The following is a 144,179-nucleotide window of genomic DNA, read 5'->3' as shown; positions in this document are numbered from 1 at the left end:
GATTCTCCAATTGACCTCGCAGCAAGGGCTGGTTCCGATACTGTGTGAGACATTGGATAGACTATGTTAAGTTCAGGATACTGCTTTAAAAACTTGTAGTTGATCGACCGAAATCTGCTTTACTGCTGGATGCTCCTGCGTCCATGCAGATGGAAAACACTATAAAGCTTTGCTGGAGCAGGGCATCTAGTCTCCCTGGGCCCTCTCAGGTCTCATGCAGGTTGACTTACTTTTGGTTTTATGTCCCTTGGCTCAGATACACATAATGGTTCATGAACTTGGGGTCTCCAAGACTGCTGCCTGCCTGATAGGTTAGATTGCAGCTGGCCAGTGGGTTAAAAAATATGATCACAATGTCATCATATGTACAATGTTTCCTTAGGAAAACAGGCTAAAAGGTCCTGCTCATGCAAAGGTTGGAAGCTGAATTTGGATCATACTAGTAACAACTGCATGGAGCAAGTCTTAAAACTGTGTTGGGAAGAGTCTGAAAAGCAGCTGTTTGTTGCCACTTCTCAAAATGTTCTTGGCATCTGGCCACCAATGCATGTTAAAACCCTGGGGATCTGTGTGGAGGACATTTCTCTGGGTTTTCCTGAAACTTAACAGATGGAGTTTGCGCAGAAAACTGTAAAAGTTCACACAGAGCAAAAGGATTGCATGTCCCTGATACAGTGTAGCAAAGACGGAAATTCAGCTGGCTGTGTGCTGAGGGGTGTTTTGGACAGCTTTTGTTGACTCGCCGTGCCAGCCTGATGTGTCCCTGGTCTTGAGTGGTCTTTGCAGTTCTGCTAGGTTGGACCTGTCATACCACTTCACAGATGCTGAAAGCATTTGGTAAAAGGGAAGAGCTGGGGAAGCCACAGCAGAAATAGTTAGTGACTTGTTTAGAGCTGTAATCCTAACTGGGACTAGGGGCCAAGACACAGGGTATCTATCCACATGCTCATCCCATGAGCACTGGCCACCCACGGCACTGTGCTGGGTGTGTGTCTGTGTCCAGCCCTTGCCAGCACTGACTGTCATCCGCACAAACTCATCCTGGAGCACTGCCAGTTATCAGGGATCCCACCAGAGTATTTACCCTGCAAGGGTGGGCCTAAAAATCTATATCCCCCGGTGCTAATATAGCTTTCACAACCTGTAACATTTAGGACAGGGAATCGATGGCAAGCTTCAATCAAATCTTATTACGTATTCATCGTTAGGCACATTTTCTCCTCACCAGAAAGGCTTACTAGAGTCCTATTGTGAACAACCCCTTATTATTTCTGATTCAAATTGCCTGTGCAATTTAGACAGGAAAAGGTCTGCTGTGTATTTCAATTTGTTTCCAAGTGAAAAAAAACCCAAAACAATTGCCACAAGTAATCAGAGAAAAGCAAGAAACCAGGACCAAAAATGTAATCTGCAAAAGAAAAATGGCAAAAGCACAATTTCTACATGAACTTCATAGCCTAACAATATGAAAACTTACTTTTTTATGGCATGTGCAACTGGTTCATAGGAAAAAACCCCATACAAGTCACTGCGGTTAAGGAAAGCAGTCCAGAAATATTGTTTATATTCATAAATGGAAATAATCTCTAAGCTAATAGGTGAGTTCTGGATTTAAACTACACTTAAATGGCAATAAAGAAAAAATGCACTATTTTTCCTACTCATTCTTGGAAATAATGTAGTTTTAAATTATGTTTTTGTTTTGGAAAGAGAGGAAGAGATTGTTTACCTGCAGAGAAGTAGACTTATCTAATATTGAATACAAGAACTATACTTTTCTTCTTACCTCAGGGAAACGTTCTTTGGAAAACATATGCTAACGTAACTGAAGGCATGTGCCCTGTGCAGTGCTGTGATACTTGCGTGGGCAAAAGACCTTTCCTCTCACAGGGGTCCATTCAGGACTAGTGGAGATTGATGGATTTCAAAACTGTGCAAGGCACAGCTCTTTGTCTCCGCAGACCTTTGACGTGTGGAAAGAAGAATATGCAAGTATGACTAATATTCACCCATTGCTGTGCAAAACCTCTTCCCACAGAGCTTTTGTTGGTTCTGTGCCCATGCAATGCTTAGACTTGATCCTTCAGTGACTGGAAAATCATAATGGCTTTCTGGGTAAGTCTTGAATAAGATGTAAAATACTGAGAATTTCACATCAGTAAGTCTTTCAAAACAATCTCAGGAACATTTGCATGGTTTGGTTTGTTTTTCTTAATGTCATCCCTCAACCATTCATTTTTGATGCATTTCAGAGAAGCTGGAACTGCTTTGTCATTATTCATTACAACCAGGGAACCTGACAGCTTAATGATGAGCGTGCAGCAGACCCTCTGGCAAGGGCAGTTGGTGATGAAAATGTAGTAGATAAGTTTGTATAACATGCAATAATTCACAGAGGTACCAATAATAAGAATATCCAAGGAAATGGATGATAATTGCAATTGCCTGAGGAAGACAGACAAAAACTTTCATAAACTTAAATCAGTAGCAGAGTTATTTTATTTGTTGTGTTTTGCCCCTTTCTTTGAAGGGCTATGCTCTGTCTTATAATTATATGCTTAATACATAAACCTTTCTCCATTTCATCCTTCTGGATACAACAAAACTTTAGTGTTTCTTAGCTGAATTATCAGCAAATCTGGTAACTCATGCAGAGTGACAGAGGTCTCATACTCAGCATCAATTAAGAAATACTGTGCTGATAAAATAGCTCTACTGCTCCTCACTCTCACACTACACAAAATTACAGACGTCCTTTGAAGCCTTGTCAGCGGTGCCTTGACCTTAGTAGACAACTGCTGAATGAGAAGAAGGCATTCAGTCACTAAACTTTTCCCAGAACTTGTGGGACTTAGGGTGAGTTTCATCTGGGCATAAAACCACACTTGCCAAACACTAGGGGCAGTGTAAGGAAATAACTGCCCCACAGCCAAATGTTTCCCTTTTCCTTGCATTAAAACTGTTATGTTCATAAAGAGACAATTTCACCGTTCTGCTGAGCATTTGTAAAACCCACAAGTCCTACATTTGCAGAGCAGTCTGCATTGCCTAATGCTTTGTGCCAAATAGCTTTGGTAAAATAAAATCCATCCATAAATTCGAAGGAATTAAATCTCTGAGTGCACCTAGGGCCAGTGTCATGTAAATCTTACTTAAACTGTAGTTAGAGGTGGTGTGTGAGCCTTGCACGATATGGAGGAGATGGGAACTGCCCCATAGCATCTTTTCACAAGCAGAGGGCACAGCATGACCTCCAGGTCTGAGTGTTGACACCTTCAGCTCCTACTCTGAAGACAAAGGGAATGCAGCGATCTGTACATTTTGTATTGCCATATAACTGTCTGCTGCTGAATTACCCCACTGACAAGCAGCCTTAGTTCCTACCCTTTTACTCAAGATAAATCACTCTTGCAGTGAACTTCTAACAAGGGTTTCAACCCTAGCTCTTTTACAAAATCTTTTACAAGATTTAGCAGTCAGCTTAAAATAATAGTGAGCTATTCCAAAGCTGGCCATTTAGACAGAGTGGTTACAGTGTCCATAGCGTAGGCACTAGCGACCTTGTGCCAAATAAAATGACTCCTTTAGTTAAGCCTTTTAGCTCTGTTAATCCTTTTGATCTGAGTAAGGAGCAGCATATTGGAAAATTAAGCTGGAAAGCAAACAGAAATGATGAAAAGGAACAACAGACTATGCCTGCACAGAGTGGAGGACGTCAGGGCAAAAGAAATGTAAAAGACACCTGAGAGCCTTAAAAGTATTATCAGGTATCACCAGGTATGGAGTGGTCACTATACTGAGCACTTGGTTTGAGAAGTCCAAATAAAAGCATGTAGCTTATATTTCAAAATATGAGAAAGAACCAAACAACACTTGTCACATGAAGAGTTAAACCCAAGCAGCATAAATTAATCATTGGGCTAGGTGCTGTGACATGGTGTTATGATCCAGTTGTTAAAATCATTGGAAACGCCTCTGCCTCAACTAAGCTACAAACAAGACCAAATGCCAAAGTCAATAGTATGGGTTTTGTTTAATGGTAAATGTGAGGCAGAGAGATAGAAAGAAATAGGAAAAGGAGGGGGAAGAAAGAAAGTGACAGAGAGAGATGAAAATAGAAAATGTATCACCACTCTGTGTAACTTGGCAGCATCCCGTCAGTCAGGTTCTTCTGGTCTTCTTGGTGGTGAGGGTCCCACAAAACATAGAGTCCAATGAATTAATATACATTCAGGAGATGCCAGGCACCTCCCCTGCGGGGGAAGCTTTGCAGTCTCTTGTGACAGGCTCTGGAGTCACTTGAGTCACGTGCAGTCCTCTGGTGGTAGAAGGCCTCAGGAATGAGTCAGGAGGCTATTTTGGGTGTCTTTGATTGTTTACGACCCCTCCTCAGCTGCCTCTCAAGTGAATGTCCTGTGTGTATGTGGCCTTCCTGAGGCAGGACCATGGGGGTTTACTCTATTGGTTTGGTGTGGAGAGATTTCACACACCCAAAACCCTTCTCCTCTGCTACCCACTGACCTCAGCTAGGGTTGATTCTTAACACAGAGGCATTCTTCCCTGAGCCTTGCAATGATTAGACAGTAATCCTATCTCAAGTTCCCAGTCACAGTCCAAATTCCAGTCAGGAGTCACTGGGATGAGGGCACTTCTGTAGTTGCAAACAGGCAGTTGCTTCCTTGCAGCCTGATAAAAAAATTTTTCTGATTTTGATAATGTTTAATTCATCACAGACATTTCAGTCCATCACAGGTGTTTATTCTGAAATGGTGGCAGCTTTCCAACAAAGCCACAAGATCCTGAAGTCCTCTTTGCAAGTCACCTTCAAAAGCCAGCGTGGGCTGTAGTTGCCCATGGCTGAGCTCTACTATCTCTGGAAGAACTGGGTATTTCTCTTGAGGAAAATCCGAGTTACAGAAGTATTCCTAAAACTTGTATTAAACAATGAAAAGCAGCTGCCTTCTAACTGGTGGACAGCTATAGCGAATATCACTATACATCACACAAATTCTGGGAGGAATACAGACCTCCAGTGGAATATTACCATCACAGTATTAAAATTGAAAAATATTTTTTATTTTATTTAGAATTGGCAAATTTTTTACAGCAAGCTCTTCACTTCTAATTTTCGTATCAGTTGCTTTCTAACATACCCAACCAAAAGGTGCTCTCATGTTTGTGACAAGCAAAGCTCTCTATTTTCAAAACTGTTACTCTGGTTGCTCTGATGCAGAAGTCAAATTGCTGGGGTAAATTCTCTGGATGCAAACTATCTGAAAAATACAGAGAAATGAAGCTCAAATTTCCAGTTTTGCTTTTAACATACAGATTTTAGAATACCAAGGCAAAATTGAAATAAAGATGAACTTATTCCAAGTATGAAGGACACAGTCTGCAGTAAAATAATAGCAATGATCTTGTCACCAAGTTTACAAAACTGCTTAGTAGGAGTTTCTGTTATATGTTTTTGCATAAGATGAATAGTCTTCCAATGTTTTTACTCAACCATGCTTCAGTGAAGCTAGCCCTTTTTGTTTAATATAAAATCTGAGATGAAACTTGAACCCTTGTATTAAAACAATGCCTGTTCTATTCACCAGATCTCAGCAGAGTAGCAGATAGATACACAGTTATGAAGGAGATCTCTGCAGTGCAGAATTATCTCCATTTCCCACTCCTGATCATCCACAGAGTACAAGAAGGTTGGTATCTCCCAGCAGGAGAAAATACAACCAGGGTCCTGTGAGTCTGGCCAGGTCAGAGGAATCATCTTATGGAAAATATGGAAGATAAACCAACTCCCACAACCAGCTTTACCCTACTTATCCTTTCTATTTAAAACCTGTACTGAAGGGAATTCAGTATCTGAGAGGGTTTAGTTTTGGGGAAGGGCCAGGCTGATGCATAATTGAATTATTTCTGATTTGGAGCGGCAGTACAAAGCCAGGCTCCTGCACTGAGTTCCTAAAGTCTAACCCAAAAATGTCAAATCACCTTGAAGCAGAAAAAGTAAACTTCTAAGAAGAACACAGACAGAGCAATTCAGTTTGCCTATAATTGCTTGTATTTCCTTTGCTTTTCTAGTGCAGGAGTGCTGGATAAATGCAGTATAATTTAAGACAGAACTAATTAATATTTTATCTACACATGCATATAGAGTCTTTTTAATATATTGAGATCCTCTTTAGAAACACTCAAGCATTGCATAAAGTTTTTCAGCGGGAATCAAGAAACTGCTAATTCTTGTCATAAAATCATAGAATTATGCTTAGTTAGAAGGGAACCACAAAGATCATGTAGTCCAACTCATGGCCCCAACAGGACAACCCCAAGAATCACTCCATATGCCTGATTATGTTGTTCAAACATTACTTGAACTCTATCAGGTTTGGTGCTGCAACCACTTCCCTGAGGAGCCTGTTCCACTGCCCAGTCACCCTGTGGTTCAATCATAGAATGGTTTGGGTTGGAAGGGATCTAATTCCACCCCCCACCCTACCATCTTCTTGATGCTGAGATGAGTGGTAGCTGGTGACCTCTCTGTAATGAAAATTGGCATTGTATGAGTCCTTTTTACGCACATGTGGCAAGCCCACAGCTCGTGAGTGAACTGTTTATGGCTCATTAACACTATGCTTGTGGTAGTAAGCTTGATTAAGCCATTTCCAATTGCCCTTTGTACAACTCATTAACTGGTCTGACTGCTAACAGGGACTAACTTGGAAGCTTGACTCAGGCACATAATTTCATCATGCTTCCTGTGCACCTGTACTGGGAAAAAGAATTGAATTATTGCAGACCAAGAAGACAGAGCTGCTTAATACTGAGAGGTGTCCTACCATGGCCCAAGCAGGAGGGACCTAGAGGAGGGTCACAGAAAAATGCCATTTCTGTGCAATATGTAGGTGGGATGCAGAGCTAATCAGTCCAGCTCAGTCAGCCTGGGCTGATTCTGACACACAGCTGAAAAGCTGTAAGCTGTCAATGGGGATAAGGAGAAAACATCACAGCACTTTGCGAGCTACTTGGACCTCCCCTGCACAGTGACCAACAACCACAGGAAAAGGCAGCAGATAGGCAGGGAGGAGCTTCCACAGGAGGTGCCTGGTTCACAGTCCAAAGCGATCCTTCAGGAGCCTGCCATTCTGTCCGTCCTTCCTAGCTGATGGACCAGGTGGAAGGGAAGGAGGGACCTCTCTAGGAGGTGCCACTCCTCATTCCAAACTGAAATGCTATCTGCCTAGGTAATTTGCTTGAAAACATTTCTAGGTGCATTTGAGGTGATACTGTCCCCTCTTCTCTATTCATTTCTCTGGGGCAGAGGAGGGAGTACTGAGAATATCTGTACTGACACTTCCTCAAGCAGCTTTTAGCTTGGGCAGATGTTGCTTGGTTACACTCTGTGAATAATTTTCACAGTTTGTGTTAGAGTCACAAGGGTAAGAGATTTTGAATACATATATAAATTAGAGCTGAGGTTTCAGGGAACAAGTTGGCAAATTTTGAAACAAACAAATGCATATAAAACTGAGTCCCAGCCAGCCTGAATAAGCTGCAACCATGATACCTGACAAAAATACTTATAACTCCTTTAATGAAATTTCAGTTGCAGGTCCTGATCACAGGTTGGGCCTGACAATACAGCCGATCCAATCAAAGAAAACCACCCTTGGAGCTGTGAGGAGAAATCACGTTAGCAGGTTTAGACCCTCAAAAGATATCGAAGTACCAAAATCCCTTTGCAATTACCATCCGAAGGCACCTGAATGCCTTTGATGAGCATGCATTTGCATGTTTCCCTTTTTTCCAGCACTTGCTAATCTAGGCAGGTCCCATCAAGCATACGATGTGTATTTAACCCCATATTAGGAGTGTCAGAAACAGTAAAAGTTGCCTTCCCTCTTGAACTGGGGACTGTGTTGTGTCCTGCTTATCCTGTTGAGCCCTCAACTTCTCAACTGCCCCTGCAGACATCCATATATGAAATCCATGTCATCCCCCCAGCCCTGGATAGGGGCCCAGGTAAGCCAAGGACCTTCCAAAAAGCTGGAAGTTCATCAAGAAGAGGTTTACTTCAGGACAGGAGGCAGCGGTGACTCACTTCCCATGGAGTGAGGCACTCCTTCACAGCTGCTGCCTGCCTCCTCTGTCATCAGCACATCAATATTTAACATGAATATTCTGGAAGCAAAATGAAATGCTTATTTCTAGAACCATGAGCCAGGTGCAAGCATTGTCCAGCCAAAGGAATGGCAGTAAAAACACCTCCCTTTGCAGCAGGTCTGCATGGCTTCTGAAGGTGGGCTGGAGATGCAGTGGGAGCTTGCCTGAGTCAAATCTGAAGGATCAAGCACCTACAAATAGCCCTTCTTGTTTCTCATTTTGGTATTTCATAAATGTATGTCTTCAGTGCAGCTCTCTCCTGCCTCCAAATTCCATATGAGTGGTAGAGCTATCAGCCCATGATACTTATATTTTTTACATTGATTGGCAAAGTAAGGGCAGCTGAAATTTAAGTAAGCATTGGTAATGTCCATGCTCTTGGTTTGGTTTGCAAACACTGCATCAAATCCAGATAAAACAGGAAGCTGAACTGATGACCTTGAAAAATGTCCTACTCTGTTTTTTCCCACCCTTTCTGATAGCCCTTGTCACCATATTTGTTACATCTCATCATTATCTGTGAAAAACACAGTCACATTTTATTTGTGAATCAGATCAGTCATTTGAGATCAGTCATTACTGCTGACATTAAAGTTGTCACTATTTTAATGATACATTTACTTAAAAATGCTTTGGTCTTTGTGCCATTTTTAACCTGTTGCAGTCAGTTTGATACATTTAAATGATGGGAATTTGGGCACTATTGTTATATTGTCATTTGTATTTACATTTTTTCAATTCAAATACCCATCAGCAGAGGCTCTGAAAAGGTCAAAGGGAGGTCTGCTAGACTAAAATCAATCATTTCCATGGTGCTACCCTGCTGAATTAATCAATTAGAAGTGTTTGCAAGGATCTTTTGTGCCACTTCCAACACCTGGGTACTGCTAGACTGTATATTCAAAGAGTCATGCTGCATGAATTAGCTTTTGTGGAGGATACACCTTTCTTTTCTTCTTAAAAAAAAAAGAACTATTTAGTTGGTTACAGGAAATCAGTCTTGTCCAATGCATGTTTCCCTGGATAAATGGTCAAAGATGTGTCTATATGAAAGCAGTAGGCAAAGAAAATTCATACCAACAGAATTACATCTTATACTTTATATATAGTATATATAATATAAATACAAGAGTGTATATATTTTAACATACAAAGAGATCTGAAATACAAAAGAAAGTGAAGACTGTGAGATCATTTGAAGCTGCTTCTTCAGCCTATTGTGTTTCAACTCTAAGACAAGGGACTGTTGTGATTCCTCCCTCCATGGCTGAAGATCATAATCTTGTTTTTCTGGCACACATAAATATGGGAATTATTTTTGTACTATGACACAATTATTTTGGTATTGCTTTAATTAGCAACCATAATTGCTAATTAAAATGGAAACAAGGTACTTTGTGTCTCGGGTATTTTCATTAAAGGTAATTTACTTTTAAAAAACCCAAACAGTAGCCACAACAGATTTCACGTGTCTTCTGAGCTTAACTTTCTTCTGGCATGTGCTTGGTGTGTGCATATGACAGTAATGTGAGCAAGGTGGATGTGTTGGTGACAGCTGCTGTGTGAGCACTGAGGGCTGGCAGTGTGCTGTGGGGGCACACTTGTAGGGGGGGGCTGATCTGGGAGGGTTCTCTATCCCCCACAAGAGAGGAATGGGAGAGCTGCAGCCACAAGGAGCCCCTTTCCTGAAATTGCGCTCTGCCCTGTGAAAGAGCCCGTCTTGCAGCATATGCACCTGTGGAAGGCTTGTGCTATGATTTTTCATTGTTTTTGCAGGTTTCAACAACTTGCTGTTGTTGAAACACAGAAGCTTAAAACCATCTTGCTGTGGTGGCAGGTGGGATTTGGGGGACATTTATTCCTTCAAGGCAAAAATATGTGTCCATCTTATGATTTCATTTGTGTGGAAAGCTTTCAATGTGGCTGGAGCAGAGATGCCAGGTTGTTTATGCCAGACTTCTCTGATCAAGCTCTCCATACAAAGTGCCAAAAATAAGAGGCCATTTTTTGTCTCAGTTAATTCATGAGAGTTGTTCAGTAACACAGAAACACAGTATGTCTGAACAGAAATATGGAGGTTGGTATTGCAAATATTCAATTGGAGGCAGAATAAGGCTCAATAAATGCAAATAACTTGCATGTCTGATAAACCTGTATGTGCTGCTAAATTCATTTGAATTACTAACACAATATAGAGCAAGTCCAGTGGTCACAGCTCTTTAGTGGCACATTTCTGATAAAGGATACAGTCAAGAGATTAAATGGTCCGTGCCCTGTGAGATAAACCTGCCACCTTTTCCTTCTAGTCCCTGTGAGTCCCACCAGACTGTGACTGCTTATTTTCCCTAGGAAGGGATGCAGAGTGAATACCTGCAGCCTGTCCTGCCCACCCTGCAGCAGTGCAAGCCCCTTTACAGGGCCCAAACCTCCTCTCCGAGGTGTTGGGAATGAGGACCACGGATAGGATCAGTTCATCAAAAATGCGGTACAAAGTCCTCAAATTTCCCAAAGGAATGTTTGCCTCTGTAGGGGAAAAGAAGGGACTCTGGAGGCTGGGACTTTCAGTGTGATACATCTGATGCTCAGCTACCCGCAGATTATGTAGAATTGTCAAAAATTTGTCCAGCATTTATGTCCTTGAAAATGAAACAACCCAAAACAAACAAAAACCCCACCATCCTGTGAAGCTGAGGAAGAGTGGTGCAATTCTCCCATCCTTGGTTTAGATGAGGCCCTAAAAGTACTAAGGACTAAGACATCCTGCTCTGCCTGCCTAACATTAAACTTGCTGTGACCCCCTTAGTAACAATCACAGTCAACCCCTTTGAGGGAGCCTTGTGTATCAAGCCCACTGACAGGAGGAGATGCAGAACTTCTCTCAGATGAAGCCAAACCCTGCTAGTTCTATTGCAGTCTGTTATTGCCGAGGTTTCTGCACTCTGTTGTGTGTATCTCCTATGCAGTTACATGAAATAAGAAATTACAAGGTAACAATTCTCAAAATTTACACAGACTCTTCTTTCAGCCCTAGATCTCTGAGAGGAATCACCAGTTTGGCACCTACAGAGATTGCTTTCATTACAGGTTCAGCCCCCTCTGGGTTCAAAACTCTGGGTTCAAAACTCATGCCCACCTCCTCACAGATGATGTGATCTCCTGCCCACTAATTCAAAGGGACATGAGGCTCTCCCTCATAGACAGGGTCTAGAGGAAAACGTGTGGTGAAAACAAGATGATAAAACATCAGCAGCCTTACAAAAAGGAAGCTCCAAGATACTGTGGACCCATTCCAGCTCCTTTTCCTCATTCTGCAAAGAAAAAAGTCCTGCGATATTCCCAATGCCTTTATATTTGCTTGGTATAAGAAAGGCAGCTGATCATCATCCCAATAGGATTTGCAGTCATAATGTGACTGGTTTTTGTCCATAAGCATTGTGCAGATTAAAAATAGACGGAAAATTTAGCACAATTATCAACTGAAGCCAAAAAAAAGACATGCTGGGATGCTTCGGTATATAAAATTAAAATGCAAGATAGGATAATTGAATATATTTTCATTGAGATAGTGTGGAAGCCTATAAGCAAGGCATGTCTCATCTCATGTGAGATGTTTTTCCAAGAGTTGTGATTTTTATAAGATAACAGCTCCTTGAACGAGCAGAAGCATGATTCCTGCTGCTAGCTGCAGTGTGAATGCTCTGTGCCTGCCTTGTACCCGTGCTGGCAGCCAGGCAGCTACCCATTGCCCAGGGACAGTTCATGTCCCAGAAATACCCGTTTTCAGAAGGCAGAAAAGGATAAAAAGCAGGAGGGGAGCAAAGTAGATTGGTTGGAGCAGTGAACAATACTGGGTACCAGGGAATGGTTGCTGATATCCTGTTAGCACTGGCCTGATTCTGCTCAGAGAAAGCTTTATGCACATGTGGAAAGTAATCACACTGGAGTATGCAGCTGGAGCATTATTCACAATAGTGCTCCTCCACGTTTGTTTGATTTGTACCTCCTTATTACTGTGGTCAGGGTTTGGCATGATCTGGCGGAAGTTGGCTTTGGTCTCATTACCTTCAGTTCCTCATTTCACGCCAATTAGCCACAATAGTTTAATGCAAGTCCTGTCTTTTTCTGTTGTTAATTTACCACTGATGTTCCTTTCTTAAATACCCTGAGATGCTATAAATAGAGGTGTTGATAGAAATTAATTCTTTAGCTTGTTTGAGTGAGACTAAGTACCAGTGACACTCATTAACACCCTGCTACATTTCCCCTTACAAGTCAGGGTTTCTGGCACCATCCAGCATTGTCTGTAGGCACCTATAGCTGTCAGCTTGAAGCACTCAAAATATTTTGGACATGTTGCTAATTAAAGCCCAGAGCTACAAAAGGATTTAGGTGGGACAGGCATCCATGACAATTGTAAAACGGTTAATAACAAAGTGACACAGTTGCTTTATGCTGTGCCAAAACACTTGCTGGTGCATATGTTAGGAGTACCATGACCCACCCAGAAGACCCAGCTGCTACAGGGAATTGTTTTGTAGCTTAGGTTTTCCTGACTGAACTCCATTAAAGGGCTGGTGGTGGGAGCAGATGAGGGCTGGTGTCAACAGCAGGGTGGATGGGACCACCACAAAGCCCACATAATTGACTTTATCCTGTGAAGGAGCCTCTTCCTACTGCCTGGGGACACCAGGCTGCTGCACTGAAAATGGTCTCACATCTGAGAAGCACTGAGATATTCAGAAGCCTCTCTGGAAGTCAATAGTGCTTTGCGGGGTTGTGCTTACAGGTGAAAATTTTGATGTCTATGATTCTTGAGGAGCTTTGGCTACTCTGAGTCTCAATGCTGCTGGTGGACAGAGGAGGTCAGGTTCCATCAGAGTTGCACAGTGTGTCAAACAGGTTTTGTTCTTTTTAGTTTGAGTTTGGTGTTGGGTTTTGTTAGCCTTTCCATTATGCACAGGCACACAGGACCACAGAATAAATCAGGTGAAATTCTGATTTGACAACACTTCTTAAGATCTTTCCACTCACTTTCTTTTTGTAGTCTAAACTTACGTTTGTAAGAACTCTTGTAATTCTGAAAATAGTTCTTCCTCTTTTCCCTCTGCCACTTCATTAGCATTTCAGCAATAGTCATGAGGGATTCAGGAATGGTAAAATTAACTTTGGAGCTTCTTTCTCTTGGGAGGATGACAAAAACACAGTGCAACTTGTAATCTCTGTGTTATCTAGTGACCTATGGCAAGTTATTACTAAGAGACAGTTTTAAGGCATCAAGAATAGGACCAAAGGTTTGATTTGGATTGGAAGCCATCCCGCTGGGAATATCATTTATCTGTGAGTGGTTTTACTTGCTCACTGCTGACATTTAGTATTTAGCAATAGGAATACTTAGGGAGGAGAACCTGGAAAAGCTATGAAGCCACAGTGTGTTACTGAAATCTGTGGGAGGACAGGATGCCAGATACAAAGTACTAACTTTGTCATTGTGTCTAATTATATAAACTGTATAATGGAAGGGTCAGGAATATAACCCAGCTCTTCTTAATTTCAGCATCTTCTAAGTCTGTTCTGTCACTGTGATGTAGTTGCTCTGTCTGAAATAAGACTTCTCAGAGGAGATAAGGACATACAGTCACTCCCACATTAAAATTGCTCAAAGCTAACAATTATGCTAGTTAATAAGTTCAAAGTATCAAACCAGTAGTTTCAGTGAGACAAGACCAAAGGGGACCTTCTCTTGCTAGCCTACAGATACAACTGGGAACACAAAAAACATGGGTTTGGGCAGAGAAGCTCTTCTTCAGGCTGAAAGCAGCAGACTAACACCAAGTCATGTGTACTCGGAGTTGAGTAACAGCTTCAGAATACTGCAGAGTTTATCCTAACAATGCTAATGATTTAGATATCTCAAGAGAACAGCACCATCTTGTAACTGTGGAGTAATGGGGAATGCTAGACAGAAAATGGGTGATTAATTCATTAGCCCCATTATACAGACAACAAGAAGTAGGTAGCTATCACATTAAGGGATTAACTGCAATAAGATGTGGGACAATTGATTGCTATGAAATCAATATCTCAGTTGCACGTATTATTTTTTTTAATAATAGTAGATTTACAAATTTTACTTCCCAACCTAGTATTTGTAAATATTTTTGGATCTACATTAGGGGTTTTTTATGTTTAAGATATGTTGCGACATGCATCAAGGAAGTCCTTGCAGAATGAAAACATAACCCAGATGCAGAGAGTGCTGATATTGCAGCGTTGTAAAGAATAGCACACCACCTTCCTGCTGTGCACTGGGCAGACACATGGCCTTCGGGACATTTTTCTATTTTAAGTGATGTGGTGGGCACTTGTGAGGGAGGAACTGATAGTGCTATTTAACACCTAGCAACCTGGTTTCAAGAACAAGTCAGCTCAGAAAAAGTTCCTGTTTACAGCTGCATCTTAAACCTCAGCCTCAAATGTCCTCAACCTCAAAACTATCACAAGCAGATCATTATAGCTGTGTTGCCCTCTCCACATGTCACTGTGTGAGAGCCTGGAGCCTGTGAAAGGTGTGTGCTAAGTTAACGAGATTGACCAGAAACAATGAATACTGAGAGTTTACATGAAAGAGGAGGAAAGACTTTCCTCTCTAACAGTCCTGTTAGATCCCAAAGATTCCTGTTAACTTTAGTTAGATCCTGAAGAAACCAACACTGGCTGCAGCAGACTGGAAGATGAGTTTTTCTGCTTGGCTATAACTAGGTTTTTGTAAACATAGATTGCTGGGTTCAAGGAGGAAAATGGTGGTAAGGGAAGGAGTGCCTGTAAATGCATTCTCCAAGTATTAACTTCTACCCCTATGTATCTTTAAGCAGTGGGGTGATTTTCTTTTTCCCCACCTTTTTTTTCCTTTAAAAAGGGTGTTGACAAGGGGTGTGCTGTGACAGCAGGATCCTGCAGTATGTTATTTGCTTCCTTCCTAATCAAAATATTATGGAGTTGTTATTGCATATCCCTGCTGTAATTTTGGAAATGTAATCCCCAGCATTTGGGGGACCACACTCCTCCCTGCCATGTAAACTTCCTAAGCAAATGCTCTGCCAAGTTTTCAAGTGTTCCAATTCCAAGTTATTTTGATCTTATCTCGGTTGTATTTCCTTAGTGTCTTTTACCGTTACAGATTCTTTATCACAGTCAAAAATTACATACAATTACACTCTGGATCTGTGAACACAGGCCATGCGGTCTAGAGCTCTCTTATTTAGTGAAGAATGAGCAAAAAAGTTACCTGGTCTGCTCCAGAAACTCACTTTGAGGAAAGGCACAGACTTTGTCCCCTTCAGATTGAACTGCTGTAATTTGGCTCACCTAAATTTAATATTCCACATGTCATACATAAGGGTGACCCCGCTAAATTAAGCTAGTTTGGAGTTTAAATCTTACTAAAGATTGCTACAATTTTCTAGTCTAAAAGATGCAAAGTTCTTCCAATAGAGCCAAGCTGACATACAAAAATGAAGTTTTGAGTTGTGACTAGTGTCTCTAAATGACACAATAATACAAATAGATAATAAATGTCCCTTCCCAACTCCTAAAAGCTTTCTATGAGGGAGGGTGTCCTGAGGGAGTTCCTCTAGCAGCTGCTTTTCAGGGGTTGTTGAAATGCCTGCCATGTGTAGCAAGGGCGTTGATGGTTTGAGATCCCTTCACACAGACTCGCCTGTCAGTCGTCAGCTGTGCTGCTAAAGATGCTCCCCTTGGTGCCACATGGCTTGGAAACAGCAGCAGCAGCTCTGACACAGCTGCGCTGCCTTTGCTCCTGGCACACAATTTAATTCAAAGATGGAGAACATCATGTAACAGCCCAAATCTTTGTGCTGATCCTGGGGTTCTTCTTCCTTAATGAGGAAGAACTTTGTGTGCTTTATGATGATTACATATTTGATGATTTTGTTCTTATTTGAACATCTTTTCTTAACTGCTTGCTGTTCTGTCCTCTTTCTTGGATATCCAGGCTCTTGCAGCCTCATGCTCCTAAAGCAGCACAGTGTACTGCGTAGCAATGGAAGACACATTTATCCTAATGAGACTCATGAAATGTAACCCAGGCATACATTTAGACTCACATACTCAGAAACTTACTTCCACAGCCTGAGTTAAAGTCAGGGAGTGACATACAATATAGGAAGCATACTTTCTAGTATGGCTGTTTGGAAACATCCATAGCGTATCTTGGCTTAATAAAAGACTTCACACACTAAAATGATGCACTATGCACAAAGTGTACTTGCTCAGGTACGTTGAGGTAGATGTGGGCAGAGACTATAACTAATAAACCAATGGAAAACTGGCTTTAGGAGAAGAGCTTTGGGAACTCTGACCATCCCATGGATCAGGCAGGAATGTGAGGTGCTAAGGTCGCAGACAAAAGCACACAGTAAAACCAAAGGGCTTATGTTACATACCTTGGAAGCAGCTGAGCTTGCTGTTCCAGAGTTGAACTGGCACCTTGTCCCATAGCATGGTGAGCACTGCATGATCTGCAAGTCACTGAATGAGAGGCTAAAGAAGATACTCATACTCAGTAGGACATCAGTAGTTCCACCATACCACATGCTAGTGAAGAATAATTACTCACATCTCCCACAAAGACTGAGCTTCACACTCGTGAAGCAAGCCTGCAGCAGTGAGGTCCACGCAATCATTCTGAGTCCTACCCTCTACTGACATGAAGGAATGGCTTTTAAAAAGCTTTAACAAACATTTTACATCAGCCACAGTCTTGATAATGCACCGAAAGCCTTTGTTTGTGTCAAAAGCTCCCTGTGATACTGTTGAGACAAGTAAAACATTTGTTTATGAGAGTTTTTCTCCCCTGGAGGCTGCCAGAGTTGCTGGACCATTCTTTGCAATCTTGAGTGAGCATTCCTTGGTTTATACCATGTCCTTCCTGGGATTTCAAACCTCATGCAAACCAGCATTCTCCTGCTGGGACAGTCATGCAAATAAACAACTCACTGTTATTTTATGACTCTCCCTGATTTTCTCAGTGAGACATTTCTAAGCGGCAAATAATGAAAGTGATACCACATAGCATCATCTCTCTGCACTTAGATGGAGTTCTCTAGTATTTGCAGCTGGGCACTGCACATCCCTGAATGTTGGGCTGGCTTAGATATGAACCACCCTGCCTTCCATTTTCTTCATTACTAGTTTTAATAAGCCTTTACTTAACGTAAAGTACTTCCTTTGCTTATGAAAACTACCAGCAACAGCTGATGCATGATGTTATTCAGCTGAATCAACCCACTCATTCCACATGACAAATAGGTTTCACCCCTCCATGTCATGTATAAAAAGAGTTTTCCCACCAAGACCAATTCAGAGCTGCTTCATTTGGACACGGTTGCTCTCCATCTTGCCCTGTACTTCCCAGCAGCTTGTATGCTTGTTACATCTCATGTACAGTGTGGTATCAGATGCTTGCTAGCAGGAGTGACTAGTAACAAGCAGAGCTGAAACAGTGCCAAGTATGAGGACTGAGGCAACACTTAAGCATCTGAAACTTCTGCTGGCAGCAACAAGTATCAGGTGTGGTTTGATTTTTCTGTGCAGACCCAGCTGTGAGGTCAGGGCAGGACAACAGGGGAGGATTTGCCATCAGGTCATTGGGGGAACAGGGAGAGAGACGCTTGTGTGGTGCCAGGCAGCACTGGGCTGGGGGGCTGGGAGCAGCTATGCCTTGGTTTCATCAAGGGAACTGCTCACCCATGGCAGTCATCCTGCTACCCACCTTGGCTGGAGTCCCAGAGCCTGCAGTGAGCCTGTCTGACCAGCCTATAGCATCCACACCTTGGCACAAACCCAACAGTTTCTCCTCTGCAGTCCATTACTATTGTAAAGTTGAAGGTATGACATGAAACCACAGCATTCATTTCACTTCAGAAAGGGGATGTTAGACTTAAAACCATTACTCTTTTGGACAAGTATGTATTTTTGTTGCTTGAATCAATCAATCTTTGCTCTTGTGTTAGCCCTTTGACAAGTGACTCAATAAAATTCAGGGGAATTGACATTATTGCAAATAAAGGCTTCCTAAATATCTTGCTCAAGACAAGGAAGAGAAAAAATCCCTAATCAATATATTTCCTTTAAAATGTACATAAATTCAACTTATTTGCTAAAGGTAGATGTTATGTTGATGTTTAGTATTAAACTGCAGCAGGGCAGAATTGGGTTAGACTTTAGACAATGTTTTTAAAGGGTTCAGACCACAGAGCAGTGTGACAGGCTCCTGACAAAGGCCAACATCATGCAGCATAGAACTTGCTGTTAGCCAATGACTTCCTGGTAATTGCACCACCGTTCTCAGATTTGCCCTGAAAAGACATTTTGCCAAGTAGTTTCATCAAGAAATCATTCTCTTCCATTCACTGCCATGGATTTGTGGGTAAATATCTTCCTGGTCTGTGCCTGAGTTTTCTGAATTCTATAATGTTATGTTGCTGCTGAGAATTTCCTGGTGAAATGGGCCTTGCCAACTCCCCATGATTTTCAGGTCAAGTGGAAATTATGACTGATGATCATTTCTGCCTTTACCAGAAAGTTGCTTAACTTCACTGAGATGGTTTTGTAAGACACAATGTCTTGTCAGAAAGTTATCGGGGATCTTCTCTGAGAAAGGGATTTTCAACTTCAGGCTAGCTTTAAGTTACATGTAGAGTTTCAGCATCTCTTTCTGTCAAGAAGTGTCTCTCTGAGGTTTCCTACACAGCTGCTGAGGCATATCTGGGCCAGGGACTTTATTTAGCTGATACTACATGACTAGTTCTTCAAACTCTTTCCTTCCTTGTTCCTTTTCTCTTGCTCCTCTCCTTCAGTGGAAAAATTTGGCACAGATGTACCGAGGTTTAGCTGGGGCACTCATAAGTTTCTTCTACTCTGCTTCTCTTGTTCTGTAGCCCCATCACTTATCTACAAATTATAAATTGTCTGCTTGAGAGCCATGCTTCCAGCCCAAAACCAGATTAAGTGATTGCATATCCAGTACCAGCTGGTGTTTGGCTAACAGTGATCTAACGGGATTTGCATTTGATCTGTTACTTGACCATTTTGTAAGAAAAATTATGTCTTTTATGCCTAGGTAAGAATATTAACTGTATACCAAGAAGTTGTACAGCTCTATATTTCCACCATGGGCATTTTGGGCATTTTCTTTTCCTTGTTGAATTTTTTTATTCACATCCTATCAATGTGTAGCAATTGAAAATTTATCTTTGAGGCTCAATTCCTTCAATCAAAGTAACAAAAAAACCTCCTCCTAGTATTTGATAGCAGGGGAGGGAATTTGCACCAGCAAAGATGTGCTCAGAAAGCAATAGCAATACTTCTTTTTTTTCTCACATAGTTTGTGACTTCAGCCCTTTTAATAGGGCTGATCCCCAGGTGTCAGTTCCCAGTTACTCTAGGGTGATTAAAGATACACATATCCCAACTGTTTCTGCTCTCCCTCCTCCCTCCCCACCATATCGAAAGCCATAAGAGGAAAAGTTGTTTCTTCACCCACCTTCAGTGTGTTGTTGACCACAAAGCTGTTTTGCACCCAGTGGTATTGGATGCTGCAGTCAAGGGTGTGATGCTGTAGCTTTCCACAAGCTGCCTCTGAAAGCAGCTGAGATGGATGAAGCCATCATTCTTCCGTGACCCTTGGTGATCTCACCTGCTCTTCCCTGCCATGGCTTTTGAGGCTTCACACAGTGGCTGTCTCAGCCACTGCCACTGCTGGACTGCCCTGAAGAATGTCACTGGGACCTTGTTAAAGGCCTCTGGTTGAACAATTTGTTGTCTGGTTACATTCTGCCTAGTGTCTGCAAGTTCCAGGATGGGCTTGGGGCAAAAGCAGAGGTGGGAGACCAGAACTGCCTCCTCACCCTGAAAAAGTCCAGGAGGGTAGCCCAAAACCAAAATGCTGACAACAGTGTGCATGGTGCATTACTCTTGGTGGGATTAGCGTTTACTCCAGTCCCAGTTTTGATCTACAGTGTTTTGTGTCTGATGTTTCTTTGGCCTGTGCATGGCTTGGGAGCAGAGGAGAACCCCTAACTCCAGTAACCAGCATTGACTTTGGTGCATCTAGTCAATAAAAGCAGGTCTTTTTGTGTGGCTTGGAATGCCAAGCCTTCTTAGCCTCCAGGGATAACTGAATAAAGGACATGTTATACTCCTGGATCTTCCTGTACCAGCCCTTTCCTCAGGACTAAGACACTCCACAAGATAGCTGTGCAAGTAATATTTCGAGAATCAAAGCACCACAATTAATTAAAGGAAATATTATGGACACAATCAGAAGTGAAACCATGCAAGCAAAACAGAGGAAAGGTCTAGGCAAAAACATCCAATGCTCAGTTCTTGGGCCCTGTAGCGCATTTCTGCCTGGCGCAGGTGGCAGCAAGGCTGTGGGGCCCAGGCTGAGAGGCATGTGGAGCAGAGGGAGAGCCCAGCACAGAGCACCGAAGGGCTGAGCAAGCAGTGAAGGCACTCAGGGCATTTTCTGGGCATGCTTCCAGCAGTACACTCATGCAGCCTTGTGCCCCAAGACACCTCCAGTGCCTCCAAGGGCCACTGTGACTGACTACTGAATCACCCTGAGTGCACTGGCCATCTAGAAAAGGACTGTCTTCTGCCTAGGAGTGTTGTCATCTCTTGGCTATTTGGGTCATGCCCATATGACTTTTCCTCCCATCTCTAGGGTTTTGAGCAACTGTGCAGATCCTGGCAGTGCTCCAAGCAACACCATCTTTTTTGTTCTGTATTCCATGGCCAGGCAAAAATGTTGGTACTGTCTGTAGGTGCCTATATAGCCTCCTTGCTGAAAAATAATGGTCCTGACACCCTGCAGTTCCTGAATGCTGTCCTCATGCTCACCTTCAGTAAGGACTGGCTTTTTTTTCAAGTCACTGGGGTTTGTGGGTTTTTGGTTTGGGGTCTTTTGTAGGAAGGGTAACGTGGAACTGTAGGACTATAAAGAAACCAAAAAGATGTGTCTTCATTTATCCCTTTATAAACCTGTGTGAAACCTCTGACCATTTCTTCTGGTTGTTAAGGCCTGTACTTCTGTCATAGACAGAAACAAACCTTGAGTGACAACATTCCTGAACCAGGAAGCTTTGAACTTTGGATTGCCTGTACCCATCCATATGTAATGTCTTCTAACATTTCATTTGAGTTGGGCAGTAGATAGTAGACATGAAAACAAACCCATCTCTTTAAGGTAAGGCTCAGATTAAATATTTCATTTTACACTCTGTGCAGATTTTATCTCCTAAATATTTGATGTTATCCTTTAAATGCCTACTTCCTGGCTCTTCCTTTTGCAAGTGATGAGAACAGATCTAGTCTAGCAACTCTGTATCTTCTGAACAGACCACAATGTATACTTGTGCTGGTAGTCATTGCTAACTTGATTGAGGAAATGAAAGGAATCGAGTTTTTCACCATCTTGGTGATAAGAGAAATTCAATATCTTCATTGCCTACACAACCACAGAGTCTCTTTTTAATCACATAGTACTAAAAGCAAATGAGTTTACCTCCAGATCTCCTACCATAGATTCATAACACATCCTACATTGATCACATAGAATACTGGATAAATAATGTATGAAAAATGCCTCCTAGCTATGAGTGGCATCATTATTACAAGAACACATAGCATTTCAGACTTGAGAAACTCACTGAAATGAGTTCTAAAATAGCTGCCATAAAAATTCACAGAAGGCTGGTATGAAATACAGATGTCTTCTTTCCACCAGAAATATTGACAGGCTATTAACAACTAGAAAAAAACCCTATTGTAACATCACAGAAACAGCAGGAGTAAGAGCCAGGCAGTGCTGCCAGTAGGTTTGCTGGTTGATGGGTACAGGCTCACCCAGTTCCCACAGACACTTCAGTCTTTGCTGTGAGGCAGCAGCCCAGCTGCTGGATGACAGTCACACAGTAGTTAGGCCTTTATTAGTATATTTTAATTCCAGCATTCTCAGAAGAGGAGAACTTCCCCATCTCTAATTTCCACACCTGCTGGATAAATTGGTGAGGGAATGCCAACCTCAGCTGAAATGTGTTTGGCTTTAACCTCAACAGTGGCACCAGGAGCTGGTGTGCCTGGATCTTATGGGCATTTCAAGGTTGTGATCTGGGGACTAGATTCCAGCCATTCCAGCTTTCCTGTGTGTCTTTCCACCCTTTAGATGACAAATGTCCCTTGAACATAGTGCTGGTAGCTGGTCTGGTGGGACAGAGCCAGGGAAGGGTGGTGCAAGGACCTGCTGCCTGTGCAAGGAGGGGCCGCTGTGTGGGCTGCCCCTGTCAGCCTGCTGCTGAGCTAATGCCTTGGCAGGGTTTTCCAGGGGTGACAGACAAAGTAACAGAGAGGAAGTACTAAAAAAGCCAGTCACAAAAGAAACTACATTAATGCACTGCATAGAGTTAGTCATTTATCCGCTGATGGGTTTTGAGCAGTGAAATGAATAAAGACAATAAATGAGCAGTGAAATTTACTATAAGTGGTTTGTAAGTCATTCAGTCAGAATCCTATACACATTTGTATGCAGGAAAGTACTCATAGTAAATAGCTTTGTAGCAATTCCCTTGCTCATGAGGGTTTTTTAATGTCTTTTGTTGGTTCTCTTAAACTAGTTGTGGTATATAGGCATCTTCCTGGTACAAGCAGAGCTGCCTCATTGCCATCTACCCCCTAAAGTGCTGGTGAAATGAGTTATTTGTACCCAGTTAGAGTTATCTGAGTCAGTTATCCCAAAGCACTGAATCCTTCATGAACTTCTATTTGAGTAATTAATCAAAGGAATTATTTAGCTGTTCCCAACATATGCAAAGTATTAACAATATCGTGTATCAACCATTCCTGCCTTAATACACTTTAAATACTCGATTTCCCAGCTGCCAGTTGACTATATGAAAAGGGAGCAACACTACATATGAACAGTGGAAATGAGTGGGATGATCCTCTGGGATGCTGCAATTCTGGCACTTGGAAAGACCTGGAAGACCATTCCTAGTTGCAAAATAAGAGGAAAGGATTGAAAAGGGATCTGATCCTTGGTGTATTCTGTATTTCTATTACTGACAAATAGCACAGAAAATTGCATTTGCTGCCAAATGGAGTCAGGGTGTCAGTGCTTGGGGAAGGGTGTCAATGTATGGAGATTGGGTCATGTTATCTGAGCCTTTTTCACAACAGTTTTTAGATAGAATCACCTCAGCTTTTCACTTACAGACTGTGAGACTCCAAAAGGCTTTTTTTTTTGTCATTCTAGTTTAAATAAAACCTTCTCCTTGATGAAAATTAATTATTGAGCACTCTGCCACCTTATAATGTATTTATGTGCTCTTGGGAACCTCTCTCTGGTAGAGCACAGAAAGCATCATCTTAAACACAGCTCAGGCAAGAGAAGTGCCAAGCTCTGCTTTGTGATGCCTTTTCTGCAAGTAGATTAGAAGGTAATTCTATCCACAGACAATGGGTAGTGTCCACAGTGGGTATGCCTGTTACTGGATCTTCTGAGCACTGGCTATGAAACAGAAGATAAAGAGAATCCTGATGTTCAGGATGGGCTGCTACTCTTACATAAAGTGCTTTTCTCAATGGGCTTTCCTCAAATTCAGGTTAAATGAGCACTGTGTAAGCCTGCAAGGAGTTGTATTCCATTTTCTGCCAAGGTTCCCAGCTGGCTTCATCCAATGGCAAGTGTACCTTCCAGGGACATGCCAGGCACCATGACTGGCATCTGCCGTAGCCCCCTTATTCTCTCTTCTTTCCCCAAAAGACATATGTGTGCAGTGGCATATTTTGGTGACGTGGTTGCTTCTGGCTTGTGAGAGTTTTTTACACAAATACAATTTTATTGTCCTGTGTATTAGGAAAGAGCAGCTAAGAAGAGCAATCTGGGCTAGGGTCTAGATCATGGAAGCTCACCAGCTCTTGCAGTAATCCTCTCCACCAGCATGAGCCAACCACTGAGGAACATGCATCCCTATCTCAGGCATCTTTGCTCTGCTTATTATGTTGTGGAGCAAGCAGTTGAGGGGTGAGGGCTCCCCCATAGTCAGATCTGACAAATGGAGGCTGTCCTTTGCTCCACCTTCCCGGTTGTCAGAAAAGAGGCTTTGGGCAAACAAGGGTTCCTCACCCCTGCTTGCTCAAGATCACTAGGGCCAGGCAGGGTCACTTGGCTATGGCTGAAGGTGAGAGATGAAGAAACAGGAAGAGCATGAGCTGAAAGCTCAGTGTGTTGCTTCTGTGGTAACACTCTGTCTCTTTCACTCTTGAAAAGCCATTAAGAAAGTAAACCCCACAAACTCACAGGGCTGGGTCAGTCCTTCTGTTGCTGTTATGGTGTTAACATATTTTGTGATCCTCCTACACTGAGTTTCTTTCTTTTTATACTTGACCTTGACTGCTGGGGAAAAAAAATTATCTGGCAACTTCAAATTCGGTGATTCGTTCCATAAGTTAGTGCATCTTCTAAACTGCAATCTACTCTAAAGTCCTAATTGTAGGCTTAATGCCTACCTCAAAAGTTTACTTTTGGCCTTGTAAAGGGAAACAGCCATATTCAGGCACATTTACAGAGCTGGGCCTGCAAACTCAGTGGTGATGGATTGCTTACCTGACTGTTAATATAAGTGGGGACCAGAGGGGATTTCATTAAACCCAAGAGCATTTGCCTTGCTTTAATCAATCATGAGTCCCCAGACAGGGGACAAGTGGGCACTCTGGGAAGAGGTGTTTGGTTGAGTTGGTGCTAGGCAGTGACCCAGCCTTGTGGAGCAAGAAGAGAAGAAAGAGTCAGGCTGTCAGTCAGACAAGGCACTCAGAGAGAAAATCTCAATAAATGTGAAAAAATCAAGATTTAAAATTTTATGGAAATCTCAGTTCTTAAGCCCCTAGGTGAGGAGGCTCACAAGGGTTTTCTTCCCTTTTCCAGCTTCCCGGCTGCTTACAGCAACATCCTCCCTGCACAGCAGTGCCCCACTTTATCTTCTCCACTCATAAGCTGCATGTTGGAACAGCAAACTTTATGTGTGGAAATAACATTGCTTGGATTCTAAGAGGAAAAAACCATCATCATTTGCTTTCAGGAAGAAAAACAGCAAACCCAAAGACTTACCCAATTTTTTATTCCAAGATGCAAGCCCTGAATATCAGCTCATGAGCACAACCGTATTTGGTTCATGGCCAGCTGCACAGGCCTGGCTGTGTTTCAGCTGGGGGGGCTTTGCCTGCTCCCTCTGTGTACAGGAGGTGTGTGGTGCTGGAGAAGATCACCCTCCACATTTCCCACAGCAGCCTCCTTTTCACAAAAAGCTTCCACACCTGGCCACACCTGGAAACTAAAATAATCTTGTCTACCTAGCATCTTTCTTTAGTCTCTTCTAAGCATTAAAGTTACCAGAAAACTTATCAGCAAGATTCAGAGACCAGACTGAGATTAATTTAAAATCTGGCTGATGAAAGAAGGCTCAGATGGAGCCAACGCTGCACTGAATATGTCACCAGCTGCCTTTTTTCTCTGCTTTGCTCCAAAAAACAGCCTATCTACTTCAAACAGGCAGCCCTCCTTTTCCACCTTTCTCAGATGTTTTAAGCAACCTAGTTTCACTGGAGCAGTCATAGGGGCTGGGATTTCTTAATTTGAAAATGTGAGACCTTCTGGGCTGCAGCTACCAGGAGAGTTCCAGTCACCAAAAGCAGGCAGTTTTGGACGGTTACCAAAGCTGCTGCAGAGGCCATTCTCCATAGGAGGAGAAAGCTTCAGAAATTGTTCTCAGCCTGGTCCACACTCTGAAACCCTTGCAAAAAGGAAATGGTCTTCCTACATGTCAGTTTTGACACCGCCATCCTGTTTCTTGCTTGTATTTCAGCATGCTAATTGCTTGGAAAGGTGGGGGGTAAAAGATCTTATACTTAGATCTTTGTGTAGGTGCTGTTGCTAAGATGCATGATGAAAAAAATCCTTTTCTCTTTTGACTTTGTGTTTTATCCCCATCCTGTCCAGACTATGCAGAGGAGCAGGGAAGAGGAGTACCATCTCCATCACCCAGCAAGAGGAAAGGGTGTTGTGGCAGGGAGCAGACACCAAGTGAGAGGTGAGGAGAGGCTCTTCCCAAGGCTCTGCCTCGCACCATAGTGATCCTGGGCAGGGCCTGCTGCTGTCCACCCAGCCACTCCTTGCTCAGGCTCCTCTATTCCTGCCACCCTCCCTGGGTAGTATCATCTGGCCGCACAACTCCATGACTGGGTGGACACGGTGAAGGCAAACTGAGATAATATATACTCTCTCCCCCACTCCCACTCCTGAAATTTTTTCGGGTTTTTTGGTGCAGAGAGCATGAAGTAGAGTATGCCAATGTGTCTTCCACAATAGCTGCTTTGTCACTCATTGTGGATCCCTACTTTGCTATGACTGATTTCTTGCCTCTTCTGCAATTTTGAAACCTATGTTGAGGTTATTAGATCAAACATAACACTCCTCTGTCCTAGCCTGCCCTATCCTGCTAGGGATATGTTAGCTTGTTTCTGATTCTCTTTCTGGCCTGCTTGTGTTATATGCTACCAGCCATTAATATTATTTCTGAATTGCCTGTTGTGTAAAATACTAGAATTTGTTAACACCAGACTGAGCTATTTTTTGTATACTTTGAGAAACTAACTCCATGGTCCACTATTGTTTAGGAGAGCCTCACACTAGTTTCAACATTTCTCTGTGTGTGTGTGTATGTGGTCTCTACACAAGGGTTAAACTTGCAAGGAAAAGAAAATTCAGAAGATGCAAACAGGAAGAAAAATAATTGCATGAAGTGCCACATTTTCCAGAAACTCTTGTTCTATTTATACTTTGCTGTGTTGTACCAGTCTTTCTGAAGTTGCTCTCTCAGCAAACAAGGCCAGGATGAAAGACAGGCTGATTAACAAAATCAAGGCTGCTGAAGAATCACTGATGCAGTGGGTGCTGATCTTTTCCTGAGCTAAGTATTAGTGCAGCAGTGCAGCAGGAGGGACCCAAAATCCTCACCATGTACAGTCAGTGGAAGGCTTTAGGTACACTCCGCAAGTGAAATTTGTTCAGGATACCATGGTCAACAACTGTCATCATTTAAAAGTGAAAAACCTGCTCTTTGCATCTCAAACTACTTTATCTTTTGGGAGTAGAGAACTGCAGATATATCTAAATGTTTGCAGGCATTTCCTCATTCTGATACTCTAGAGACTGTCATTGTTTGTCCATCCTGCTGACAGAATTTCTTCCTTAAAGATGGAAAGATGGATGTGGCTTTTCACTACCTTCTTTTAAGGGGCCCCAAATCCACATCTTTTCTATTGGCACCCTGTGCTTTGCAGGGGATGGACAAGTGTTACTCTTCAGTTAAAAGCAAACAAAACTACAAAAGGTGAATAGATCTGCTGTGGTCATCACATTATTTCTGAGCTGCTAATCACTCCAACAAATTGCAAAAAGTGAGACACTGTGCTAAAAAATAATTTAAAAATCCTCTTTTCTGTCCTATTTCATAGGAGTGAAAATGAAGCAATCCCTTCAGGAGAGCTATTACCAGCCCTGTGCCCATCCAGCCCCTGTGTATGCCCTGTACCACTTGCTCAAGGAGGAAGGCAGGCAGGGCGGGGATGCCTTGTGGTGAGATTTCCTTTACCACAGGTTCCGTTCTCAGCTATGCTTTTATTCTATGGCTTCAGAAAAAGGAGAAGTAAATCCTGCTGTTGCAATTATTCAGAGAACTCAATCCCAGAGTGGTACCAATGTACCAAGAGGTTGCAAATACAAAGCAGGGACATTTTTCAGAACAAGTTCTCAAAAAGCTACCTGAAATAGAAAACAGGATAGGCTGATCTCAATTTGACCTTTTTTGTCTGTAACAAAAATGTTCTCCTCTGCTTCCTTTGGAACCAGCTGTGTGTTTTTCTAAACCCAAGATGCTCCAGCTTTAATACAAGCCTGTTACTGACTGTGCCATGGTCACCTGCAGTGCATGAGTTGTAACAAGTAACTGGGGAAGGATCCAAAGCTTGGGTGCTGGCATTGCCACTAAGTTTAGGCTTAAATGCTCAGATTCCCTGGGACCTTGGTACCAGGTGTCAGGAACACATGGCCTGGGAAAGAGCAGCTAAGTCAGGACAAATATCAGCAAAAGTTTCATAGAAAACAGAATGGTCTAGAAACCAAACTGCCTCACTTATGTCTCCTGCCTAGGGTGAAACTGATGCCACATTGTCTTTACTGTTACCTCTGTAAGCTAGACTGAAGTGATGCCTTTCTACAAAATAGATGAAATTCAAGGTTCAGGGCTGTTCCAGCTCCTGAAGATATAGAGTCTGTGTTAATGAAACTTTCCCATCTGACCATTCAGATGGGAGTGACAGTCACACTCCCATCACTCGAGACTAACTGCTGACACTGAAGCCCCTTTGACAGAGCAAAATGGGGTGGAGAAGGAATCCTGAACAAAGGAATCCCTGGGCTTTTACACCCTTGCAGTCTATGCACCTGCTCTTCATGGACCTTTTGGTCCAGTGGTGATTTGTGGTCTGGAGTCTTCTTGTTGAGTACTGCAGTCTCTGTGTGACTGGCCACCCCCCAGCCAGCCAGTGCCACAGGTCTGGCTCGACCTTTCTTAGGATAAAGGTTGGTGCCTCTGACATTTCACACCACCCAGGGCACAATGTGCAGCTTGCACACCAAACTACCTGCACTAAGTGTGTTCCTCAACATTTGGCAGAGAAAATCCTGCCAGGGTGGACCTGTGGTGTTGGAAGCCTTTCTGTAACACCATTTGGAAGCAAAGGCACTGCCTGAATTTCATACTCCTGCCTGCAACATTATTTGCAGCAGCAATTCCTTCTGTCCTTGCTAGCTGGTGCTCTGTAAGAAAGCCACAGAATCTTGTTAAGCAGTAATTTATAACATTCTAGGGACTGATGAAAAGAATGCATTGTAGGCAAGGGGGAAATGCTGAGACTCGGCAGTGTCCTGGGGATGGAAGCAGCTATGTCTAAGTCAAACTGCCTTAGAGAAAGGCACACATGCTCCTTTGGCAGCTGCCCCAGGCAGGGTCCAAGCCATCTCACAACTAAAGCTGTCCATCTCACACACAGTTTGCAGGAATATGGGAGAATGTCTCAAAAATATTTTTGGCAGAGGGAAAAAACCCATGTTGTCTTTCAAAATATTCAGGATCAGTACTGTCAAAAACCATCTCAGAGCAGCAGAAAGAACAGTGCTGATTGGAGCTGGAAAAAGCAGAGTAGGGGAGAAGGCCAACTCCTGAATTCCTTCCAGCAGCTGGAGAAACTGGAAACATGGTGTACACAAGGAAGATCAGTAAAGGCTCCAAAATTGAGTACACTACAAGCAGAATTATTAATGGGAAGGAGATGCATTCATCTACAGACATCATTTGTTTGACAGTATGACCTGGGAGTCTAAAATAAATGACCCAGGGCTTTCACTCCATTTCTAATAGTCTACCTAAAGGGAAAACAAGGAATTCATACCTTTATGGAATATTACTAAAATATTGCTGTGAATCATCTTGTGATATGTTTGCCTGGGATGGAAGACATACAACTGAACACTGAGATGAATTTCTTCCCTGTGTTTCCTCCAACACTATAGGGTAAAAAATGCTTGATTCACAAGTGCTATGGTAGAGAAAATTGGAAAGTTCATGTGACTTCAGCATAGGCATTAGAATATTGTAGAGACCTCTTTGATCAATCTTAGAATTTGTTCACATTGATAAAAATATTATATAATTGATATGTAACCCTTAGTAAGACCATGGGTTTGATGCTTAGCAGGATTGAGCATATTTGTTGGTTATGCTGGGGATAACATCATTTAGCTTCCATGTTATTATGGTATGCAGATTGCTTCTCGTTAACAGTTTGTGGAAACAATCTGAAGTACTTCTCAGAGAAACCCATGGGATTTAATAACCAAAGGATGAAAAATCCATCATCTATTCTTTGCTGATGCTAATGACCTTACTGGATCACAGAGAAATAGGTGTGAAAATAACTAGGAAGAAAGAACGAAGGCAAAAGCAACCAAACATGAAGATGCCTTATAGAAGCAGAAAGATAGTAGGGATACTGAAATCAGTTGAAACAGCAAAAATATTCCCATCCCCGTCAATAGCCACTGGAATGTGCTGAACCCCTCAAGCAGTGGGGAAATTTAGCACTCAGCTATGTGTCACTGAGAAATAAATCTAACAAATAGAAATCCAGCATTACTCAATGGCTGCTGTAGCAAAACAGCATTGGAGTCTGACCTCAAGAGATCCCCTACTCCCACTGCCCTCCCCTAAGGCAGAATCAACTATTCTTTTATTATTCCCAATAGCTACTTGTCTACTCTGTTCTTCAAAAGATTTACATATGCTTTGTAACTTTAAGCAGTATTCTGATTCACTCAGTGCTGACTTACCCAAGCCTCTCTTTTGCTGCTTCACTGTCTTGACTGTTGTAAAGTGGTTTTTTCCTAACTTGCTTCTTTCTAGTTTCTTCTGGTTTGCTACCTAATCTGCTTCCTAATTTGCTTCCTCCATTCTGCTGTCTAAGTTCATGACACCTTTTGTACCACAAAGATGGAGAAGAGGGCTTGAGTACTGCTCTTTTTCTCCTGTATTCATCCTCTCTCCCTTAAACGAAGTAGTTCCAGTTTCTCCAACCTTTTCCTTAATTTCTTGTTTCCTAGACCTCAGAGCAGTCAGGTCACTTCCCTCAGGACTGTCACCAGTCTTCATCCTCCTTGAACTGAGATGCCTGAAAGCCAGGTCCTGCCTTGACAGAGGCCTTATTAACCTCAAACATAGTGCCCGACTTACTTTATGCTCTGTCTTTGATCACACCTGATGGCAAGCTGCCATCCAGCTGCCTCCAATCTCCTTTCTGAAAATATGATACTTAAGCAGTCATTCCTCAGCCTATATTTGTGATGATTACTCTTGCTAGAGCATAGAACTTCACAGCTCACTCTCTTGCATTGAATTGTTTCCAGACTGCTTCTCTAGTTTTTCATTATTAGCTTGAATTTTGATTCTGTCATCCAGTGTACACTCCTGGGAAGCCTGGCATCTGCAATTGTAATGAGCATGATCATATCCATTGTAGGACATTAAATACCATCTAGGATATTAAAGTGTATGTTGAATAATAGCAGATTCAAGGCTAAGCCCTGCAAAATCATACTTGACAATTTTCTTATCTTTTGATAACGAACCACTTGGGAACTATGCAACTGAGCACAATTTTCAAGATTATGCTCATTATATGTAGACACAAATACAACTCACCTCGAGGGCATACAGTGGATTTGCCGCTCACAGCCATGGTGGGGAACATGAAGAGAGACCAGTAGGACACCACCAACACATGTGCTGTGGGTCCTGCTCACCGCAATGTGTGTGTCTGCTGGGGAATTGAGTACAATGCTGTGTCCAGGCCTCTCCCCAAGCACCCAAACCAAGGTGTCCAAGATGGTCATGGACAACAGCTGGGCTAGGGAAGCACCCTGTGGTTCTTCACCCGTTATGCCTTTTGCAGAGCTCAAGTGCATCGAGCTACATCCCAAAGTGGCACCATAACCTGCCTGGCACAAGAGTGCAGTTTTCCCAGAGGCCAGCTCCTACACTCACCTTGTCTCCACTGTGTAATGTAGTACAGAGATCCTTGGGAACCACTGTCCTCTCTGATGGGTGAACAGTTCCTGGAGTCTGCCCTTTTTTTAGCTCTCTAAAACACATGGTATGTATTTTATACCCTTGTGAAGATTTGCGCACAGGGCTCCTAATGTCTGTGAGGCTGTGTGGAGTGAGTTATGTCTTCTACTGGCCTGGCCTGCTAACTCTCCTTCTGGACATTAAAAGGGAGGATTTCTCCCAAGTTTTCTCTGGAATCAAGTATCCCTATTAAAAAAAAAAAAAAAAGTGCTTAGATTTTTGGCAAAAAAGTGCAGAGTTTCAAGAGTTGGAAAGAAAAAATTATACTAAGCACAGTCAGATGCTGATGCAGACTGTCTAAACATAATCTAAGTCTCTGAAGTCCCTGTAACTCTCAAATGAGTTATCAATTAGGAAAATTATTGTGACTCCATTCTTCAGATTTCTGAGGAGCATATTTTGTAGGAGGACCAAAACTGCAGCAATATCCAGAGCAAAAGTTTTACAAGTACTTCAAATCCATGTGAACACTCACTTTCCCAAACTGACCAGTATCAACCATCTCTTCCTAGCTTCTCTTTCATACTGTCTCTGCCTCAGGGTCATCTGCCCTTCCTTTACCTCTTTTTTTCCCTTCTTCTTTTCCACATAGAATATCCCCCCAAAATGGAATCTTCACCCCCAAAATAGCCCCAGAACAAAGCAGGGAACTAACTACCCCTCTGACATGCAACTTTCTGTTTCTTCAGAATCCTTCTGGCACTGAAACAGGAGGAGGCATAAATAGGAAAAAGCTGTTTCAGACACCTCCCCTCTGCATCAGCATAGCAGGGCAGAAAATGGTCAACTCATCTCTCCTGCTGCTTGCAGAGGTGTTGGTAATTTAGGGTGGGGATGAATTAAAACAATGCCATCCAGTAATTCAAATGGCACATTTTTTACACTTCTTTTTCATTAGGAATGTGTTGGCCTTTAGTCCTGTACCTGTACCATCAGAACACTGAACTTTTCTACTGAGTCAGAAATTCTAATAAAGTAAGTTGCAGGGGGAAAACAGTAAGGCTCAAGTAATTTAAAGAAACTGCTCTAAAAGTTGTCTCCTCTTCCTTGATCCACCCTTGTTTTTGACATTTCCCCAGGCTCCCCCGCTTTTTGTTGACAGGTTCTGAGAGGATGGGTGGTGGCTTTTTCTGAGAGCAGCATCAGATGTGGTTATATGAAAAATATGCACGTGAGACATCTGAAGTGGATGCAAAATTGATTAGGGGCTTTTTTTGATCTGGAGTGGGGCTTCATTTTGCCAACAGGCAAAAGGCTAGTGTGTTTTAGAACATGAAGCTCAATGAGAAAAAGGTACTTTTTGATGCAATATTGCTATGTTTGTTTCACAGAATATTCTGAGTTGTAAGGAACACACAAAGATCATTGAATCCAACTCTTAAGTGAATGGCCTCTACAGGCCATTAGTGTTATAGCACCATGCCCTAACCAACTGAGCTAACGTCTTATGGGGACAGAGGGGAAAAAAAACATCAGAGATGCTACAAAACAAAGCAGGAAGGAAGACTTTTTGTTAGGCTGGATGGTTGAGATCAGTAAGGAGCAAAGACATGGGCACACAAACTGCTAGGGCAAAATTATGCAGCCCCAAGGACAAAGACGGAGCAAGGAGAAGGGGAGCCCGGGCATCCGTGTCATGTGGAGTGGTTTTTGTCTGTGTTAACTTATCCTGTCTCGAGGGAAAGAGCGCTGTGCTCCCCCAGGGGACAGGTTTCTGGAGGAACAGCACATGCTGCAAGCAATGTAGGTGAGGCTGCTGTCAAGGGACGATGTGGCATGTGGGAACGAATCAAAGCGACTCCTCTTTGTGCATCTGCAATGGAGGCTGAGTCATTACCATTCATCACCAGCCCGACTGGTGTGTTCATTCTGGTGACAGTTGTTTTCGGGAGAGAGGACAGCTTTTGATGCTTTTTAATTCCTGAAAATAAAAGAAAAAAGGGCTGTCAAGGTAACAGGCATCCGGAGAGGCTCACTGAAAACATTGGGTAAGGAAATAACTTCAAGTTCCAGAGAAATGCAGCACAAAAGGGAGCTGCCACAATAACCAGGACAGTGTGGCTGGCTCATTCACGTTTCTGAAGAAAGCAGTAAATGGCTAAAACTTCCCATGCTCAATTTACAAATGAGTTTCAGTCAAAGGACCACATAAGAAAGTTAGCATTGCTGTTGCAGGGTATTTTATCTCTGATTCTTCCTGCTAGGCTGTCTGTCTGTTTTGAGAATTCACATCTGTATTTGTAGCAGCATTCATCTTGCAACTTATTCAAATCAAACCCAAAAATCTTCCTCAGCAGACGAGGAGCGTCTTCGGGCCCACCCCGGTCCTCAGAGCCTGAAGTGCTCCACAGCACCCGAGGGCAGTTTAGCCACCGACTTTACAGGGGCTCAAGATTTCTGCCAACCACCTCCTGTTGTTTCATGGAAACCATATGGCAGCGGCTGCCCATTGCCAGAAGTGGCTTTTGCTGGGAAGCTTTAAGGCAAGATACATCCTCTGGCTGTCTTTCCTTCAGCACTTCTGCTATCTCTCACCCCCAGGAACCATTTCATGTGTTGGCCCCACCAGGCTCTGCAAGCTGAGCAGTTCCCAGCTCTGCACCCAAGAGGCAGTGTGTGGAGAGGTGCTGTGCCAGTGCCCCCTCCCTCCAGATTAATGCTTTTTCTCTGCCACTTTCACGTCTCCATCTTCTTATTCCTCTTCTCATGCCTCTCTCCTTTTTCTTGTCTCCTCTTTTGTTCTCCTTCCCTTCATCACCCCATAATGGTGTTTCTTTTATTTTATGACTGTCTCCATCTACTCAGCATTATGGCAGGAGGGACTTACTGAGGCCAAGGGATGCTCCCATGAGCACAAAAGGTAGGGAGCAGCAACCATCTAATCAGAGATGGTCCTCACCTGAAGAAATCACTTCAAAAAGGAAGAGCAGGGAAAAGAGTGAGAACGGACAGCTAGAAAGGAGAAGTGACCTCCCCAGGCCAGTCCAGTGGGGCCAGAAACAAGTCTTCTCTCTTATCCACTGGGCCAAACTGTCCTATTTACTCTGTGGGGACTTAGCCAAGGGTAATTTTAAAGCAAAGCAAAGATCAAGAGGAGCCTCATTAGAACAGAGTTCCTCAAGGAGTCTTGCTGCTATGGCAGAGAAACAACAGGGCCATCAAGCAGTACTGCCACACTGAAAACGAATCCTAGGATGCCCTTGGCTTCTGCCACATCCACCTAGAAAAACACAGCTTCCTGTGTCTGGCAAGGCAGCAACTCCAGGTTGTGCAGCCAAGGTAGCTGATCTGACAGTGAGGGGAAGCCACAAGCTCCATGGGATGCAGCACCACTTTCCAGAGACCCTGCATCCCGAGGAAGGCTGTGCTTGAGCTGGGAAGGTGATTTTCACTTTCCTATGATGATCACGGTGCTGCCACAGGATTTGCTAATGAACATGGCCTGAGCTGGGGTTAGGTCAGGTGCTCCAAATGGACCTGTCCCATTTTTGTCTTGTCTTCTCTATCTAGTGTAATTCAAGTTGAGTACTGCCTTGCAGAAATCCACTGTTACAGCTTTAAAAATAGGCAATATAATAACTGGAGATGAGCTCTTTATATCTGCTTGTGACTTGTCAGGCGGAAGCTGCAGTGAACACGGCTGCTGTGCTGGGAGTCTCACTTCCAAGGGTGTGGCGACACATGCAATTACTAGACTGAGTAATCTTAGCTCAGTACAGGTTTACTGTCATTACATTCTAACTATTGGTAGCAAAGATATGAGGAACTATCTGTGCCAGGCCCCACAGCTGTATGTGGACAGACATACACATGAAACATCCTTGAGTGGACCACTGAAGACAGCAGGGCTTTGTAAGGCTCAGACACTGCACCTGAAGGCCAAATCTATTTTTATGCAAGTTTTGAGTAAGTTGCTTTGTAGAAAAGGTCATCTTAAAAACTGAGACCTGACACAAAGGAGTGAACTTGCTTTATATAGTTCAGGAAACACAATGACTGAATGGACCAGTGTGATGCTGAATTAGTAGTGACAGAGATACTGAAATAATATGCCTATTACTGGCAGACAGTGAGTTTTCCTTTGATGTTGTTCTATTGTACACCTGATCAGAAAGGTCCCTAGGTTTGGTAATGCACCACAGACAGTGACGTGGATAAGTCTAACTGTGAGAATCATGTCCTTGCTAAGGCATCTGCCCAAGGCACAACTGCGTCACCTGTGGCTTTCCAGCTTGTCCAGATGTCCATTGTCATGGGTCACCCCAGTGTAGGTGAGAACATGCCATCACTCTGCTCTGCTGTGCTAAATAAAAAATTAGTCCCATGAACACATGGCAGGGAGAGAGCCCGGGGGTTTCCTGTTGTCACACTGTCCCTGGGGTGACAGCAAGTTGCTCTGCAGACCCAGCACAGCAAGTTGTTCCCTGTCTCTACCTCTGCCACCAGAAAACATTCACATTCATATGCAAAACCCTTCCACTCTGGGCTGTGAGCCTACAGCTTTCAGCAACAGGGCAGGGTGCATTTTGAGCCTGTCCTGCCTGCCTCTGCTCTCAAAATCAACTTCTCTCTCAACCATAAGGACACCCCACCTCAAAACTCATCTCAAAGGCTGGCTGTAAAAACAGGAGGCGTTGTTTGTCTGAATGAAACTGTTTTCATAAGTGCAGATGCGGAAGCTGTTACCACCAAAATGTTTAGGAAACTGGTGAAAGGAAATAGTCAAGCTGTAGCATAGGAACCGAGCTCAAGCACTTGGCTCTGGCTGCTCCCTGAGCTGCGTCGTTGCCACGATGCAGCACACCCAAGAAGATTTGACTGCACCCGGAGAAGAAGATGATGCCTTTGGGGAAGGTAAAGTCATCTTTTATTAAACTAATCCTTCTCCTACTCAGACTAGAGGCCAGTTTCTAGCCTGGGTGGTGTTTCCTGAGTAAATCTAAAGTTGTCTATGGGCTCTAGGGTCACAGGGTGATCAGACTTTCTTTTTCTCCCAAGGGAATGGAGAACAAAAGCACCACAGATACAATAAAAATTACTTTCACCCTGTTTCATCAGCTTGCTTCCTTAGCAAGGAAGTTACTGCATAAGAGAGCTGGGGGGACACCAAGTGTGTTTTTCCACAGTGGTTGCACTGTGCACAGTAGCACACTGGGCATTCAACATCACAGGTGCAGCTGTTGTTAAAGTAGTAGGAGCTCTTTACAGGATTAAAGGTGACTTGATACTTAAATTATCTGAGCAAAATTAGCATCCTCCTCTCTGATTACCACAGCCCGGCACACAAAGCCAGTGTCATAGTTTCTTATCCCTAAAACTGCTTCTCTTGGCATTTGATTGCTCACTATTTGCATCCTGTGCCACCTTTTACATGTGTACAGATTGCTACCAGGTCAAAATAGCAGAGATGCAGATAAGAGGACTCAGAGGAGGAGGAAGAATCTAGTCCATGGTGTCTAATTTCTGCTGCTGTTCACTGCTCCCCTTTGCACTCAGGCAGGGGCCAGGGGGAGAACTTGCTCATGCAAATCTCCCGGCCCCCAGCCCTCCACAGTTTCCAAGGGAGCTGAAGGCACAAAGAGCTGCCTGGATCTGCTCCAAAGACTCTGAACCTTTAAACTCACTTTCAGCACAGCTTCAACAAGCCTCATTTAAACAAAGCTCAGCTGCGGTTGGTATGGAAAACTTAGCAGTGAATAGTGCCAAATCAAGTTATCTGAGCCCCAATGAAAGGCACCAACTCGGAAAAGAAAGCAGTTTCAATGATGTACTGTCTGTACTCAAATACATTTCTCACGTCTATATGCCCCCACTCCTCACTCTGTGCCCCAGTCTGGGCTCAGAAGGGCGCAATGGATTTGCAGAAAGGAGAAGGCAGAGCATTTACATTATGGAAAAAGTGCTGATAGTCCAGAGAACACTTGATGCCATTGGGCAAATGAACTGGCATTAAAAGTACCCTGATCCATTTCCTGCAACACAGGTGGATACTGCTCCCCAGGATAATCATCCATGTGCTCTGACTTGATATGGACATTTTCAAGTGCTCTGAAGAGCCAGTGCAATTTAGGCTTCATTGCTGTTTCTGAAACCTTTAGCCTGTGTTCTTAATAAGAAATACAGGAAGGAAGGAGAGAAGTGTGTGCAGGTTATTTGACATATATATTGTGCTATCTGAAGGGAATGATAGATACACCATTTAAAAAATCCTTTTCAGCCCCTCAGCTAAGTTGTTTCTGGCAAGGCTGATCCTGCAATAGCTAGAGAAGGCTCTGCTTTTCAAAAGCAGGAACATTTTAAAAACCTCTCCATGACCCTCCTTGAAGCAAAAGGTTTGAACAGATGACTCTCTGAGGTCCCTTCCCACCTGAGTTACCCTAAAAGTCTGTGAGCTGGTGATAGCATTTTCAACTCACCTACAGGTAGCTGGGAACAAATGTATCCCAGCTGCTCTTTCAGGCAGAGGGTCTGTTGGCTCTCAAACCTGCCAACTGGAGAGCCAAAATAAGACAGGCACAGTGCTGGCCTTCCCCTTCAGCCCTCTTTCCTGAACGGGTTAGCAGGGAAACATTAACTTTTTGGCTGCTGTTCCGAGAGTGCTGTTGACCCTGGACAACCCAGCGTACTCCTCCAGGCTGGGTGGGATCCGAGCAAGGAGGAGCAGTGCCTGTTTCGGTCACAGGGCAGCCCCCACCCACTCATGCTGCAGAAACCTAGGGCCAGGCAAAACTTAGTTGCAGATTTTCAGACCAGATGGAGGCGTTTGTCAGGTGCTGAACTCCCAACTCAGCACAGACCACGGCTTGTAGAGCATGGGCTACTTTTTACTATTTTTCACATGTGGATTGATTTGGAAAGCAGTTATGGCAGATCCCTGTCCACCTTTTTAACTTGTCCCAATGCTTAGCTGCTGTCACAGTCGAAGACAGCTACATCTTATTTCTTCTAGAGCCGATTGGTCTTTGTTTTTGGAATTAGTTTTCCTTCTAATCCAGGGAGAGTTAAGATCTCACTATGGCTTGTGCATATAAATATCTCATATAACTATCTAAAGAATGTATTCAGATCACTCTTATCCTTTGCCAAGCAGACTGTTAACAATTACTGTCCTTAGAAAGATTTAATCTTTTAAGCATTTTTATGGTACTTGTGACCAGTCCCTTTGTGGACACCAGCGTGGAGCCCAGTGCTCCAAAACTGTTAGACCAGGGACAAATCCAGAAGTTACATAATCTGTTCACTCATACTTTATAAATACATATATATCAGGATCAGTTCAAAGATCTGCTTAACTCCTTTCAGGTCCCAGCATCATGTGAAGGTCTGCTTTTCACCAGATTTTTATCTATAATCCTCAAATCTTTCAGAGTCAAATTTCTCAGGACATAGTCAACACTATATCATAACTGTGGCATATCTCCTTTGCTCCCAGCTATACCCATACTAGAGCCAGATGAATCATCTCACTTTCACAAGCAGCCTGTTCTTGGAGCCATTTACTACTTCCCCAGACATTGTGCCATCTACATATTCAGTCAATCACTGTTTCAAGTTCCCTTTCAGGTCACTGACATGAAGAGTTCAGTTCCATAGGGAAGAACCAATCTTTGTATGCCCTCATGAGAAACTGGCATCCCTGATGAATTCTTAGCTGTGTTAACATCTGTAAAGGTCTCATGAAGTACCAAGTCTTATTTCTTAAAAAAATCCAAGTACCCTATCAATACAATTATTTTCTCTAAAATCCTAATGAGTGTCACTGATCATATTGCACCTCCTTTAATTTTGTTTATATGACTCTTACATCAGCTATTCTATAACAAGGCCAGGACTACTGCCAGGCTATCACATCATTAGTGACACATTAACTCATAGCTCTCTGAAATTCCTCTGGTGCTTCAAGTTTTTTGAGAAATCCACAAGAAGTTCTTGAATAACTCCTCTAAAACTACAGTTTAAAATTCTTGTTTGGGAAAGATAAATGAGGAAGTATTTTCCCATTGATGCACCCTGTAAGCTGGCACTGATGTTTTCCCACATGCAAAGCAAAACATTTGTTGAAAACTTCTGTATTTTCTTCAGCATAAGTGATAATTCCACCATTTTCACCAACTTATGTCCAATAGGCATAATTTTTCCTTATACATTGAAATTGCAAGTCACAGAGCTGGGTGTGACAAAGTAGGCTGGAACTATCTTCTCAAAAAATCAGGTTGACTCTTCCAATAGGTATTCAAGGCTTCAAAATGTTCATCCTCAAAGAAACTTTGCTAGCTCTCTTGTATTTCAATAACAGCCTTGCACTGACATTGTTCTCCCTCCCTTCAAAGGGTCCGTAGAGGCTTTGCAAGTGACTGTGCTTAGGTTTAGTTAGCACAACTCTCTCCTCTGCAACGTGGCCCATGTTTACCAGGGCACAGCTGTAGTATGCAAAAGTTTCAAGAAAAAATTCTTTCAGCTTCTTGAAAGCACAGGCAGCGATAGGTTTTATTTCTTTTATGGCCTGACTCATTACACTAATTCAAGACAAGTGTCTTCAGTTAGTCTTACGTCTTTCTTTAGTCAAAACACCTACTTTGGAGAAAATGTTGTCTAATTTTTAGTGACTTAAGTGCCTGAGATTCTGAAGTTACATTTCATTGAAAAGAAATCCCTTCCTCTAACATGAGGCTTCCCCTCATCACTGCAGCCAAACAGGCATGGATTTTCCCTGGCTCTGTCTAAGATGAGGAGCCAGGAAGGCTCCTGCAGCTCCCAGGCCCATAGAGGGAGGGAGGTTTGGGCACGAGTCAGCTCTCTTGGCCGGCTCTGGTTTCCCTGGGAGTAGAGCTGTGGGTTCACATAGAGGCATAATGCCAGCCCCCCAGCACAGCCTCTGACTGGCACCAGAGGCTTGGCACAGCAGTAGCTCCTAGGTCAAGCAGACACATCCATGCACAGAATTTGCAAGCACTCTGCAAACATGGCTAGCATATGGGTCCAAGTATCTCATTAGCAGTGATCAATATATCCAAACTGAGAATGCACAGGAAAAAATAGAAATTAGGTTGTGACTTATTGCAGATCTTTTCATGCACCTACTCTACACTGATCTCTTTTCACATCTCCACTTCCCACCTCTTTTGTGTGCCCTCTGGTTGCACCTGGGGTAACTGTGACCTGCCTCTCAGACCAAAGCTGACACAAAATCCCATCCATGTTTCTAAAGCATGGGGGGAAAAAGTCAAAGCTATCTTTTTCATTGTGTTCAGAAGGAAAGCATGTACTCTAGTTCAGTAGACCAGAGCCCCACTTTAGATTGTGCATTGTACTCAAGAGTCACAGGGCCCTCTCCTTGTGCAGGAATGCTGTTATGGCACACGGAATACACTCCAGCACTGCTGTCCATCAAGGCTCCCAGCAGAACGGTAACTGCATCAAACTTCTAAGGTGTGCTTCAAAAATGCATCAGATGCCTTCATATCCTTGTAAAGCCTGCCTGCTCTTTAGAGGAGAGAAGAGTTTTAGTACTGGGGTTTGGGATCAGCTTTGAGGCTTAGCTGAAATGAAAGATAGCTGCTGTACATGGTTATGTGCACTGCCTGCACATAATGAGGTTAGAGATGTTAGAGGAAAATGAGGATAAAGCCTTGGATGTTGCCTTAAAGATGAGACATACTCTTTGTTTAGCAACAATTCAGGTTAAGCCACTTTTCCCCTAGAGCAAAACAAGACATTATGCTTTTCTTGGGCATACAACTGCAATGACTTGTCAAAATGTCGTACAGGGACATCCATGTCACAGCTTGGGACTATGGGACCAGGTTTCTTTCCATGTCCTGCTTTGGTGAGACCCCTCAGGCATGACCTTTTCCCACAGAGCACATCAAACTGTTGCAACTTTAAGCGAGTTAGATCTTCATAGAGTATTCATGTGGGCATATCATTATGGTATTCCAGCAGATGCCTACCTCAGAGATATACGGGGATACTGTTTTTCTTATATTTTCACCCCTAAGAGTTTGACATGGCTACTTTTTATCTAGCATTCAAGTGCCTAATATCTCAGAAGACTGTTGTAAGGATGAGCAGCCTTGCAATGTATCCAGCATGGGAGCTTCTCCCTCCTTACTGCTGGGAGACTGTGGATCAGTGTCCTGAAAATGTTTACAGGTCCCACCAGCCCTACTTGTCCTTTTGGCTTATATCACGTTCCCAAAGACAGAGAACATGTGTGCTGTACTCACTGCAGCCCAGAGGATGAGAAGTCCCATCACCAAGGCAACAGTGTCTGCTTCATCCAGATAGATAGACTGTAGTGCGATATTTGGCCTATAAACTCAGATTGAAGCAACTTTCTCCAAGAGCATGATCAGACCTATTTAACATGCAGGACAAGGATGTCAAGGAGCTCTCTTATGGAGCATTTTTTCTTATTCCTGTTTACACTTAATACTCCGCTCACCTGCTTCTCGCAGCTGCTTCTTTTTGGTTGTGATCCATGGGCAGACACAGAGTTATGCAGACAGGGAGAGCTTTTTGTGGTTGGAGGAGTCAGTGCAAGACCACCCTAGGTGCCCCCACAGTGACCCACCCGCAGTGCTCAGGCCCCTCGGCACTTCCAGCTGTCCTGGGCAGCTGGACAGCTATTTTTAACAGGGCATCATGTTCTGTATGTGAAGCTGGAACGTTTGAGTTCATGTGGCCCAAAATGAAAAAAAAAAAAAAATTGAAATGAGAGACACTTTCCACTTTGTTCTCTCCCTATTTTTAAATTAAAGATCTTTGATCTTTTTGTTATTTCCTTTTCTGTTATTTGAAGGCAACATTTTTAGTTCATATCTGTTGACAATATTTCTACATCACTAATAATAACAACAGTGAGGGGGAAAAACAGGTTAAATAAACAAGTGGCATTTAAGCAGCTCTCAGAGAAACGAGGAAGGTATGTACAAGCCAGAGAGAAACCACTGATCAGGTGTGCTTGGGGTATCTTCTAAGCTTGCAAAACAAGTATCTCACCAAAGGCTGAAGCAAATTTTCCTTCCTTTTCACACATTTTTCCCCTTCTGTTTTTACATAGTGTCTTTACAAAGCTGTGTGAAACACAAGCTTTTCGTTGCTCGGTCCCATCATTAAATTTGCTGAATAAATGTGGCTTGGCCAACATGAGTGGGTGGTGTAAACAACTTCACCCCTTTAATAATTCGAGGCACAGCTCAGCCGCCTGTGAAATGAGCTTCCGCCTGCCTGGATGCTAAAACCAAAGCCTTGTGGTTGGTGTACCAAGGGTGTGACAGGCACAAAACAACCGGGTCAGGAAGTGCAGAGTTAAAAGGCATGGAGTGAAAACAGTCTGAGAGCATATGTCAGAGAGAGAGAGAAAGAGAGAAGAGTAGTCAAGCATTTAACAATGTCTCAGAAGCACTAAAAAGTTGGTGGTGGGAAGATCTCCCAATAGCAGAATTTCTCCTATACCTCAGCATTGCTTGTGGGGGTGAGGGATGTTGTCACAGAATTTTAAGCAGTATGTTCTTGATCTGGCATCTAAGAGCAGGGAAGAAGTTTGAAGTAGGGGTTTATGATGTGAAGAGTCACTTGTATTTCTGTGTCTTTGGCAACTGGAAAATAGGTGAAGCAAAACTGCTATGGAAATCCTGAGCATAATGGGCTTAACTATGCATAACTTCCAAGGGCTGACACTGGCTTACTCCAGTTTAATTGCAGGTAGCTGGGAAGGAATTGGAAAGTTCAGAGACCCAGAGCTTTGAAATGATACCTAAAGTTCAGATGGTTGGTAAAAAGATGAAAAGACAAAAAGTGAGGTAGAAAGAAAGGAAGCCACAGAGAATGAGAAAATAAAGTGGTATTTTTTGTAAACCCCTCGTGTTTACTGCCCATGTCACAGTATTGCATGAGCCTGCCTACAATTAGTCACAACCCATCCCACAGAGAGGAAAAGACACTTAAAGTAGCCCAGCCCAATAAATGCTCAATCCCATAATTCAATGAATTGACCACTCTCAGAAGCAAACCCCAAAACTGCTTCAAAAACTCAGAGCTCTAAAGTGCCTATAGCACTGCACACAAGGGCTTGCAACAGCTCTCCTTTCATCACACTGGGCTGCTCCCCGGGCCAGCCCTGCCTTCCTGCCCACCCCAAGTCCAACCCTAGGGGAAGTCATGCTCAGTGATGAGCTTCTGTGTAAGTGATCCTCTCTTCATGCTGTGCAATACCAGAGTGAAAAGCCCCCTAGTATCCCCTGAGGAGTGGTTCAGGTACAGCAGCAGCCAAGCAGGTGATCCAGGAGCTTTCCTGGAGGGGTGTCACAATCACCTATGGCAGAAGAGAGAGGGACAGCCTCTCGGGGGTGCTTGGTGGGATGGCTAAAAGCTCTGTGAATATATTGTCATTGACAGAGACATTAAGTTTTCAGGGACTCCTGCAGGACCTCAGGGAAAATCTCATATATTAGCCCTATGGCGCTCTGAAGTTTCTGATTAAGATGCCAGTGGCTAACAAGGCTGGCCAGTGTTCAGGCTCTATGTCATAAATGGAGCTTTGCTCACATCCTTTTTTCTTCATGGTAGCTCAGGGCAGTAGAAGGGCTCTATTGTGAACATGTGTATGACTTAGGAGGCACTGTGTTCATTTTGGCAGGGTGGTTGTGACTGTGTAGAAGTGCGGCTTGCCAACTGAGAGCTCCTGAAAGTTTTGGAGTCCCACTCGCTGTGTTTTGTCATTCATGTAGGAAGAAGAAAAAGTAAGGACAGGGCCCAGGTAAAGGAACAGAACTAACAGAGGTAGCACCAAGCAAATAAGATCTTTTTCTGTCTCAAACATCACCAGCGGACCAGAGGTCACTTTTTTAATGGTGGTAGTATAAAGAGCAGAGTGGGTATAGCCTGCTTCTTGGGAATCCCAGAGTTCTGGAGTGGCATGTGGAAAATGTATTCAATTTATAGATTGAATGATTGGAGAACTTTGGCCTACATCAGGAATGAAGGCTCGGATCTTCACACTGAACTAACAGATTTCCCTCTCTTGAATGTCTTAGAGGAAAAGAGAAATTTTATAGATATAGATAGATTCGAAACTAGCTAGCACTTCTGAGATCCTCCTACAAACACATGCAAGGAGTGCACTAGCAATCCCAGAATATATTTAACAAGTGAGGCACTTTTTTTTTTTGAGAGGGGTGGGAATGTTGAAAAGAATCCATGCAAAAATATTCTCAAAGAAAAATGAAGCCACAGGAGGAGCAGAGCACTCCAGCACTGCTGAGCTCAGCTCTGGAGTTGGATGTCTGTAGTTTGTTTTTTTTTAGTTTTCCCATTGAAAAGCAAACAGCTCGGGAGGTCCTGATGTGCTCTGCCTCTTCTGGCACTCTGGGAAGCTTCCTGCCCACTCTATTCCTGATGCCTGTTGTGAGCCAAGGAAGAGTTAGCTTAATCAGCAACATCAGCCCCTGATTAGTGCCAAGTTGTTGTCATTAATCACTTCAAAATTCATTGCACTGAAAATAGTACCCAGGGTCAGATGTTCAAAAACTGGCATGGTTTCTGTGGTGTCATTTAACCTCAGCCACAAAGCCAGACCACACCCCTAAAGAGACACTGTTTATTTGCTTTACATTACATATTGTTTGTGAATTTTTTTAAATTCAAATCAATTCACAGCCCCAGTGGCATGGTATGAAAAGCTGCTCTTCACCATTCCTAGAGGAAAGGATTGCTGTGAGTGGTTAAACACCTCTAGGTGAAAGCAGGCTAGACCAACAAGCAACCTGTATCCCTCCAAGAAATACATGGGGCTACTGGTCTCGGGGTTTAATCGTGAGCTCCTTTATGCTGTGGACCACCTCTCTCCTTTGGAATCTCAGTCCAAATAGTTGGCAGATGCACTTGGGGCTAATTACATTACATAGGCAGCATGTTCATTGCGCTCCCCCGAATGGAATTTCATGTGTGCTGCACTTGTTTTATATTTGCTATATTTAAGTCACAGAAAAATGCGCTGATGAGGAAAAGAGGGAAGTGGTGGTATCTTCGAGGCAGGAAGGGAATGAAAATAATTTCTCAAAGCTGCAATCCTCTGTGCAGAACTGTGAACCAGGAGAAGGAAAGAGGAGCATGGGCTCTGTCTGCACCAAGGACCTCACTGTGTCACCCATACTGCTGCCCATCTGGCAATGATTGTAGGGCAAGTCTGATGTTACACCAGTGTAACTGAGAATGGAAATTGCCTGGAGTCTTTGCCCCAGAGAATCCTTCTGGGTTTCTATTACGAAACTGCCATGTAAGGGACATACAGGAACACAGGTGCACAGCACTGCAGGATTGTTATATGGGACTTGTTTTTTTAAACTTGTCTGGCATTATTTGCTCCTTTTCCTTCACCCCAGCTTTGCAGCCTTCTGCTACCTGACCATCATTTTCCTCAGACCATGCTCATCATCCCTGCAACTTCTCCTTTCTGGCCATGACTGGTGAGACAACCACTGAGCAGGAGGAAGGCAGGCCCTGTCTCTGCGCTGCTGTTGGAGGTCACAGCAAGGCAGGCCAAAGTCGTGGGTGCTCCTGTCCTGCTCTTTCAGTCATGGACTTAGGATACCTTTGGTGGTTACATGTCCCATAGTGTCTTGTCCCATATAATACAATCCTTCATGATCCTTGGTCCTTTCAGGCCTGTTGCCTGCTTCATAAGATGGGGTGGACAAGGATGGGGCTGGTGCAGTCATGTCTGAGACTGCTAACCAAAGTGTGCTTGGACATGTACAAAGAAAGGTTTTCTTGTCCTCTGCGCTTCAGAGCTTGCCCAAAATTTGCCTCCCACGTGCAGGCGAGGGTGAAAGGTGAGTCTGGAGATGAATGTGGGCTGGGGCCATATTTGAACTGCAGTCCTGATGTAATCAGCAGGTTTCAGCAGCAGGCATTACTGCCTGGTAATATGGGCAGAGATGGCCTCAGTCCCTAACAATCCCAGACACAGTGGGAATGTCAACCTGCTGTTGTGTTGGAAGATAAAGGTTGTGGCAGGGAGCCAGGTCTGGGCACTTGAGAGCCAAGAAACAAGAAAGAAGGAAGAGGCAAGAGATTACCTAATGACTCAAGAAGATCCTGATGAGGAAGCTAGGAACATACTAACTTTTTGTCTACAAAGACAAATCCATCCCTGGAGATAATTTAACAGGTCCTTCTTGATCTTATATGTGTTGGTTGTACTGGGATAGGCATCCCTGAGCAGGTATCTCACATGCTGATGACCCAAGGAAAGCACTGCCTTCTACTCTCTGCTCTCCTCTGGAGAAGGTGGTTTCCTGGCTGTCCAGACGCAAGACTTCAAGCCAACCCATCACCAACAGCATGGAAGACATTGTCTGACAGTCATGGTCCCAAAAAGGAGGCTGACAGTGCCATACCTGTCTCTTCAGATCTCAGCTCCCTGCTGTAGCTTTGATCATCACATAGCATAGCTGATTTCCAGCTGTTCAGGAAAGCAAAATTTAGTTGCCAGCAGTTTTTCACGTAGCTCAACTAGAAAACAAGGAATGCTCTTCAAAAACAAGACAGGGGAAAAAATAAGGCTAGAACTGCAGTACTAGACATGCCATCCACACACTTGGTTGTACTTAAAGAGTGGCTCAGCCAACCCTGGTTGCTAAGCAGCCTGGGAAACTGGAATGTGCTTCTCCCTCCAACCCTGCATGAACATTGCCACCCAAAACCTGTCCAGAAGAGGCATTGGGGATGATTTTGAAAAGGTTCTGGGGAAAAAAGTGCAATTGGTGACTCCTTTGTACTGTTCCCTCAAGTTATATATGTGGGGGAAGGTAGGGGGTATGCTTCTGCCTACTCCTTCAAATGCTGCCAGAGGCACAGGCCATCAGTGGGAAGGGTTCTTAATCTGAAGGCAGCTATCTCAGACCAGCACAAATGTAGCAGGGTGGGACAAAGAAGAGATAAAATAAGGATTACCTATGTAAAGTGTTATCTCTTGTGGTATATTAAAAGATAAAGATTACCCCCGTTTCTGTCCCTAGCCCTCTCCCTGCACATCCATAGCTGTGCCTCAATATACCAAGTATGTCCTGACCACCACGCTTCAGGACACAACCACTGCATTATACTTCAGTCATTCCCAAAGTTCCAGCTGTGCTGAGCATCTGTCCAGAAGTCCCAGAAGGTTGAATTTGTTCCTGAATCACTGCAGAAGATCAGCACTAGTAAAGCACAGTAAAGTGCCCTGGAGCAGCAGGTGGAAAACTTTGCAAAAGCAACATCATGAGAAATGAGGAACTTTAGGGTGGAGCAGCAACAGAGTGATGGGAAGTAAAAAGGGGGAAATAGTTGCACAGTGGTTAGAGGATGTCAGCAGTGAAAAACAAGTAGGTATCAAACTCTTTTAGTAGGAGAGCAGTATTACAGGATGACAAAGAATGCAAGCTAAATGTACTAGGTAAACTCAGCTGACTGAGAAGGTATAAAAACCAGAACAAAGATCAGCATGGGCAGGGTGTAGTAGGAGAACTGTGGCAGCACTTTAATATATTTAGTTGGAAAGAGTAATGGCAAACTTGCATGCGATCAGCAAGTTAATGCTCACATCTTGCCCCGATTGCTCATAGCAGGCATCAGGCTCTTGTCTCTTACCTCTCCCCCAAAAGCTTTTCCAAGTAATGTCTCCAGCACCTGCCATGTTCCCCACTCTCAAATATGATCATTCCCCTCTGTTTTTGCACCAGGGCATACAGGTAAGAGCAGTCAAGTTTGCACCCTGTGTTCCCAAGGAAGGCTTGCCTGGGTGTGATACCTGCTGGAGATGTCCTGTGGAATGTACATCAGCAATGTGAAGATGCCTTGTGCATCCCTTCTGAGCATGGGAGATACACAAAAACACAGCACAGACAAGTTACAACAGAAAAATACATAAATTGTTTTTCTCAAAGGCTTGGTCAGGCCTGATCTACCTCAGACACCCAAAGGTCAAAGCTGTGGTCTGCCCAACCATCCCCCACCTCCTTTAGCCTCTTGCTAGTCCAAACATGCTAATGAGAGACCTCCCTGTGAATTGCTGTTTGAATGGTCTGCTGAGCATTGCCACCCACCATCATCCCTTGCTTTAAAGTGAATGAAGTCACCCGGGACTGAGCTACATCTTTGTATCTGTGTAACAGACATACATCCCCATAGCAAGCAGGGAAATTGCAACAATATTCCACATTTTCGAGTGGGTCCACACAGAGTCCTTCTGTAGAGTATTTTATGGGAGAAAGAGGGTTTTCCTCAGACCTCTGTCCAAACTACTGGGTCCTGCTCCCCTTTCCAGTTTTCTCTAGACAGGTCTGCAACAGATCTGAAAGCCTCCTGCTTTGTGGATTCAGCAGACTCAGTGAGGTGGAGCCTGTGTGGAGATGGGAAAAGTGAAGTACTTCTTGTTGTATCCACCCCCCAGAGCAATGTGTAACTGATGCATATGAGCGAGAAAATCCTGCTCAGCCCTTTCAAGAAACCTTCTGGGTGCCTGGGAGGAGCAGACCATTTAGATATTCTCAGACTACAATCTCTGATAATCCTGATTTACTTTTTGGCCTAGAAGCAAGGGCTAATAGAAAGCAAAGTGCTATGGCAAAGCTCAGCAGGTAATTTTGTACCTCTAGCTTAGTTGTCTCAAGTATAATGTGGGGTTACCATTGCTGGGAATTAGTGTTTGTGTAGGTGCACTGGAGCTGGCAGGGAGATGGAAATGCAGCATAATTGGCAATTGCTGCTTTGAAAAGGTCACTGTTTTCTGGAGACAAAGCTAGAATCAGCTGTTGTCACTTAGAAATTTCACTGGGGACAGTCATGATGACCTATTTTTAACATAACAGAAGATTACACTGCAATACTGTGAATAATTTATAGGAGTAAGTACCATGATCGCAGTCACAATACAATGGCAGCTTCAGTTCCTGCTTGATGATGGAGACAGAGCTCTCTGGCAATTTCCACTGAATTAGCAAAACAAGACACACGTGGAATGACTGACCCAAGCCTTTCAAAAGCCTGTGTGTCAGGATGAATACATGTCCAGAAGGCCTAAGTGGGGCAAAGATTTTATCTAGAGCATTGGTAAACCGACTCAGTCTCCCAGCTGTTTCAACAAGCTGTAGTACTGGGAGCAGAAAAGTGGGAATGTATTTGGGGTGACAGAGAGAAGGAGATTAGCTTTCTGTGTTTGCTATGCAAAACTGTATTAAGAAACCAAGAGAAACAGCTCATATCTCTCTTAGCACACGTATTTGCATAGGATAGAGGATATTTCCTTGAAAGAGGAGGCTGCAAAATGTATGAGGTATTTGCATCTGCAACCTTAAGTTCAAAGAATCTTCTACAAGATAAGACCAAAAGGGCCAGAGGGAATTTGTAACAATTGCCCTGAACTGCAGAAGCCTCAAGGTTAAAGTAAGGTGCTGCAATTAGTCTATGGCACTGAAAACCTTTAACAAATCAACCAGCCTTCCATAGTGAGAGCTGCCACCCCCTAAAAGGCTGAAATGGACTCAAACCCATATTAAGTATGCATGATGAGACATTTATAGCTTTCAGCATTGCCACAAATATTTCCTCTCCTCTTCCCCTGGCATTCCATTGCCCAAAAAGCCCAGCTGCTTTTTCCAGAAAGCAACTTCTCTGCCTTGGCCTGAGAGTTCACATCCTGTGTGACATATATAAAATGGGAGAATAGTTGATTCAGTCAGAGACATAGAAAGGTCACCCTTAAAATTTTGCCTTGGAGCCACAGCAGTGGCACGGTGTTGGCAGCAGCCCCTACACTTTTTCTAGTGGAGAAGTGGGTGCCTCTGGAAATGCCACAGCCGTGACTGCTGTAGGGCCCATCTGAACTCAGAAACCTTGGAAATGGCCCGTAGGCCCCAGAGGTCTGCACACCAGTGTGAAGAGCATCCTTTTCTGCTTTTACTGAATCTGGAGTAATTTTCTCTCATTTCTACTTTTTAAAGCTACAGGATGCTGTTTATTTTTATCATACAATATAAATAACATATTAATTATTACTGCTGAAAATCATTCTAAATGATAGGTCAGGTAAAATTGGGAGCTTGGATTTTTTTTTGAGGGGCAGTTTTGGTTTTGGGTTTTTTTCCCCTGTGTAAACCTCCCTCTGCCTTTCTTGTCATTTTCTTAACTTCTTCATACAGTATCGTCCTCTGTTTGACAGGTCTGTGTACTTAATGAAAAACATTTGCATTTCAAAGGGTGAGTTTATCCTGACCCAAATGGGGAAAGATATAGGGAAATAAGGAGGATATCAGTATTGCCACAAGCAAGGCACTTCCGAGCTAAGAGGCACAAGGGAGAGCTTGTTGAAGGACCCTGGGACCCTGCAACAGCTTTAGATGTTGGCAGAGGAACAGCAAATAGTACAGAAAATACAACATGGGTGTTTGGTACTTCTGTTAGTTGGTGCAAAGCCCACTATGGAAAAGTCACAAAAGAGAATAAAGAAGTCTTAAGAGCAACAATAAATACACACAGAATCCTTACCTCTGTAGAGAGAGGTATTTATAGTAAATAGTTTATACATTTTGGAAGGAAAACTGCATTTGAAGAAAATACCCCACAGTCCCTGGAAAAATGCGGTATCCCTGCCATTTTATTTCCTCGGGGTAACAGAGGAAAGATCCTCAAACGGAGAAATGTAAGGTCCATTCATTGCAATGTTCTTTCATTTATATGCGCCTTTAATTGTTGTCTTCAGCCCGCCCAATAGCCAAATTTAGAGCTTTTACACACACACTGCTGGAGGCAACGGAGGCTACAGCGAGTGGCTGACGGGGAAGGGAAGCGGCGGCAGCCCGTTCCCTCCACCATTCCACGGGGGAAGGATCAGACGTATTTTGTGGATGCCCCACCTTTGGGACAAACCGCCCGGGATGCCAGGCGCATCGAATGGAAAAATGGGAGAGTCCCACCAATACCCCCGCCGCCGCTCCCAACAAGCTGCGGTGCCACGCGCAGCGCCAGCCGCGCCTCTCCCCGCCGGGGCGAGCCCACGGGGGGCTCCGCGCCCCTCTGCCCCGCCCCGCACTCCGCACCGCCCGGGGGGGCGGGCCGCGGCCGCGCAGCAGCGCCTCCTCCGCCGCCTCCTCGTCCTCCTCACTGCACAGCTCCGCAAGGAAAAGCCGGCAGTGGCTGCACTCGCTGCCAGAGCGGTGGTGCGCGGCGACTGCGGGCGCGCTGTCCGCTCTCCGCCTCGTTTTTTTATTATTTTAAAACTTTAAGCTATTTTTTTTTATTTAAGAAATTATTATTTGCTGTTAGTAGCTCTCCGGCTGCGGACGTTGCCGCCCGGGATGGGGCACTGCCGCCGTGTCCGGGGAGCGCTGGGCGGGCGAGCGGCGTCCCGGAGCGGGCTGTGAGCACCGCCGGCAGCAACAGGTACTCGGCCGGGCTCCGACACGGGTAGGAGTCCCGGAACCCGCGTGGGGTGGAAGGGGCGCTGCCTGTGCCGAGCGTGAACGTGGCCGAGCGGAGCCCCAGGGCTGCGCGGCTGAAGAGCCACTGGCACAGGAACGGCTCCCGACGCTGCTTATCTGTCGGTGGCAGGGAGGTGGGTGGCGGCAGGGTTTTGAGGAGAGAGAGGGGCTTCTGTTGGAATTCCTGTGCGTGGTTTTAGGCTGTGAACGTGAAGAAAATCTTGGTTGTGGGTGCTCGCTGAGGGACATGAGACTGGTTTCGTGTTTTCTCACAGCGCGTGGAAGTGCTTAGCTTTGTTTCCATAAAAAAGTCTCAGCGTTTCCTTAGGGTCTTGTCTTTCTATTTCCAGTGAGCTTTTATGGTATTACCGGTTGGAGACGAGCTTAGACCTTCTTAAGTTCCCCTTTCTGTCTCTGGCTCATTCCCAAGAACTGATGCAAACACATTACACACTGACATTGCTCTTCAGTTTACCTTTGTATGCTCTGGTTACAAAAGGTCATCCTCTGATCCTGTGACTGGTCTTTCTATTGCTGTGTTAACTGAACATTTTACTGTCTGTCATTCAAAGTTTCAAAAAGCTTTCTGGAAACTGTGTGCTTGTGGCCATTCAGCCTTTGCACCCTTTCATCCATCTCTCGGGGAAGAGCTGAATGTTTTGCTAGTGTAGTTTCAGCATTCATTAATCTGGCCGTGCATTCAGCCACGCTCATCTTAATTACCGTGTTTGAGCTGCTGTCACGCAGCTGGAGCCCGGGGCAGGGAACACACTCCCAAACAGAAACATTATCTTCATCCTCTCCAGTGACTAATTAGATTTCACAAGCATCCCTCTTCTGCATAAACAAAAGCAGAAGCATACCCAAACAGGGAGCTTGAAGAAGGAGACAAGAGGAAAGATGTCTTTCCTGGAAGATTTCTGTGCTGGCTATGTAGTTGTCTTTGAGGTCTTCACACTGGGAAGAGATGCAATGTGATCCGGTTTATTGTGGCCAGATTCAGGAAGGTAGCCACTGGGATGGGTTAGGAGCCCTGCTTTATAACCATAATGGGCAAATGTGACAGATTGTTCCACATTTAAGTAAGTGTGGGTGGGTAGATATGTTCCACAGTAGGAGCCTAAAGGCAAAGTTTATCTTTTTTAACATAAATTCAGCATTTTCTCAGCGAGTAACTAAAGCACTAGGAGAGTCACTTAAGATGGTGTCGCGCTGCTTGCAAGTGCAGATAAGCACTTGTGCAGTGTGGACTTTTAATCACAGCATTTGTAACCTCATGCTGGTTTAACTTTTGGCTTCAAGCAGGCTTCCATGACAAGGTGTAGGCTTTGGGGATTTTGTTTGGTTGGTTTTGTTTTTAAGAAACAGCATGTGAATTTCTTTCCAGGATCCTGCCTAAGAAGCTGAGCACTTAGCTTTTTCATCTCTTTACTCTCTAGAATGACAGTACAGTTGTACCTTAGAGATTTTCTCTATTCTATCCCCTTAATTCGGCAGAATTAGTGGTTCTTAAATGCTTGAGAATGTGTACGGGGAGAAGTGTGTGGTTTGTGAAGAAGGATCTGTAAGTGAGAAAGGTGCTTTGCTTATGTTCTCAAGGCTCATGACCATTTTATTCACCTGTGTGACAGAACAAATACTTGTGGTAAGAGTGATACGCAGGATGGCCTCAAAACTCGTAGCACCATGTTTGCAGGACACAGGGTTACCTTTTGCTCTTTTCTGGTTTTAAGTCTGAACAGACAAAAAGGTAAATTCCAGGCAAAGCACACTGCTGGAAAAGGTCCGATTCTGAGCGAAGCTGCCTCCTTGCTTCCCCACTGGGAAGAAGTGGGAGTGAGAACTAAAGGCAGCACTGGCTTTTTCCAAAAAAGGGGTGGCTGGTCTGACTGTGTTTTTTTAAGCCTCACGCTATACATGTGGCACTGACAAACTGCTCCCACACAACCCACTTAACGTAGTTTTCATCAGGCAAGCTAAGCTACAAGCAGCCGGGAGGTAGACAGCTTGTGTCTGTGGCCATTCAGCCAGCACAGGGCATCAGCTGAAGGCAGACCAGCAAGGAAGTGAGGAGAACGATGCCTGAATGCACACTCCTGGCACGGGCTTGTTAGAGAGGACCAGGATATGAATTAGATCTTATAGGGACCTGTCACATCACTTTCAAGCTGTGTGGTTCCTGGATTACTCTATTAACGAAATGGGGGGGGGGGGGGGCGAGAATGGTGATTTTCTCACCTAGCAAGAGCTTGGAGGTCATTGCTCTGTTCACTCAGCTTTCAGTGTTCGTTGCTTTTCTGGCCGGGTAACTGTTAAAGAGGTTTCTTAGTAAGAGATTTTCAAAATTAATCAGCAAGAACACACACTGACAATTTTTCCCCCTCCCAGTTTTGCACAGATTGTGCCACTGATTCCAAGATGTGCTTACCCTTTCAGAAGGCAGAGAGAAAGAACTGGGCTTACTGAACTTAAAGTCAAATGTGAAGTCTTGAAGTCTCTTTGACAGCAGAAGTGATTTTGCTCTGAGGGACCTTACAATCCACAGTGGCTGCACTTTCGGAGGCGTAACAGTGTCAATGAGAATTTAAGTTGCCATCATCTTTGTTTCCCGTCCTGTTCTTCAGACTGTTTAGTTATACCAGAGCAAAGGCAAGAGGGCAGTCTGTGAGCGTAGGAGCCAGCCAGCTGGAGGAGGAATGGCAAGATGGGCTTTGCCAACTCCCTGTGAAGGGAGCTGAAAGGAGAGCAGCAGCAGAAGCCAACTCTGGATGAAATAAACTGGATCATATTATATCTCTCTGCTTAATGTCAGGAACGGCTTAGCTAAGGCCGGGCAGCCAACTCACTTTGACTTCCACAGCATCTTTCTATACGTACCTCAAATCAGAGCAGAAACTGTGCATTTTCTTGGTCACAGCTGTTCTGCAGCTTTATTTCTCCTCCTCTGTGCAAATGCTGCTCATGGCCATGCTTATCTGCACTGCACCCAAGTGGGCTGTGTGGCTGGCTAAGGGCTGGCTTAATCCTGCCCTGTCCCATCTCACAAAGCTGGTGCTCCGGCTCCTGCTCCAGACAGGTATTTCAAGGGGAGAGAAAGCGGTGGGTACCAGGTAATCTTCTCTGGGAGTGGGCTTTACCCCCGTTTGGCAACCTAGGGACAGCTACCATGTCAAAACCTGGTCTGCTTTCTAGAACACCTTGAGCTCCCGTTTTACAGCAAGTGGCCAGCAATTTTATCTCAGCTTTCATAGAATCACAGACTGGTTTAGGTTGGAAAGGACCTTTGAAGGCCTTCTAGTCCAACATCCCTGCAATTAGCAGGGTCATCTTCAACTAGATCAGGTTGCTCAGAGACCTGTCCAACCTGACCTTAAATGTTTCCAGGCATGGGGCATCTACCACCTTTCTGGGCAACCTGTGCCCATGTTTCACCACTCGCTGTAAAAAAAAGTGATTCTTGTATCTAGCCTGAAGCTGCCCTTTTATAGTTTAAAACCATTACCACTTCTCCTATCACTACAGGTCTGCATCCAGGGGATTTGGAGTCAATCCCTTGAGTTTCTGCTCTTCAGTTCTATCTTTGAAGTGCTTTCGCTGCTGGGTCTGGTGCTGTTGGGAAGAAAGAGGATTCCCCCCTCCCCAGTCTTATCCAGGTTAATTAGGGAACTGCAGCAAGGCTCCTGGAACTGGGTGTGTTCCAGCCTTGATCAAAAAGTTGGTCCCAGTACACACTGCCCTGCAGGATCCGAAAGGGGCAGAAAAGGGCAGGTTCCTTGGTGCTGTTGAATTGCTTTTTGGCAGCCAAAAGTACAGGCCTTGCCTTGGTCTTTGCATCCAGACTTTGCACCTGGTGGCCTCAGAAGAAGTGAGTCCTCTAAGCATGATGCAAGTAACTGGCTTTTTTCCTAAACTTTTTTTTTCTTATGTCTTTTTATGTTACAAGGGTATCCTGAAATTTTACTTCCCAACCAGCACAAAAGAAATGACGGATTAGAACAGAAGTATGTGAGCATCTTTCTTCTTTTCAATGAGAGGAACAAATTGAATCTGACAGTTCCCTGGAACCAGTGCAACACATGAAGTGGTCACAATAATACATTTTATCTTCCAGCCCTTTTAAATCATCAGAAGCTCTCTGGTTTCTGATGCCTCCAGTAAGCTGACCTTGGCTGGCAGAGCCAGCCACCTCATTACTGCTGTCCCAGTACTCACAGCCTGCCCTCTTTCCTGGCCCTCTAACAGCCCGATTAGCTGCACAGCTATTGCTTCCCGGGTTGTGCAGCCTGCTGCTAAACCCTTCAATGACACGAGAACTGTTTCGAGTAATCCCTTCTGCAAGAAACTTTGGGTTTATTTAATTAAAAAGTCTATCTGCAACACCCAGAGATTTGTCAGATATGATTTTGTCCTGAAAAGCTCACCAGCAAGAAAATTTTGAGCCACCCATCAACTCCAAAAAGCAGTTGCAGGAAAAAAAAAATCTAGTCATCACTGAGGTTCTGTTTTTAGTTTGTGCCTTCACCTCTACAAAACACCAGGCTAGACTGACCCTATCTTTTACAATTAAGGCTTTTCTATTTGAGCTTACAGAAGGAAGAAACTCATTTACAGTGAAATCTCTGAGACAGGCAAATAAGTACCTGTAAATAGCTGCGGGAGGTTCATGTTTCAGCAGACAAGGTTGAACACTAGGCAACGTTGAACACCGCAGCTTCCTTTCTCTTTCCCCAAATTAACATCTTGCTGTCTGAGCAGCCAAAACAGCTTGATTTTTTTCCTCAGTGAGGTGTCTTTCTTCTTTGTCAAATTTATCTTGCGTCTGCTAGAAGACTGAAGCTAAACAGAAGTAAAAAAATTTTGCTTGTAGTGAATGCACTCCTTGAAGATGCCTCAGAAATCTTGGGAAGTGGAGCTTATGCTTTCGGTGTTGAGGTGGTGGCACTGGTCCGTGGTACTGCTGCAGGCAAGCAGGTGGGGCAGAGACAGTGTAGCTCTATATTCACAGGCTAAAGAGTATTTTCTAGCTGTATAAGGTTAGGAAAAGTGCCTTTTCCATAATTAAGCAAATTTACATCCTCTGTTGGTGTTTAATTTAAAAATGTTTGGTTTTAAAACTTTATTGTGGTACAGAAATAGGGTCGTATGTTACAGGTTTGTGCAATAATATCCCTGCAAGTAGCCTTTGGCCAGGGAGTTTCTCTGGGTTGGGACACACCTTTCTCTACACTCATCCCTGCAAGCATCACTGGATCATGGTAGGAAGAGCTATCCCTGTGCACTGTCCCAACCGTACAGGCATGTCAGTGGGTGATGATGCTTTTGAAAAGCTGCCAATGCTCAATTAAGTGTGTAATGTGTCCTCCTGCGTGACTGATTGCTCTTTCCTTGTCTGGCAAAATACTGTTCTGTTAATTGAAAGAAGGGCTTGGGGTTTCACACAGATTTGATTGTAGGATAGGAAGCTATTGCCTCTGAGGTGCTCTTTGATCCATGAGGCTTTTTCCTGAATTCAATGTGACACTTGCAGGCCACATCTACTTAGATATACAGAAAATCCTATGAATAAGAATAGATGTCTGCTAAAGTAAACAGAGATGAATGTTTACATTATTAGATGTTCAGATTAATAAAGCCAAGAGCTGGAAATGCTCACTAAGTCATCTGTGCTTTACAAAACCAAACTGAAGCTGTATTAAAAATGCTAAGACTCAGCTGAGGCCAGAGAATAATCAGCTTAAAATTCTGCCTGCATTTACTAAGATTCTTCTTTCTTTGAAATCAGAGGGAGACACTGTCATCATCTCCCCAGATGGCAGCTGGACCACAAAGCCTTATTTCCGTCATGCAGGTACTGGACTGGAAGTGCTTGCAATACATTTGATTTCCATGCCCTACACTGGAAACATAAGCTCCCTGAAGATTACATGGCTTTTCATCCCAGCAGTTATCCAGCAAGAGGCTGCCTTGCCCCCCATTCTTTCCTAGCTCTACTCTTAAAAAGAAAATCTTCCTTCCTGGTAGAGAAGGTGGCAGGAGTGGATCGTGTAACAGCTTCTACGTTAAATCAAATGCTCTATGCAGGATTTCTCCACCCACTGTATTTCTTGCAGGCGTTTCGTGCTGCCATGAGGTGAGGAAAATAATTGCTTCCAATGGCAAATCCATGATACGCCCTTTTCCTATACCCTGAATGATGGTCCATTAGTGAATTGGAAAATGCATAAATCTCAACAGAGAAGGAAAGGAGAAAGGAAGGGCAGTGGAGGACAAGCTATGGGGTCTTACCTATAAGCTTCTCATTAGCCTGTGATGGCCCTGGTAGGTCTTTCTTTCAAATGGCAGACTGTGGAATAGCAGTGATGTGCCAAGATGCGCTGCCTTAATTTGTGCAATGAAAAGTTACCCAAGATAATTACCTTGTAGTTCAGTGACAATAAATGCTGTCAGATGTGTTCAGTTCATGCTGGGTTTACCACTAATGTCTCTCTGTCTGGAAGACTCAAATGGTAACTAATCCTGTAGCGTGGCTAGAGCATATGACATTCCAAACTCAAGATTTTAATTTTTTTTATGTCCACTACAGTTTAAATTTACCACTTTAACCTGACTAGATCTACTTGCCATAGATTTAAGGGTTTCATCAGGTTTTCATTAGGATTGTCCGTGACAGTAAACTACAGGCAATTGGGAATGGTCATGGGCAGGAATGGCAAACGTCAATAACCAGCTTCTATCTGTGGCATTAAACTCCCCTGTCCTTTGAAGGAGGAAAGCACACTAAGGCTGCTTTGAGAATGGTCCGTGGTCCATGCTGCTTCCCAAAATATGCACAGTAGTTGTGTGAGAGAGCGCTAACTGGCCCAAGCCAAATCTGTGCCAGTGACTGCTCAGTGTAACCTCCTTTGTCCAAAGAAGTAGAAAGCCCTTGAAGAGTCAAGAGACAATAGCTTTCCTGTACTGAGAAACTTAGTCATAGAATGGTTTAGGTCAGAAGGAACCTTTAAAGACCGTGTAGTTCCAAACCCTGACTATGTCTTGGGCCAGGACACCTTCCAGTAGACCAGGTTGCTCAAAGCCTCAGCCCAAGTCAACCTTTAATGTTTCCAGGAGGGGCATCTACATCCTCTCTGTTGTAGATGTTCCAGTGTTTCAACATCCTCACTGTATAAAGTTTCTTTCCTGTATCTAGTCTAAATCTACCTTTTTTAGTTTAAAAACATTGCCTCGTCCTATCACTACAGGCCCTGCTAAGAAGTTTGACTCCATCTTTCTTACAAGCCGCCTTCCAGTACTGAAAGGCTACAGTCAGGTCTCCCTGTAGCCTTCTCCAGCTGAACAGGACCAACTCTCTGAGCCTGTCTTTGTAAGAGAGGTGCTCCAACCCTCTCATCATCTTTGTGGCCCTCCTCAGGACTTGTTCCAACAGGTCGATGTCTTTCCTGTGCTGAGGGCCCCAGGCATGGGCACAGTATGTGATTTGGGGTCTCACTAGAATGGAGTAGAGGGCCAGAACCATGTCCCTTGCCCTGCTGACCACGCTGCTTTTGATGCAGCCCAGGATACAGTTGGCTTCTGGGCTGCAAGTGCACATTGTCGAGTCGTGTTGATGGGTACTGAAATGAAATGTGGTTTCAGAAAGCAATGGCAAGGAGAGCAGTATTCTGTAAAATTCTAATTTCTTTTTTCAAGTGGTTTCTGGAAACATTAGTGTGCCTACAAAGCTGTCCTGCTTTTTCCAAGAGGGACTCTTTCCCTAGTATAGACTCCCCTTATCCCTTTATCCTCTTTCAGATGCTTCTCACAGATGCTTTAATGCTTCTGACCTGAGATGGTGGTGTTTTGTGAGAAATTTAGGCTTTTTGGTGGTATTAGATACATTCTCCTGTGCCTTCAAAAGTTTTGGAAACCTAAAATACTGTAGCCAAAATAATTGCAACCTCTGCCAAAACTTAAATTTTCTAAAAGTTGTATATGTAGGATTTCAGTTTTGAATTTTAATGAACTGAAGCCAAGAGACAAGAGAGTTGCATCAGAGCATACAGCGTCTCTGGGTTGTGCATGGATGGTGTTCAACTAGCTACTTCATGTACTAGAAGAGAGCTTTAGACATATGCAATAGCCAAATATAAATGAAGTAACACAGGACTTTTATGGCAATGCTCTTGAAAGGGCCACACTTAAAAGGTGTCAAAAAGATTAAATGAATCTGTTTATGCAGTGCTTGTCCAGCTTTAAAGATCTTCTGTCCTAGGACGTGTAACAGTGTATCTTCAACAATATTTTAGTAAGTAGTGTGCCATTATGACACACCTTGAAATAGAATGATCGTATAAACATCCAAAGAGTTTTAAGTAACCCTAATCCCATGTATTTAAAGAGGAGCAGCAAAGCGTTTTTATCTCATTAGCGACTGAAAGGATTTGACAACAATGATGTTTTACTTTCCTTTCAGGGATGAAAAGCCTGTCTTACTTGTTTAATTTAGCTCACTCCTGCTTATATTAGAGTGTACCTGGAGTGGATACCAAGTGCAGCTACAGTTTGTCTGTCTTGGCTGAAGCATAACAAATAATCTCTAGAGCAGTCCACTGGTTACCCAAATCATCCTGCATGTGTTTGCTTGATGCATTTACTTTCCTGCAGATGCAAAGAGATGGTATCCTCATCTTGCTGTCCTTGTGAGTGCTGCTACAATCTGCGTCAAATGAGGGTTCTAAGCAGCAAAAATAATGGTGCAAAGTAATTGAAGAAGCACTCTTAAGGACGATTTTCTGTTAAACGCTGCTGGGGCATTACTTTTCTCTCCTGCCACTGAGGAGGTTTTTATGTTCATTCCTTACACAGTCTGAGAAAGTGAAGCCACTCTGCTGCTTACACTTGACAGGCAAATTTAGGTCACTGCTCAGAGTCAGCATGGATTTTGCCGAAGCACTCCCACTGGAGTTGCGTCCATTGACATGAGGGCTGATTTAGCCAGCCTGCATTTAGATGTTACTCAAGGGCTTGCCCAGACGTTATTGTTGGTCATCAAGGTACAAGGGAGACCACCAGCAGCACTCTTGGGTTCCTAGTCCTCCCCTGATGCTAATGCTTGCAAAAGTGGGCAGTAGGTTAGTAGTTTTTTGTGACCTGAGATGAGAAATTAGAATTCCACCCAATGTTATGCAGTCAGCCAGGCATTGTTTAGTGGCATATGCTGAAAGAGGCAGAGAAGTAGCCAGGCTACTGCTAGGTGGGCACATTGCTACAGCCTGTTTTGCATCCTGCTAGTCTTGTTTGGTCCTTGTAAGTTACTCCTAATATAGGGATAGATAATAGAGCAGCACAAAGCTTTCCAGCTTCACTGCTGCATAGCATTGCTGAAATGAGAGTGTGATTAATTATGTGTGCAGGTCACTGATGCTGAACTGCTTGTTAGAGATTTTGTGCAAGGTGGATTTAAAGCATGAGAAGATCATTGTCAGTTGCGTTTCAGAAGTGCTTTTTCTTTATATTACTTGCTGTCACTTGGAGGGCAGTGGGACTTTGTTTCTAATTAAATCTTACATTGACATAAAGAATTATCAATGATGACTAGAATTAGAGTTGACTTCTAATCAAAAATAATTCTGCATACTGGCATGGTTTTGAAATGAATGAGTGTCAGATCTAATTAGATGGTCAGATTCTGATCCCTCAGCCACACTCATACATACTGTTATAGGCCAAATTTTGCTTATTTACCTAATTCCAGCTGAATATGATTGCTCTGTGTCTCTAGTGCTGTATGGGAGCAACATGAGGAAGGGCTCCACGTGGGCTCCTGTGCATGCTCACCCCAGTCATCTGTGTGAAACAAACATTGGAACTGAAAAATTAAAAGGAGGTCAGCTGCCATGAACCCATCTGTCATATGCAGGAGCCATTTAGAATCAAATTTATTTTCCCTGGGTTTATTACTGTGAAATAACTCATTTACATTTCCTTAGGTTTTTGTCACATGCTCTACTAAGGGAAAGGAACAGTGTAAGTCTTTCTCTGAGGGGAGCTTGTGCAGAGAAAGAGGCAGTTTGTGGCTCTCCGGCAACAAAAAATGGGGAAACAGGGCATGTGCTGAGAGCTCTGGTAAAGTAGTAGCTACAAAAAGGGGAGGAAGAAAGCTAACCACAGTGCGAGACAAAAAGGGTGCTGCTTTCACCTTAGCCACTACAAATTCTTATTTCTGTGTTCTAGTGAGATGTTGAGAATTGAAGCCAAAGGGATGTTTTGCAGTAAAAATAAAAGAAGTTAAAACTCCCCACAACTGACTTTGGCACCTAGACTAGTGAGAAAGATTACTTGAATTTATGGAGCTGTATTGTGGTGGGAGCCTCAGGTATCAGGCCCTATACATTTACATCACATATACTTACCATTTTGCTCTTGACCTAGCTTGTTAGATATTTTTCTTACTGTTACTATTGCTTTTTGGTTTATGTATATCATTTGCGTTGGGTAGGAGGCACAGAACAAACAACACGAGCTATTCCAGATGGTAAACAATTTCTATTTCTGCTCAGGATGTCTAGTGATGAGCTAGCAAATAACTGTAGCATTTGAGTTGAAAATGTTGTTCCATGCAACATTTAAAATATTCTTACAGAAATAAGACCATAAAGTCTTCCTATTAGTATCAAGTTTTTGGAAAAGTATTATTTGAAACAAAAGCTAAAATTTGAAATACTAACATTTTCTAGCTAAAATTTTCATGTATTAGAAACAGGTAATGGCAGAGATTTCTGCATGACAAACTAAAGCTCCCAGTTATGGGCTTAAGAAGAGCTTTAAAAGACACATGGGTTGCATAAACATTTCTTTGCTCGTTGTAAAAACCGAATCCACCCAAATTGAAGGTATTAAAATATGGCTAATAGAAAAATCATTGCAGATGTCACTGATGGAGATAAAATAGTCAGTGAAAAGTGCACGCAAGCTTTCAGAGAGGTCACACTGGATAGTCAGTGCAGAGGCTTGGATGTGCATGGTGGGAGAAGAGACCTGCCTCAGCAAACACAGGTTGAGCTGCAGTGGGCTAAACTAAGATTCTTGTTGCTACAAGAGATGGGGCAAAAGTTTGCCTCCTTGTACTAGGACAGGAATACATGGCTGCCAATGGCTTTGAACTCACTCAACTGTGTCCCAAGTGCTCCCACATCTCCCATTTCAAGAAAAGGGATCAGCATACCTCATTCTCTGTGCAGTACTGCTCTCCACAGCCATGCCATTAAGCCCATGTGGCTCTTTCTACACACTAAAATTATCTGAAGCTCACAGATCTGCTGCCCTTTCACCGGCTGATGTAGGCTTGAGAAGTGTTTTGTCAGTATAGCCATATGCTACTATTTAGAAATATCTCTTAGCCTTGGACTTCAATGGAAAAAACGCACATGATTTTGTTCTGGCAACCAAGAATAATTCTTCAGATGAAGTTCACATGTCTGTGCAACTCTGGCAAATGCTGCCCTGCACAAGGAAGAAGCAGCCCAAACACTGGGAGCATAAAACATGCCATGAAAGTCGTAATTTGTGTAAGTGAATGACCTGCAGAAGACACTCTTCTACAGGTTCTTCCAGGAGATCCTATCCCACAGAAATGTTCCTGACATGTACAGAAATTATGCGCTTGGTCACTAATGCCTAAAAGCTTTTGTCCTGAAAGTGTAAAAACTCTTATGCAAGAATTAAATTTCTTGTGAAAGTATTTACGACACTCCTGAGTGCTCTTACCCACATATTATTGTCAAATTTTCATATTAAAAACCCCACAAAAAGTCTACATTCTCATCCAAGATGCATACCTCTGTACCTTCCAGGATCTTAGGGAGCATGGAAACCATAAATTCCAGGTGGTTACTTGGGCTACTGGCCATGCTGGCTTCATGTTGCCAAAGTGATTGAACTGAATCAGAAGGAAGAAGTTGGAAAATAAATATTAAAAATTACTAGACTTCAACTACGAGGCTACAAAAACAAGCAACACCAGCTGAAGTTACACTGCATGAGCTCGGCATTGAACTGTGCCTGTCTGGGAGGAGGATGTGAGTTCTAGAGTATAATCAGTTTCTTCCCTTATTTAGGTTATTCTTTAGGAAATGCATGCTCCTAAATATCATCTTACTCTATTTAGAAGTATTTACCTTTGTAGGCCAATCAGCCAGCCTGATAAGTAGAACATAGGCTTTGACACAGGTGAGGGGAACATATTCTTTTCTTTTGTTAGTCAAGAAGATATCAGCTCATTTGTCAGACATACCCCAGATTTGTAGCAAAGAAATGTTCCTGGCGTGCAAAACACAATCAGTTGACTTCTGCAGCCATCTACTCACATTAGTTATTGGACCCCTTAATTTTACCTTTACCTAAATAATTATCACCAGTTTTTAACAGACAGCCTGCTGACCACAGATGAGCAGAAGAATCAACATACCATTTCACTGGAGTGATCCCTGGATCCAAAATGGACCTTGAACCATGAAAACAGGAAAAAAATATTATCAAGGATCCTTTCAGTCATTGACACCTTTTCCGCATTCTTATTTAGTCAGGGATTATATATAATCCTCAAGTGTCTTTGAAACTGCTATTCCATGAACCCTCAGCTGCAGACAACCCCATAACACCCTACAGCAAACCCCTAATTGGTAGTTAGTGGGGGAGGGAGGGAGCAGGAGGAATCGAGAGCTCCATCACCATTGGTGTATTGCAGCTTCACATGGTTGCTAGCACCTACCTGGCAAACCCAGCTTCCTCTCATCATCTGGAGAGCAAAAAATACCTTCTCAAGATTGGTCACGGGGAAGAAGCAAACAAAAAGGGACTGGACAAAAGGCAGTCTAGATTTAGCAAATATGTTTCTGACTGAATTTCCCTTCTCTTAGCGTGGATCAAAGGCCACACTGTTTATCAAATATTTCAGCATTGTGGGAGGTAGAGGTCTGTGCTGAGAGTGATGAAGAGAGGGCAGCTCTGTGGAAGTGATGGGCTTGATGGTCCCTTCCCCTTTAATTAGCTAGCCTCAGCTGTTTCCCCATTTCCAGAGTGAAAGGAGAGCTGAGAGAGAGAGAGACATCATCAATTATCTGCTGTTCCCTGCTGCAAGCTGTCAGTGAATAGGACAGAAGAGAACTGATAGGATTTCATCTTATCCCTTGACTCACTGATGGCCTCATCATTCAACTGCCATGCACTTAGCAGGGGCAGTGCTAATTACATTAATTATACTTCTACACAGGACATGCTTATATTAGCAGTAAGGAGACTGATGTCTTTTTAAAATGCAGCATCTGTAGTACATTAACCATATAGATTTAAAAGTGTAAGCATACTCCATGCATCCCCTGCTGAGGTGGATGTTGAATCTCAAAAGCATTTAATACCATTTTAGATGTGCAACATGCTTCATATTGAGAGCAAAATTTATACTGTATCTAGACAACAGTAGCATTATATCATAGAACTTCTAAATGTAGTCTTAGCAACTTGATCACTACATTGGCATAGCACTAAAATCCCCTAGTACTGTTCAGCTGTGGGGATACCAGTCAGGTCACTAAGAGATCTGGGTAAGTCCTTGTGGGCTGAGCCTTGCTGTAGTTATACTAGAAACTATATCCATGCATATAATCATGATACAACTGTACTATTAAATTCAAAGGCAGGTTTATTTAGTTGATAGCACAGAGTCCTGTGAATGGTGTAAAGAGGCAGGAAAATTAATCCCCCCAACAAAGTATATCACAACAATGTGACAGATACTCATCACTCAGAGTATATTTGCTAGATGTAGGTATCATAAATGATCCAACAATGCTGTGTCCACGTGCAGCCATTGTCTATGTGAATCTGAGCTAAGGGCCTGCTGCTGCATGACAGTCAGTGCAATTTTGTGAGGTTGATTGGAAATATCTGAGATGTCAGCAATGTAAGTTTAAAGAACAGATTGTTTTTGTACAATAGAGTCAATTTCTAACCAATGGAAAATAACTGAACAGAACTGGGTGATTTCGTCAGTTCTGACTGTTACCTCCTTGTATCTCAGTTTTGTTCTGTACAGAAATTAAACATACATTATTCACCAAGACTATATATAATACATAGGGAGAGGCCACAAGCCTTTCTGGGCTCTTAGTTCTGAGAGTTTCATGCAAAAGCAAAGCAAAAGTAGCTCCAGGCAGGTCTTTAATTTGCATTTCAATTGCATTTCTTGCAACTCTTTCTGGTATCTTGAGGAAAGTCTTAGCTACTAAGCCTTGCAAAGCCATCTGAATGCTTGAGCAAAATAAAGAAAATAAATAAGTGCATTCATTTTCCAAAATTACTTAATTTTTAAGTTTTCCCAAAGGAAAAGAAAACCAAAACAGTTCAGTTGTGTATGCACACAGTCACACATGGACACTAAGATTTTGTTTGTGCATTCACCTTCTGTTCACATTAAAACAGAAGAGACTCTTGGTGCAGAAGATGTTAGAATTTTGACAACAGTTTTGAATCTAAAGCAATTCTGGTTTTATAGCCAATATGGTCATGATTAGTACCTAAATTCAAGTTATTTTATTTGTCTTATTTTTTAAGGAATGGCTGATGTTTATGCAGTTAATTCTCTGACTGTCAGTGTTGTTTAGCTTCTACCCTCATAGGTTTCCAGATGCTGTCAGGGTATGTGTGTTAACCATTCTGTCAAGTGATGCATGTGCTGAACACTTGCAAGGGATTTTCTACTCCTTGTCTCTCTGGACCCGACTTTTAATGCAAATTCTTGTATGTCCATGAGAACATACAGATTGTAGCCTAACTGTCTTAAAGTTATTTGCAAAACCAAAGGGAACTTGCCACACAGACCCACAGAGTACTGTGATCAGGTGGTTTCTGCTGTGTCTCTCAGGAGCTGGTTCTTGGTGGATTTTGAGCTGTTAGGCATGAACTGTCATGGGGAAACACTGTATGCTGTCTACAGGAACATAAGGTGTGACCCTGGAAACTGCAGAATGCCTTCTGGCAAGTGCTGTGCCAGGTATCAGCAAGCCTGACCAGAGCTTTGCCTTGCAGAGGTGTGCTGAGAGCCTTACAGAGCTAGGGCTGAGTGTAGGGCTGTTCACCAAAGACTCAAGTATCTCCAGCTGTGGCTGCCACATGTTTATCCCTGTGTGAGTTAGCCAGAGTGCATCCACGCTGCCATTTCTTCTGAGGAGCAGCTGCTCCTGAGCATCTCTGGCTCCCATCCTCTCTCTGTCTCTCCTACCCGTGGGTTGCTGCCCAGCAGAGGTGCTCATGGTACTCATCTGCTGATAGGGACTTCTCTGTCCCAGAGTTTTATCCTTGCTGTGGTTAAACTGAGCCCTGAGCTGGATGGGCTGTATCCTGGTTAGGCCAGGGACGTGAATAGTTATCTGCTGACCAGAGTGGAGGGCAAAACTGCCCTTGGCTGCATCCCAAGTGATACCTCTGAGGCTGACCAGTCAGGGGGGCAGCCCTCGCTTCCAAAACAGAAAGATGTGTGCTGGTTTGGTTGTGCAATAGAGAACATCTCATTAGCAGTAGCACTGACCATGCTGAGACTGGAAGAAGTGTTTCTGGCAGAGCTCTTGCAGAAATATTCCTGACAAAGCAGCTCCTCAGGCAATACAGTCCCCTCCACAGAGAAGCAGTAGCTCGCCATAGCACCTACTGCCACCTCAAGGAATATTTGCCCAGCTTAATGCTACATATTAAATATAACTGGGCAGTGCACAGTGTTTCCACATGTATTTGCTTTCTGCAGTGAGTGTTTGCCATGCAGGCACCAGGTAGCTCTGCTGCTTATCTTTAATAAATATGATCAGGTGGAAAGGCTTACGTTGCAAATTTGTGGCCTTCACAAGTGGCTGCTTTTTTGGGTACTTGTCTGTGGGGATGAGAGGGTGGTTTAGACTTGCTGTCACCTCCTCAGCCACATAGGTCACAGTTTCGCAGAACATCAGCTCCATCTAGCACCTGCCACACTGTCCTGCTTTGGCTCCAAGCTCATCCCTTGGGCCATCTATTGGAGTGAAATGAACTGGGGCCATGGGGCAGGCTGGGTCCAGCTTTTAAAATAGAGAAAAAACTATTAAAAAACCTCCTTTTCATTTTCTGTCAGGTTATTTTTAAGCTGGCCTAGTTTCTCCGTCCATTTCACAGCACAGTGGCATCAGCAGCCTTGCTGACACCCAGGAAGGATGAAGGCAGGGAGAGGATGGGTAGTGCAGGATGGAGGAGTCAGTGTCTGGCACAACCCAATGACCAATGTCCTCTTCTCCACCATCCCATTTCCCCTCCTGTTCCCCGCCCTGCTGCCTGGCCTCTGCTGGCCATAGTACTCCTCACACAGATCGGTGGGGCCATTCCTTTTGCCAGAGCAACGCAAAAACACAGTCAGCAGAAAAATCAGCCTAATTCTCTGCTGAGGCAGAGACAAGGAAAACAGTGGATTAAAGAGGAAAGAAAGAGAGAGGCATGCCCCTATGCCCTCCTGGGAGCTGATGGAGCACTTCGCTATTTATTTGTGGGTGGATTGAAATTGCCTTACTTTAGTGCAGATGCCAAGCTGGCATTGGAAATGGGCACACACATAGGGTAAGGGCTTCCTCCCTGCTGAGCCCCACCCTGGACACATAAAATGCAGAGCATACAGTGCCTGAAGCTTGTTTACTCATCTCTCTTCATGGCGGAGAGCATCCCTCTCTCATCATGATGTATCATGGCCGTGAATATACCCATTGCATCTTCCTTCTCGCAGCCAGGTGGGAACATCCACAAGGAAAATGAGCAAGGATCAAAGGGTAGCTGTAGGACTTGATTCGTGCTGAATGAACCCTCATTTTTTTTATTATTATACACAAACACACTTGGCAGTGATGGTGAATGCCCCCTAAGAGCACTGCATGCTCCCAGAATAGTGTCCAGGACACCCTGATGTTGCAAATGGAGACAATGGGGCTGGGGGTGAAGCATGCCAGGCATGGCAGAAATCAGGGATGGCATTGAGATTATCACATTGAAGCATGTTGTTTTTAATGCCACATCCAGACCCCCTTTGTGTTTCTGGCACATTTTCAGTAGACCCTGGGCTGTAAGTTAAAATAGAAGCATTTTGGTTTTGAGCTGGGATGATTTGACAATGCAAACAGGTTCATGCCCTGGCTTGTGGCCCATTGTGGGATTCAGTTATCCCTTTACATCACTGATGGACACAAGGCTGTCCCAGGCTCACCATCTGCCTCCTATCCTCCATTGTCACTGACTTGCTTTCTGTTGTTTTTCAGGAATATCTTCCAGGCTCCCTGAAATCATGTCAATAGGATCACAGTCATTCTCCCCAGGAGGTCCTAATGGGATTATTAGAAGCCAGTCCTTCGCTGGCTTCAGCGGGCTTCAGGAAAGACGGTCCAGGCAAGTGCCCTTGTTCTCTAAGGGAAATTTTGAAATCAGGCCCTAAAGGAGCCCTGGGGTTTAGGAGCTGAAGGTGGAAAGAAGGTGACAGAGGACTTCCTTCTCTCTGCCTTGTCAAATAAAGGATCCTAGGCTAAAATGTCTCTATATATTGTTTGCATGACTAAGCTGTTAACCCTCTGCCTGAACTACCACCTGTCTGTTTGCCTCTTCCCCATTAATGCGAGGCTTCCTTGCTTGCCTCAGAGTTGTGAGAGAATTGCAGGGATCTTTTCAACATGTGAAATGTGCAGGAACATGAAACACTTCCCACCGCCCCCGATTTAAGACCACTGCTACCTCAAAGACAGTTTTCTCATTGCTGTGCTGCTATGAATTCAAAACAATGCTGTTTCACTGAGCTTGACTGTGGAGCCTTTACATGCACCACCTGGTAGCTAGGCAGAACTTGTGACTTTGAGTCAGGCACCTACCAAGTCCTTCAGTCCCTGGTGCCCTCAGAGGCTACTTTACAATCAGTTTTAACTTTTGTAGTCTCCCAGTGCCAGACCACCAGTTAGCGATTGAGGAGGAATGGTGGGCAAAGGGTCATCTCCCATTGTCAGTGCAAGTCAGTGATGGTTGTTAGGTGCTGACCTACCCCTTAGTAAAGTCACCAAAAAGGCATCTATATGCAGCACAACTGTCCGCCTTTGCCATACAGAGCTACCTATGGTCCATACTCCAGACCAATGGTCTGATACTAACCTCCAGAAGTGCTCTTAACCCAGTCCTAGTGTTCCTTGGGAGTCCCCAGGCTTTAACGCTGAGATTATTTGTGCTCCCTTTTCTTTTTAGCAGCTGAATGTAGCTCAGCCTTCTCATGGCTATAAGCTAAGCAATGTGAGTTAGGACAGGCATGGTGTAAGACAGAGAAATGTCTGATGAGCCTCAGACTCAGCCTGGCATTTCCAGATGAGTATTTGTGTTTTGGGAATGCAGTGGGCTCATTAAAAGCTGACAGCACATGTCCCAGGCTACTTAGACAATTAACCTGTAAACAAATGCAGTCCTTTAACTGGCGGGCACAGAAGCAGATTCCTTTCTGCTGGCAGAGATAATATTAGAATTTCTCCAAGCTACACTTCCTTGTGATTTCCGTGATTTATAGGGATTTTGTCCTCTTTGATGTTCATTTTGCAGGTGTAACTCCTTTATTGAAAATTCCTCTGTGCTCAAGAAGCCCCAAGCAAAGGTGAAGAAAATGCATAATTTGGGCCATAAGAATAGCACCACACCTAAAGAGCCCCAGCCTAAAAGAATGGAAGAGGTCTACCGAGCCCTGAAGAGAGGTTTGGAGTAAGAGCCTTTTTCCTGCTTGTTGATTGAAGCTTTCTGTGATGTTTTAGAGCCTAGAGAAGCATATGACAAGAAAATAGATCCTTCCTCACAGGAGAGAAACACCTCTTGAAGCCTGGATTGTAACACTTAGGATCTGAAATATTTGTATGGGAAACAGGAATACAAGGGGCAGAATTCCATTTCCATTCACATTTCAAGTAAAGGTCCCAAAGTCTGTGATTTCAACATTAGATTTTTTTTTTGCCCCCTGAATTTCCTAGAGTCCTATCAAGGACTTGTATCACCTTTCAGATAACATACCAGATGATAACAGGGCTTTTATTAGCCAGATACAGCGACAGTGACTAGAAGGCACCAGCCCATAAACTAAACAGCAGATTAGCTTTTTTGAAACTGGTTGTTCAGTGTAAAGAGAACACCAAGCTCTTATACTCAGTTAAATAAGTGGCTCCTATTTATTCTCAAAAAGGCAGCAAAGAGCTGCTTTTAAGACAGATCTGTGTAAATGAGTTTTTGATTGTAAACACATTAAGTAAGGAAAGCCATTTGTTGGGAAGATTTTCTTTTAGGATGGTCACCAGCCAGCTTGGTATGTGCTGCAGTGCTCATGCATCCTTCTCTGGCTTGTGTTTGCAGTGAGTATCTGGAAGTTCACCAGACAGAGCTGGATAAGTTGACTACTCAGTTAAAAGACATGAAAAGAAACTCTCGCCTGGTACGTGTCATGTTTTGTCATTGTGTAGATGCACAGTGACCTTCTTGAGGTGCTGGAGCAGCCGGGGGATGGGAGTGGAATACAGGGAATTTGCACTGATGCTCTTCTTCCCTTCTAGCCATGGTCTTGTTTATGTTTTCTCTTGACTGACAAACATTACTTTCTCATGGTGCTGTTGTGTTGTAGAATTAATCACAGTTCATAATTTCTTTTGCAGGGAGTCCTATATGATTTAGATAAGGTATGTTATTCCCTTTGATACTTATTTTACAAGGAAGCATTAGTATCCATATGGTGTACATAACTGGCATGAGAAGCCTCTCTCACAGATATACAAGCCATCCCAACACTGTTGAGGGAGAAGTTACCTGATCATTTCCACTCTCAGAGGAAGAAGTCCCACTTCCCTTCTTTTCCCAGGGCTCTCTGATATTGCCCAGCACTTTTGCCAGGCAACTGTGCTCACTAACCTGTCATCAAACATATCCCATTAACCCTTTTCCTGAGGTCTTCTGGGTCAGACTGGCTCTGGGATGGGCACAGGGAAAGAGTCAGACCCTAGCCAGGGAAGGAAGGAAGTGGGGAAGGGAGACCTCCTATTTCTGTCAGCTGACAGCTGTTAAATCCATTATCTTGTGCAACTTTGCCCAGCCAGCTCCAGGCAGGTGAGTGCTGGCAAGGGCACACCAGGGTGCCTGGGTGCTGGGTCAAGCTCCAGTTCATTCCTGCTTCTGCCATTTCTGAGGAAGGATAAACTAGAAGTATTTTTCCCTGCAGGAAAATTTGTGTGAAAGGAAAGGAAAGCTTTCAAAAATATTTCCTGAACAAGTCTGACTTTTCCTTTTTTCAGTCAAAATGCTAAACTTGGGTTTACTTTGCTAAGGATGAGAATGGATTTTGAAATGGAGAATCTGATAAATTTGAATACAGGATTTCAAAGTATTGAAGATACTATTTTTTAGGCTAAAAAAAGCTCTGATTTTTTTTAAATAGTTAGAAAAACATAGAGAAATCCCACCAAATAAAATTTTTTTTTCTGTTTAAAAATATATATTAGGTACAGAAGTTAGGGATCTCCATTGTCAGCAGCAGCTTAACAGCAGAAAGGTCCAGTGTGTTTTAAGGAGGAGTATCTCAGATCCATAGGGACTGACAGAACTAGCCTGTCAGTGTCTTACTGATTTATTTAAATGTGCATCACCCTCAGCCTTTCCCTTTCTTTCAGCAAATCAAAGCAGTCGAAAGATACATGAGAAGGCTGGAGTTCCACATTAGCAAGGTAATGAGCTCTCCTATCATCTTTCTCCTGCATCTGTTTCTATGTTATTAGGAAAACAAACCCTTGGCCTCCTGCTACCCCTCTGTGCTGGGGAGGCCGCCTTGATGAAGCCTCTCCCAGACTGGGTATTTTTTCCATGATAGGATTGTGGTTGGAGCCAAAGAATTGGTTTCCACAGGATTTGTAGGCCCCAAGGTTCAGCCGTTCCTGAGACTCTCCTGCATGCTTTTAGGTACAGAGAGAACATAGCTCAGAGACTTGCTGAGGAAAATCTATCTCACTGCATGCTTTCTGTTAAACTGTAGGTAGAAAGCTTCATCTGAAAGTAATTTAATTCAGCAGCTATCTCTAGCATACACAGCAGCTAGTTTGGATTTATTCTTGGATTTCACTGCTCTTGCTTTTGCTGCATGGTTTGGGGCCCACATCCAGTTGAATACATCAGTGAGAATATTCAGTAGAGGTGCTTATGATTTACACTAATATGTTTTAGACCTGGACAAAATCCATGGCATATATTCTTTTACTTATAAACATATCTGCTAGCAATCAGTTACTTTTTTAAGCCTGACAAAGGAATGAATTATTTTTGACAGATTAAATATCTTTTGAGAGTCATTTGAAAAGCATTTGCACAGCTTGAAGGGCTCCAATTATGACAACCTATTCAAACCTTTTAATTTCACTCTTCTCTTACTCTTGGAGCCGAAAATAAAAATATAAATCATAAGGTGATAGACTAAAATTTTGTTCCTCAAGCCACCTACTCTCTTGCTGGCAACATGAATGGCAAAAATTAGTCTTTGAAGAACATTTCCATTCAAATCCTTCCCACTCCAGCCTGCTCAGAGCTAATGGGCTCTTGGCTTATACCAAGACTGAAAAGCGTCGAACCCAAGAGGTAACTCTGGTCAATATTACTCAAGCTTGCCGAGTACATTAGTTCGCTTTCTGTAACCCACAGCAACAGAGACAAAAGAAACCAAGCTGTGCAACACTAAAGCTTGCAGCCTTGGGCAGGTGGGCAAACATCTTTCTAATGATAGAGAAGGTCTTTTTCAGCAGTACATAATCAGGGCGACAGAGATGCCTTCTGTCCCCTACCTGCTGCAGCTCTATAGAGGAGGCAAAGAGAGGAAAATGGAATGCACAACAGCAGATCTCACATATTTGGGGAGCAGATGAGCATGCCCTGGCCATGCTCACATGGGCAGGACCTAGGTATCGATCCCAGACTAACTCTCCACCCCAATGGCAGAAGTAAATACCCAGTGACAGCTATTAATAGTAGCTGGTTTTAGCTTGCTGACTTGCAAGAGAAATAGGAGTGGGTATGACTGCAGAAATCTTTTTTTATAACTTGAAAATGGCAAAATGCTACATGTGCCTCCATTACCTTTTGCTGAACTTTATCACTTTGCAAAGCATTCCCTGTTTTGGTTAGGGTGCCCTCAAGTCAGAGGCTTCAGCTACAGGTATCCAGGATAGCCTTGTAAAAATCAGCCTGAGGCTTTGAAGTCATCAGGAAGACAAGTCCTGTTCCAAACAAATTACAACAGCACTTTCTGTTAGAGCTTAAGCAGGCTTGGAAAATGGGATTTGAAACATGTCTGGATTGTCACATTAGGCTATCTCTAATGCAGCAACACAAAGTCGTAGACTTATGAAGCCAAGGCACTGGATGCTTTCTTAGAGAGAAATTCTGCTGTGAAAATCCACTGCTGAGAAGAAGCATCATGGAGCATAGGGTGATCTCTTGATGTCAGAGATAACAAAGGAAAAAAGTTATTCTAGGTAAAATAAAAAAAATCATCCTGTTTTAGCAGGGACGTTAGAAGCAAAAATAGAGACAGCTTCCTCTGTTCCTATCCTTTTCCTCACTCTGATAAAGTTAGGTTAGAAAACCCACATCTTCTGTATCTGACAAACTAAGTTTATAAAAATATGTATTACTATATATAGCTTGTAAGTATGTATACACACACATATATATATAGACCAGCTCTACCACTGTAGACTCCTAAAAAACTCAGATGGAGTAAATGTATACATTCCATGCAGGGATCAGAGGGAGAAGGGAAACCAAAGCATGAGACGTGTAAATCCCTTGCCCTCTGAAGACAGATACAGGTGAAATGTTAAAGTGTGTTACTACATTTTGCAAAACTTTCCAGAGTGCTTATGAAATATTGGGTGCGTAAGTCATGTCAAAGGCATGTAAGAAGATGACTAGGGAATTATGTAAATGCCTGGGGTGTTGAAGTTCAACATACTTTCTTAATTTGACATCAGCTGTTTGTAAGCCATTTAATGTGCTGATTCTGATTATGGCTCCCAGTTTCTGAAGGATGGATGATGAAAAATCACTCCCAGTTTCCAATACAGTCTTAGTCAAATATTGTAACAGCCTCGATCCTGACATTAGGAGGACTTGAGACACTGCTGACCCTGCTAAATGTGTCATTTACCACTTGCAGTCCCATTTGGCAGTGTGGACATTGAAGTTGACATTGAAAGAACTCTTCCACACTGATATATTTGATAAGCTTCCTCCATGCATGCCTTATCATTACAATTCTAAGGAGAGTACAACTGTGCTCTACTAGACAGGGAAAAAGGGAGTAGCAATGCTTAAAGGCATGCAGGGCAAGCAGGTGAATTGCTGGCAGCATCTACTGTCACTGTCTTGAGATTTTTGTGGTGGAAGTTATTTTTGTCTTGTGTTTCTTTCGCATAGGCTGAAACAGTATTACAGCTTCATTTCTTCAGACCCTCCATTGGATCTAATGGTTTGGCTGTTTCCTTTTAATGCAAATTACTTCATTGCGTTGGTTTTATTTTACTGGGGTTTATGGTTTTTTTAATACATTTTCCCTGTTCCTACTAGGTGGATGAGCTTTATGAAGCCTATTGTATCCAAAAACGTCTCTGCGATGGTGCCAGCAAAATGAAGCAAGCCTTTGCAATGTCTCCTGCCAGCAAAGCAGCTCGAGAGAGTTTAACAGAAATCAACAGGAGCTACAAGGAGTACACAGAGGTACACCCTCATCGGTTTATTCTTTTCACTTTCCCACTATTTGAAAGCCATGGGAACTTTGTTACTGATTTCGGGGAGGGTTTCATCCAGATAGAAGAATTAAAAGAATTGCTATTCATTTGTCTTCAGATGAATACCTGATGACTTACAAAGACAGGTTACATGGGCCCAAAAAGTTGCTCAGAATAACAATTTATGCTCTATCAGAGCTGAGTTATACCCAGGAACTGCAGCACAAGAAAAAAACGTAAATCTGCCCCAAACCCACTTATACTGACTACCTCCTTCCTGCCCGCAGATTTAGGGATGGACTGGAACCCATGTGTATACAGATATGTGCTGCATCCTGTCTGTTTTATTTGCTCTAATCAAGGTCTATTTTATGAAACAGGCAGGAGATGAACAACAGAACAGTCTAATAGTGTTGCAAACATCCCAGCACACACTCTGTGACAACCTTCCAAAATCTGAAGGAAGAACCAGAAAGGGTCGATACCCGTCACCCATAGCTGTTTTTCTTAATGTAGTCCATGTTTCTTGAGAGATTAAATCATGCTGGGAGCCACTTTGACATGGAGCTGCTGCTGGCACATGTGCTGGCTGCAGAGGACCAGGACAGTGACCAGGTTATGCTCCAAGTACCACAGCTTCCCTCTGCCAGGGGAAGGATTAGTGTGCAGCAGCAGAAGAGCACGGGGTTGTGTTCACTGTTGGTGCAAGCACGCATAGCTCAGCTGCCATTTTTAGGGTCAGACGTAGCTAAATAATAAAGATGGCTCTGAGACTGAGTTTATTGCAAAATATGTTTCATTTGCATAACAGAATCTGTCCTTCCAATTAGAGCTTAAAAATGAAGAAAAGAAAAGGGTTAAAAAAAAGGCCCAAAGAGGGTTTGTCTGACCTTACTGTTCTTCTGTCCAACACAGAACATGTGTACCATAGAAGCAGAACTGGAAAACCTATTGGGCGAGTTTTGCATCAAGATGAAAGGTAATTGCCTTTTCGCTTTCCCTATTTTTGCTCCTGAACAATAGCAGTTGCTGCATACCTTACTAAGGGTATCAAGACATGCTGTGTGATGTGTATTTGACAGGTGTGGTTTCCCCACACATATCCATTGCTGAGACTTCAACCCCCCAAGTTACACCCCTGTCCCCTGGAAAGGATCACAGAAACAGGAACATCAAAGCTTACGAAGAGACTTTCTGATATGCTGCTGCTTGTTTTCTAGGCTAATTACCTCCCACAAACACTCCTCCCAACAGCCAAAGCAATTCAGTTTCGAAGGCTGATGTACTTTTTGCCTCTATTTCAGTAATCCTTGAAGATGATAACTGGGAAATTATGTGAAAATCCATGAAGCTGAAGTTCAAAATACGTTCTTAATTTGACATCAGCTGTTTCTAAGTCCTTTACTTTTGCTAATTGTGACTACCGTTGTTTTTGACCAAATGTTAAAAAAGCAAAGAGCCGAGGGTAATTTACCTAGAGAATTCAGTGGTGGTATTCACCTTTCCATTTTATTCCTTGTCTTTATTACAGGGGGCTTTATGGGTTTGAATACAATGGAATCAGCTTTACCTGAAGCCTCAGTGGATCACTGGGTATTGCTAATGCTGTTAGCCCTTTAAGACTCAATGTCTTAGAGAAGAGATTGCTGAGAAATATCTTTTTTGGATCTTCAGTAACTGACATGAAAATAGTTCTATAAAACAAAACTATCATCTAAATATTCATGAACACTTAATTCTTCAGTTGAAATCTTGCCATTTAAAACATGCACAGTACTGCTGTAGAGCTTTGAGAGCTCACAAATCTTGTACAGGGTTTTGATTCTCCCTGGCTTGTCACAGTTGTGTCCCGTGGTTGCACTGCATAAGATTAAGATTAATCTTAGATTAAGTTAAAGTAGCTACTCTGTGCTCTAATATTAGAGAAGACAAATGCAGCTGCTGTTGAAGTTTCTCCTAGCTCCATCCCTCAGGTTTTAAAGTCCCCACCCTTCTGTGCTGGAAAGGCAGTCAAAGATACATAGATGTAAAGTTACAAGATGGACACAGAGAGACAGAGCCAGATATTTCTGTACAGAAATACACAACAGAACCACAGCATGGACATGGCAAAGGAAACACAATTTCTCAGAGTGTGTAAGGGAATTGCCTCAGGTCAGATCCCTCAGAGGATTTCTTTACTTGCTGTAAATGCAATGCACAGTTCCTAAAAGCGCGGGACATGTTGCAGAAAGCACCACAGTGTCACAAATGGCTGGGCTGAAGAGGTCTTGGCCCTTCTCTTTTGTATGCCCAAATCCTCCAGCAAAACTCGAGGGTTCTCGAGAAGGCAGGTACTGCACTCATGTGGGGGAGCAGAGCACAAACAGCAGCTACTTCTGAACACAGTTTACGTAACATAAAGAAGCCCAAATTAGAAAACAGCAAAGAGAAATGCCATATCATTAAGTATTCGCTAATTAGGACATCTAAGATTTCTATCTAGATAGTTTTCCCTAGAAATAGGAATCCAATAGGACAATCCAGCCATTGCTATAGCTAAGGCTTACAACAGCTCTGGCACAAAAGCCTGCAGATCACACAGCAAGTTTCCCCCTTAAGTTATACTGCAGCATATTCAGCTAACTTTAGGATCTAATTTAAAATCAAAGCATTCCTCTCCCCAAAGCTTATCTGTTCCTAGCCATTCCAGTGAAAGTTATTTTTGTTTTGTGCCCTCTGTCACTTACACTGAAAGCAAGCCAACCTACACAGTGCTGTCAGGAAGCAGAGGAGCTACACTGTGTTTTTATGACTGATAATTAAGATAAAAAAAAGCCTAATCATTTTGCAAAATCAAGATAATAAACTTGGCCAATAGGCTTAGTATACTGTTCAGGATTAATCAGCTATTGAAATTAAACAGGGAAACCCAGTGTGGAAATTCCTGTATGGAATCAGGTGTCCTGTTTCAATGAACAGGGAAGTGCCCCTATACCTGTTTGAAGTGCCAGGACAGCAGGAGGGAATGCCCAGGCATTTCACACAGGGAGAGCAATACGCTGGTCTGACGCACTGGGGGCTCTGTGACAGGGAGCCCAGCACCAGCAACCACAGTTTGCGAGTCTGGCATCCTGCACACCAGCAGAGCTGCACATGCTGCATGAACTTCAGGTGCCTGTGCCACATAATGACCCTGTCCCCTGATTACTTATGCTGACTTGCTGGGAGCAATCTCCTCTCCTGTCTGCATTACAAACCCAGTGCTTTTATAAAGGTGTGATATTTGAAATTTTACGATAGAGCCTTTGAAAGTACTTATCCCCTGTTGTCAAGTCAGCATTTAGCCCCCTCTTGATCAGTCAGAAAAGATTTGGCCAGCCTTTTTGGGCTAGTCACTATTCATAGACCTCAACTCTGGACAACATCCATATGGAGTTGTAAGCTGTATTTTCTCACCCTCCCACCCCATCCACTGGACTAAGAAAGGACCTCTTATTTTTCTCAGATACTTTTGGTGATGTGTCCCAGCAGAGATCAAATTCACTTATAAAAGCATGCCTAGGGAGAGAGAAGCAGTAGTGAAGTGCTAGTAATCTTAAATTATTTATAAACAGTAAATAAATTAGAGAGGAATTGGTAATATGAGCTCTGTACGAGGGCCTCCCTGTTCTGCTAAACAGTAAGATGAGCAAAGAAAATTCTTTTCTGGTCAAAGAAATTGAAGAGGCAGTTAAGCAGATCACAGGAACAGTCCATGACTGCATGCAGGGATCTAGTTGCTCTTACAGTCCAGCTAGCAGGACTAATTCATCCCTAGAAAAAAGATAACAGTAGGGGTCTTCTTACTTGTCTTGATTTTAACGCACTCATATGTTCACTTACGGCATTTTAGGATAAATGCAGCCCAAAATTCCCAGTAGTTTTGCTTTCATTCCTTTCTCTACCACGGGCTTTGTATGTGTCCTCAAGATGGTTTCTTTGAGCACTGCAACACTAAAGGTATAGATTTAGGTTCAGCCAGGAAAGGTTGGGTAGAGTTTTATACAAAAACAAGTGCAATAACTACCTACTAGAGATCTATGAGAAAAGAGAGTTCCCTTTATGGGAAAAACAGCTAGTTGAATCCTGTAGAAGAGCAGGTCAGCAGCTGGAAGAGGGATGGTAACTTCCGTAGGATTTCAGCGTGGTTCCTCAGGTAATTTCCATTTCATATGCGTGGTGCCTATATAGGAATAGAATCATCGTGTCCTACCTTAAGAAAAACCCAAAAACCCAAAAGCAAACATACCTCACAAGTGCTTTGCTATGCTACTTCCCTGTGTGGAAAAACAGGATAAAGCTCACACTGCTGATGTCGGTCATGCTTTGTGATGCACTAACTATTGAAAGCTATTATGGGAATGATAATGTTACGGAAATGCCAAGCAGGAGGAGCCTCTCTCACTTGCTGTGTCTCTATGAAGACAAACTAAAAATGAATCTGTGTTAAAGTGTATATCTCGGTCAGATTAGTGTTAAGCAGCAAGCACTACATAGTGATCAGCAGCTCACCTACATCTCATGATAGTAAGAGCTTTGAGCTGAGCTTCTGAAGGCTGATGATGTCAGGAAATTGTTCTTTTTCTATAAGTATTATATAAAAGGAAACTTTGAGCTCTTGTAGGGTGGGAAAAAAGCTGGAAGGTACAAATCTTTCACATGCAGGAAACCCACACCCCAGTGAATTTTATACAAAATAAAAAAGAAAATAGAAAATTAAGACAGGCTTTGTCTTGGTTTGGAGGGTGCGAAGGCAGCAGTAAGGGGGGGATATAAACAGCAGCTTGGGGGCTGCAGGGCACAGTTGGTCTCTTCTGTCCCAGTATGGTAGTGGTGATCCTGGGCACCCCACTGCACCCCACTCCTGGGTGGCTTGACAGCCCAGGCCCTCCCACAGTCTCTCTGTCTTTCCTTCTCAGGTCTGGCTGGCTTTGCTCGGCTCTGCCCAGGAGATCAATACGAGGTATGTCTGCTTTGGTTTATCGTTGCTTAACAGCAAAAAAATCAAAAGGAAGGCAGATTTGTGCTGATTTTTACACTGTGATGAATAAAACCTTTTCACATCAGCACACCAAGTAACAGCTGTATGTGCTCTGAAAAACCTTGCAGTTCTCTGTATGTCTGCCTTTTTCAGGGCATCTGTCTAAAGACTTGGAAAATACATTCAGAGCACTGGGTGATGGCTATTCAAAGAACTACGAGCTTTTTTTTTTGAGCATGTAAAAGTGTTATTTGTGACAAACATTTCTAATTCGCCTGAAAAAAAGGATATGCCCCATCTCATGTATGTAGAGCAAATGATTTACTGGATGCTTAGGCTCTACATCATAAAGCAGCATTGAAGAAAGATGCTGAATAACCATTTCTTGAGACTCAGATGTTACCTGCTGTAAAGCTGTGTCAGGATCTCTGGTCACTGCAATGTTTCAGCAGAGAACATCAGAAGCAGGTTAATTAGAGATGGGTTAAAAATAAAATCCTCCTGCTCTATCCGGAACAGAGCTAACTCTGAAGAAATTTGCAGTGGCTTGATAATGGTTCCCCCCAATCATTACTTCCCAGCTGTCTTGATCATAAATTTATTTGTTGCCACTCTCATTCCCTGTGACGAATGTCTCCTGCTGCTCTTATGCCTGCAACAGTATGTGCTTCTTCTGTGAGGCTGGTTAGTCAGAGCAGGTCTCTCCCAGACAGCACTTCAGCCCAAAGTGGCTTGCTGCTCTTAGTTACTGTACTGTGGGTGTCATTCATTTCCTTCACCAGCCAGCCAAAACCTTGCGGCTGGGGCAGCCTCTGATGGGGAATCAACAAAAGTTCACCTCACCTAGGGAGACAGCAGATCTAGCCAGTTGTAGGTATTAGGAAAGACAGTGGGGGCTTTTATCGCGCTCTCCCACATCTCCCTCCGCCTGCCACTTTTCCTGTAAATAGAATTAAATGTCTTGCAGCTTTGTTGTGCGTCATCTAGTTACATGAAGGGTAAAGCTTGAGTGAGTGGAACACTACCAAAGGGAGCAATTAGGAGAGCTGAGAGACAGAGATCCTCCAGGACAGACTTTTCCTTCTGACTTGATGGGAAGCAGAAGGGCAGCACCTATGCCACTAACTCTTCCAACCTTTTTCAGACACTTTCCCCAGTTCTGTTTCTGATATTTGTACGCCATGAAAGCAGATTTCCCAAGAAAATAAGAGGATTTTTCCTTTTTAGATTTTCATGCGTTACGGTCGCCAGCGATGGAAACTGAAAGGGAAAATAGAAGTGAATGGCAAGCAAAGCTGGGATGGAGAAGAAATGGTTTTCCTCCCTCTCATTGTTGGATTGATCTCCATTAAGGTATGTATGCAGTGATTTTTCTCCATCTTGCCTGCAAGCAAAGCAGAAGTCAAGAACCTGCCTTTTCATTCATCGTCAGCAAAACCAAAGAAGCAGATCATTTAACTCTTTAGAAATGAGCCATCATTAGTATTTCTGACACACCTACTAAACCAAAGTGCTGTAGTTTTGTTCAGTTTAGTTACAAGACTAACCAGTTTGTCAGTGCTGTGGGAGAGGTTTTCCTCCCTTAACTGGAGTCTTTCTGCCACTGCTCCATGCCTTCATTGCCCCCGGCCTCTCGACACACTTTTCTCATGGCTGAAAGTCCATATGCTTTTCTTCCAACATGCCTCCAACCTACAGATACCCGTTCTCTGACCCTTGCCTAGAAATTGCTGCTAAAAACTATTGCAGGTGTCCATGGTTAAACAGCTTAAACAGAGGAGCGTCTCGAAAGTCTTACGGGTCTACATAGACACTGCGAAGACTTTATGAAAAGAAATGCAGGTGATTATAAAACTGCAAACAAAATAATCCCAAATGTGTGAGACAGTGGGTTTTTGTAGAAAAGCAAGTATTAACACAAGGTGAGTCACTCTCCCCAGTTTAACAACACAGGATTAAGATGGAAAGTTAGGAGAGAACTCCCTCTGATAGTACACAAGAGTCCTGGTATTATTAAGGTTAAAGGTTAAAATGTGTATATTCACTCCCCTTTTTGGACTCTCTCCAAACACATTTACATAAAAGGCTCAAAAACTGACTTTCAAGCAAAGGTTGGTTTGTGTAGGAGCTGCATACATAGTTGTTGCTCTGAATTTTCAGAGTTATGAATAGTCCTGTATGTATGGCCAAACTTCACAAACGAAGATTTGGGAAGGGCTCTCCCCAGGTGGGTGTGCCCTTCGAGCCTGCGCAGTGGATTTTTTTTGGTGAGGCTCAGTGTGCGCAGAACTGGCCCCACTGTTTTAAGTCCCAAGGTCCATCTGCCACGGCCGAGCGAGCTTGGACAGTGACAGTGAAGTCCTCAGGACTGTCTACAGCACCAGGTACTAACCGGGGCTGACCCTGCTGAGCATCCGAGATCTGATGGGATTGGATGGCAGGGAGGCATTGAACTGCCAGGGGACGGTCCCCACTGAGACTCAAACTCAGGACCTTGTGATCAGAGTCCAGAGTGCTCACCATTACACCACGTGACCGCCCCGAATAGTCCTGTACTCTTACTATAATAACATGTATGGATATGGTTCCTCACCAGTAGGTCTATGGAAGTCTTTACCAAAGGCCATCATTGGTGCAAACAATTACCTGGCTTGACAGTTACAAGAGATGAATATCTGAAAGACAGTTTCCTTGGGAATTACTAAGTAGACAAATTACATCAGGAGATTCCCAGTCAGGAAAACTGTCTGTTTCTGAGAGGCTATATGCTCTCCCTGTTCTCATTCTTCTCTTGGGCTCTGCTTATGGTTATTGCAGAAGACCAAATAAGAGATTGAATAGCCCCTTGGTCTGAACCAGTATCGTTCTTTTCTGACACCCATAAAGAAACATAAGGGAAAATGTAGACTCATGATCATATTCAACTATATTAAAAAAAAAACCCAAACCCACAACCAAACCTCAGATTTTCCGTTAGATAACACAAGAGACATAACTGTATTTTGGAAGCCTTTTAGCAGGAGGTCCAGACCAGAAAATCAAAACTATTGCCTTGTGATTAATGATTGCAGTGCCATGTGTGATCCTAGATGTCCTATTCTTGTCTCTTACAGGTCACAGAAGTTAAAGGACTTGCTACTCATATCCTTGTGGGAAGTGTAACCTGTGAGACTAAAGACTTGTTTGCAGCTCGACCTCAGGTGGTTGCTGTAGACATTAATGACCTTGGCACAGTAAAGCTGAACCTTGAAATCACCTGGTAGTAAGTAGAACCTGTTGGTCAATTATTCAGATGTCAAACTTTAATGAAAATATCTATCTGTGTGGGTTGTTCTCTCTATTTTGCTCCATGCTGAGGAAGATTGGGTAGGAATTGCAGCCCAAATTTGGTATATGAGAAACAGTTCATGATCAGCTACAGATTGTCTGTGTTACCTGTGGCAGAGGGGGTTATGCCTAGTTTCAGCTGTTAAATTAGATTTGGTAAGTACTGATGTTATGAGGCATGGGAAGCCAATAGTGATGAGAGATGTCAGAATTGCCTAAAGCTTTTACTTCTTTGCTAAGATTAAAAAGGGGACATAACCGAGTGTGCATATATTCATTAATATTAGTCTAAAAATCAGTGCTGGATTTATGCTAGCATAGTGAAGTTCAGAAGTTGGCCCATCTTTAAAAGCTGGCATTTAAGGGCTTTATACACCACAAGGGTGGTGGGAAACCTCCTAGAGATCTCTATCTGCACTGGTCAGCATAGGTGAGCTGATGGCATCAAGATCCAAACCCCATTCTCACCACATTTTAATGAAAAAGGTGAATGTCATTTCTGAAGAAGCATTGATGCATTTAATTTTTACAATCATGTATGCTGTTTCTTGTAATGCAATAAACATGAAGTCAGCAATAACAGCTCTTGGTTTCCTTTATAATGCAACAGCTCTATTAATAGAAGAGTGCCTTTCTCATTAATATGTGTAACACTTGGCAACTCAAATCCAAGAATACTTTTCGTGTGAGAAGAATAGCATCAGACTACACTCAAATGATTTCTGAGTATACACTTTTATCAGAACTGAGAACTGCACTTCTGAGGCTGCTGTCTAATTAACAGCATTTTCTTTTAAACACTCCTGTTAAAAACTTGCTACCTCTGGGTTTTCATGTGCTAATACATCACCTTTTTAAAAAGCCTTTCCATGGACCTGAAAGTCCTTCTTACTCAGTCTAATAACCTTTTTATTTCCCTCTGCTTGTGTCTATGTAGCCCCTTTGATGTTGAAGACTTGACCCCGTCCACAGGAAATGTGAGCAAGGCATCTGCTCTCCAGAGAAGAATGTCCATGTACAGCCAAGGCACTCCTGAAACACCAACCTTCAAGGACCACTCATTCTTTGTAAGCTCTGTTCAGCTTCATGTTTATGTAATGAGAAGCCCTAGAGCAGTTCAAACACTGGAAAAACTTCATTCCTTTACATGTCTAAGTTTTTCTTCCCTGGTTCCAGCAGGTTACCCTTACAAATGCTTATAAAGCAAGTGCATTCCTAGCTGCTAAAAAGAAGGTGACTATGATCCTGGCATCTTTGAAATTGTGTGGCCAATTATTACATACCTATTCTTCTTGCCTTACTGCTATAATGCTTGAACAATCTTTATAAAATGTGATTTCGTTTTGTAACAGTAATTAAACAATAATTATAGCACAAGTATTTTTAATTATCTTGTGATAAAATTTGCCCCTATACCAAAGATATTCACAGGGTGCTCCTACATTTTGCATGAATTGAAATCTGAATGCTTTATCACACCATTTGTACAGAGATTAGTTTTACAAATGCTGCATCCCATGCCTGTAATTTAGTACTCTGCTACAAAGCATTCATTTAACTTGCCCTTCCTCACACCCTCTTTGCTTTAACTGCTGAAGAAATGGCTCCATCCCCTGCAAGACAGGCCAAAGTTGACAATCTTAGATGCTCTGCAAGACACTTTCTTTGACAAGCTTCGTCGCAGTCGCTCTTTTAGTGACCTGCCATCGCTCAGGCTAAGCCCAAAAGTAGGGCTAGAGCTATATGTGAGTGCTGGTTTTTGATTGGTGAAGGATTTTTTCAATCTCTGTGTGGCATCTGCATTCCCACGCATGCTTCATGTGTTGTTCTCTGTTGCAACTCGCTCATTTTGCTGACTGATTAGAGGGGAGGACATAACTGTTAGCTCATGTGGCTTGCATTAAATCTAAATTCCTCTTGGCTTCTACAGAGATAATGATTAGAAGTCAGCTATCTGTGGGCAGAGAGCAGGGCAGGAATACAAGCCAACAGTGTTAAAAATCACCTGCCATGCTGATTGGTGCTATACATTTGGCTAGTAACATGACTTCAGATGCTAAAAGCATACCCATGTCAAGGGAAAGAAGAAATAAACCTTTTAAGTATCATTATGTTTAGGAAAAAAAGCTGCTAATAGTACTGGGAAAAAAAAAGATGCAAGTTTTGGACCCTTTAACCTTATGCAGCTTAACAGCGTATGAATGCCTACAGTTCTTTCCAGCAAACTGTCAGCAAAATAGTAGTTGCTTTCCATCTCTGCTGTGCATTTTCATCAGTTGGTCACATAACAAAGCAAGGTCTGTAGGTCAGATAGGCGGATGATTTTTCCCCATAGGTCAGTCAGAGATGAACATATATATATATATATATATATATATATATATATATATATATATATATGCTGTGATTGTTCTGGAATCTCTGTAGGATGGTTTTGCTTCTTAAATGATCAATGTCCTGCTCAGTACACCACCACACAATTTTGCTGTTAGAGAAACTCTTGGAGTAAACTATTACAGTTTGGGGATTGCCACTTTAGAAGTCAGAAAATAAGTAGAACAGAAATGTGTAACAGGTAGGAAAATGCAGACATGGTAGCTTAAGTATAACCCCATTAAAAAGAGCTGTGTTATATGAACCAGAACAAAGCACTGGAAGCACTGTCTGAGAGAGTCTAGTAGGGTGATCAGAATTCATGTTTCTCTTCTGGGGCTCACTTTTTAGAGCTCTCTGCTTAACAGAGAGCTGCTGAGCCCTAGTTTTCCAGCAGTTTTCCTGTGGAAATGAGGAGCCATACCAAATGAAAGCAGAAGTTGGATCTGAAACATTTTTCCTATCTCTCAAGTCTTGGAATGCCTATTTCATCCTTTTCCTTGCTTTTTTCTTTCAAGGGCACATACTTTCTTTTTTTTCTTCTTTCCAATGTCTCATGAAAAACATTTTCTCTCTGTTACCTTTTCAGTCAAATTTGCCAGATGATGTCTTCGAAAATGGCACAGTGACCACCGAGAAGCGGCCTCTTTCCTTCACTTTTGGTGACCTGCCTTACGAAGACTCCATGCCCCCTGCCAACTCAGCAGAGTCCTCTTCTGCACATGTCAGCTCCAGTCCTGACATCACTGCAACCCCCACCCAGCACCAAGCTCTCGAGTCCTCCAAGAGCTCAAGCCTGGACTGTAGCAGCAGTGACTCCCGCAGAGACTCTGTTGCTGAGATGAAGGACCTGCTGTCCCATGGAGAGGGAGCAGTGGCTGAGAACAAGACCACCCCAAAGGCAGCTCCTGAAGTTTGCCAAAAAACCTCTGATGCTGGAAGCGATCATGTCTTTATAGAAACAAGCGTCCCAGTTTCTCTCCTGCAGGACACAGATGAAGTTTCAGAGCTCAAGCCTGTGGAGCTGGATACCTATGAGGGCAACATCACGAAGCAGCTGGTTAAAAGGCTTACATCAACAGAGACACCCCTGACCCCAGAGAGGCTGCCATGTGAGGGATCGATTAGTGGGGAATCGGAAGGATATAAGTCTTACCTTGATGGAAGCATTGAAGAAGCCTTGCAAGGGCTTCTCTTAGCTCTTGAGCCACATAAAGAGCAGTATAAAGAGTTTCAGGACCTCGACCGAGAAGTGATGCATCTAGATGACATCCTAAAAGTGAGTACATTTTCAGAAAATACTACCCTACAGAAAATATGAGCAGGTAGAATCTCCTTCCCTCCTCGCAAACATCAAAGGAGGCTTTTTGGAGAATAGTTGAATTCCCCCAGTAGCAGTAGATACGCTCCTCCTTGGAGTATCCTTTCACAGAGTTGCATTCTTAAACTTTTGTTGGTAATGTGCTTAATCGTAACCTTGTATCCTCAAGCACTGGATCTTTTATCAAAACCTGGGGGAAAGAGAAAAAGGTTCTATGGCAGAGGGTTATTTAAATTATACCCTTCTCTAAAGAAACCAGTTTTGAACCCATTGCTTGTACCATACTGGAGATCAAATATAGCCAAACTCTTGCCTTTGAAATCTGTGAGTCAATTCCTCAGTGGGTGTACTTTAGCATACTACCTCTGAACTCCATGAAGCTGTGCAAAACTATAGCAGCTGAGAATCAGGCCTTGTAGCCATAGAAGCTGAATTTTCTAAATTGCCAAAGAAATTTAAAAGCACAAGTCTCACTGAAGCTTGCCAGCCCCACATCAACTAGGCTTCTTCCAAGCCTTTTCCTTTTTTCCCCCTCCGTTTTTATAATGAGAGATATCCTGTTGTTACACCAGGATGAACAGATAATGCTAAAAATCAGAAGAAAAGGGATTTGCATGTGTATTGTTAATATGTTTACTGTGGATTACTGTGACTCGTGTCTCCCCCGTGAATAGTAAGTCGTGACGCATTTCTTTGCAAAGAGTATTATATGGGAAATAATCATTTCAAATACTTCATATTCATATGCAACTTGATCTGAGAGTCATTTTAGCCTCATCATTCAAAAACATGGCTGAGGACGAAGGAGGGAGACATTTATTTTGTCTGTATTACCGTTTTTACAAAGAAACTCTGTTAACCTCCTTGTTTTCATTAGTGTTTGCAGACACATGGTACTTTCCCAAGTTAAGTTCTTTTCTGACTGCCTGCAGCCCATTTCTTGCAATACTTACTTCCCAAGGAGGTTCAAGCAAACAAAGGTAGCATTACTATTATTTTCTAACTTCATGGCTGCTCTGCAGCCTGCACAGAGAGGTCAACTGTCCAAACAGCAGAGGGACAACAGAGACTATTTCTTTAGACTCCTTTGATCCAAAATTACAAATGAACAGGTAGGGAATGGGAGGCAGAGAGGATGGATGTGCAGACAGGATTCCTGCACACTTGGGATGGATGCATCTTCCAGATTGATTAAAGTGTGTTTGTCGCCTATTGATCAGCTTGCAGACTGACACTCAGCATCACCAGCAGCTGTGCTGGGCTTCACTCAAAAAAAGGCTGAGCTGTGGCTGAAGAAATCTCTTTTGGACATATTAGATGAGCAGAAAAAAAACGAGAAGCGCACATGTTGTTGTTTGCTTTTGCTTGAAGAACCTGCACTACCAGCCCTGAAGGGAGTGGTAGCTAAAATCATCAGTGCTGCACAGGAAGTGGGATACAGCACCTATCCGTGTCACAAATGTGAAGTGTGTTTGATCAGCTAATGACTATACAGTCATTTTAAAGAGTCAAGCATCGTAAGTGCCAATGAATTACCATAATTTCATTAATATTGCATGCAAATGAATTGGAAATAGAATTCCAACTGCCTTCAGCTCCAACTGGTGTTGAATCTGAACTTGGAGGCCAACGCATTTTTTCGTACAGACTGAAACAGAGTCATGTCTCCTGCCTGGGACTGGAGGATGGAGCTTGTATAACAGCACCAGTGGTTCGTGGCTGTTTCTGATCAAATAATCACATAGTGTGAAAGATGTTGAATTCATTGCACCAACCAATGGAGATGATCCCTCAAGCTACATCTGAACCTGCAGGATGAAAGCAACTCTGTGGGCATATCTGGATGAATTGCCACATGGAGCCAGGGCCTTTGATACTTCCTACAGCAAGAGCAAAGTTTCCTTTGCATTTCTTACCAGCAGTGAGGGGGGATGGTTTCTCCCCTCTGTTAATTTCTTGAGTTACAATATTACCTTCCTCTGTCACATAGAAATCTGATGCATGATTGCCTTTTTTTCCTTGATAAGCCATTTGGCTTCAAAGGCCACTTAAGTCCTCTCCACCCATTTTTAATAAATCTGAAAATATGGAACCAAATTAATTCCTGGCTAAGGTCTGTTGGAGTTACATCTTGAATAAATCAGATAGTGCCATTGGATGTGTATAAACTGGCTTCTGTAGCTAGAACAGCAATTATGGAATGTGCCTTCCCCTTTCAACTTCCATTGCATTAATTGCCGTCTTTCTTTTTGGAGAACACCAAAAGCTGCAAAACTTGGATTCAAGACGTATTTCTTGTTTCTATAAAACACGTTGAATTTTGCCTTTGAGTGTTTTCCTTTGGGGAAAAGAGTGGGTAGGATGGGGAGGGGAAGAGGAATGGGAGGTTTTCCTCAGTTCTCAGACTTTGATTGTATATGCTATGAATATGAAGGCTTGAAATGAAACACCCAATAAAATGAAGTTTTAAAAATAAAATGAAGAATTTGAAAGTTTTAAGCTTTATCTTTTTTTCTTATCTTTCAGTAGTAGCTAATACCTGGGGTTTTCATTGGTTCATTCTGCCTTTGCAGTGCAAGCCAGCAGTAAGCCGAAGCAGGTCCTCCAGTTTAAGTCTAACAGTTGAAAGTGCTTTAGAAAGCTTTGATTTCCTGAACACCTCTGACTTTGATGATGAGGATGGTGGTGGTGTGGAGGTTTGTAATGGTGAAGGAGGTGCAGACTCAGTATTTTCAGATACTGAGATTGAGAAGAATAGGTAAGTTTGTAGTAACTGCCAGCTATGCTTACGCCAAACTGATACCCCAGCTCTTTGGCACTAACAGGGGATCCTGGTGCACAATTTATTCAAGGAAGACTGACTAATCCTTGATGCATTTATAGGGTCAGAGGGTTCCCTGTGGCTGCTGCACACAAAATCTTTAGCTTCCAGGATGCTATTTTTCCCTGTGCGAATATATGCAATTTCTCCTTCAAAGGCAAAGGGTAAATGAAATTAAGCTGACATCAATACTGGCAGAGCCTCTTCCTTGACATAGGTTTGGACCTGGCTTTCCTTGGATGTATTTACTAATTCCTCCGTGGTTTTTCCCCCCTCCCTTTGTCTTTTCTCTCTAGCCGAATGAGTCTTTGCAGTGGATTAAGCTTGTCAGTAACAATAACACAGGGCCAGATTTAAGCAGTATGATGTAGGTTTCCTTTGGAATGTAAGAGTGTTGACTGGTACTCTGTTCATGGCCCTGCGTGTTACCTGCCCTTCTTTCATCACTTTTGGTCTTTCCGAGAAAAAAAACCAAAATAGAACAAAAAGCTGTGGTGTTTGTGCCGTGGCCTGCCATTGTTGTGTGACTTTAAGATGCTGTGCTTCAATCATTAGATCCTAAAAGCATGTTTGCATACTTTGAGCTGACACGATGCCCAGCAGGCATGTAAGCGGCACTAGAGCTGAAGAAAAAGAAAAGAACATGGTTCCCTCGCACCTTGCGCTTACCAGCCAGGGACCTATACTACTCACAGCCTGCTTAAAGCAATTTTGAGTGCAACAAACAACCACCATGCAGTTCCCATCATCTCATGTTCTCTTTCCAGAATAAGACTTGTTGTAAAGAAAAACTTGGGAAATGGTGTTGCTTGCTAAACTGACACTCTTAGCTCAGTCTGATCTGTGCTGATTTAAGAATCTAGCTTTAACCAGTTAAGGTAGAAATTAAAATTTCTTTTTTTCCCCTTCTGGCTCATCCCCAGGCAGTACAGATTCCACTTCCATTTTTAGATGTGTAAGTGTGTGACTCAGTGTAAAGCTTGCAAGTGTTGAATCTTCTGAATTTAACAGCCAAACATACTTGCCATCTGGGGACTGACCTCAGGCTTTGGATTTAAACATGGAGAGGACCATTTGTACGGCAAGACAATGTTGGAAATAATGATTTAAAACACAGTGAGACTAGCTCTGCACTCTTGTAGAGGCAATTGGCAAAGTAAGCTGTACACACTGTGCCTAAAACAGCGTATGAAAACATCAAGTCTCTTACTCCAGCAGTGGTTTTCCTTTCCTTCTGCACTGAGCCTTAAATTCGGCAGCATTTGGACACTGGAAGCACAGAGCTGTTCTTAGCAGCTCAGTACTTGGGATAGCACAAATGGTGCTTAGTCCAGAGTTACTGGGCAGGTGATTAATCAACAGATGAGAAAAAGCTGTCACCATCAAGGGACAGTAACCATGGGTTAACAGGACTTGCTGTTAGGGCATCATATCACTCAGGGCAAACCAGTCAGGAGACAGGTCTGTCCCCTCTGTGGGTATATCCCTCCCGTGCCCAGCCAGGGCAGCACTGCTCCTTTGTGATATGATGTGTTCATCACCAAGTTTCTCGCTGCTTTCAGCTCTTCTGCCGTGCTCTTTGCTCATCACCCTGTGTGAGCGCGCGTGCGTGTGTGTGTGTCTGCTGTGACAGCAGTCGGCCCTGCACTGACTTCCTCCTCCTTCCCTCCCTCCCTCAGTTACAAGACAGAGCATCCAGAAGCCCGAGGCCACCTGAGCGAAGCTCTCACCGAGGACACAGGTGTGGGCACCAGCGTGGCCGGCAGCCCTCTGCCCCTGACCACAGGGAACGACAGCCTCGATATAACCATAGTTAAGCACTTGCAGTACTGTACCCAGCTCATTCAGGTACCAGGCCCACCTCATTTGGGGCATATATTTTAAAATTATCTCTACCTGCAACATGGACACAAGCAGGCTGGCAAGGTCAGTGCTTGGAGGCAGCAGGAGCTCAGGGCTGGAACAGATGTGCTGGGGTAGGGTGGTGACTCCACACCCAGCCAAAAGAGCCTCTGTCTTTTCCATCCTGGCCCATTTTGGAGCAGATCTGATATGTGAACTATGGGGCACTTTGCTGGAGCTGCCAAGGAGGGCTGAGGATCAGTGCAGCAGGTAACAGGGGCATCCCCTGCTCTGGGTTACAAATGTCTGTTGACTCCACTGGGAAATTCTCAGTGAGTTCAGTCCTCAGTTAAGGCAGCCCATGTCTTCAGAAGTAAAACAGAAGGCCCTGTCCCCACTATTTAACTGAGCTCCAGTCAAGGCTGCAACGTTCAAGAACAGAAATTAACTCCTACACATGAGCCAGAGAGGATGTCTGCAACAGACATGGTGAAGGCAGCACATGACAGCCCCCGTGGGACATCAAAATTTTCAGTTTGTGCTCACAGCTAACTGAAAGGGGGTTTTAATAGCTTTTTTTTCAAAGCCCATGCACAGGAAATGTGACTTTAAACCTCCAGTAAGTGAGGGCATCAGGGTTTTACTGATGAATTAAAACATGCTGCAACTTCCTCTTTACAATTATTCACTCTTCCATCATAGATACACTTAGCTTTATTTTCCCAAAAGCCCATTGAAACAATTCAGAGTGAGCCTGATTCCAGCAGCCTTAGTGTTGTTCTGGACAATGCTGACTCACAAGTATGAGAAAAAGGGAGATTTTTGGATTAAATGCCAGAGTACACTGTAACCATGCAGCTAAGGGAGTCAAGCTAGAACTATGTCCACACATAGTGCAGATTTGATATGAACAATACAAGAACTGCTGAAGAAAACACAGATGTCAGTACTAGGTACTGTTAGCAAGGAGAAAGCAGCAAATTAACAAAGGCACCTGATCAGAGCTGAAAGGCAGTGGAAAAAGAACAGCCTGTGGTCTTCCTCCAGGCAGGAATGTCCTGAAAGTCCATGGGCTATGTTATGCAAATTCTGATAAGACTCCTTTGTGGCTTTAAGGCTTATGATGATGGATTTCTTTAGCATTGTGGAATGGGTAAATCAGAAATTACCTTGGCAAATGGCTGCTTGGATACTCAAGTACCTAGATCTGGATGTAGATGTTTAATGCTATCAACTAGGATCATAAAATATCACAGAGACAAAAAACTTTTAAGTTACCAAGATCCTGTGTTTCCACGCAATGAATTTGGCATTGCAATTCAGGTGTTTTAGAGTTTTTTGTTTTCTTCTGAGGCTGAGGGTTTTTTGGTTCAATGACTTCTTTTCCTTTCTTCCCATTTATCTTCACCAGCAAATTGTGTTCTGCAGTAAAACACCATTTGTGACAAGAGACCTCCTGGATAAGCTGTCCAGGCAGATTCTCGTGATGGAGAATATTGCAGAGATCAGCACTGAAAACTTGGGAAATATCACCTCTCTTACTGATGGTAAGAGACAATTTAGGAGGATTCCTTCCAAAAAGTTTGTTTGGGTATGCATGTCTGCTGAAATAGTCACTGTGCAGAGCTCACCATCGCTGCAGGAGATGCCACTGTAGGAAGGGCAAGACTCAGGGTTACCAGTAGGTGTAGCAGTCACCATAGCTGGGCAGGTGCCACCTGCATTTGTCTTCAGCACTGATACTCAGAAATAAAGAGGTGAGAAGAGAAAAGACTTCATATTCTGCTTCATGTGCAGAAGATGGACAGATGTCATTGGTGTGGTGGGATGGGGATATGGCCATATCTGAAGAGCCAGTTTCCTCCACCTTTCTTTCCTGAGGAAAGGTGGGATCTGCATTAAATTATCAGAGGCAACCCCTTGAACATTTTCATTTTTAGTCATCTCTATGTTGAACTATTTCATTATTTTTCTCATTGTTGCGTCTATTTTAACACTTGGAAGAGTCTGACAAACAGAGTTAACCCTCATGTGTGCTCTGGCAGGATAGGTAAACACAACACGGTGTATTTATCAGAAAATTGAGACAAAATTGAATGACTTACACAAGGCCACAGAGCAGTGCTAGGGCAGGGACCAGTCTTGTGCAGACCGTTTGTGGTATTCCCCTAGTATTTTGTGGCATTTAAAAGGATGAGACATCAGTGTCAAGAACTGGATCAGGAGCAAATTGTCTCACATCTGCCATGGGAAAGAGAAAAACATGTTACAAACCTGGGGTGAGCACATGGTCACACCCGGTGAAGGTAATGGCATGGGGTGACCCAGCAAACAGTGACTGTCCATCAGTGGGCTAGGGTGAGTTTTCCTCCACTCCTACCATCTATTCTCTTCTAGAAGTCAATGTTTCCAGTGTGGCTTTGTTTCATCGTTCATTTTGTCTTCTCCTCCAGCAATTCCAGAGTTCCACAAGAAGCTGTCACTGCTGGCTTTCTGGATGAAGTGTACTGGCCCTTCAGGATTGTATCACACATCTGCAGACAAGATGATGAAGCAGTTGGATATCAATTTTGCCACCACTGTGAATGAAGAGTGTCCAGGACTTGCAGAAACAGGTACTAACTGCTGCAAAAAATTGTGTCAGGCATCAAAAAGGAGAACACTCATGTACTGGACTTTACTCAATCTCCATTGCTTTGTTTTCAAACCCCTTGGAGGTCTGTTTGGCCATAGCTCCAAGATCTCATTTGAAAACAAATGCTACAACTTTTGAAACAGTTTAGGCCCAAAATAATCAGATTGTAATAGGAGAAAAAGGTGCAGTCAAGAGAAAAGTAAATACTGTTTTAAGGTTTATGAGCTAATCATAAAGTAAGTCTATTCACAAATAGAGGTTTGTAAATGATTCAGTGAAGTGGGAATCCTCACACTTAATTTTATCTGTATAATGTCTGTGCCCCATTATGTGCACTGGGATGAAATCAATCTGCATTCAAGTGAGTTTGTCTGAGCAGGGCTTTCTCTCTGGATGGGGTGTACCACATCTCAAACTCCAGCTATACTGGCTAGCTCTCACTCAGACAGAGTGGGGATGTAGGCTGACCCGCTCAGGCCTGGGCCAAGGATGCCTACCCAGACCACTGTTCTTCCTGTTCCATGATCCAGCTCTCAGAGAGTGCCTCAGACTAATTTTGTGCATGCCACATGCTCACCCAGGAAAATAAAAGACAGCAAAGTCAAATCCTGCCTCTGTGCACATCTCCCCTACTTCAGTGGCATTGCAGAGATGCAAATGGCAGTGAATGTGAATAGGTGTTCAGCGATTCAGGATATCATTTGGGTAGAAATGATGCTGTATTAATTAGGTAGAAAGCTGCACTAGTCATCCATAAACTGGCAGAGGTTCATCCTCACAAAGATATGCTCTGGTTATGAGACCAAGACAGGACGGAGGTTTGTCTAACCTCTAACCTAACCATAATTGAGGTTAGGAGCATTGGGAAGTATCTGACTTTGCAGATATGGTTCTTTCATTCTCGCTTTGAAGTGAACTGTGGCATTTTGCCAGCAGCTTTTGCTCCCACTAACCTGTCCCTTTGTCCATGGCTGCCTGCAGTCTTCAGGATCTTGGTGTCTCAGATCCTGGACCGGACGGAGCCTGTCCTCTACTCCAGCATGTCCTCTGAGATCATTACCGTCTTTCAGTATTACAACTATTTTGCCAGCCACAGTGTTAATGACCTTGGAAGCTATTTGCTACAGCTCGCAAAAGAAGGTAGGATATATAAATTCTCCTGGCTATTTGGGGAGTACATCTGAGCTCCTTCTGAGCTCAGCACTGAACAGTTCAGCCCTGAGGCTGATTTTACAAAAGAAGAAGGGAAAGGAGACAAAGAAGTACCTTGGCTACTAAGCCTGAATGCACTTGAATGATTGGTTGCAGGTATCAAGGGAAAGGAGGTGATGCAGATGGACCCTCAGTCATTTCTATTTCCATATTCAAATGGGAAAACACCTATGTTGAAAGGACTGATTTTTAGGAAATGGCTGATGGTGGTGCGTTGAGCCCAAGGTCTGGGAAATTTTCTGTGCCCGCAACTTAGATGATGTTTTGGTCTTTCATCATATGTTCTGGAGACACCTTCTGAAGTGCTGAGCAGTTCTCAGGAGTCAGGGAATCACAGCACCTCAGTGTTTTGCAGGCTCAGCCAGTGAAAGCTAAAGGGAGAAGCAGACGCTCCACAATGTGTGCTAGAGTGCAGTCCCTGGCAAGCCAAGTTTTCCTCTATTTGAGTGGGAGTTTGAGGAACATTGCCTAGTTTTCCTTTTTATTTGGGCATACTGGGGAGCTTTTGCCCAAAAGCATGTAAGGAAAAAGGCATTTCAGCCCCCCTCTGAAACACATTAGCCCTTGCTCTTTGTGGCAGACATCAGTATGCCTAGGAAAAGTTCTTACAAAGGTGCTCAGGAAGTCAATACACTGACAAGGATGTTCGGCTTCACTTGTTACAGGGAGAATTTACATCTTCCATCAGAAAGTGAAGATGTGACAAGCAGACCCTTAGCTCTGGATAGGTATAAATGCTGCATTGTCCCACATAGCTCATCTAATTGTTTCCTACTCTGAAGATGATCTGAGAAACCAGACCAACTTAAAGCCCAGACAATTCTCCATGCAGATACTGCAACACTACACTTGCTCAGATGGGGATTTTTTCATGTCTTTTGTGTGTATAGTGTAAATTGAGGATTGCTAGCAGAAAAGGAGCAATCAAAAAATACCGAGAGGATAAAGTAAGTAACAAGGACCTTTCTCTTGCACTTCCAGCATCTGTGGTTCAGGTGTTGCAGTCAGTGAAAGACGGAAAACTGCAGCAAAATGTGTCCAAAATAAATTCCAATAACCTTCCACCACAGCAGGAAGTTCTAAGAGCTTTGGCTTTACTTCTCAATGAAAATAAAAATGAAGTCAGTGAGACTGTGGCATCACTTCTGACAGCAACTGCAGAAAACAAGCATTTCAGAGAGAAGGTAAGTGGCAGAAAATCACCTGTTGCATGACAGACCTCTATCATCATGACCTTTTTTCTGCCTTTGAGTCTCAAATATCTGTACATATAAAATAACTGTTCCAAGCTTGATTTAAACTGATCCAGAGGGATATCCTGTCTAACTTTCCTGCACATATGCAGGTCTGTTTCTGTCTTTATGCCAGTCCGCTTCTACCTGTCATTACGCTAAACAGGTACTAACCAAAACTGCAAATACTTATTGAATGCTGTGCTCTCCAGTTATCTTCCACACTTCAGCATTTCTGCTGCCCTCTCTCAAACTTGGCTTCAGTCCAAGCCTTCAAGGTAACAGTTCCCAGCATCACCAACATGTGAAGACATAGGTCTCAGATTTTTTTTTCCTCTCAAAGAATGCTACCATCTGTGGAACTTTCCACCATTTCTGAAGGGGATGGACTGCCTTGGGCAAACACAGCTCAGCTGTGAGATATAAGATTTGAGTCTATCACAGATACCAAAAATAACAAGCAGGTCCAGGTTAAACATAGAAATTAAATAGAAGGGGAAGAGGAGTAAGAAGAAATTTAGGGTTGGCTTCTGCCCTTTCAGACTTCTTCTTCCTACCTTTATTCTTCTCTGTCAGGAAAGAGTGAAAGAAAAGATGGTTGAAACAGAGAGAGTGATAGATGGATGGCAGAGAGAGGAGAAGAAGGAGCTTGCTCTTTGCCTCTCTTCTCTATCAATCTAGTCTTCTCTTTGCTTGCCCTCCTACTTCATCTTCCATTTTTCCAGTCTCTTAGTATCTCAAACCAGCCTTCTCCATCCCCAGCTTCATGGAGGCAGCATCTCAGAGAAAATATAACCTTTTCCTGGAACAGGCATGTGTAGCTGATACCTGGTTCACGGCCTGCAGGAAGGACCACAGTGTGTGCCTTCTGTGAGAGTATTATGCAGCTTTATGCTGCAGATAAGTTCACTGCACAGCCGAGTGCCACTGAGATTTGCTGCTCAGCAGTAGCTAGTAGTTTTGAGGGTCAAGCAGTACCCTGGTGTAGCAACTGATGCTAACCTTGTAATCATTATTTTAAGTCTTCCTGGGGTACATCCCGACCTGGTCATTACTATCCCTATGTTAGAGAGACCATCTCCAGAGTCAGCTCTTGAGATATTTAGACTCCAAGGTCCATGTAAAGCTCTTTGGTGATGTACGGTGAAAGGCTTTCAAGGGTGCCAGATTGTGCATCTCACTTTAATGTGAACTTCTCACCAAAAGCTGTCCTGAAACTACTAAGCTATGACTAGTGGCCTGGCCTGGATCTGCTGCAGGGAATTAACAGCTCCGTTAACTGTGTCAGGGACTGTCCCTCTCCATCCCACACACTCACTGCCTGGGAGTCAGGCTGCAATTGCTCTCCATTTAGTAGGGTAGCAATACCTCCACACTCCACAGAGGCACAGACGTTTTCATTGCTGTTCTCCTTTATCTGTTTTCAGGCCTTGATTTATTACTGTGAAGCACTAACCCAGCCCAACCTCCAGCTGCAGAAAGCCGCTTGCTTGGCTCTAAGATACCTCAAGGTAAGAGACAAGGAATTCATTGTGACACTTAGCTTTACTTTAAAGAAAGGACGTCTGATAGGTACAAATAACAAAGTAGAAATTGCAATAACAGCAGCAGTAGTGTTTCTGTTTTGCTTTTCTGTGCTCCATCTTTTTCAGATACCGTGCTGTTTGAGAATGGTTTAGAAGGTTTGTTGCACAAACACAGTGTTTGTGACAATGGCCAAGTTTATCTTTCACATAGCATCTTTTCCTCCCTCTCATAGTGACTTCAGGAGACTTAGTTCCACATGACAGAGGAAAAAACATTCATCCATAAAGTACTGACTGAGAAGGACAAAAAAACATTCTTTCTCAGGATAAAATTAGCTATAATGCCTGTGGATTGCAGTAGCAGAAGAAAGAGATAGGTCACAGCTTGTTTTATGACAAATAACTGGTACATCTGGGCACTACAGCTTCAGCTAGCATCTGGTAATATCTTTGCACTTCAGCATATGACAGGATGGTAAAATGCACTTTTGTTTTGGCTGTATAGAGCCATGGGAAGCAGCAGCCACTCAAGCCTGACTGGTATGGGATGCTGGGGCAAAAAATGTGTTCCATGAGACAGCCTCACTGAGGACTGACTATTTCTCCCTATGTCCCCTGGAGAAGACAGCTCTAAAATGTAACTAACTTCATCCCCATCGCAACTGATGCCATCCAAGAGATAATCCAATATTGTTTAAATGTGAAAAACTTTTCCCTTAACCAAGATCCTAGAAGGCATCCCTGAGAGGCAGCAGTGAGGGACATTACACCTCTGCTGCATGCAGGTTGCAGTGGGGTTTTGGATCACTCAGGAAAAGTCAGACTAGAAATCAGTGGTGGGAACTGGAGCTAGACATGTTTCACTTGAGTAGTGTGGCTCCAATGTGTCTTGAATAGTGAGAATAGCAACTGCTGAGAAAAAAAAAGCTACTGAGGGGATCATTTGGGATCTTCAAAGAAAAAGTTGAGGCCTTTCTGGAAGATGCTATTTCAGAGATGTAAAAGCTACAATGTATAGGTGGGACTGTGGATGGGGTAACCTGCAGGGATTACAGTGTGTGTGTGGATCTCCTAATGTCTGAGGTAAGTGATGAGTGCACCCTTAAGGACCAGAGAGCCACCTCTAGAATGTGTGATACCTTGTAACCATTTGGATGTTTCCATGGATGCTTAGTGAACTAACTAACCAGTAGTGTGCTAGCATGTTAAATACAAGAGTAGATAAAAGATGAAGCTGTAACTAACAAAAAACTCTTAAGTTGTAAGCCGCCTGATCAAGCCTTCTGATGCCTGCTGTGCCTGATCTCTTCTGACAGTCATTAACACACCTCCCTTACCCCTACAAATGGTGTCCCCAGTATTAACCCAGTGGCAGTTTAATCCACATCAAACCACACTGACTGCACAAAGTCCCACTGTGCTGTGGCTCCATCACACAAAAAGCATTCAAACTGTAGTCACCATTACACACCCAGTGCAGACGTGCCCCAAGTCATACACAGGTGTTCATGTTGAAGACAAGGTGGTGGGATTTAATGGCTCTGGAAGCTAAGCTCTCACTTGGAGCCCATAGACCAGACCTGTGCCCCTTGGATCACCAGGGTTCATCCAGATTCTGACTCTGTGGTTCAGTGCCTCTTCTATGTGTCACACCAGGGCAGTACCTCCCCTTCCTTTCACTCATCTCTCTTCTTGCTGGATTAAATAGCTTGCCAGAGATCCTATGACAGCTGCCCTCCCCAGACATTTTTGTCATTTTGACATTTTTGTAGCGGAGAACAGGATTATTCCTTGCTTCCTACCCAAAATAGCAAAGGCAAGGCAAAAGTGTGGAAATGTTGGTTAGTACAGGTGTCAGTGAGGAGCCTAGAGTGAAGTGACTGGGCTGGCCAGCCAAGATATTCCTGTAGACACAGCTGGGCTGGCAAAAGCAGCCTTCTCAGACCTGCCAGGTTTGGCATGTTCTATGTGCAACTCATTCCCTAGATCCTTGTCTGTTCCTCTCCCTGCTACACCCATACTCTGTCACTTCTATCGCCTTGGCCCACAGCCTGTCATCCATCCTACAATCAGAAGCAACAGACAGAGCTGGTTGGCCAGATTTATGTATGTAGCCTATCGGGTAGAAAAATTAGAAAGGGTCCCTACTGACAGCAGAAAATATGCCCTCTTCAAATGCTTCCCCTCAGGGAAACCCTATTCCTTGTGTCTCCACCAAGGCCCCCTTCCTTTGGAGTAGGAAGGGCAATGTGGAGGATGGTTGCTATTTCCATACAGGGTTGTAAAAATAGAACCGAGAGTGTACTGTGTGGTGCTAATGTGGTTCTTTTTGCACTTTTGCAGGCTACTGAGAGCATTAAAATGCTGGTCACACTCTGCCAGTCTGACAATGAAGAGATCAGAAAAGTGGCATCTGAAACCCTGCTCTCCCTTGGTGAGTTGGCTGGTTTGGAGCAGTACTTTAATTTTGACAGAGCAGCATGTAAGACACCTGAATTATGTGAATATAATACTCTAAATTGAAACAAAGCTTTATGTAGAGACTTGAACAGGTTGGAAAATATAAATTCTTAAAAGTCATTCATTTTGAAAATGAGCCAAAAAGACAGAAATTGAATCGTGAGTCTGGATGGGGAAGTAGAAAAGGAAGACTAGGAAAGGAGAAGTTGAGAAACAAAAATAATTAACAATTAATTTGAAAACTCAACAGCCTTGAGGAGTCAAGACCAGCACACTGTCTGCTGCGTCTTATACACCATTCTTTCAGATATCCCCTCCCATCACCCCTGTAGTGCCATAGTCACATTCTCATGTGCCACTGGCATTGTCAGTTGTTCATTTAATCTAAATTACATGTTTTTTTGGACAAACCCTAGTCTGCAAGTCCTCCTTTACACAGTTACTGAGGCACCTTGCACTGACCTTCATTTGTCTTTGAGACAACAGAAACCCTGTTCATTAATCTGTAATTTAGCTTTATCAGCAGTGTGTGACTGCAAGTGTGGGTGCACAGTTACAAGACAGCACTACTTTAGTGGCACAGAAAAATTGTATTTTTCTGGCCTTTAAGCTAGGCATGAATTTCTATTCCATGGAGGTGCGTCCATGTGTGATTTTAGTTATGCAAACTCTTCAAATATACTCTCTTTGATTCACCAGTTCAGCAAGAATTCACTCTGCTGTTGGACCTGTTATTGCTCAGGTTATAAAACAACTAGCACAGGGACACTTCTTTTAAAATCTCTGAGAGGTTTTTCTGTCAGTTCTCTATACAACACACAGACATCATTTTGCTTCCTAATGGCCAATTCAACACTGTAGGCTCAATACTGTCTTCATGAAGATGCATATAAATGACAGTACTGAAGATAAAAGGGGTTGAGAGACACAAATAGTTACACTTAGGAAATATACTGTTTCCTCTTTTTCAGCAGTGTGTAAGTAAAGGATAGATGCACTTCTTTAAAGCGCCAGGAAGTGAGAAGTGGATAAACTTTTGTTATGATCTGGTAAATAATGCTATTAGAAATTCCTCTGCCTGAACTAAGGTGCAAACGGGACCATATGCCAAAATCAATATTATGGATTTTATTTTACAGTAGATGTGAGGCAGAGAAAGACAGAGAGAAAGAAACAGAAAAAAGGAGGGGGTAGGGGGAGAAAGAGAGTGAGATATTATGATAGAATTTATATCACCAATCCATGGACCTGGTGGCATCCCATGGGTCTTCTGGTGGTGAGGGTCCCACAAGGCATAGAGTCCAGTGGATTGATACATGTTCAGGAGATGCCAGGACCTCCCCTCCGAGGGAAGCTTTGCAGCCTCTTGTGACAGGCTCTGGATTTGTTGCCTCACTTGAATCACGTGCAGTCCTCTGGTGGTAGAAAGCTTCCGGAATGAATCTAGGGGGTGCTTTGGGGGCCTTTTATGATTTATGACCCCTTCTTAGCTGTATCTCGAGTGAATGTCCTGTGTGTACTTGGTCTTCCCAGAGGAGGTGGGGGGTTTACTTCTTCAGTGTGGTGTAGACAGATTTTACCATCACACACCCCAAACCCTTCTTCTCCACCACCAGATTGGTCTTGATTACCTCTCATCAGAGGTGAGATAATTAGACAATAGTCTTATCTCAAGTTTTCAGTCACAGTCCAAGTTCCAGCCAGAAGGCATATTGGGGGAGAAGAGAGGTTGGGGAAGTGGTGCTTCAGTGGTTGCAGACAGGCAGTTGCTTCCTTGCAGTTTGACAAAAAGGCTTTTTATGATTTTAGCAATGTTTAAAGTATTAACAACAGTTTAGTCCATCACAACTTTATATTGTCCAAGGTAGAAGTGGATAAATATTATCTGCCTCAAGTGTATTATAACTGCAGTTGAAACCTTGACAAGCACAGTAGGTCATTCAGTAAGACAAGGGTACAGATACTGTCTTCTAATCATACAAGCCATATCTGTTTCTGTTTTGCTTTAGAGATAACCAAGCAAATTACATAAGAAAATAAAAAAATACTAATTTGAACATTCAGAGCATGTTTAATTTTCCAAGTAATTTCTGAAATTGCTATCAACAAGATAAATTTTAAGAAGGGCAAGAAGTTACTGGCAGATCAGTACTTTATAACAAGAGAACCCAGTATTTTAAATGTTGTGGAGCAGTGACATGATCTATTATTATGTTTTAACATTTTACATTCAGGTGAAGATGGGAGACTGGCATATGAACAACTGGACAAATTTCCCCGAGAATTTGCTAAAGTTGGAAACCGCCGTGGAACTGAAGCTGCCACAGCTTTTTAGATGGAAAAGAACCTGCCTATATTTAATAGGCATTAAAGTAGGATGGAGCTGCACTTCAGTGTGGGGAGCAGAAGGAAGGCTTTGAAGAATTCTAAAAGTGTTCCCAAATGTAGCAATTTACAGACTTCTTAAGGAAAATCTAAAATCCAGCTTAAGTGTTCCTATTGGCTTCTCTTTACAGCTCATGATGGAACAGTTGGATGCTGAGGAACAATACTTTCTTGACTGATCCATAACAAAAAATGCAATTGCAGTTATTCAGCCTCAGCAAACCTCTTCAAGGTTTTTAGAATTTGGCATCTTCCTATATGTTCCTATTATATTTACTTCCTTGAAGTTTTCGGTGAAAGCTTGAGACAGGTATCTAACAAGGACAATGGGAAGGCCTCTTGAGCAGCACTGCAAAGCAGCTTTTCCTTCAACACCAAGCCATGCAGTGCCCGCAGCAGCACTCCAGTGGCAGGAAGCACTGCTCAGCTTTCTCAGATTTGTCTCACTAACAAAATAGAGAGCAAGTTCCTTCAAGTTTGGCCTCCAGAAACAGCATGGTGTAAACCCTGGGAGGTGTCATTTTGGTGACTCATTCTAAATGCCTCCACTGGTCTTTTGTTCCCTTTCTCTTGCCCTCCAGCAACAAACTATCATTAATCCAGAGATTTGTGAGGGGGAAATCAAACAATAGCGTAGGTTTCTGAAAATTAAATGAAAAGGTAAAATGCATTTATTTATACTGAGAAGGAGTGAATACAGCTAATTGCACAAGTCCCTCAGACCATTTTGTCCTGTAAGTTGCAGGCAGGATTGGATTTCATACACTCTAATTAGTTGATCATAGTTTCTATACAGTGATTTCAATATAAAGAACTAGAACAAACTAAAGTGGACCTAGGAGGCAGTAAATAAAGGGCAAATGAATGCATCTCTCCTCCCCACACTGCAAGGATGAAAGACAGTGAGTGCTTCAAACTGTTGATTACGAGCCTTAAGTTAATAGAGGAAGTGAATAGAATTTAACAGAAGAGTGTTCCTGTACTGTGTTCATTATGCATGAAATGCTATTTAGATGTCAATTGAAGTATCCAAATTTGCATAGAAGACATAGAAAATATTGCAAACAGTTCACATCAAAAGGAAACCTTGTGAGTCAAACACATTGGCAAGCAGGGGTAATTTTGTTTTGCTTTTTTACTGTGAATGTTATAAGAATGTACATATCTGTATATTTATAAATATATATATTCTTCCTTTAATTAAAGAAGTACATTTTGTACAGTGCAAAATGCTTACTTGTTTACTGAGCGATATACTCTTTTTGCAGAAGGTGAAGTAGCCATGTTCTGGTTTTTATACCACACTTGTCCCATCAGTTGAATCCTTTCAACGTGTCCTTTGTATCAACTTCTGCTTTTTTAAATTTTTTTCTTTTAGTTTTGTGGCATTTGTACTCACCATATTTCTGATCACATTTAAGTTATAATAAAGATTATTTTTTAATTACTAAGCACATCAGTTTGTATGTATAGCCACTCTTTCCATCAGCAGCTTCTCCAGTGTCAGGCTCATAGTTCAAGTTCAGGGCAGACCAGTTTTTGTGTATCATTCAAGATACTTATCAAGAAAGGCTCCACAGGATGTAGCAGAAAAAAATGCTGAAGAGGCTCCAGGATTGTTACCAAACTTCCACTGATTACTCTTCCCATCTCTGAAGGCAGGCTCTCCTCAGACCGAAGACATTCCTTTTCCTCTCACAAACATTGAGGCTTATGCCACACACCTCAGGGAACGTAGAACTGGGTATGGAGCACAGAGCCAAAGCTGCAGAGAGCATGGGGCAGCTCAGATATAGAGGTACTGTGCCAACAGGAGTTGATATCACATTTCATTGTAGTTTAAAGCAACCCTTGGGGAAGTTCATTAGCCTAAAGTTGATCTGTTACACCATTATAACTATTAAAACCATGGATATAGCTCAGATAGGAAGGAGCAAATCCTGCTCTCAATACAGTAATTAAGGAAAGCCACAGGAATTTTAGTAGGAATAGTTAGATCAAATCGAGTTCCTGTTGTGGTATCCGAGACTGACAAGCTTGAACATGGGGTACAGATGTATAGGGGATAAATTTCACTTTGAACATTAAATAAAATAAAGAACTATATTCTAACATGGTTCTTTACAACCTTGAGAAAGTAAACATTCCTCAAAGTTTCCAAAACTTGAAGGCAAATAAAAAGGAACTATGTATTTGTCTAACAACTTGAATGTTTTTATGCTTGCAGAGTGGAGATAACGTTGCCTTTTCCTAGCACATTAATGCAAGAGCTCTCGGTTGTGGAGTAGGAAAACCCAGATGCCGAGAGGTGTATCACAAGACTGATGCTTACCTGCTAATAAAGAAGGAACCAGCAGGCAGCAATTACAAAACTTTCTCAGCACTGCAGCAGGTTAACTCAAAACTCTGCACCACCCCAGAGAAGTATGGTAGGAAAATGGTCCTGTACCAAAGTAGCTCAGCAGCAGTGCAGATGGAAGAAATGAGGGGCTGGCCAGAAGTGCACTTGGGAGATGGGCTTACCTGGTGGTGGCTTATCCTCACCTCATGCTTTGCATGAGTTAGGGTGGTTTTCGCTACCCCTGCCATGCTGTCACCATCTCTCTGCATTTTGCTCAGCATGTAGAAACCTGTGGGACCTCTGTACTACTCTAGCTACAGCAGCAGCACAAGTTAGGCTGCCCAGAGTTTCACACTGCTTTTGGCAAGACTCCTCCTGTACCCACTATACCTTCAGAAAAGGTATCCTCTCTAGCTTTGCCCTCTCCTTCAGTCCAGTATATACAAATTAATACTGACTTTAAGCATTCAAAGTTAGGAGCCAGTACAATTGCTGGACTGTATATCCTAAGTATGGCTCCCTACTTTCCTGATTTGCAGTGGAATTATCCTGAGGATAGGATCCACAGCACACAGCTTCAAAGGGCCATAGTGCCCCTGTGGGTATGATAGAGGTATCCTCACACTTGAACATGGCCAGATCACACTTCATTACAGGCAGTTGCTGGCAGATCAAACAGCAGCAGATTCAGGTTCCTCAGAACAACATCATCATTTGCTGAATTACTTTGTTATTTGCAAGAATGGCGAGATAAATAATACACAATAAACATTTTCTGCTGAAGAAAATGGTAATGGTAACAATACATCTTAGTAACAGTGGGAGCACTGGAAACACATGGCATTGGCAGATTTGCACATCTTAAATCTCAAATCCAGTTCTGAGAACAACCTGAGATGGCCTTTGAGGAAAAGTAAATGAACATGCACCATGCTTCCTTGGGAAAAAAGATGACCAACTTCATTACTTCCGTAGAGGCTGCAACATAAGCTGCAACACATGACAATGCTACAGGCCCTCACATAAGCAATCCAATGCCAAACACCAAGTGAGTTTCAGCTGCCTAGCAAAGTAGTTATTATGGTCTTATTCACTTCTCTACACATTGTCTTCACTACAATGGGTGTTTATACTAAAATTATTACTTTTGCAATATTACAAGTTCTTCCTCATACAAACCATGCACCTGCCCCCCATGGTTTGCTTGCCCCTCCTGGTCACTGCACAGCTGTTCCTTCTTGAAACATCTGACACCTGCACAGAGCCCATCTCCCATACTTTACCCTTCTATGTGTGAAATTCTGTCCCGGTTGGACATGCACATTTTATGGGAGAAGTGCTAGGAGAGAGAAGATGCAGCCTCCACACCCTCTGCAATGAAAAGGAGTCATTATGCTGGTTAAACTGGTGTACAAAAGCATTTATGACTTCTTGGAAAGAATCACATTCTGCAGTTCAGTTCTAGAACTGATAACTCTTTTGTGCTAGATAGGATGTTCTCTGTAATTTAGCTGGACATGAAATTTGATGTTGATTTTCAGCGGTTACATAGGTATGTTGCAGTGGTAAATGAGAGTTTCCTTATGTACTTAAAATAATTTGACATTTTATTTTTAAGAGAACTAATCACACAAATCTCCATATAATTTCTACGCAGTTGACATGCCTTTCACACATGAAGTTCCTAGACTTACTCTGTGACACTGCTACTGTATGCACGTTTAAAAAGCACTCAGAAATTTTCAGAACAATAAGCAAAACAAACATTTTAGAACATTTTTAAACAGCAATCATAACACTTCTGACAAGTTTCACACATTACTGTATCTAATAGGCATAGGCAGAGTGATGAAGGTTTAATGCATTTGTGACAAAGCATGTATATGGGTTTAATTACTATGGCACAGTTTAGCTCTGCCACTTGGCCTTTTCTTCTGCAGCATGTGGTTTTTTCCAGGAGTTTATACAGCAAACTATTCTGCTAACAAGTTACAGTTAATAAAACTATGGTAGCCTTGGTTTGAAGCAAAAGGATGTGTTACTGAATGGCATGTGTCTTTTTGATGTAAAGTTATTCTATTGCAGGTGGACCAAATGCTGCAATACATCCATTAGCCTGCTTGAAGTTCTCCCATGATTTATTCTGTACACAGTCCATTTCAACAGAAGGAAGGTTCCAGCTTCTCAAGGGACTGTCTTATCTTCATTATTTAAATAAAATCAGTCAAGAAAATTTGCAAGATTTAAACCTAATAAGCATTCTTCTTGAGCAACCTGAAGACAGATACAGATACTGCACATAGATGTTGGATTTGTTGTTTTCTGGCAGTTCTGTGTTCCAGCAACAGCACCTGTATTACAGCAGTTCACAGAGCAGTAGGTGTGAGAGTGGAAAAGTTCCACTTCCTGTCTCAGTTGTATTGGTCTGCCTGGCCTGCTAGTTATCCCACAGTGCTTTCTTCCCTTCTACAGTCTCTGCAAATCCAATATCCCTGATGTTTAAAAATAAAGCCATCTCTGAAAAAAAATCAGTTAACTATGAACAACTTAAACTAAACTGAACTGCATAAAAACAATTATATTAAGATGTTGTAGTTTGGGATTATTATATAAATTCTCTCCCATGCCACTAACTGCCCATGCCAGCAGTTAACAAAAGAAGTAGTTAACTGCTGATCACTTGGGTAGGGGCAGGTTTGTCTCTTTTGTTTTTGGGGACATTTTTCCTTTTTTAGCTCAGCGGAACACAGGAGCGGTGGCTGCTGAGGAGGGAAGCTGCTCTGCTGGCACTGCTGGGGCTTCTGGCTGAGACGCTGTTTTTCTCCTCACCGCGGCTGTTTCTCCTGGTTCCTGCATCTGGGATCCCGGGCCTCTGTTCCAGCCTCACCGACCCCCGCCTGCACCGACCCCCGCCTGCACCGACCCCCGCCTGCACCGACCCCCGCCTGCACCGACCCCCGCCTGCACCGACCCCCGCCTGCACCGACCCCCGCCTGCACCGACCCCCGCCTGCACCGACCCCCGCCTGCACCGACCCCCGCCTGCACGCCCTGGCTGGGGCAGTGACCCGGGAGAGAGAGATGTGCAGCTGCTTTTGCAGGACACGTGGTGGGTCCCCACTTTCAGCTTTCTTTCTCCTTCATCTGGGACAAGAGACACAGAGTTCATCTGGGAGCTCACCACTCGTCTGTCTCGCTGGAGAGGGACTGGGAACTACTGGGAACTCTCTCCACAGCCAGCCGGACTGTGACATTTGACGCTGCTTAAGTATAACTTTCCTCCTGGAGGAAAACCTGCTGGGTTTTGTTGGTTTTTTTTTCTTTCTCTTGTGGTGTTGGGGAAGCAGTTTGCACTAGTCTGTTTATATATAGCAGTTAAGAACAGTTATCCTTCTTGTATTAAATTCCTTTTTTTTTTCTTAAATTTTATAAAAGAGTGGTGTGATTATTGTGGGGAAGGCCCCCTCCCCGGCTTGTGGATAAACATTTTGGGTTTTTTCCCCTCAAACCAAGACACAAGATAAAATGTTTTCTTATTTAGTACTGATGAACTGTTTTGTCAGGGAAATTGCTTAGAATCCAAGATAGAAGTCTCTGGAACAGATAACCAAGGATTCCCTACAGAGCAATTACCAAGCATTCGGTTGTTTTGTTTTCTCTTAAAAGACCCCATCAGTGCAAGTTAAAGGATACACCTTTATCGCCTTTTCTGAACTGTGATGGAAAGGAATGTCTAAGCACCCTCTGGAGCACAAACTGGAAGGTGTAATCTTTCATTTACAAAGTTCCCAAGAAAACATGAGGCCTCATTTTCTCCTTACCATACTTGAGGTAAAATGGAAGCCAGAAGGAACATTACTTCCTACAATGTTCTGACATTCCCTGGGTTTCACAACTGAAATCAGTTGCAAAACATCTGCTAATTTACCAACAGCCACAGGGAGTAAGATACAGACAGAATAGAATCTAATGGTGCCAACCTGATAGCTCCACTATTTCACATGTACCCTGAAGCAACCGTCTTTGGCAAGGCCAGATAGATCCGCGAACCACGATCCCTCTGAAAATCTCTGCCTTCTTAAAGCCACTCAACTTTAAACCCTCCCTTTAGACCACCATTGTCAAAGCCTATCCTCAGAAGACCTTGTTATAGCACAACTGCTGAGTTCACTCAGTACTGGAAAACCTGTTGCCAACTTACTCTCCAGTCACACTCCATCCCATACAGGTGCCAGATAAGATGCTCAAGGTTTTAAAGACTGCTTTTATTACTGTACATCCTTCAGAACATTAGCACCTTGGTAAAGAGTCTCATCTCTTGGTATGTACCATGCATTGAGTTTCCTTCCAGCATAGCTCTAAAGTGTAGGTTGCTTTGTCTCCACCTAATTTGCAGCACAGCTGCTACTGAGACCAAGAACACTCCACCTTCTCTTTAGAAGCCAATGAATGTATTACTAGAAGAGATGGTCTAATACTTTCTACTTAAGCTCTCATCTCTGAAACTAGCCATTCCACACTCAACTAAAAAGCTGTTTTAGTAAGGCAAAGATTTATTTATCAATTTTCATGTATCAAGTCAGACCAACAGATAAGGTATTTATACAACAGTTGAAATTCACAGTACTTGCATTTCACACAAGCAACTACTTGCAGCCTGTAGTAAATTTTCCATGCAGCATCCAGATACTCCCACTGCTGCATAATTCCAGTTAAGAACACCAGTATCTGTAACACTCACACAAGAGCTTCTATACCTGAGAAGGTTTTAATATATCCATTTAAGAAGAAGTCTGCAATTAAAAGCCACATATGTAAGCCTATTTAAAAGTTGTCATTCCAGTTGCAAATAGTTTGCTTCCTTTGAAGTAAGAGTTGATCTATTCTCCCCTAAGCCAGATGATACTTGCGACAGCCCTTCCTCAGAAGGGCTGTCTGCCTCATCTTCACAGTTATGCTCTTCATTTTCTTGCCTGGATTCCTCTAGAGTCAGATTCTCCAGTGGCTCAAGATTGTCAGGTGCTTGCCCAGTTAGCCTCTACAAAGAAACAGAAGACAGAGAACTTTAAATACTTTTTCTCCTTAATAAGGAGTGAAATAAAACCCCACATATTGAATTAAGCAAGCTAAGTACTTTCATTTGGAGGTTGTTGATATAATTAAAAACACTCCTCACAAAAATCTTCAGACAAGTTCAACTCAAATTACTACCTCTAACCTGCAGACCACATTTGCTTTAAGTTTTCTTAGGTTCTTCAGTAGAATGGGTTATCTTAGACAACCTAAATAACAAGAAACTGCTTCCCAAGTTAAATAGTTACTATAGTACCATATAGGTTTAGTTTTAGAAAAACTACTGTATGACCAATTAACTCAATTTTTAATCAGAGACAACGAAGCACATTAAGTCTAGATGAACTATAAGACCCAGCAGTTTGTAGCACTTTAAACTACAAGTTCCTCACCTAACCTCATCTAAGGAACATAAACAGGACTGTAAGAGGCTGTTTCTGAAGCTCAGAAGTGAGTGGCTTACAACTAATAAGTGAACTGTTGACAAACTGTAGAGAATTTTCCAACTATATTAGTACAAGTCAAGTAATATAATTTCTGCCCATGGATTTATCACTAACAAGCAGTACTCCCTGAATAAAAAAAAATCAAGTGTAGCAAATTAGCAGTCTCTTTCAAGGGTGATCTAAATAACTGCAGGAACTGAAAATTAACTTGGTGAAGTTTACTTCATGATTAATCCAGTTGCTTGCAACTGTATTTCCCCAAGTCTAGTCATTACTGAATCAAAATATTTTCCTGGTTTCATATCCTAGTTGCAAGCTTTATCCTGACAAAAACAACCTAGCTGATAACTTCAATATCAAGGTTCCATCTAGCTATCTGTTTTTATTACAGCTTCAGAGGCTGTTACAGACAATCCACTCCTCACAGAGGAGCCATGGAATTACTGACACTATTAACTGCCCCCAAGGAATTGAGAGGGAGCTTGAGAGTTCTAAGTTCATGAACCTTACAGACTTTGTGCACAGCCTTTTTTGGGCCACAAACCTGGCAATGCCTCAGCAAAACCTTGACTTTAAAGAGCATAGGGCCCCCTCTAACTGCTCTACTTTGTGTTCCTGTCTCAAGTTTAGTTCCTCAAAGGACACAGCAAGAACAGGCACTTCATTTAACAAGCAGTCTCACACAACCTACTAAGCATATGAATTTAAGTCATCTCAACAAAGTGAAAATGAGCCAAACCTTTCCTTGTCACTATCTCCAACATGCAAATCCTGTTAACAGACTGGCTGAATCCCCCCCCCCCCTTCAGAAAGCATGATCTTCATACTTTCCCATTACTCCTGTAGGTTCTAGAGTAGGAAAAATATCCCCTAGAAGGAGCTTCATTGCCTCTAGAATTAGAGCAATCCTGCAGGAAACAGATCAGACAACAATTTAAAGTGAAGAGTCACATCAGCACATAGAACAGAACTCATGTTTCATTATAAATACCTTTCCTGGTTTCTCACTTTTTCATTCTACAACACTGAGAATTGCTTTAAGTACCTCAATCACACTGGTCATGTAATGCACATGTTCAGCAAGGGACATGAGCTCTTCATTTTCTTCTTTTAGGCGGGCAATTTCACCATCCTTCTGTTCAATTTCTTTGTGCAACTGAGTTCAAATAACAAAAAGTTAAAAGAGGAAGACAGCAGCCAGCAGTGAAGTAGTTAGTTATCTTTCAGTAGCTACCTTTTCATTTTCTTGAAGCACTTCATACAGAGCCTTCCTCCTTTCTTCAGCCACTTCTTTCCAATACTGAGGTGAAGGACTTCCTGAAATAAGAGATTACCAGTAAGTCTGAATTTTTGAGAACACCTTACAATGTCTAACATACACAAGTATCCTATGAACTGAGATTCTAAGAGATCACTCAATATAATGTTTTCAGAGATTAGCTGTAAAATTACAACTAATGACATAAGCTTACAGGAAACAGATGCTATGCTGCATTAATGGCTATACAGACAGCACCTTCACAAAGCTGCCTCAAGCATGGCAGTAGGCTCTGCTAGATGGTCACATTTGCAAATGTTGGTCTTAATGTGCAGTTTGTGGAAAAGTCTTCTTCCCAAGTCACTGTCCATGCTGTGCATAATGGTTCTGAGAAACTACACACACAGCACACTGTGCCAGAACAGGCTTTCATTTCAGCTTTATTGGTCACTTGAAAACTTAAGAGCCCATTCAAGAAACTCTAAGACTTAACATTGCTGCACAAAATGGTGCTTGGCTACTGGTGACTATAAACTCATTCTTAAACATTAGATATCTATATTTTATTCACTATACTACAGAGGATAAGTATCATCAATTCCCTTTGTTTACTATACTGTAGAGGGTAAGTATCATCAATACCTGCTAGACATTACAAAAATCCCTTGTCCAAATGCCACAAATCCCCTGTCTAAATGACTGCTGTACTCCAACAGCAGCATAGGATTTAAAGTGGAAGAAAACACTTCAGAAATTACCACATACCTTTTATCATGAGATCTATAGCTTGAATGGCATTCTCATTTTCCTGCTCCTTCTCCACAGACACCTCAGCATTACCAGTCTTTGGGGCAAACTTGTTATTCCAGAGTTTTCTTCTGACTGAAGATTTCTTCTGCATAAAACACAGACAGGTTTAACTTCAGAGAAACATGTCAGCTTTTATAAAAACACCAAATCCTAAGTCTGCTCACTCATGACTGCAAATAAGTCCCAGTAAAGTCTCATTTTCTTCACATTTTAGTTCTGGTTTATAGACATCTTCCTCGATACCCATAGACTTAACAAATTAACTGTCTCAGAAATTGTCCCAAAGTACTGAGAAATTGCTAGTTTTTAAAATAATAGAAAGCTTAAGCTGTGACATACTAAATCTTTTTCAAATGTGTAAGTTTTCAGCTAAAAGCTTGAAAGCATTTCCCTGAATTGAAATAATTACACATCTACAGATGACCTTTCAGTTCATACCTCATTATATCTGCCAACCAGGCTACCTGCTGCTGAAGGCTGAATCATTTTAAGAGTCCGTCTTGGGTCAGCAGCACTGCATGTGGTATCCGTGAGGTACTTCTAAAAAGACAAATATGGTTCAGACAGTTGCCATTCCTCTTTACATATACCAAAAACTAGTCATGCTTCCATTATAATAACCCATGATTATTCTTCTCAAGACAAAAATATGACACTCTGGTCTATATTAAGGTTTTTTAAAATAATGGGATCTAGTTACTCATAGCAGAGATAGATCTTAATCACATGAAGCTGTGCTCAGTCCCTAGAAAACACCCTTCATAATGGAACTTGAGCAGGTCTTACAGCAGAAATATTGGGACTAGATTTCAAGGCCAGTTACTGTGCAGTGACATACATGAACTTCAGCTGAAACTCTCAAACTTGCTTATGAGAGCAGCAGTATGAGACTTTTGGGGACAGAGACAAAAGTGGCTGCAATTGCATGTTTAAGTGGTAAAGTCACACATCACTTCAGGCAGTAGCTGATTTTGTTACCTGTGAACACATCAAGTGGTGCTCATTTAAATAGAGACATTACTTGATTATCCATTAAAATGGATCAAAAGCTTCCCTGCTTCAATCCAGACAGTTTATTTTTTATCACCCTTCATGCCATGCATAAATATCTCTTTCCTGCATTAAAGCTTTCTGATCAAGTTGGTTACACTGCCACCATGGGATAGCAAACAATGGCAGACAACCAAGCAAGAATAGTCAGAATACAATGCCACACCAGCGTGAGAAAGTTACAATTTACACTGTACTTCGTATGACATGAGTTCGCCTTTCCCACGGTAGTTTCTGCCACCAATTATCCTACTGTTCAACTCAAGGACAAACATTAACTGCTGTGGGAACAAGAATCACACCATGTATCAGACACTGCTCGCTGCTATTGAAGGTTAGTTAAGTACACTCTGCCAAGAAGTTATTGACCAATACTGAAGTTAACCCATTGAAAGTGCAAAAAGCCTCACTGAAGAATTTATACTGTAGAAACACTATGGGACAAGACTGCCAAGTGTATGAGTCAATCTTCTGAATTGGCAATTTTCATTAACACCAGAAAGTTTTCATTGCAATCAATATGCCTCATAATATGAGGACTACCAGCCTCTATTATATATGGTATTTGTACAATTCTCATTGGGGCCTGCATTAAAAGGTTTTACAAGAATAGGTATGAACTTTAGTAACTTATCATTCAACTCTTAAAAACCTAAACTGTTTTAAGCATTTCCACCAATTCCAATGCAACTATGATTTATGAGGGTGACACTAGAAACCAAACTGCCTGCTTGAATACTTCAGTTAAAGCATACTGAAGTCAAGACAGATTTAACTACTTGCGAGTTAATCCCTACTACAGAGCCTACTCTACAGCCCCATAGCAGCCAGACAGATTCAGTGAGCAAAGGCACATAGCCAACAGCAAAAGCCCCTGAAAAATCCCATGGTGACAGGATACTCAAAGTAAAAAGGACTTGCTGAGATAAAAAGTAGCCATAAACACATATGCCCAAGAAGAACAGCATGTTCCCAAGCCACACAAACTGCCAGAATGTTATTCAAACCAATTAGACAGAAGCCAGGTAGAAGTTCATTGCAACAGATTCCTTCATATTCCTTCAGTGGGTATAAAGCTTGTGTCAGAGAAGAGGTTTTAAAACTTCAAGGTTTTAAAGCCCATACCTGCAAAGACCCTGATGATTTTTCTGCAGGCAGTTTCTGTTTCATCTTGGAATACATAGGATCAACTGCAACATAATAAAAAAAAAGATTAATACCCAACATAACAGCTGCAACTGTTCAGAGGGACACTTGCTATAGAACATTACAATTTTGGTTTATCAAATTTTATGGCAGTATTAAGTAGTTAGTCATAGAATCATAGAATTGTTTGGGTTGGAGAAGACATCCGAGATCATCAAGTCCAACCCTTGGTCCAACTCCAGTCCATTTACCAGATCATGGCACTCAGCGCCACGGCCAATCTCAGTTTAAAAACCTCCAGGGATGGGGAATCCACCACTCTGGGCAGGCCACTCTAATGTCTGATTAATCTCTCTGGAAAGAATTTTTTTCTGATCTCCAACTTCAATTTCCCCTGGCAGAGCCTGAGCCCGTGCTCCCTTGTCCTGTTGCTGAGTGCCTGGGAGAAGAGACCAACCCCCACCTGGCTAGAACTTCCCTTCAGGTAGTCGTGATCACGAGGCTCTTCCAGAGCCCCTGGGAACGCAGCGCTGCCGCCACACGACCCCCCGGGAAGGCCCTTCCGCAGGGATGGCGGGGGCAGTGCCGCCTGCACACCCGAAATGCCTGGGGCAGCGGAGGGACCTGAACCCGGCCCGGGCCCGTTCGCGCCAGCCGGGCCCGCACCGCCCTTCCCGCCGCGGCCAATGGGGAGCGGCGAGGCAGGAGCGCGCCAACACCCAAACGCGGCCGGGAGGGCCCGCACGCCCACTGCGCGCCGGCGGCTCAGCGAGACGGAGAGCCCGGCCGTGCGTGCGTGTCTCTCTCTCTCTCTCTCTCCTGCCTGCAGGTCCCGGCGCCCCCGTGGCTCCCGTCCCGTCCCGTCCCGTCCCCTGTCCCGCTCACCAGCAGCCGCTCTCGCGGATCCCGCAGCGCCGCTCCGCAATCACCCCCGCCCGCCAGTCCCGCCCTTATGGGCAGTGCGGGGAGCACGTGATGCGCCCCCGAGCCAATCACGGGCCGCGATCCCCCCGCCCTCTGGCCGGAGCCGAGGCGGCGGAGGGACCCGGGGGTGCCCCTGACTCGTCTGTAGTATCTTTTTCTTTTTTCTTTTCTTTTCTTTTCTTTTCTTTTCTTTTCTTTTCTTTTCTTTTCTTTTCTTTTCTTTTCTTTTCTTTTCTTTTCTTTCTTCTTTCCTTTCCTTCTTTCTTTCTTCTTTTTATTATTTTTTTTAATGAAGTTGTACCAAAGCATGTTTAGTTGCGTCTCCGCTTTACTGTCGTCTTTCTAGACACAGAAAGTGCAAAAGTTTAGCCGTGCTAAGCCACCACACCTGATACACAGTAATTATTTTACACCTGAGAGAGACTACAGCTCTTATTAATTATACCAGAGGTATGTCGTTAGGTTTGTTAGAGGCCTCTTGACAATTAAGTTCCTGCAAATATTTGCACATTTATCTTTTATTTATGCTAATAGTATCTTTTTCTGACTTCTGAGTAAACATTTGTACAGTTAAGGACACTCCTTGCTATCAAGGTCTCGTAGAGCACTTATCAACATTTTTCCCAAGCAATATGATGGGGATGTTAGAAATTTGGCTAATTAGAGAGAGAAGTATTTATTTAGCATGCCACTGTCAGTTCTCTCTTTGGAAATGAACTCTGTGGCACTTACCAGAAGGTCTGAAGCAGAATGTCATGGTCCAATGAAAGAAAGAAAGGCAGACATAAAAAATGATGCATTAGGAAATCTTTAAACAAGGATAAGGAAATAAAGCTGATCTCTCTTGCATAAACCTGTTCAGTTTCCCATTGACCCGTTTAAAATTGCATTGCCCACAATATCCTTTGGCAAGTACTTCTAGAGCTCAAATAACCATTGTGTAAGGAACACCCTCCCTTTTTGTTTCTCTTTGAACCCATTTCCTATATTGACACTTGATGTTCCCTGTCCTTGGACTGAAGAGACAACAAACAATCTGCCCTTATCTAGGCTGCTGTTACACAGACTGTCCTCCAGTTCTCTCTCCCAGGTCTACTTTTCCATCCCTTACATGAAAACTGAGCCTTCTTTCTGCTCTTTGTGAACTGTGTGCCATTTGATTTGCCTTTTTAACCACTGCTGAACACTGGGACGACATTTGTGTGGAAAAATCTGCCATAACTCTGAGATCTTACTCTTGAGTGATGGTCAGTTCAAAGTCTGTCATTTAACACATGAAATTAAGATTTTTTTCTTATATTTTGATATAATCTTTAGTATATTTCTACCTAGAATTTCATTGCTGTATCCATGTGTTACTCAGTTCCATAACACGCATTCTGGAGTTTTTGACACCTTTGTTCCTGTTACCTCCAATACTATGGTGTCATCAGCAAGCTGTCACCTCAGTTAGCTTTGTCTTCTAGCAAGAAAATGAAAATAGCACATGCAGAATGTCTATCTAAATTAATATTGTTCTGTTTCAATACTAAAAAAAAATTCATGCTCCTATGTTAGTTTAATTCTCCTTGATTCTGGAAGAAAATTTGAAATTTCCATATTTCAAAACAATAGCAGATATGCTGAACTCTGGGATAAAATCTTACTAGCATTAAATCTCCTTTCTGAGAGATCTGGATACAGGTAATGTGTACATAAACACAACATAAAAACATTTGTATTTTTACATTTAATGTATACAGAAATATAAAAATGCCATAAAAACATCATACAAAACATTTAAATTAGATGCATGTACAGATTTATATGCACAGTGTGTATTTTATGGCTGTCATAAAACTTTTGTAAATACTATGTTTTCAAGTGAAGCTTTCTCAAATATTACCTTTTCAAAATTCAGGTTTAATTCATAAAAAGTTTTCAGGTGGATTTACAGTTCAGAAGTGGAATAGCTGCTTCTGGAAATGTTGGTAATTGGAATGGGACAAGGTAATGGGAGACCGTTCTGATGTGACAGTTCTATTTGTTTTTGCTTTTAATTTGTTCCTTGCTGGAGGCATAGAATCTGGAGGTTTATTACAAAGCTGCCACTCCTTCAATTTATATATCTGAAGAACATGTCCTCTTGAACCACCGTGTCTTGGAGTTCAGTTTCTTCAGTTTGAAAGTTTTGTCATTGTCTCAGAAAGAACCCTGAGAGTTTATTATTAGAAGCCTATTTATAGTCTTAGTTGTGGGAAACCAGTATAATTATATGAAAATCTCACAAAAAAAAAAGTTTTCAGGTTACTCTGTGGTAATAATTCACATTTTAGTGGCCAAAGGTTGAATTAAATAGGGTTTAGGGCACTTTTACATGCAAAAATCTGTCAACCCAATGCTAGCGGAGTATATTTTTCTTCAGATTGAGTGCAATATAAACGCATTTCAGCTTGTTTGTTTCATAAAAAATAAAACCCTCTATCATGAATACTTATGACTATTTGCACTTCAAGTGAGCTTAAACAAACACACCAAGGTTTCCCACAGAGCTCAGCCAATTTGTTAAATTATTCATGGCAGCAGAGAATGTGTACTTTTTAAAGCTTTTATACTCCATTGCTATTGATAAATGTTATCAGTTTTTATAGCAAAAGACAACTGGAAAAAAAAAGCTTCTTAGAGGATTTGGAGTGCATGGGCGCATGGGAATAGATTGGAAAGCTCTACCCAGTCTCCAGCAACTCAGGGGTCCTGTCTTTCCAGTGTGTGGAAACTTCCTAAGCATTGTACAGAGAGAGTCTGGACTTGGCTCTCTGACTCAGCCGACAAAACAGTATTTCTACTCGACAGTCACACTGTGCCTTTTACAAAGGCCTTTACTGTACTCTGCAGGTAATGATTGAGCTCTGGGGCGCTTAAGCACTCATCTCTACCTGCCACATCAAGCACAGGAAACTACATTGTAATTTTTTATTCTTTATATTATTACATAAATATAATAAATGCCTTCCTGTTTTTTAGTATTTAGTATAAGCAACGACTGAAACAGATGCAGAAAACCACTGTGGAGAGGGCGAGGGAAGCCAGTGCAATGCTGAGCCTACGATGCACCTGAATGTGTCATCTCAGCCCTGCAACAAGGTCCGCGGAAGGAAGCCCCGAGGCCAGCTTTGGGGTCTCTGAATCAATAAACAAGACCTGTGGCACTCAGGGCCCCTCGCTGCTGTTCTCTTGGCCTTTCTGTCCAATCTTTATTTAAGGGATGAAAGGACTCCCAGCCATCCGTCGGGAGACAGTAGATGGCAGCGTGGCATCACGCTTACCCTCCCTCAGCCTCTTGTTGCTGAGGTGTTGCGCCGTGTAAAAGAGTTTCGTGTGTTACCGACAAGAAGTTCGTGATTTGCCTTCTTTTCCCTAGGGTAACCAGCACGGATGGTTGCATATTAATGAAACTCTGCACAAAAAAGGGATTATACACAGCACAGTCCAGGTACAATTCACAATGCAAGCCCGTTTATAATGATGGCCATGGCTATAAATTAGGTATCTCCAGAGAGTATGCAATTTTCTTGTATTAGAACAAAAGATAGTTCTGTGAATGCTGATCCTCAGTGCTCCAGAGATAAAAGGTTACATATCTATATCTCACCTAGTGATTTTTTCGCTAGTTAAGAACCTTGTGAGTAACTAAGACATCCCTTAAAACACTCTTAGGTCCTAGCCTCTCAGCTTTGGATTTACCTTGGAAAAAACATTTATATAGTGCTTTAAGATTTAAAAAATAAACATTCTCTACAAAGGCTAGGAATTAATAATCTAAAACTACCTCCAAATCTATTGACTACAAGTAATTAGAATACAGATTGAGCAAATAAAATAAAACAAGTTGTTACCCTTACTCTTGCAAGCACCTCCTGACAAACACAAAACCGAGATTGGAACGTGACTGGTTTTGGGTTTTAGACAAATGCACATCATTAACCAAGAATATAAGTTAAGGTGACACAGCACAGTGCAAAAGAGCCAGTAGTCTTTCAGATACCAAAATACTTTGTCCAATGGAAGTTGAATTGCAGGTTTGAGCACAAGCAGGGATCCTTGGTTTTGATGTATATTTCAGACATTTTAAAAATAAATGCAAAGTTTTAGAGACAGGATGTGCATTTGTTACACAAAACAAATGGCCAAGCCATAAAGAAATCATAATTACCATACTCAAATGTGGCAATTGATTTGATATCTTTGTTCTCATCTCAGAAAAGGCACTGGCAATCTTTAATTATACTCCTGAAAGAGTCAGGAAAGCACAAGATGGACAAGAAGAAAATGAGAACACAGATAATCAAGTACATTTAATGTGTGTGTGTGTGTGTGTGTGTATACACACACACACAGAGACATAATTATTAAGATGTAACAAACCCAGCAAGGTAGTAGGTACAATTTAGCCTAAGTTTAGGATCAATTCCTCACATGTCCAAGAATGTATATCCCATTTTATGAACACAGATCCCTGCAACTAGAAGGTGGGATATAGGGAAGTGCTGAATGAAGCTTAATATCGAAGTAACAGCTGTGCAGAGGTGTGCTGGTTTTGTCTGAGATGGAATTAATTTTCTTCTATCCACCACAGTCTACCATGACAAACTGTCTATGACTTTGTGATTCTAAGTGCATATATAGTTGTCCAGAATATGAGGTAAAGAATGTTGTACACATTAAACGCTGACATTTCTTTACACAAAAGCATTCCTGTTCTGCCTTAGAAACTAATGTTTTCTCTGAAGGCAGAAAAGTGTGTATTGTATTCTGAAGTATATGAAAGTTTTAATTACCACCTAATTTGTCTTGTTCAAATTTATAAAGAATACTAATTTATTTTTGTCTGATGCATAAATATTTGGCACTGAATTAATCGTAGTTCTATTTTTGAAGCAAGTAGCTTCAGGGCTGATACTACTGCTAACATACATAGCCAGCACAATATGTGTGGAAGGTATAAACAGAAACATAACGGAATCCATCTCATCTCTTCTTAGCTATGTCTATAACATACATACCAATTTGCTACAATGTAATTATATACAAACTAATTATTAACTAGAAATTATTATTTTTAAGTAACTAATCATTAAGCCAGAAATTAAGAGCAGTGGCATTAGAATACAATCTTGCCTACACATCTATGAGTAAACATTTAATTCTGAAAACAGGAATTAGACTCTGGAATCACACAACTTTTGGGAAAATATCCCAAAAGAACAAGATGTTTCTATAAAGTCATCAAGCCTTTCTCATTTGCAGAAAAAAACCACAAGCAATTATATAACCAAGTGCTTTATTTCACTGAAAGCAGCATGGAAATGATAAAACGGTGAAAAAAGCACAAGTTTTTCAGAGCTGAAAAGGAAAAAGTACACCAGCAAGGACATATTCTTAACTTGCAGTGCTCCACAAAACATGAGTCACTTTCTCTTCCAAGGAATATATTTTTGTGACAAGGTCCTTCCTACCTTCACATGGTGTGTTGCCCATGCTGCTTGATTCTGTATTTCTCCAGGATGGCAGCGGGAGAGTGTCCCCCCCTGCTGCTGAGACCCGAGTCCCTACAGGTCCGTCTGACTGCTCAAAGAGTACAAGACTGCAGCTACCTGGTATGGTACAGTCCTCCTCTCTCTGGGGGAAAGCCTCAAGGACATCAGCTGATCTGTCTGTGCTCTGCTAACCAGGCAGAAGCTGACCCACCCTACTGACTGTTTTGCTCAGCCTGGATTGAACATGCACAAGAAGCACTATTTTTGCTGTGGTAATGGTCAGATTGAAGCCTAAAAAATAAGAACTGTTACGAATTTTGTATCTACTGCCACTTGTCAGGTTTGTGTTGTATACCATGCACATTCCTCTCTTCTTAGTGATAGACCTTCCATTATTCTAAATTAGTTTTGAAAAGAGGCCAGTCTGTCATTAGATCAAGTGTTGTAATTGCAACATACACACCAGCTTTTCAGGCCCACAAGCTTGTCTCGTAAATGCTACAACATTGCATAAACCTGTAAGAAGCATAACAATAATATACAATTATCTAGTCAAGAGAATTATGGATCAATAACATATAAATGTTTATTTTGCTAAGTTTTAGCTCTCCATTTAGCAAGAGATGTTATGTTTTAACTAAGATGATGATATTTTTCTACTGTATAAGTTCCATCACTCTGCATGATGGAGGAAAAGAAGCACAACTCTATAAAAGTAGGACAAGACTCAGTTATTACTCATTGCTTTAATGGCAAATATTTCTGTACATATATGTATGATAAACATACTAGGCTTGGTTGATGTGCTCATTTGTGTAAATGTCAGGATACCTTTCCTAGCCAATTAGCCAGAAGAAAAAAAATCTTCAACAACCTTGTTAAAAGAGGGAGATGTCTATATAAGGAGGAGCAGCAAGCTTTATAGAAGGAACCTGCAGTGACTTCAGCATCTCATCCCCTTCTGAAATGTTGTGGAAGGATTTGAGCAGCCTGAGTTTGCAGAAGACAGCTGGTGACTACTTAACTTGTATTACTTTGTACTTGATCTCCCATTTCCTCTACATGTATATGTACAGATATATATATATCTATATTGTATAAGTATATATATTCCTCTCGTCATAGCTCTTCTAGAAAGTCCTCCAGAAAAACTTGTTCTTATGCCAGCACTACATTTGACAAAATTTTTTGGATGCATTCCTCAACCTGGGGCTGAGCAGCTGCCCGATCCCTTGTGACTGCATCCCTGCACTCAAAAGGGCAGCTGGAGTTACTGGGCTGGAAGAAAGCTCCTTCCTTTCTCCTCTGCAGGCAGGCAAGGTGCCAGTTCCCTCTCAGTGCCTTCTGTGCCAGGGCAATCCCCACATCAAGCAATGCTGCTGTGCTGAGCCTTCTTTGCATCCGCTGCGCCGGCACAAAGAGGGTCACAGGCCAAGTGTGAGTCATGGCTTAAAATAGCAGTAGGCACAAGACTGCAGCACAAAATGTCATACAGGGCAGCATGGAAAACAAAACTGGAAAAAACTGGCTGGCAAAGTGGTTATCTAAACGCAGCTTTTGTTAAGGACAGACTGATGTTATAGTTAAAAAACTGCTGTTTTGAAATAGCCTCAGCAGTGCAGAGCTAATGTAATCCCCCAATTTAGCTGCCTTTTTACCTCCAAATAAAGGGTTATTTTCAATAGGCATTGCCATTGGGAGTGAACAGCAGTCTCTAAGTAGGTAAAAATTACCTGTTTCTACTCTGTTCTTGTTCAAACAGCAGAACAATGTTGTGAGCAATGCCCATGTCAGGGAAGGCAAGATGGAGTGTTCACATCAGAGGGCCTGACTAACGCTGGGGGAAGACAATGAGGTCCAAGGACCGCAACACAGCTGCTGCCGACAAGACAGGCTGAAGAAAGGTGTTCCAGAAAAGATGTGCTAGAGGGAAATTAATAAGATCAGGGGAGAACAAGGGGAACCAGCAAAGATGGGTAAGAGCAGAGACTGGGGGCATGAAGACTGGATTTACAGAAGAGTGCCACTGCCAATACTGCATGGGCTTTGAAACACAACCAAATGATAGAGACGGTGCCTGCACTTGTCTTTGGCTGTAATATTTGTAATATCGTTGCTGTTCTGGTGAGTCAGAGGCGCCAGCTTCCAGAGCAAGGTGAGGGAATGCCTTCACCCGCCGGCAGCCTGTGCCTCGCTGCAGCCACAACCCAGCCCGGCCCCACGCCCCGGCTCCCCACTGCGAACCCGCACTGCTGGGCGCTTCGGGAGCGCCTCCAGCCCGGGTAGGGTTGGATGGTGAGGTTTTCCCTGGCATGTCCCAGGGAAGGCACGAGAGGTGGCCCAGCAAACACCCGGGCCCGGCGCTGAGGTGGCAACTCCTGCTCGCCCTGGGCCTTCCCATAAGGAGAACACGGGATTCAAGCTGTGTCCTCGCTTCACGTCCACTGCTTCCATTCCAGGCGTAACCCTGTCATTGTAGTGCAGAAATAAAAGCGCTCACTTCTCTCCAAGGATTAGGTTTGCGTCTCTGCAACACAATTACTTATTGATAAACCTGGGCCGGGGCTGCTCAGGGTTTGCCTCAAGGGAGCGGGACCGACACAGGCGGGCTGGGCTGGGCTGGCACGGGCGGTGCTGGGGACGAGCCCGTCTCCATCTCAGCTCTTGGCTTTTACTGTTTTTTACGTTGGGCTTTTACTGTTTTATGTACAGTTTTACGTTCTCTACCTGCGACAGGCTGAATGCAAACCCCGACGGATGAAATCACACATAATGTACCACTACAAGACTTATTTACCAACAACACCCCCGCGCTTAAGGCCGAACAAAGTTAAATATTAAAAGGTGACGGCATTTGGGGAGCAGTGGGCGCCGGGGAGAGGGGAAGGGAGCTGCCCCAGGCACATACCACTCTGGGGCGGAGGGAGGGCGGTGCTCCCTTCGCCTTCCCGCCCTGCCCTCCCCCCCGAGCGCGGCGTTGAGCAGTCCCATCCGGGTCGTTGTCCCGTGGGCACCACGCGGGGCGTGCGGCCGGTTACACTCGGGCCCCCGGGGGAGGGGAGGAGGGAAGAGCAGGCAGCGCCACCCCGATTGCTGGCGTGCCGGCGGCTCGCAGACGCTCCAAGCCGCTGCAGTGCTCTCCTCCCTGTTCCTCCAGACAGCGCTTGTCGGTGGCTGCGGTGGCTGAACCCTCCTGCCGGGAGGACAAGATCGCGCCCCCCCCAGGGGCGCAGGCGCTTGGTACGCGCCGGCAGTGCGGGGCAGGGCGGCGCCTGTGTGACTCAGGCGCTGCCATTTTGAGGGGTCGGTGGTGGCCGCGCAGCTTCGCTCCGCGCTCGCTCCGTGCCGAGGCACAGGCGCTCCCGCACCCTCCCGCCGTCGCCTCCGAGGACGCCTGGGCGAAGAGCGGCTATCCTCAGCCCTTTCATCCTTCTCCCGGCCGCACCCGTCCTTCTCCACCGCCGCTCCGGGATTTCTGTGCCCGCCGCCCTTCGCCGTAGGAGCCACTAGCGCAGAGACTGCGTCCTCCTCCTCGTTCCGCCGCCGCCTTCGCCTCTTCCTCCTTCTCTTCCTCTCTCTGCCACCATTTCCCCACTCCCCGGCTCCGGGGCGCTGAGCTAGACTATGGGGACCAGGTCGGGGCCGAGCAGCGGCAGAGCGGGCGGCCCGGTCACCGTGTCCCCTGCGGCAGGGATGGGGGGGCTCCGCGGCTTCGTGGCTTTATCTTGACATGGCTCCTCTCCGTGCTGCCAGCAGCGCCGCCGCCTCCTCCTCCACTGCTCCTCCTGCGCCCGCCGGCTGCGGGTAGCAAGCGGGTCACGGCCCCGGGCTCTCGGCCGAGCCTCTCAGTCTCTTGCTTAACCGGGGGGGGGAAGTTTCGGGAGGGGTTCCTTTTGTTTTGTTTCTGTTTTGCTTTCTTTTTTTCCTGTCTCTCCAGAGAGAGAAGGAAGTGGAATACTTTTCCCACTTTCTCTTAACCTGGTCCGACGAATTTGCTAACCTAAAAACTTTTTAACCCCGACTAATCAAACACCAGTGGTGGGGGAAAAATGTCTGGAGAGAGGAAGAAAATAACCTGATAATTAGGGATTTGCTTTTTTTTTTTTTTGGAGGGGGGAGAGTGTTTTAGAGGTTTAAAATTGCAACCTAGATTTGCAATTAAGAAACCCCAAACCTCACTAAAAGTTCTGACACCGAAAAGCAGGAGCAGAAAAACCAAAGCCACTCCATGTTGTCCGAGTCGTGGCCATGAAGTGAGAGGGGAGAGCCGCGGTGCTGCTGTGGGTGTCGCCGCCCCGGGCGCTGCCGCCCTGTTCGCAGAGAGCCCAAGGGAAGGAAAGCCACGAGCGCGGGCCATGCACAGCCTCGGCTGACCGAGCAGCAGCAGCAGAGAGAAGGATCCCCGGGGGATCAGCAGCCCAGGGAGTGTATGAGGTGTCAGGGGATGTAGGGCTCTCCCACTGTTAGGGAGCTCGGGTTTGGGGCACTGATTGGGGTTTTAGCCTCTAGGTGAGATAATACTGTCCTGTGAATCCCTGTCCGCCCTTTGTCAATGGCCATCATGATCCCTCTCCTCTTTGGCAGCAGCAGCCTCAGGGCAATGATGAGTAGGATGAAGTTAGAAATGACTCCGCTGTCTTTTCTCTTTGCTCCCCTGCGAACCAGCGCTGTGTTGTCTGTAGTTTATTTTGTTGTTGTTGGCAGAGAAATGTCATACTTCCCGGGTTGTGCACTCTTCCTTTGCACCCTTTTCTCTGCTCTCCACCAAGTGTAATAGTTTTAAAGAAAAAGACGGGCAACATAGCAATAGTGGAAGGCTGAGAATAATAATCAGTTGAGTCATGAATCTGGCTGGGGTAAAACGCAATTTCTAATTTCAGCTTCGGGTTTTTTTTTTTGTAAGCAGAGCTAAAGTACCCCCCCATGGATTGGGCTTGTGCCAGTTGCTTTTTATTGTACACATAAATTGTGATAAGATTTCTTTGGGGCTTGTTTTGTTTTTGTTTTGTTTTTTGGGTTTTTTTATTATTATTTTTTACATTCTTACCCAATTATTCTGTGGCTAAACTGTTCAAATTTTTGTCTTCAAAATTCTTAAGTTTTTTTTTTCTTGATTTATTGTAAAACCTCTAGTCCAGCCATGGCTGGACAACTACTTACTTTGTTTCCTGACCCCTCCAATACGACATTTTCGTAAATACTGCCTGAGGTGCGGTTTTGGGTTACATTAGCGTTTGATCTGTTCAGTCGTATTAGCAGGAATCAAACGACTTGTTTCTGTTGTACTTGAGTCTTACGAAAAGGTGCCCACAGTTTAGCGACAGTTTCCAAAGGCTTTAGTACCACCCATATTACAAAATGGGGGACCCAAACTCCCGGAAGAAACAAGCTCTGAACAGACTTCGTGCTCAGCTTAGAAAGAAAAAAGAATCTCTAGCTGACCAGTTTGACTTCAAGATGTACATTGCCTTTGTGTTCAAAGACAAGGTAACTTGGTTTTAATGTTTCTGTGTTGCCTGTTGCATGTTAAGTGTTTTGTGCAAAGTTTTTCTGTCTGATTGCATGTTTTATCCTTACTAGATTCCACTGTTTCTTTAACATTAACTTGTTTTATTGCTACATGTCGTATTTAGTTAATCAGTATTTGTCATTTTGTCTCCTTGTAGTTTTGTAATTAGTGGGTGCCAGTTCCTCATTAAATGGTTACGTGGTAACTTGTGTTTTGGGTAGATATCTTTCAAAGTTACCACTGAAACTTGTTCGCTCCAGTTGGGGTGCGACTCGCACAGTTGTTGGCCGTGAACAGTTGAGACTTGGCTCGGCGACTGCCGAGTTTCTTCCTTTATCTGGTGAAAGCAGAAGGGAAGACCTGGCAGTTGAAGGGAGGAGTCGCAGAGTGGGATGTTGAAATGGCCCAAGTGCGCAAGCACATGTGGAACTGCTGCTACCATTTTGAAGCGGGGAGGGCAAAGAGGAAATGCCCACTTGCTTGGCTGCCTCCTCTGTCTCCAAATGCCTCGCATCCAAGTGGGGAGGGGAGCTGGGTGGTGTTTCTAAAGCTGCCTGTAGACTCCCAATTGTAGGAGAGTTTTCATGCACAGAAGGTGCTTGTAGGAAGTGAATGTTTTGAAAAAAATGATGAGGAAATGTCAACAGAGGACATAATGCAAAAATTGCATGTAGAGGAGCACTGAAATAGTTTAATTTCCTCAAAGGTATACTTTTTGCATTCACTGTAATAATTAGGTGTTTTTAATGAAGACTATTTCCCCAAAAGCTTTGAAAATCATCTTTAAAATTCCTAAGTTCAATTTGCTTTTGTTTGTCAGTTCTAGTGCAAGCAGGGGTGGATATATTGGGATATAATTTCTGTGTTCTGACTCATAGTAACAGAGATATGAGTGTCTAAGCAGTGCCAACAGTCAGATTTTCTTAGATGTCACAAGTTTGACACTTTTAATTGGAGCATTCATACTACTGTCTGGTTGCTTTATAGAAATTGGTTGCATATGCCTTTGCTTATATCACAGTGAACTGAAGTGTTCATCCCATACCAGTTTGCTTTAAAGCTCAAGTTAGCTTGGTCAGCAAATAGTTGTCTATAATGTGTGTTCTGACAGGGGCGAGTGGAGCATGATTTGATAAAATACACTTTGTCTGTCATGTAGCTCTTAAGAAGGTCAGGTCTTCTCATGAGCTGTAAGAAAGCTGTTCGAAACAGAAACTTCTAAGTGATTTTTATGTTCAGGAAAAACTTATTTCACATTCTTGCTTGAGAGATAGTGAAATATTTGTGGTGAGTGTATGTTGTTTAGCAAATTAAAATAGTCTTCCTTTGAGAGGATTATAACCTAACGTTAACTTCAGATGGGATCTCAAGCACCTGCTGTCACCAAATGTGGCATTGAAAGACTTCACTTTTCATGAAAGTTGCCAACTGAAAAAATTGAAAAATGGAAGAAAAGGTGTTACTTGATTGGCAAAGAGAAGCTTGCAGAGGGCTCTTGGTCAGCCCAAAGTCATGTATTCTACCTGATGAAGCAGCAGTTCTGTTAATGTTTAGATACAGCTTTAATGTTTACAAGATTGGTATGTAAAGCTGCATCTTTGGAGACTACAAAAACATGTTTAACTTTATAAAAAGTTGTTCATCTGATATTGTTTAATTTATAAATATTTGCATGTAAATTTTACTATGGTTTGTGCCAGAGTCCTAACCAGCATGATGTATATGTATACATTTATACAGAAAATCTTATATCCTGAAATAAATTGTTACCTATAGTTGCCTAGAAAGGATTGTAGTCTTAAAGTAATTGTGATTTTTTTTTTAGAAGAAAAAGTCAGCACTTTTTGAAGTGTCTGAAGTGATACCAGTCATGACCAATAATTATGAAGAAAATATCCTGAAAGGTGTGCGAGATTCCAGCTATTCTTTGGAAAGTTCCTTAGAGCTTCTGCAGAAGGATGTAGTACAGCTCCACGCACCCCGCTACCAGTCTATGCGCAGGGTAAGCCTTCTTTCTGCACTAGCTGAATCTTAGTCTTTCAACACTTGTGCTTTTCTTTGTGAATCTTAAGGCTAATCCTGCAGTTTTTTAATTTTATCAACTTGTTTACTCCATGAAGGTTCTGTGGCTGTGTGTTTATGGGGTCTAGTTTGAAGAGTAACAACAGCATATGTGTTTTAAAACTGTTTAAATATGTAGTGCTTAAGCTTTACCTTTCATTTGTCTCATTCAGAGATATGCCTTGGGAATTGTATTTTCTTTCCTCTGTCCTTTTGTAGGTGTGTGTTTATACTTCTTGCAATAACTCCTGCTGTACAACTAAGTGGTTTTGCTTTATGAATATTGGAAGACAGATAGTCTTTGGTAATGTTTTCTTAAAGTTGTAATTTATATTAACTGGCTACTGACACTAAAATGCAGTGGAAGGCAAGGAAAACTTTAGTTGTGTTATGAGCAATGTAAATGGAACATTACACAAGCATTGTAATAAATACCACCTCTAAATTATGTGCCTGTGTAGGTAAGTTGCTTATCTGCATCTTTGACTTAATGGAGGCAATGTAAGTGCAGAACTTTGTTGCTCACAGGATGTGATCGGCTGTACCCAGGAGATGGACTTCATTCTGTGGCCTCGCAATGATATTGAGAAGATAGTCTGTCTCCTGTTTTCTCGGTGGAAGGGATCTGATGAACCCTTTAGGCCTGTTCAGGTATTTGGCTTTGCTTCTTAACTTCAATAAGTAACTTACTCCTGGAGGGGAGGATAAGTGCTTTCCTTAAACAGTAAGTTGATACAGCATGTGACTTCTGTGGGTATTAGGAAATATGTTGTTTGTATTTATAAGTAAGTGTTTTGAATGCCAAATTCTTCCTTCCTGTCTTTACACACTATTATATTAGTCCTTCCAAAATTTAAGCCTGTGAAGGACCTTTGCAAATGATGTGTTTGTGTGGATGTATACAGTGTGTTTGTATTCATAGAAGTGGATTAGATGTGCCTCTTATTACAAAGGAATCTTTTTGTCAATATGATGGTGTCATTGAGGTTTGTATTTGGTGACATGAAAGAGGGTCTGAGACCAATGGAACCTTTGCATTATAATTTTGCCTGGAAATTGATGTAAGTAAATTGGGGTTTATATCTGCAGTTAAAGTTGTACCTTTGAATTAATACATAATTGCAATGACTAATGACACAGACTGAAACCAGGGAATTTTTAAAATGTTGCCAAGACTGATGTGTGTCATTGCTGTGGTCTCAATTCCTGTTTTCATATTCAGAAAATGAAAAAAACTAAAGTGGTTGTAAAGCCCCAGATTGAAGGAAATTAATAGGTTCCATGTGAGCTTTATCTTTAATAAATATTTTATTCCCCTACCTCACACTGTGTAGGCCAAGTTTGAATTTCATCATGGTGACTATGAAAAACAGTTTCTGCATGTTCTGAGCCGAAAGGACAAGACTGGAATTGTTGTCAACAACCCCAACCAGTCAGTATTTCTCTTCATTGACAGACAGCACTTGCAGGTAAGCTTCCTTTGTCCTCATCTTACAAAGTGTGTGTTAATTGTAAAAAGCCTCTTCTACTTGGGAATATCAATGATTTTGTTGGAAAATAGTCAAGTAGAAAAACCAATCATGCATTCACGATTGCATTTTGGCAGTTTCAGAGGAAGCATACTCTATAAATAAGGTTCACATAAAATTAATGTTCTTGTATTAAAAATTAAATAAGTTCTGAACTGGACTTGAAAGTGTTCTGGAAAAATTAAAACATTGTTTTGATTTGCGCGATAATACAGGAATAATTCAAGGGAAGAATGAATAGAGTAGTGGAAACATTCATTAGCAGTTGCAGACTAATTTTTAATTTCAGGCTGTTTATGAAACAGTGAATTTTAAATGTCTGTTGAGTCTGCCTAGTAGTCTTGAGTTAACTTTTAGTCTTAATAGCTTTTCTTTGGGTTTTCTTTGCCTATAGACTCCAAAAAACAAAGCTACAATCTTCAAGTTATGCAGCATCTGCCTGTACCTGCCACAGGAGCAGCTCACTCACTGGACGGTTGGTACCATAGAGGATCACCTCTGTCCTTACATGCCAGAGTAAGGTACTGGCCAGCAAAATGGGGAAGATCACAGAGTGCAGCAGTGGATTTTCACTTTTCTCACCACTTTATTCTTTCGGAATTTAGAACAAAATGGACTCATGTTCAGAACACTATACATTGTGAAACTTGATCATCCTGGATTTTTTTAATCATTTGTATCTCAGAACTTTGCAATTTTTTTTAGATGTTTTCTGCATGGACCTTGTGAAAGAGAGGATGCTCTGCACACTTCTGCACTGCATCAGCATCTTGCTAAAATGTGAAGGGACTGTACATTGAAACAAATGTATCTGAAAGCACAAGGTGATCATTTGTGGTGGTGTTCCCATTTGTGCTGGTCATGCCCCCTAACATCTCTAATGTTAACCATCAGTATTTGGAGGGTGAGAAGTGAATGTAACGGGTATAAAAGCCTTACAGCTTTGCTGTTAATGATTGTATCGAAGAGCACTATCATTCATTTTAATGAACGAAAAAGTGGCTATTACAATAGGAGGTTAAATGTGGGAAAGAAATCTCTCTTTATAAAAAAGCATCTCATTTAATGCATAGGCATGTTATGCCTCTTTTATGCCTCTTTTATTTTGCTTGGCCGTGTCTAAGTTTACTGGCACTTTTGTTATGGATCTCTTTCCCCAAGTTGCTGTATAACTGTATGAAGGTATTCTTTTGAGTTGGATGCATTTATACAGATGAGGCAGACCTGGAGTCTGAAGTTGCTAAAGCAGCTCAAAAAGTGGTAAAATAATAGCTGCAGAAACAATGTTGGTAGAGGATTATTTTTTCTTGAGAGTTGACTTGTAAACTTGCAGGTGAACTGTGCAGGAAATACTGGTTTCTAAAACATTTCTTATGGAAAACCCATTGAGGTTTTTTTTTTTTTCTTTTGAAACAGACATTATAAACCAATGTAAAATAGTGTTTGGAGTGTCAAAAGTTGGTTCTGGCAGAACATTTTAAGATTGTGCAATTATAAAAGGAAGACTACTGTATAGTTTTGATGACAAAGAAGGCTCTGCTTAAGAGTTGAGTACTTTACTGGAATAAAACTGCATAAGCCTGCTCCGTTTGGATAAAACTAGTGCTTACCTGTTTAAAACTTGTATTTAGCTTTTGTTTGGAATTGGAAAAAATTGGAACTTAAATAAATTAGGTGAAAGATTACTGGTTTTTTAATGAAAATTCTATTAATTGAATTTTAGTAGTGTCTTACGTCTTAATAGTGTCATCCATTGCAAACACTGAAAATGTACAGACAAAATGTTTATGAAGATTACCAAAGATTTTGGCAGAGGTGCTCTTGCCTGATTGGGCCTTTAAAAGTACCTGCCAGAAAAAATGGAATTACTAGCATCCTGTTGATTGGTACATCAGTATTTTTACTTCTTCATTTATAAGTTTCTACAGGTTAATCTAAAGCACCCTAGAAAAACACCACCTGAAAGCTCCAACTTCACTCTCATAGATGCCTTAAGTTACAAAGAAATACCTTGAAAATGCTGTTCTGAAGAATGCTAAGACTTTCTGAAATACTCAGTAACCACCACACCAGCTAATATCACTGAAAATTTTCCAGCTTTGTGGTCTCTTCCTTGAATGACCTGTGAGATACAATACGAAGGGTTCACATGAAGCTTGAGATAGGAAACAAATGCCAAACTCCTGAAACTTGAATGTTCAAGACCCTACAAAACAGGCTGTAACACAGGCTGCTCATTTGTTCCTTGTGACAGTATCCCAGAGGTAAAAAATACTATGCTTTTTTTGGAGAACACAGTTGGAATTAGATGAAACAAAAGTTTGAAATAATAATTTTGTTAAATGTGGCCTATTCTACCCAGCCAACAAACATTTTGCTTTTGCTGTGCCGTCAGAATGAGTTGATAACCATCTGCATTGTCGAAGCAGTGGGGGAAGAAAGGTAAAGGGGACCAAGAGGCTTCAGAGCGCGAGAATCTTTGAGTGTATGAGAGTTTGTCCATGTTATTTGTCATCTTTGAAGTGTGTCTCTCCCCTTAAACAGAATGGCTTTTGAGAGAAGAGATTAAACTCCTGTTCCACTCTGTCTCAGTGGAGCTTTCAGTTAGATATTAGAAAAGTTACCTCAGCAAAATGCCCTTCAGAAGTGAAGGGAATGCCCTTCAGAAGTGAAGGGAAGGGAAGCAGATTGTATTGAGCTTTTGGTTTCAGGCCCTCTTTATATCAGCTTAGTGGCTTTTTCATAGGCTTTCTTCAATGTGCTGTTTCTATGTCACAAAACTAGTGTTTCCAAAGCACAGTTTGTGGTGGTGCACACCTAATTTGGTGTTCAGTTGAGCTGTTTGCACATAAAGAGGGCTCTATTATAAGAATAGTTACTACTTGCTATCAACTGCTTGTGTGGCTCCTCTGGACTTGCTAATACCAACAATTGAAATACACTCAATATCGCAGCTGAATATGGAGTTTCACCAGGCTGCTGCTTGAGGATTTGTCATGAGAACTTGGTAAGTGCCAGTGGGGCAGAGATTCTCATGCATGATGAGAAGAAGCTTCTTAAAAGTCATGATCTGTACATGGCTGTAAAGTTTCTCACTTTTCAAGCTTCTTCAGCTGTGCAGGCATTACTTAAATACAAGATGGAATTGCTGTACAAGCATTGCCAAAACATAGTAAGCCTGTAACTAGTTTGCAGTTGATGCCCTTTGTCATGTCTGTCTCAAGAAATTCCTTCTCAAAAACTATTTTTATTACACTAAAACTGATCTGTTAAGTGATAGATAGTAGAAACACATTGAGATTATTCCGTGTTCTTCTTAAAAAAATTGGCTACTTAATTGGTTACTAATCTTTGAGCAGTGAAATGCCTCCCTGACACCCGATCCCATCAGATCTCAGAAGCTCAGCAGGGTCAGCCCCAGTTAGTACTTGGATGGGAGACCTCTTGGAAATACCGGGGGCTGTAGGTTCTAGTCCTGAGGACTTCACTGTCACCGTCCAAGCTCGCTCAGCTGTGGCAGATGAACCTGAGGAGTTAAAGGGTGGGGCCAGTTCCACACACACTGCCTCACCTAAAAAATCCACTGCACAGGCTGGAAGGGCACACACCCGTAGGGAGAGCCCTTCCCAAAGCTTCGTTTGCGAAGCTGAGCCATATATATATACATGCATACATACAATAGTTGAGCATTGAAAGTTTTAGATCAAAGGTACTCTTGTACAAGATTTTGGTGGGGTTTTTTTGCAACACGAAATGTTAAGCCTATTAGAAACAAAGCTGGCGGGATACAGAGATGGTAATTTTACAAGTTTTAATTTTTTAGATTTAGTAATGGACTTTTCTGAAAGGCCCATTTGATCTTGCAAAATACAAAACAGTCATTCTTCACTATGGGTAGGTGGCCATGGTCCTTGTGAATGACCACGTCTATTTCTTGGTACACTAATGTGCAATGAATTAGTTTTGAAATTACTTTAAAACCTGATAGGAGTGCCATAGACTTGCTCCTTGTGCATAGTCCTAGCTTGTGAAGTCTGCAGGCATCCTTCCCTGCCCACTCCTGTTCTGCTGCTGAGAGAACACTGCTTTTTCTTGCACTTGTCATGTACTGAGTCATTGGGTTACTTGCAATTACTGAACACCAGCTCATGTTAAATCCAGATCTCTGGGATTTGAACAGTGAAAAGTATCATTGAAGGGTTTTTTGCCTCTTAATGGTGAGATTAGTCTAATGAACTGTTGGAGGCTTCATTTAAGATTACATTAAGGTTTGTGCCATTGAGAGTGATAGTTGTTAAGAGTTACTAGAGCGTATTTACATCCACCAAGCAGATAGACACACAGTGTGACTTACCTTAATTGCTATTTACTTTTATTAGCCGGGAAAATCAACTCCAATTTTTCATTTTTGCATTTACTGCAGCATCAAATTCACAAGCAGTGTAAGCCTACAGATTCTGGAACAGGTGTTTGGAGTGAAGTAATGAGGCAAAACACAAACCCCTTTACATAAGGGAAAAGAAAAAAGATGACTGTGGATGTTTGAGGAATGATACTAGCCTGAGTGATGTTTATTCTAGAATTAGTTTTGTGAAAACTTTTATTTTAGTAACCTTTACTTATAAACCACTCCTTCCCAAACCATAAGGTCAGTGTTATTTGTCCCTTGGTATCATTAGCATTCAGAAAGAACATTTCTGTGTACAGGCATTGCCTTCATCTGCACCTATGCTACTTGATGCCATGGCTGGCACTGTGAGAGCAAGGCCTCAGTTTGTAGTTGTCATCAGTACCTGCTTGGCTATTACGCTTCAGATGTTGAGACAAAAAGGAGCCTCTATGCTAGAACTCGAAGTCCCCCTGGCTTTTGCTGCTGCCATGCACCAGGGCTGGGTACTTTGTATTAGTTTGGTGTTTAAGTCTTCCCTGATGTGGTGTTCTTGGAGTAGAGATGAACTTTGCTGTGAGGAGTACCATGGAGGAGGTAGCACTTTGTCTGCAGCAGTGGATGCTGCTTTCTGATTTGTGCACCACAGCTGGGAGGCAGCTCACAAGGCTGACTGGGCAGTGCAGATGCTGTGGAGGGCTGCATCAGCTTTACAGGTTAACTGAAGCTAAGTGTAATTTCTTTTCTGCACGGCTGACTGAAATGCTTTTCAGGGCTGAAGATATCTGTGACCTACTTCTGCTTGGCAGGGATTTACATATGGAAAGGTCCCTTAATTTCAGCACAATTACTGTATGCTAGAGCACCCACTCAACAAACTGCTTTTCTGGACTCCTGAAATCTATTCAATCAGCTACTGCTTTTAAGCAAAAGAAATCAAAGATACAGAATTCTACTACAGTGGTACTGCCCCAGGTAATGTTTTGGTGAAAACAAGTAGGGGTCTTTTTGTTTGGTGGGGTTTGTGTTTGTTTTCCTGAAGGACAGAAAATGTGTCTTGTTTGATAAAAGCTTGCAGGTAATTTACTCTGTTTTAGGCAAGAACTGTATATGCTGCTGTGTCCCACAACCACAGCAGCTTGGGATTGGGATCTGGTGATAGCAATCATTCACTGAATGCATTGCAGATCACAAAGGTAACAACTGTCAGTGTGTTGTCCCTGAACTCAAGTAGGAAAATAGGAATCTAATTTTTTGTTAATTCCCATGGACAGTGAGGTAAGGGAGAGGTTTGAGGGTTTCTTTCTACTGGCTAAATGGCTTCTGTAGATAGAGAATTCTAAAATGGTCAGTGATATAATGCAGTTGGAAATTCTTCTGTATTCCATGGCAGTGGCTCAGAGCCAGTCAGTGAAGCTGAACAGATTTGAACTGCTGTTCAGAATAGTTATTCAACAGCCTAATTCTCTTCATGTCCCTGCCCCATCCCTTTTAGGTGGTAATGTTTGTGAATTTGAGAACTGTAAACCAACTGACTCATCATTAAATTGGCAAATTAACCAGCAGCTTAGCCATGAGACCCCTGTGAAGGGGTGGCTTGACCTAAAAGACTAACAAGGAGTCCTGATAGTTGCCTGTTTCGGCAGCGATCCCTTCCTTACCCTCTCCTCAGGTAATCACTGACAAGTTGAGTCTTCCCAAGGGTAGGAATCCTTAATGACTAAACCCCTCCTCAATGCACCTTAATCTGTGATCGGTATTTGCCCTAATTCGTATCTGGACTCCTGGTTTTAAATGCCAGAGGGAACGAGTCTTTTCTGATTCCTCATTTTCTCAAGGCATCTGTAATGCTGTACACGGTGCAAGCCCCTGGGTGTCAGTCTGAATGCATTCATGCAAAGGTAATGATGTGAAACTAGCATCCAATACCTGGCTGACCAATGTAGTGCATGAAGTGGGAAGCTGAAGTTACTTTCACTGAGAAAAACAAACTGTTCGACATCATGTGGCATACCATTATGTGGCCCTCCATGAGGACAGACCTCCAGACATCAAATATGGTGTAAGTATTTGGTAAGTTTGAAAAAAACAAACCCAAACCACAATAAAGTACAATATGGGAGGACTGGTCTCATTTGAAGCTCTAAGATACAGAACTTGCAGTTGTCTGTCAGTTTCTGGATATGTAATCTGTTACACTGCCAAGGCTCTCGAGGTGATCTCATGAAGTCACCTTATTTGCTTGCTTGTAAGGGAATTATGCCTAAATCTGCAGTGATGGAACCAGGTCAATCCCACAGGAGGTCTGTTTATTCTGACGCCAGGTGGAGCCCTGTACATTTGTCCTTATTATGGTAATTTTTTTCCATTGCTTCCTTTGAGATTCACCTAAGGCACGACAAGAATTTTCAACATGTACGTTGGAGTGAAATCAATAGACAGCACTTCCAAATATTAAGTCTGATGTTGAACAGTTTACCTCCAAAGCAAGGCAACCTCAATGGTGACAATTTCTTCTAAGGTCATATCTACACCTAAGTTGTGAAATAAATTACAAGGTCAACATGCTGCTGCTAGTGGAGGGGTAACAGACAAGGTTGTCTTAAAATAATCAGTTTAATTTTGTTCTAAATTAACTGGCCTGCATGTTAATGATGTCCCTCTTACTAATTAGGGAGCCCTAAAATACTGTGTTGAATAGTCTGTTGTAAGGGAGAATTCACTTATTTCAGGAAGGGTTTTTTTCCATTTCCCTCTCAGAATGAAACAGTCCTTGCCAGGCTTGAATGGGTACAGGAGGGTACTGTTGTTTCTGTGTTGAGGTTTGCCACTCTCAATTTGCCTGGATGCTTTTGCATTGTAATTATGTAGATATGATGAATGCTAAGTGATAGAATGAGACCACGTAACTATGGTAAGTTCCTGAGGCAGCCAGTGTTGATTGAGGGGAATCATGTTAAATTGCAGTGGGACAGTTAGATAAGGACAGAGTCACCCCAGCATGCAGAGCTGAAAGCAGTCTCAATCTTTTGCAGGTATTGAATTTGGCCTCCCTCATTCTCACTCTCTGCCTTTTATTTCAGGTAATAGTCAAAATCATTGTGTTTCAGTGAGGGGGGTGGACTTAAAGCAACTGGGGGAGCAGTTTTAATGTTCACTTTTATTTCCTTGCACTCTACTACACAAGTAGCCAATGGCAGAACACTGGTAAACTCAAGAATAAGGATGACTGGAGAAGCCAGAACAAGTTAATATAACCAGAACAGAAAGTGCCAAACTCACTAGGTGTGTCCACTTGCTGTGATGGATCCTCTCTGTGTGCTCATCCTAGTAATTGTAGAGGAACCGGAGATGCTTAAAACTCAGAGCTCCAGGCAGAGGGACGGACCTGTAAAGTGAGAATTTAATGCAGTGAAGCATCTAGTTCTGCTGAGCAAACACTGAGAACAAGAAAGGTTGCTCCTGTAGTAAGCATCTTTGCGGAACTGCTTTAGCAAAGCATTGTGTGCCTTTAAAGAGGATTCGGGGATGATTCTGAGCATGAGTGAGTGCAAGCACTGAGGAAAAAACAATTAGGACTGTGCTGGTGAAGAGAGGATGCTACTATTAAAAGTTCAACTAACCACAGTTAAGGCATGTAAGCCATGCTTGCTTCTGAGACAGCCTCAGAGAAAAGGCTTTTGTTGAGAATATATATACCATAAACAACTGTTCTACATGTGCAGAAAAAATACATGGTGATAGCCTGAGCCCACTACAGGTGGGCTATAGGTACTTTTTTAGAGAACTTCCGCTGAAGGGGTTAGTTATCAGCTATATCACTTGTTTAAGGAAAGAGTGATGACACACTAGTGAACTTGTTCAACTTCATATTGAAATTTAGTCTGCAGTCACCTAACTCATTAAAAATTATTTCTTTAGGTTGAGGAATGTGCAGGGAAAAAAACCGCCTAACTGTGCATTTCATCGCACAAAAGTCAAATGACTGAAGACAACAAGTCAGCTTCCATGACAAAAAGGAATTACTTGTGCTCTTTATTGGTGCAGATTAGCTTTTTCAAATCTCCTGTTGGAGGAAACAGGCACTGCATATGTAGCATTGCTGTTTTTATTTGTTTGATAGCCTTGCCACGGATTGTTTGTCATCAGTTTGAAGAAAGCAGTTAAGGCTGTCCAGAACAGTACGCAAGGAGACCAGTCTTCAGCTGACAAACAGCAGCTTAACTACTACATCCAACCCGAGTCAGACAACCCACAGCCTTAGCCTGATGAAAGGTCACCAAATTTATTCTGACACATCTAACATGCAGCTGATGATTTTTTAAACAAATATAACCAGAACTTCAGGTAGGTAGAGGTGAAAAGCCCATATAACTGCATTTTCACTTTCAGAAATCAGAGGGAGATGATGACATCCATGTGTACAAGGATTTCACCACACCCTCTCTCAACCACACCATGTTGGCAAATTTTTACTCAGTGCAAAGAGGTTACAAAACCATGACATAATCTTTAACAAGGTAGTTTCAGAAAGCTTTATTGAATACTTTTGAATTTGTAACAGCATCAGTAAATTAACATTTTGCATTAGCGTTTCAAACCAGTATTGCACTATAAAAACTCTGTATTATCATCTTACAGATACAGTTTGTAAGCATTATTTAGTGGTGTTTTGAGTGTGACTGTGACAGGCCTGAAGACAGGGTTGATTTGTCACACACCACCACAGGTAAAGAAAATGGTCTCTTAAAACACTGTAATGCTGGTAAACCATATGGCTGTTCCAAAGGCTCTTCCCTTCTGCTGTTTTGACCAAATAAAGCCAGTTGCATCCCTATGCTCTCGCTCTGTTGTTCATACCAAAACAGGCACTCATTTTAGGCTTGTAGCAATTCTGGTGGTAATTAAAAGATTTTTTTATGGAAGTGAGACATTCATTAACTCAACTTTGTGCAGATATTTAAGTGAGAAAATAATTCTATGGATTCTTAAGTCCAACATTATTATTTACATTACTTTCTTATGTTAACGTTCTAGAAACTTTGTATGTCTGCCTTGTGCAATTAACTTCCCTGTTGCCTTATTTGTTAAATCCACAGTGGCAAACGCAAGACTTCTTCCTTGCTTCAAAATCTGAGCTGTAATCAGTATCTCTTCTCCAATCTTAGCAGCAGAAGTGTATCTTGAAGGAAGAAAAAAATGAACAGGTAAAAGGCTGCACAGAAGACAAATTCAAGAATATTCCTGCATTGTAGATTATCATGGAGGGAATTAGCAAAAGAGGGTAATAAAGACACATGTCTCTGCCTGCCTGCTTGCAAATATCCACTTCTTAAAGAATTTGAGTTCCTCTAAGTACTGGCAGTGGTACATAAGTATAAGAGTTCTCTGAGAAAATGGAGGCTAGAAAGAGACCCATTGGCTTGGTTCTGAGGAAAAGCCCATTTTGGGACTGAAACAAGTAGGTATCCAAGACCTCAGTCAACAGCTCAGTGCCAACTCCTATTCCAACCACTGCTGGCTTCCTACAGCCTTTCTGAACTAGTCTGGCTGATTCAGGTGCAAAACGTCATTGTTACAAAAACTCCAGAAGGTCACTTCTGTATGGAACCTAAGCACAGGTTAACTGTTTCCCATACCCTGGTTAGAGGGAAGTCATGGAAATCTGGGCAGCTCTCAAATGCTGTTTCCATTCATTAGATAACTCTTTGTTTTTATTTACATGAGCAGGAGGGTGTGCTTTTAAAACACTTCAGGGAATAGGAAGAAATTCCCCCACAGAAAGCTTGGAAAGAATTAGGAGGAGGAACATGATCCAACCATGATCTGAGGCAAGGGAACAATATTCAAATATTAGAACTATAGAGGAGAATGCAGAATTGCTGGATGTTACTGAGATTTCATCAACCAGTCCATTTTTATACATGACACCATGTCACAAGTATGTCAGTCATGCCCAATGCTGATGTAACACAAGTTCTGTCAGTTGACAAGGGCAGGGTTTCAGCCTTGTCTCATTCCCAGAGGCTGCTGCTGATCCTCTTGTGGTTACAAAAAGAAAAAAAGCTGCTCCGTTTCTCTCTGTTCTTTCCATTACTAAAATAGCTATCTCATGATAACATTTTTAAAAGTTCCTTCCCAAAAAGGAAAAATGTTGTCTTACAGCAATGTTCAATATCCAATCTTCCTTGTTCAATAAAAGCAGTAGTCCAGATTAAACAAAGCTATTAATACTGCTTCACACAACATTGCCTAAAGGTAATTTGGATCACCTCCAGAGACAGAACCTTCCTAAGATTTTAGCCACTATGTAATTGGGTGTGCATACTTGATAGTGTAAATAATTCAGATGTTGGTCTCTAGTTATACTACTGTAGAGAAAAACTCATCATCACAGGGGAATTTCAGGTTTTAATTTCTAGTAAGGTCCTAGTCCAAGTGGTAGTATAAAGCATAAAGATGCCTCAGTCCCATCTGCCCAGTGGGGAAATCAGAAAATGCTGGGGGAGGAAGGAGGGAACCTCGTAAAGATACAGATCACTCACCACACAGCTTTAAAGTTTGGGGTTTTTTTAAAGATAGTTTTGAAGAGGTGTTACTTTTCTAAAATTTTTAATGTTCTGTGTTAGTTATTCCAAGTAGGATTACTTTAGTTCCAATCAGTCATAATCTCTTCATTAAAGTAATGAAGCAAAGCTGACAAGCTCTAATAGTATGATCAAAGAAAGTTTCAGAACAACTATTTTTTAAAGACACTGTGCTTTAAATTTGCATTACAGGAAGAACTATTCTCAGTATAAAACTGCCTTGAAATTACCGAGAGCAAAGGAATCTTCCTCCACTGAAAAATTCTGATTCAATGTGTAATTTGCCCTCTATGTGAGCATACCAGAACTAAACTGTTTCCTATTTTAACTGTTTCCTGGTTTAGTTTTTTTTCTGCTTTAACATTGTATGGATTAATACTAACAAAGAGTTTAAAGAAAGCTGTGTACCCTAGGATCCTGGGTTTTGAGGATACATTAATGTATCCACTACACAAGCAAAGACTGAAGCTGAACCAATTCCTTAAGACTAAAATTGAGCACATACCAACATATCTTTACATTCCATGAATGTAAAACATGTAACAAAAGCTTAAAAAAGTCCAACGCAAAATTTGCAACCAAATGGCAATGTCTCCAAATACACACATGCCTCCCCTTAATTTATCAAAACAGAACTTCTAAAACCAAAGAAAACACCTATTTTAAGCGGGTGCCACAGCACAGAAATTATGTACAATGGAGTCAATATGGGAAGAAAAGTTACTATGTTTTAGTAAACATGGTGGATGATACCTACGTGATGTTCATGTCCACACTGACCCCAGGTAGTGCTCTTTCTGTGTACAGCAATGCTGCTGTTGATACCACATCCACAAGTGTGGCTGTCAGACCTCCATGTAAAGTGCCAAATCTGTTTGTATGCTCCTCCTCTACTTTCATTTCACAAACAACATTTCCAGGTGTTGCAGAAACAAGTTTCATCTGTATAACCAAAAAAGGAATAAAAAGCTTACTGATAGTAGTAGCAACAACCAATATCGCCCTGAATCCAAATTAAAGTAGATTTTGTTTAATTCTGGACTCATGACACAAAATATGGAAAATATAATAATTTGACTGTCACATTAGGTATTGCCACAAATTTTGAGCAGAAGACAGTTGCCTTAGAAAAACTTCTATTTCTAGTGCAGATAAATATTTA

At 42.7% G+C, this 144,179-nt stretch overlaps 4 protein-coding genes across 5 annotated transcripts in view; 2 read left to right on the top strand and 2 right to left on the bottom strand.

Annotated features, from left to right (window-relative positions):
- The first annotated feature begins 36,437 nt into the window (after positions 1-36,437).
- Positions 36,438-105,835, top strand: RIPOR2 (RHO family interacting cell polarization regulator 2). Its single transcript, XM_071554949.1, is given in 23 exon segments — positions 36,438-36,833; positions 69,736-69,862; positions 71,045-71,200; positions 71,840-71,918; positions 72,136-72,159; positions 73,144-73,197; positions 76,085-76,234; positions 77,161-77,224; positions 81,186-81,229; positions 82,475-82,600; positions 84,361-84,509; positions 85,512-85,641; positions 87,537-88,226; positions 90,842-91,026; positions 92,769-92,937; positions 94,343-94,478; positions 95,385-95,546; positions 96,548-96,706; positions 97,760-97,962; positions 99,438-99,521; positions 101,880-101,970; positions 104,231-104,265; positions 104,267-105,835. Coding segments are annotated over 23 exon segments (3,228 nt in total). The 5' UTR covers positions 36,438-36,772; the 3' UTR covers positions 104,417-105,835.
- Positions 105,836-111,177: 5,342 nt separating this feature from the next.
- Positions 111,178-117,662, bottom strand: GMNN (geminin DNA replication inhibitor). 2 transcript variants are annotated; one of them, XM_071553144.1, is made up of 7 exons: positions 117,390-117,662; positions 116,484-116,548; positions 114,747-114,848; positions 114,264-114,393; positions 113,475-113,557; positions 113,286-113,396; positions 111,178-111,759 (listed from the first exon to the last, which is right to left on the bottom strand). In XM_071553144.1, the coding sequence occupies exons 2-7, from the start codon at positions 116,538-116,540 to the stop codon at positions 111,556-111,558; spliced, it is 687 nt and encodes a 228-aa protein (XP_071409245.1). In that variant the 5' UTR covers positions 116,541-116,548; positions 117,390-117,662; the 3' UTR covers positions 111,178-111,555. The 2 variants fall into 2 exon arrangements, with proteins under 2 accessions (XP_071409245.1, XP_071409246.1); XM_071553145.1 differs by lacking the exon at positions 117,390-117,662 and adding an exon at positions 116,968-117,111.
- Positions 117,663-126,217: 8,555 nt separating this feature from the next.
- Positions 126,218-133,728, top strand: C4H6orf62 (chromosome 4 C6orf62 homolog). Its single transcript, XM_071554948.1, has 5 exons — positions 126,218-128,431; positions 130,279-130,455; positions 131,043-131,165; positions 131,849-131,983; positions 132,438-133,728. Exons 1-5 carry the CDS (start codon positions 128,303-128,305, stop codon positions 132,561-132,563), a joined length of 690 nt encoding a protein of 229 aa, XP_071411049.1. The 5' UTR covers positions 126,218-128,302; the 3' UTR covers positions 132,564-133,728.
- A 7,007-nt stretch (positions 133,729-140,735) lies between these two features.
- ACOT13 (acyl-CoA thioesterase 13) overlaps positions 140,736-144,179 on the bottom strand; it is a 4,522-nt gene continuing 1,078 nt past the window's right edge. The window contains exons 2-3 of the mRNA XM_071554947.1: positions 143,775-143,959; positions 140,736-141,612 (exon numbers count right to left, since the gene is read on the bottom strand). Of these exons, the coding sequence (XP_071411048.1) occupies positions 141,456-141,612; positions 143,775-143,959 (342 nt within the window). The 3' untranslated portion in view covers positions 140,736-141,455. The remainder of the gene's footprint in view (positions 141,613-143,774; positions 143,960-144,179) is intronic.

This window comes from Pithys albifrons, chromosome 4 (assembly GCF_047495875.1).
Source record: "Pithys albifrons albifrons isolate INPA30051 chromosome 4, PitAlb_v1, whole genome shotgun sequence".
In the NCBI taxonomy this organism is placed as follows: domain Eukaryota; kingdom Metazoa; phylum Chordata; class Aves; order Passeriformes; family Thamnophilidae; genus Pithys; species Pithys albifrons.
This window is presented reverse-complemented; position numbering and strand designations above follow the sequence as displayed.

Coding starts and splice junctions, on each gene's coding strand:
- GMNN (XM_071553144.1), bottom strand. CDS start 116,540: ATGTATTCCAAGATGAAACAGAAACTGCCTGCAGAAAAATCATCAGGG. Junction 114,849..116,483: donor AATCATCAGGGTCTTTGCAG/GTATGGGCTTTA, acceptor TTGTCTTTTTAG/AAGTACCTCACGGATACCAC. Junction 114,394..114,746: donor TGGTTGGCAGATATAATGAG/GTATGAACTGAA, acceptor TGTTTTATGCAG/AAGAAATCTTCAGTCAGAAG.
- C4H6orf62 (XM_071554948.1), top strand. CDS start 128,303: ATGGGGGACCCAAACTCCCGGAAGAAACAAGCTCTGAACAGACTTCGT. Junction 131,166..131,848: donor AACCCTTTAGGCCTGTTCAG/GTATTTGGCTTT, acceptor CACACTGTGTAG/GCCAAGTTTGAATTTCATCA. Junction 131,984..132,437: donor TTGACAGACAGCACTTGCAG/GTAAGCTTCCTT, acceptor CTTTGCCTATAG/ACTCCAAAAAACAAAGCTAC.